General features: G+C 38.9%; 1 protein-coding gene and 1 pseudogene across 2 annotated transcripts; both read left to right on the forward strand.

Moving 5' to 3' along the window:
- Nucleotides 1-9,262: 9,262 nt before the first annotated feature.
- Nucleotides 9,263-97,714, forward strand: TIPARP (TCDD inducible poly(ADP-ribose) polymerase). 2 transcript variants are annotated; one of them, XM_058295191.2, is made up of 6 exons: nt 9,263-9,357; nt 64,894-65,854; nt 88,326-88,494; nt 89,817-89,977; nt 94,639-94,917; nt 95,583-97,714. In XM_058295191.2, the coding sequence occupies exons 2-6, from the start codon at nt 64,935-64,937 to the stop codon at nt 96,028-96,030; spliced, it is 1,977 nt and encodes a 658-aa protein (XP_058151174.1). In that variant the 5' UTR covers nt 9,263-9,357; nt 64,894-64,934; the 3' UTR covers nt 96,031-97,714. The 2 variants fall into 2 exon arrangements, with proteins under 2 accessions (XP_058151174.1, XP_004454490.2); XM_004454433.4 differs by lacking the exon at nt 9,263-9,357 and adding an exon at nt 61,659-61,928.
- Nucleotides 30,574-31,144, forward strand: LOC139438834 (large ribosomal subunit protein uL6 pseudogene; annotated as a pseudogene).
- Nucleotides 97,715-103,366: the final 5,652 nt, after the last annotated feature.

Consider the following 103,366-nt stretch of genomic DNA (forward strand, 5'->3'; position numbering starts at 1 on the left):
ACAAATGCCCCTTCCTATTCTATATTCATAGTATTCTTTTTTAGATGAGTCTGCAATTGGTAAGTTTTTTGTTTTGTTAATTTTTTTCTTTATATAGTGTAAGGAAGACAATTTTGAGCAGAGGCAACTAAGGAGTGCATTATTTTTGTCCCTCATACCCTTCTTGGTCTGCAAGGACAGGACATAATCTAAACAGATACCTCCGTTAAAACTCAGTCAGAACTCCTTTTGCAGGATTCCTCTGGGAATATATAGCACAGCTCCTGCTGAGGATGAGGTGTTTCAATGCCCCAGTGGTAGGGGAAACTCCTGCAAGTATTTCATCAGGTTTTTGCCACTAAGGAGAGTACAGGGTTGAAGCCAGACACGGTTGCTTTTAACTGTTTTGAGTCATGAACCCGCTTAAGAATCTGATGCAACAGCTGTTCTGTCAGGTCAATAGGACAGACATCATGGCCATCATATATTAGAAATAGAACTCTCATCTTTAATAAATGAGGAAGCTGAAGGTAGATGTCAAGATATGGGCTATAGGCCTTGCTGGTGCTACGTAGTGACTGCAGACCTAGAATCCAGGTCTTGACTCAGCCTATGTTCTTTCCATTACATGATCTTGCCTTGGTAATTTATATATTTCTGCGATTTTCCTACAAAGCTAGGTTTTTTGGTTTTTTTTTTAGGTACCTGTGCTGGGGATTGAACCCAGGACCTCATATGCAGGAAGCCAGCGCTCAGCCAGTGAGCTACGTCTGCTCCCCAATGTTTTGTTTTTAACAGTTTTATTGGTATATAATTCACATACCATAGAAGGCCTCCCATGTGGTAGACGGACGCCCTAACCACTGAGCCAAGTCCGTTTCCCAAAACAACTCTTATGATGCCTTGATTTGGACATTTTTGCAATCTTGGAAATGTAAGCTTTTCCCCTAATAATTTCCCATTATGAAAGGCAACCTATTTCTGGTATTTTGTGTTGGCAGCCTTAGCAAACTAAAACACATGGATATACCATATTTTATTTGTGCAGCCATCGTTAGACATTTGGGTTGTTTCCACTTTTTGGTTATTATAAATAATGCTGCTATGAACACCCATGTACAGGTTTTTGGGTACATACACATTTTCATTTCTCTTGGATATGAATCTAGGAGTGGAATTGCTGGGTCATGTATTATCTCTATATTTAACATTTTGAGGAACTGCCAAACTGCTTTCCAAAGTGGTTGTCTCATTTTACATTCCACCAGCAATATATCAGGGTTTCGATTTCTCCACACCCTTGCCAACACTTGTTATTGTCTGCCTTTTGGATTACAGCCATCCTAGTGGGGTGAAGTGGTATCTCATTGTGCTTCTGATTTGCATTTCCCTAATTACTAATGTCTATTCAGATCCTTCCCATTTTTAAATTGGGTTATTTGGTTTTTATTACAAAGTTATATGAGTCTTTAATATATTTTGGATACTACTCCCTTATCAGATATATGATTTTCAAATATTTTCTCCCATTCTGTGGATTGCCTTTTCACTTTTTTCTTGGTGTAATTTGAACACAAAAGTTTTTAATTTTGAAGGAATTCAAATTTATCTTTTCTTTTGTCATTTGTATTTTGAGTGTTGTATCTAAGAAACCCTTCCCTAACCCAAGGTTACAAAGATTTACTCCTGTATTTTCTTCTAGGAGTTTTATAGCTTTAGCTCTTACATTTAGTTCTATGACCCATTTTGAGTTAATTTTCTTGTAAGATGTAAGGTAAGGATCAAACTTCATTCTTTTGCATGTGGATTTCCAGTTTTCCCAGCACCATTTGTTGAAAAGGCTCTTCTTTCTCCATTGGATTGTCTTGGCACTCTTGTATAATAAAAAATCAGCTGATCATAAATGTAGGGGTTTATGTCTGACCTCTCATTTCCGCTCCATTACTCTATATTTCTATCTTTATGCCAGTACTATACTGTCTTGATTTCTATGGTTTCGTATTAAGTTTCTAAATTGGAAAATATGAGTCTTCCAATTTTGTTCTTTCATTTCTTTCAACATTTGTATTTTTCAGTGTGCAAGTCTCATATTTCTTTTGTTAAATTTTTTTTTTTCTAAGTATGTGATTCAAGTGAAAGGACACTCTCCCCCAAACACACACACTGACTCGCAGTTAATGCATTCATGTGGTCATTACTCTTAGTGATTCTAATAAGCATCCTTGTTGGTCATCATCATATATCCCCTGGGAAGAAGCCATAGCTTGATTTCCCCATGTGAACAGGATCTTATGAAGCAGTACTATCCAGTAGAACTTTCTGTGGTGATGGAGAGGTTCTGTTTTGCATTGTCCAATATAATAGCCACTGGCTGCATGTAGTTATTAAGCACTTATAATGTGGCTGGTGCAACCAAGGAACTGAAGTTTTAATTTGATTTAATTTTAGTTAATTTAAATCACCACATGTGGCTAGTGGCTACCAAATTAGTCAGCATAGTTCCAAAGAGGCAGGGACTAAAACAGAATTCAAAGCTAGGTCATATATACTACCCTAAATTTTTTTTGCAGGCCAACACTTACTGAGTCCTTACTGTGTGGTAGTTACTATACCAAGCATTTTCTTAGATTATCTCATTTAATACTCATGATACCATCATGAAATAGGTACTGTTACTGGCCCATTTTATAAATGAGTAAACTGGCTTGGAGAGATTTAGTTACTTAAGAGAGTTCACTAATGACTTGTAGGTGGCAAGGCCAGGATTTAGACTAGGTCTGTCTGACTCCTGTACCTGAGTCTTTAACGACAATGCTCTACTAACTAATATTTTATTTGGTAGATTAGCATCTCCACAATAGGTTTTAATGAACTAATGATTTTCTAAGTTGTGCTTTCTCTAGCTCCCAGGGATATCTAGTCTAGTACTTAGGTAGGTATCAGAGTCACCTGGGAACTTAAAAAGACCTAGCCCCTTTCCTACTTTAATATGCTTCGTTAGCTTTCTAATATATGCCAATATTTGAGAACTACGGAGTCTGTTAGAATTATGTTCAGCAGCACTTTACAGGAAGCATGCCATGAGCAAGATAGAAATTTACTTTTCTCACTCATTAAGAAGCCCAGGGATAGTCAGTCTAGGACTGATCTGAAGCCCTATGGTGTTGGGAACCAAGCACCATCCACCTTGTTTCTTTGCCTTGTGTGGTTTCCATTTTCCCAAAGTCATTTCATTATTCAACTGGTTGTTGGAGCTTCATCTATTTATGTCTGCATTCCAGCAAACAAGAAAATGGAAAGGGAAACGAACACATGCCTTCCCTTTAAGGATCACTCACTTCCACCTAATCCCATTGGCCAGAATTGAGGCACATGGCCATGCCCTGCTGCCAGGAAGGCTGATAAATATTAGCGGTTCAATTATGATGGAGAAATGAAGACGGGTGAATATTTGAGGACAACTAGCAATCTCTGTCACACCTAGCCAAGAGGAAAATTTACTAATTCCTACCTCTACTGTTGACCATGAGACCTAAGGGGAATTCTTTCTTTAAGAGATTGTAGATTCCATAATGAAAGTGACTAAGGCAGTGATTCTCAAACTTTGCTGCACAGTGCAGTCACCTGGGGATCTTTATAAACTGCTGATGCCAGCCTCTCATCCCTCCAAACATTCTGATTTAATTAGTATGGATTGCAACCTGGTCATCAGGGTATTCAAGAGCTCCCATCATGAGTCTAATGTGCAGCCAAGTTTAGGAATCCCAGAAGAAAAGAGGGAAAACTCCTAACTCTTTTCCTTACCTCTATCACGGGATCTTTAACCAAAAATCCACTGAGTGTGCGTTTGCTCCACAGATGGCCCCCTCTTTTCCCGTCTGCTTTGGAAACTCTGGCCGGCAGTTGGAGCAGTGTACGTTACTGGTAGTAAGGTTTGGTGTGATCAGATTAAATCCATTACCAGTTCTGCAAAAGAGAGCTCAGAGGGCATGTCCTACTTACATTAGCCAGTGACATTTTCATATACAAAAGGAGAACACATTTTAATTGTAGCTATATTTAAACACATGTATTATTTCTATGCAGCATGAAAATAGCTATTCAGGTGTGTGTGTATCGGGGCTCAGCCATGATTGTGAATCATCCTTAAGTACAACATTTACATTTCAAACACAGGAAACAATTCAAATCAAATGCCCAGTGACCCTCTCTATTTGGCAGTACGCTTGCCATCCAGAAGCTCAAAATAGCCTTTCAGAGATCCAAGCAGTTTGAGGTGGAGACATCTCAACCTATTACTAGCTGTCAGATATTTTATCCATTCAAGCAGAGTGCCAGGCAAAGGTTGTGTTTTCTTTGACTTGTTAATACAGAAGTCTGCCTTTTAAGTTTGGGATGTGAAATGTGAAGAAGAGGAAAAAAGAGGAGATTTTCAAAGAAGAAATCTAGACAGGTCATTTCACCCATCTCTTCACCTTCAGAATGACATTAAAACATTTTAAACAGATGAGAATCTATACTATTTTTATAGCTCTTAAATGACAGGATTGCACAACCCCCTTCTCACTGTGCTATATTTCATTGCAAAATTGCAGCTAGGAAATTTTTCTTTGCATCTAACCCAAGTGGCTTGACCAAGTTAATCTCATTTTACCCTGGCTATCCTTTGGTGCAGTTGGACAACAGCATTATTTGTGAAATTTCCTCAGACACTTGAAAACTACAATTAAAGAAATCTTCATTTTTCTCTTTTCTTTCTAACATCCCTTTATGCCTTCCTCCAATTGTTTTCAAATGTAACCCTCTTCAGAGCAATCATCTCTTAATCCATGACTCCCAAACTTGTCTGCACACCCAGGTCATCTGGGGAGTTTCAAAAAACACTGAGGCCTGCTGTGTCCCAACCCCAGAATTATGATTTAATTGATCTGGGATATGTCCTAGACTTCAGAATTTTTAGGAGACTCCCAAGTGATTAAAAAATGTAGACAAGTTTGGGAACCTACCTGAACCTGCAGCAGTCTATTACCTTTTGCTGCTTTCTCCTCGCAGATACAACCTTGCAAACAGCCCCAGATAAGGGATCTTGATTGGCCTAAAGCAGTGGTTCCCATCCCTGGCTAGCTTAGAATCCTGCCGAGCATTTTGGCCCCACCCAGCAAATTAAATCAGAGCATCTGGGGGCAGGTCCCAGGGAATAGGTATCTTTAAAAATGCTCTTCAATAAATGAATGAATGAATGAATAAATAAATAAATAAATTTTAAAAGTGCTCTCCAGATGTTTTCAATGCACTGCAGGGTCAAGAGCCATTGGCAGAAGTCATTGGTTCTCAAAGTGTTCTCCTAAGACCAGCAGCATCAGTATCAATTTGGAACTTTTAGTATAATACCAATTCGCAGGTCCTTACCTAGACCTACTAAATCAGAATCTGTTGGGGTGGAGCCCAGCAATCTGTGTTTAATAGACCCTCCAGGTAATCCTGCTGCTTTGCTTAAATTTGAGGAGCACTGGTCTAAGCTCTTCATGATGCATATGTTCCCTGATTCCCCAGCCTCCCTTCCAGCAGCAGGTAGCCATGTGACCCAGTTCTGGCCAGGATGACCTAGTAGAGGTCTGCTGGGACCAGGTGGTTTCTAGGAAGGCTTTAGCTTTCTTGATACAAGGGAATAGACATGGCTGTCAGTGCACCTCTGCTTCTTCCTTTCCTACTACCTTGAAGGTAGGTAATCCCTGGAACTGCCGCTGTCATTTGGGGCAATGAGGCAAACAAACTGGAGGAAAGTCTAAGAAAAATCACAGAGCTGCTGCCCTGATGTTATCAAGCTGCTGACCATACCAGCAGTCACCTAGCTCCAGACATCTATTTAAGGGAAAAATAACCCCTACTTGTTTAAGCCCCTGGCAGTAGGATTTTATGTTCCTTGCAGCTGAACACAATTCTCACTGACACAGGATCAGCTCTCCAAATAACTTTTACTTTGAGAAAACTTATAATTGAAGCCAATACTTTTACTTGCAACTAATCAGGCTAAATTCAAGGGAAGGTCACCATCTCATGTTGGTATTTTAAACTCTATATCAGTGGTTCCCAAACCTGGCTGCCCATCAGAATCACCAGAGGGAGTTTATTTGAACATGACTCCTGATACTTTTACCGGGCCTATGGTTGGCACTGGAGTTTAGTGTATACTCAGGGGACCTGAATCTCTGGACTGTCCATGTGATAGCCAGGCCCTGAGCCTCAACAGACTTGCAACTCCTACCCTCTGCTTGTTGGACTCACCCCAGCCAGCTAACAGGAAGGCGAAGAAGGTCAACCATCACACTAGGGAGCCAAGAATGCCTACAACTGCAAGCAGGAGAATTGCATCCATCATCCAAGTGGAATCTAAGCCCCCTCTCGATATAGAGGTGGAGTGGACATAACCATCCCAGGGTCCACAGAATGGAGGAATAGAGTATGGATTAGAGTGGATTTACTGATATTCTATTCTGGAACTATTGTGATTAGTAATGGAAGTAAATATAGCATTGATGTGAAGAAAGTGGCCATAGTAGCTGAGGGTAGGGAGTGGGAAGAAGAGATGTGATGTGGGGGCATTTTCAGGACTTGGAGTTGTCCTGGGTGGTACTGCAGGGACAGTTATACTGGACATTGTATGTCCTCCCATGGCCCACTGGGTGAACTGGGGAAGAGTGTAAACTATAATGTGGACCATTGACCATGTGGTGCAGCGGTGCTCAGAGACGTATTCACCAAGTGCAGTGAATGTCCCATGATGATGAAGGAGATTGTTTTTATGGGAGGAGTGGGGTGAGGGGGGTGGAGGGTATATGGGGACCTCATATTTTTTGGATGTAACATTAGAAATAAAGAAAGAAAGAAAAAAAAAGAATACATTTTAAAAATTAAAAATAAATAAATAAAATAAATAAAAATGACTCCTGAACCTCACCTCTGACGTACTGAATTGGAATCTCCAAGATATGGGCTAGGAGACTGTATCTTATCAAGGTAATTTGTATTCCTCCAGCTGTCTATGGTCTACTGGGGCTGATATCAAGGTGAGGGAGGTGAAGAGGCCAGGACGTAAGATGTATATAGGCATGTGCTTCCTACACTTGCCTGAGCCTGAGAATGCTTCCTTAAACTTTGCACTGTGGACACCTTGCTTGCCTCACCCTAGTCCTGACCCTGGTACACAGAGCAATTTATGGAAACCACAGAATGGAGCCAGCCCTGTTTCTTGACATGCTGCACCATCTGCTTTATGCTTTTAATGGAAGTCACCTTTCACCACTCAGTCTCAGGACTGTGTCAGCTGGAGCACAGACCCATCCTGATTACTGCCCCTGCCTCAGGGGCAATGAGAAGCAGTAGGGCTTGGTGTCACCCTATTTGAAGGTAGTCTTCCTTGGGAGAAAATAAAAGAGATCTAGGACATGTGTCTCTGAAATACATGACGCCCATATATGAGGGTAAGAGCATCTTAGCCATGTTCTTCCAAGATCATGAGACTAATGTGATTTATCACATGGAAAATGCAATTTACATGACATTATATCTGGCCTAAAGCAGGGCTCTGGTGCTTGGGTTCAGATGAGGACTAGAACTAGGGTGAAGTGAATTAGTCACTTAAGTGCAAAATATGAAGAGGTAACTCACTGTCAGGCTTGTACAACCACTATCCTGCCTTGCATACCCTGAGAGTGAGCGCCTCCTTAACTTCTGTGCCCTATGCACCACCCATGGTCTCACCCTGGCCTCCTGGTCTCCACCCTGATTCAGATAAGGTAAATCTAACAGGTGGTTGGTGCCTATCATTAGGGGGAAACACCAACCAATGCTTTCCAGAAAACAATCAGCTAATCAACTGAATGTTCTAATTTGTCAGTAGTAGTTCCAGCATCATAAAGAAACCACCTATACTCTTTATCCATAAATGATGCCAAAGAAATAATTTAATTCAATTTTGGGTATGCATCTAGAGGTCAAATGATAGCAATTCCCTTCTGAGTTAAAAAAATAAATAAATGCAGCACTGATCATCTCTGTCCCTATTCTCCCCCATGAAAACAGAACTGTGATCCCATGAGAAAGGACTTTAATTAGGTGAATCAACAGGTGGCAGAGATCAGCATGTTGGCGGTACGATCCAGGGCTGAGGTCCTCCTCTACTACTACTAAGTGGTCAAGTATCAGTTACTAGAAGGTGTTGGTAAGAATATGTGTCGAGCTCGGCTATTCCTATTTCCCCAAAGCACCTTAGGACACACATATGCTTCCCAGAAATAGAAGTGTGGGTAACTTAACCCAAAGTTGTGGTCCCTGTGTCCAGGATGTGTAGGATGGCGTATCAGCAGAATGAATGGTCAAGAATCCCAGTGGACTGAGGTTCTGGAACTTCCTAAGAATGCCTCCCCAGGGCCAACCAGGAGGCCAGGGAGGTAGGGGCAGTCTGAGCATGGGTCTAGTTAAGACTGTGCCAAAGTCCAAGACAAAAGCTTCAGACGGCCTTGTTTCAGTGCAGGTTTTATGACTCTGGCTTTTAATTTTATAGATGTAGTACTGATGGGAACAGCTGGTGGCATGTAGTAGGAGGGCAACAAACTGAGTTATAAAAGGGCCCTCTCTTCATGCTCTCCCTCCCCTTTGCAGAACCCCTTGCTTCTTAGCATGCCCGGTGAGTCCCTCAGCATCAGGCAAATATTTAACAAGTGGTGGACAAAAATAATGACCACTCTTTCCTGCCTGGTGTGTGCTAAAGTCTCCAATCGACTCCTCCATCTGTGATTATTTCTCAGATGTATGGCAGCAGGACTATGTCCTAAATCTTATGACAGGCGGGGGATTAGTGATAGTCCTGTAACCAGGAATTAAGGAACTATTGTCTTGAGGCTACATTCCTACTCTCTTTTTTTAACATTCTTGAATGCAGGCAAGATGGCACCCCGCAGCAACTGGCCAACTGAGACTGGCTTAAGCCAACACCCGAGGGTATCAGAGTGTTTGGAGGCAGCCCGAAATGTGTTTGCCAGCCAGGAGAATTGCAAACTCACGACTGGTGCCAGAGTGCAGCACAGACCTGCTAGCACATCCGGGGGACGGAATATGCTGTGCTTGCTGGAGTCTGTGCTTCCTGGTACAGGGTGGGTCCTGGGCAGCTCTGGTTGCTAAGTTACGCAGCTTTAAACACAAAGGTCAGGTGCTCTCCTGAGACGCACCCTGAAGTATAAAGAGAAGACATGACACCAGGTCCGGGATTTCATTTAAAATACTTCAATAAGAAAAATGGGAGAAAAATAAGCAAGGGACCAAATGAAGCAAACGCTGCAAAATCCTGATCATTGTTGAATCTGGATGTTGGGGAAACAGGTAAACATTTTCATAGTTGAAAATGTGTGTAAAATGTCAAGCGGATCTCTTATAGCTTGTAAACCTCACAGTCAGTTAATGTGTGCTTTTGCATACTACCCACTTCATTTAGGTGACAGCAAGCAATAGGGAGCCAGAGCTGTGTGGAATTTTGCTGATTTGAAATTTCCTTCCCACCCAGCCTCATGCACCACCCACCACAAGCACTTGCTTGGGCTCAGGACCCTTATTTCTCAGTGAAAGAGGGCATGACAGGGGCTCAGGAAACCTGGGTTCAAGTTCTGGTCTGATTATTAATAGTGAGACCTTAGATGAGTCACTTGTCTGCTCTACAGCTTCTTTCATTCTCTGTAAAGTGGGGACAAGCTGTACTAATAATACCAGCTGTGCAGGTTATTGGAGGATCACATGAAGTAACGTACCCTGTGAAATGTTCCAGAAGTGTTGGTTGCTATTTACACCAGCAGCATGACCTTGGACCAGGTGTCCAACCACTCTGGCTCAGAGTCCTCAACTATAAGATGAGAGGTGACCTCAGTAGATCCTAAGACAGGCCTACCGTCCACTAAGTGAGAATCACCCAGGAGGTGAATGAAATTCAGACTCCCAGACCTCACCACAACCTCCTGAATCAGGATTTCCAGGGGTGTGGCCTAGAAACACTACCCAGCTGATGCTGATATGCAGCCCATTTAGGGGCAACTGAATTAAGTACACTTAGGCCAGGGTCCTTTCATACTCTCATGGCAGAAATGGCTCTTTGGGGGACTGGGAGTCTACTTTGCAAAGTTATTTTGATAATTTAGTACAGGTCATAGCTTTAGGGCTACTTCATATTGATAAGCAGTTAATGAGAAACAGAATAAAAGGGGAAATGAGTATGGCACCAATCTGGTGGACTGAGGTCTTACTAGCCAGGATAGACTCTCAAAGTAAGAGAGTGGAGGGGGCAGTTGTACTGCTTACGACTAGTGGGAGGAGCTCCCCAAGCCACCTGGAAGAGCTTAGAGTAGGAGAGTGAAGTCTCTAAATGAGAACACTACCCACAACCGATAATAGTCTGGGGGCTCTTGGAGAGGCTCATCTAAGCAGTGGGGCCGCAAGTGGGAGGGTAAGCCTGTAGTCCTGGCTCCAGGTCTGTGCCTCCTTCCCTGCCAGGCCCACAAGATTGGGTGCCCACCACACCAACATCCACCCCTTAGGCTGCCCTTTTGTTTCCCCTTGCAGTGCATTGCAACATTTGTGAATATTTGCTTAACAGTCCCTCTTCCCACATGCTGATTTATTTCAGAATTCTTGTTTGTCTCATCTGAAAAGTGATCCAGTTCAGTATTTAACTGCCCACTATGTTCAAGGCCCCATGCTAAGCACCTTAGATAATCCAAACAAGAGGAAAAGGGGGCTTTTGCCCTTAAAGCTCAAGTCCAATGTGAGGAGGGAGAAGTGATGAACACATGCACACATATAACCCCAACTCAGAATAGAATCTGGAAACAGAAGAACAAAGAGAACAAAAGAAATTGGAAAAAAAAAAAAGGAATCTGGAAAGTGCCATGAAAGTACTGTAAATTCTGGAAGGATTTTAAGGTGGGAGATCACATTCAAAAAACTTCAAGAGAAGGTGGTATTAGAGTTGGGTTTTAGAGATTTTTCAACAGGCAGAGAAGGAGGGGGAGAGTGTCAAGGGACTGCGGATGTAGCAGGAGCAAACATGAAGTAGGAAAAGGTGGTTTGTATTTAGAGAAAAGCAAGCGTTTTGGTTGGATGCTGGAATGAGAGTGGGAGACCAATAGGGTAGGCTGGGCCATATAGAAGAGGTTTAGCTTTGACCTAAGCAAGAAGGCCCTGAAGGTTTTTGAGATAGTCATGACATGATCTGAGCAGGACCTTGGCAGCAGTGTGCAGCCTAGAAAGCCAGATAGACAAGTACTTTGAGCAGCAAGGACAAGAGAGCCATGGAGTCTAAGCTAAGAAGATGGATATCACGAGGTGCTATTCCTAAAACTCAGTAGTTAGACTGAGGTGAAATCCCACCTCCATTCTAGAGCTTTACCTATTTAGATCTTCTACCTGACATCTGGAGAGGTCAATATTTCCTATCATAAACTGAAAACCCTAAATCGAGTTTCTTCCCACGGTGACCCTCCTTTCAACGAATTGGCAGATTCATCTTCCTCTAATATCAACAGCCACTCCACAAGGGTCTCCAAGGGAAAAACGTAAGTCATTGAAACAAAGGCCAGAATACCCTGCCACCTGTGTGCCTCGGAACTTCTAAACAGCTCCTGAGTGTAGGTGATTTTGCTCTTAAGTACAGTCCCCTCCTCCTTCCCCTGAGCTCTCACTCCTAATCCTTTCCCCTCTTCACAGCTTCAGCAAGGTCTCCCGCTTTTACGGCTCCCTCCCTCCGGCATCCAGCCCCCTACTTCTCCCACCACCGCTCAGGCCACAAACCCCATCTCTCACTCCAGCTACTGCAAGAGCCTCCTCACTGCCTGTTTCTGCTCTTGCCCTTCCCTCACCTCACCCTCCAAGTCACAGACAGAAACACACACCCAGCCAGAATGATGCTTTAAAGCATGAACAGCACCATAACACTGCCTTGTTTCAACCCCACACAGGCACTAAGGGGCCTTAGTAGGGCTTATGTGGTCCTTCATGATAGAGTCCTGTTCCTTCTCCCCTTGCTTTCAAGCTCTGGCTTCCACCAGGTGTCACACTCAGGCCTTTCCCCTAAGCTCCCATCAGATATTCGCCTGGTCCACTCCCACACTTCCTTCAGGGTCCTGTTTAAATCCCACTTTCTCAGAGTGCCCTTCCTTGACCATCCCGTCATGCTCTACCAACTCACCCTACTTCAATTTTTTTCATAGCACCCATCCCAGTCAATATTTGTGTACTCTCTTTTCCACAGTAGAATTTAAGCTCTGTGAGGACAGGGTCTCCGTTTTGCCCACCACAGTTTGTTCAGGGTTTGGAAGAGGGCCAGGTACATAGTAGGATCTCAATAAATATTTGTTGAATGAATAAATGAATATGGATCTCTTGTCTCTAGAAACACTTTCTTCTGGCTCTACTTCTGTTTCTCAGCCCTCGTTTGCATCGATCTTGCTGGTTTTGACCTAAATGACCACTACTCCTTCCCCCTTGACCAGTTCGGAGCTGAGCATTCTCTTCCTCCATCTCAGATCATTCTCTGATACATTCACTGACTCTTTAAGTATAAATATGCTCCAAGATTTGCTTCTTACTCTTCAGCTCTTCTGTTTCTCTGCCCCCCTGCCCTTCTCCTTTCTTTCCTACACTTTCATCTCTTATATCTGTGCAGATGATAACGTAAGACTTACTTTTAGCCTTGACCTCTCTGTAAACTCCAGTCCTTCCAATGACTACTCATCATATTCACTTGGGCATCATGATGGCACCTCAAATTTCATATACTTAAAAACGTCTTCCACCTCCTCAATTTTCTGTCTGTTAATGGCACTACTATTTTCTTGGCTCCCAAGTTAGAAATCTTAGAGTCATTTTTTTTCACTCCTCCTTCACATCCCCTTTCCTGTTAGTCACCAAGTTCTTTTTGAATCTTCCTTCCAAATGGCTCTTACTTCTCTCCTGCTGTTTCATTCCTGCAGTTCCCACCCTGGTCCAGGCCTTTACCTGACTTACCAGAGCCAGCTTGACCTATTTGATGGTTCCCTTCCTGCACATGGGACCCAACCTTAGGCGTCTCCCTTTGTCCCCTGCTTCAAGGAGAACCTCCAGGCCCTGAGCCAGCTGGCCTAACCTCCCTGATGGCCATATGTTTCCAATCCAGGTTTGGCTCCGGGCCTGTTCCTGCACTGCCCAAGGGTCGCCCACCTTGCCCTTAGCTGTATGTCTAGGGGCCATGCAGGCCAGCTCACCCACTCACAGCCCAGGCCCAGGCCCAACTCTCCCGCCAGTCAGAGCCCCCAGCTCCCATTTCCCCTGGCAGTGAGGTTTGAAGTCACTTCTTCACCAGGCCCCCTTCCTCTAATTTTCTCCTCTCACTCCCAGCTTTAAATAAATATCACAATCATTTTTTAAAGAGTTGCGTTAGCTACACTGCTTAAAAATTATTAACGGCTTTTTATTTCCTATGGGATGAAAGACCGAAGTCCTTAGCTTGGAACTCAAATTTGACTAAAATCTACCATTTTTAGCCATAAGATTCCTAAAATACACCTAAAGACTCAAAGGCTTAGAGGGTCTAGGAAGGAAATGAAAATGAATAATATGAGTCCTGGGTAAGGCAATGTGGGGGGGGGCAGGTAACTGTGGCAGACTTGAGAGCACGTTTGTGTCTGTTGGGCACAGATGTTCTGATTATTCAAGAGAAGCTACAAATCTGGACTTTTAGGTAAAACTTTCTGAGTTTTAAAATGTTGGCTCAAAAAAAAAAAAAAAAAAAAGTGTGCAGTAGTAGTCCAAATAGATCATACCTGCAAACTGGAGTCAGCCCAGGACCACCAATTTGGAATTCTGCCCTCTGCAACAGCCAAACTGGGTTTACTCACATCCATCAAATGTTCCTTACACTCTTTGCTCACTGCTCTTATCCAATCTGCCATGCCTTCCCTTTTGCTCTTCACCTGAAAACCCTAGCTCCTTCTAGTCCCTTCCTCCCCACAATGAAGCTTTCTTGGACCACTCTGAACCTGAGTAATTTTTCATCTCTGCCCCATAGCCCCTGGGCAGCACAGGGAGTGAAATAGCCTAAACCAGGTGTCAGAGGAGCTGGGTCACACTGCTGCCCCACTCACCAGGTAGGTGACCTTGGCAAGTCAGAGAATCTCTCAGGGCATCATTTTCCTCATCAATAAGGTGGGGCCAATAAATCTTGCCCTGCCTTCCTCACAGATCCACCTTAGACGACACACAGTATTACGTAAACTGTTGAACACCATTCGAATTCATAATGATCAACTTCAAGTATACCCTCAATACTGCCTGAGAAGCCTGCTCCATTTTCCTGGTCCATTCTCCAAAATGACTATTACAATTTTGCCCCTTTCTCTCTCTCTTCCAACCTCCATCCTCAGGCTAGGCTGATAGCTTTGATTCCTATTTCACTGAGAAAATGAAGCACTCTATCACATAAATGAAAAACTTGACTGATCTTTGTCCCTAGTCCCTGGGGAAGGAACCTCTGCACCCTGGGAGCTTCCTGTGATAGGAGGGTCTTTTGCTTTTCCATGGTGGGCCCAGGACCACTCTTAAAGGTGAGGCTGGCCACACCTACAGCCTTGGGGTGGTGGCTGGCCACGCCAGAAAGGCCAACCCAGTGATGAGGGGGCTGAGACTTTGAGCCATGTGACATAGTATCAGCCAATTTCCCTGCCCTTTGGGAGGGAGGGGCTGCAGATTGCTCTCAACCACATAGACATTGATTCCCTCGGGCCTGCCTACATCAATGAGACCCCATATGAACACCAGGCACTCCAGCTGCCAGTAGCTTCCCTGGTTGAGAAGATACATCACTATGCAAGGAGGGTGCTGTGGTCTGAACTCATGTGAGGAGGACACAGAAGCTTGTGTTGGAGACCTCGCCCTATGTGTTCCTTCTTTTGTCTTCCTGTTATTTTTACTATGATAAAACTATAAGCGTAAGTATAGTGCTTTTAGTGAGTTCTATGAGTCGTTCTAGTGAGTTATCAAACCCAAGGGTGGTGACAGGAACCCTCAAATTTGTAGCCAGTTCATCAAAAGTGCAGGGGACCTGGGTCCCTGAACCTGTGACTGGTGCCTGAAAAGCAGCCTTGTGGAGTGCCCTGAGCCTGCAGAGTCTGTTCTGACTCGCGGTTGAGTCAGACCTGACTTGGACTGTGTTACTGAAGTCTTTGCAATTGCTGATTGCAAACGGAACTTTTGTACCCACATGGTTGGAGTCAGAAGCTGTGTTGGAAATTGCAGAGGTTTTTGAAAACAGTCAGAAGAGAATTTCTTTGGTGTCCCACCACCACATCTACCACCTACCAGCATTTGAATCTTAACTCTGCCTTTTTTTTTTCTTCTTTTGTTCCTGTGGCTCATCTAGCAAAGGTTAACCCCTCCAGTTATGCACTAGGTCCTATTTCCTCTCCAGCTGACTACTTCCTCTCAGGCTTCTTAGCTGCTGGTTCGCATCTCTACAATCTCTAAATGTTGGAGTGCCCAGGTCTCAGTCCTTGAACCTCTTCTCATTTCTATTTTCATGAACTCTCTTAGTGGCTCATGTAATCTCATGGCTTTAAATGCCATCAGATGCTGATGATTCCCTATTTTATAATTCCAGCCTGTACCTCTCCACTTGAACTCCTGACTTGTAAGCCCAACCTTTTCTCTGGATGCTAATAAATTATCTCAAAGTTAGTGTGTCCAAAATTGAACTCTAATTCCCCCTTTTATCCTAAAATCTCTCTTCCCACAGTGTTCCCTTAGGCCCAAAACCCTGGAATCACGCTGAACTCCTCTTCCTTTCATGCTCTCATCTGTACCTTCAAAATATATCCAGAATTCAGCCACTTTTCATCACCACCACCACCATCATACTGCTTGAAGCTGCCATCATCTCCTACCTGACTATTTCATTAGCTCCTAACTGGTATCCTGGGTTTTATTCTTGTTCCCCTGAAGTCCACTCTCAAACTAGGAGTCAGAGTGATCCTCTTAAAATGTAAGTCAGAGCATTGTCACTTTACTGCTCACAATTCCCCACTGGCTACTCATCTCACTCTCAATAGAGCCGAGTTAACTACAATGGCCTACAAAGTCTTTCTCACTCCTTCTGACCCTCTGTTGTTGCTAGAATCCTCCAGGCATGCTGGTGACTTGGGGCCTTTGAACTTGCTAGTCTCTCTGCCCAGAAGGGTCTTTTGTCCAGATATCTACATGTGGTGCACTCCCTTAACCTGTCCAAAGCTCTATGCCTATTTTCTTTGTTAAACAAAAAATTAATTTATAATAATACTAAAAGTGTTAAAGCAACAGTGTTAAAGGTCTATTAGCACCAAACTGAGACCTCTTCCTTGGTATAATCAGAAGAATTAGAAGAGAATTACAGAGGAAATCACTTTATCACTATGAGATTCAGTGGGATTTCCTGCCCTGCCAGTATACAGCCTAAAGCCATCCCATAGCAGTTTATGAAAGCACCAACAGTGTTTTCCAACTTTATATAAGAGGCACAAGGAAAGTATGTTATAGTAAATAAATGGCATTTCCAGAGGCTATAAGACTTTAACAAAACTGTTCCAAATGTTTGTTTATCAGGGTTTTGCTTTTTAAACATAGAACATACTTCCCCCAGAGACAATGATATAAATAGGACTGCAGAAGCAACAAGGCAGATGGATTACTTCACATTTGCAATTAAAAAGAGCAGCAAAGAAGGCCGTTCCAAATGTATGGTGTGGTGTTTCAACCCCACAAGCTCCTCTGCCCTACTGGCTCCTGGTCATAAAGCTGGGGCAGACAGGCCTTTCAGAGGAGTGGACTGGGGGTGGGGATAGGGGCGGTGGGGGAGAGCTTTGGGCAGAGCCTGGGGTTCCTAAAGTCCAAGGTAATCAGTCTTCTAACCATACTCCCTGGACTTGTCATTAGTGCCCACCCAGGAATGGCCCTTCTCTGAGGCTAGCACCTTGGGGTTTGGCTGGAATCAAGCAAGGGGGAGCACAAGTGTCCCTCCAGCTGCTGTAGAGCCAGAGGGGCCACAGGGCAATCCAGATTTCCTTTCTGATTGAAATGCCAGTACAATGAGGTTGAGAGAGTGGAAAGAGAACCACATCTGGAAACTTCTTCAACTTCTTCAGATCACTCCTTCTCCCAAGTCCTACCTCTCCCTGGGAGCTTGCTGAAGGCATTTTCTTTCCTTAGCATTTCACTCTTTCTCCAGGAGTTCAGCAAGCAGAACTGACAGCACCACAGGGAACTCCTACCATTTCCTCAGTCTCCAGGGAGATGCCTCCTGAATGAAAGGATCTAAAAAAAGACACACACACACACCCCTTCCTGTTCTCTCTCTGGCACCAGAATATTTTCTGCTCTGGGCTCCCACACTCAACAGCTTGATTATCCTTTCTGAGATTTTTCTCTCCTTCCCCATTTTCCTGCCTCTGCTACCACCCCTCGCCCTGCACACACACACCTGCAGTTTCCTCACTGTTACCTCTGAGAGAGAGGAGCGCCCCTGAAAAGAAAGGGAAGTCAAGATCTTAACTCCCAATTTTGCCTCAACCTTAGAGGTGCAAATACTAAGAAAGCTGTCCCCGGTGTCTTTGGTGGGCATGTCCCTCTTTCCCTCACCCCCTGTTCCTTCCTGCCAACCCCATCCTCATTGATCAATGAGCTGGCAAGCTTCTACTGAAATCTAACTTCTTCAGTCAGGAAAGCCACACAGCTTAGGGCTCCTCCCCTTCCCGTGCTCCACAGTTTGGGAGACTGTGACAGGCCTTTCTATTTTTGTCACTGATGAGCTAGATAGATATGCTAAGGGTAAGAAGTAACATGGTGCTCAAAGTCACAATACATAGGATAATTTGTGTGTAAACTATATTTCAGTTGCGTTTTCAAATAACATGTTGAATATTTTTCTTCAGTATCCAGAATGCTTACCAAACGAAGTATCTCTAAATGTAAGGCACTGGGTATTATTGTTAATCTAGAAGATGTTCAGTAAAACAATAAAAACACAAGAGTACCCAAAATGTCTTGAAACACGGATTAAATTGTGTATTTATTGTGCTTTTTTAAGATTGACGTTGACCCCAGTGCTTTAAATGTGCAAATTCTTTACCTGAAACTAATTGAAAACAAAAACATATTGAGCATTTTTAATGTGACTAATATACTTTTTAAAAAAATAAGTTTATCCTGTGTTTCCAAACTAGAACACCCAGTATAATACTCTGTAATTTAAAATCAAACAAATACACAACATAATTATAATACAACCCCCCCATACAGACTTTCAAGTTATTTGATTTAATATAAGAGCTATTACTCTACATGTAAACTTCCCACGAAGAAGACCAATTTAAATTCAGAGTAGGCTTCTAATAATATATTTATCAGAATACCCAAAAACAGGATAATTTTGCATTTTGCATTTTCATGAAATCATGGAGCCTCCAATGAGAAGCTGAGGAGAAAAGGGTCACAGTGTCCTATTTCTCCTTTTCTCTATACATAGACTCTGGGGTTTGGTTTGTGAGATATGAATATGATTAAGCTTTTTTTTCTCTTCTTCATTCTTTTCATTAATGAGACCTTAACTATATCAGTTAACTAATCTGTGTTCATCTGTGTGTATTTCTGAACACTAGAGGAACAATTGAGTTAGTAGTTGGAATTAGATGAGATAGATGGACAGAACTTTTTAGGAGGAATGCTCCAATAACTTCTTAAGCTACCATTTTCTGTTATTTTTTTAAATTTGAAATAAAGTTTGAATAAAATTTAAAAAAATAGAACTCATTGCATAAATATTCTCTTTATTACACAATGAATCTTAAAAATTTTCTGCAATCTTCTCACCTCAGCAGATTAAACTTTTCATTTGACCCTGTTCACTGTAAGCCCTTGTAGATAGTTGCAATGAGTGTAACCTGACTTTTCAGTTAATACCTTCTCAGAAGCATGTTTCATATTGCTGTGTAGTCTTTGTAATTATTTATAGTATTCGTAACTGTTTATAGTATTTGTAGTTATTCCCCTGGTGTTGGGCATTTATTTTTTGTTTGTTTTTTATATTTTTATTTATTAATTTATTGTTTAGTTTCTTATTTTATTTTGGGGAACATTTATTTTGTAATCTTTACTAGAACAGATAATGCCAGTGAGTTTTTATTTACCTTAGTCCTTTCTCATGAATTTTTTCTTCAGAATACTTTCTAAGAGATAGGATTGGAAGGTCAAAACTTGGATGTGAGGAGGTTATTGTTTTATCAGTGACCAAGGGGCTTTAAAAAAAAAAAAAGATTTATTTATTTATTTTTTCTCTCCCTCACCCTCACCCCCTTGTTTTGTGCTTGCTAGCTGCTTTCTGTGTCCATTCACTGTGTGTGTTCTTCTGTGTCTGCTTATCTTCTCTTTAGGCAGCATTGGGAACTGATCCTAGGATCTTCCAGAGTGGGAGAGAGGCTTTCAATCTCTTGCACCACCTTAGCTCCCTGGTCTGCTGCGTCTCTTATTGTCTCTCTGCTGTGTCTCTTTTTGTTGAGTCATCTTGCTGCACCAGCTATCTGCACAGGCCAGCTCACCAGGCAGGCCAGCTTGCCTTCACCAGGAGGCCCTGAGAATCGAACTCTGGACCTCCTATATGGTAGATGAGAGCCCAATTGCTTGAGTCACATCCCTTCCCCCAAGGGGCTTTTGTTTTGGCCAATCTGCTGAATTTCCCTTCTTCAGGCTCTGAGGGTCCAGCCAAGGGCTTCTCACCTTTTTCAACAAAGATAGACCATTCTTCATCAGTGGTTTTTCAAATAACTATAGCCTCCCCTAGAATGCTGGGCAACCTCAGGGTCTGTTTTCAGGAAAATATAGGCTTAAAGATTATGATCTTTAACCCATATGACCTAGATATATGTTGTTACCATCTGATATTCCACAAGGAGTACCACAATTGAAGATTATAACTGCCCTGAAAAAAAAAAGCCATAATTCAGTAGTGACATTTAAAGGGTTGTATGTAACTTTAATAAGTGTAAAATGGTTCCTCATTGTTGTTTTAATTTGCATTTCTTTTATCATTAGTGAAGTCAAACTTGTTTCCATGTCTTTACTGATTATTTCCTTTTGAATGAAATGTCTATTTCTTTCCCCAGCTCATTTACTTTATAAGGATCTAATATTTTTATATGAGCATTCTATATAATATAGATTATTAATATGTGCTAACAATATTTTCCAGTTTTTTTCTTTATAAATGTAATTCTAAGATTGTGTTAATGAGTTATAACCACCTCTAATTATAATAGAATTGCTTCAGAAAGCTTTGGATACTGATTTTGGGTCAAAGGGCAGATACAAATTATTAGCATACCTGTTTCCAGAGCCAAAAATGCAAAGTTGTCAAGTGCTGAATTTTTACGACATACTAGGCATAAATGATGAAAAAATCTTTGGTCAGTGGTAGATTTACACAGTGACTCATGCTCTGTCCAGTATAAGTGGAGTAATCAATTATAAGGTGCTGGGGCTTTGAGGAATCTTAAGGGAGGTAAGGGTTGGAGTCTTTGGAATGCCAGAGAGGCAAGAGCTGGTCTTTCTTAGGGTGACATGAAAAAGGGCACATGGTAAAAGAAGGCAGATGAGGGGTGGACTGTGAAAAATGAGGTAAAAAGGGGTCCCTCTTCTCTCACTGGCCTACCCCCATCTCTTCCCTTTTCCCTTTACTGGTTCTGATTTCCAAAGGAAATAGTTGGGAAATAATTATTTTAAATGGTTCCCTTCCTTTACTCTCCCTCCTCTACACTCTTCCTTCTGTCATAATGACCAGCAATGTTCCAGACAGCAAATGCTCCATCACTGAGTCCCAGGGTTAAGAAAATAGAGGACAGAGAGGGTCACAGCTAATACTCAATCGATAAGTAGCATAAGCATTCCTTTACCTATGCGCGAGGGGGGTGTATATGGGAATGCTATACATTCTGCATGATTTTTGTGTAAACCTACATCTCTAATTTAAGGGAAAAAAATAAATTTGTAAGAAAGAAAGAAAAAACTTTGTTATAAATTAAAAGCCACTGAACTTTTGAAGTTATGTGTTATCACTGCTGTACCTGACCTATCCTGACAAGCACAGTATCTGGCATATAGTAAGCACTTAATATTAGTGGCTATTATTTTTAATGATTGTATCCCCTTCTCCTCTTCCTGCTACTATAAATCCTAACTCTGTCTCATGGGATGAAGTAAAAATTGAGGAAAGAGAGAGATCAGAATCTTCGAGAAATTTTGTTCCAGGTGGTGGTAGGACCAGTCACTGGGAGAGAGTTACCCGCAGCAGAAATAGGAGAGAAAAGAGAATTCCTAAAGATTCCACTATCCATATGTAACTGATGTATGACTGTTTGGCTTTTTCTAAACATTCATACAACACAAAAATATGTAACATGGAATATACTTCCTGTTTACACCTGTTATCCATGGAAAGAAGATGAATGAATAAACTAAGTTATGAGGTAGATCATACCTGATGCAAGATATTTGTAAATGTGTCATTTGTGAATAGATGGACACTGCCTGCCAAAATCCTAAAAACTTATTGGAATCATTCACAGTCCATGAGGATATTAGCTCTGGCTTTATCCAAACATAATAATCAATCCTTAATGCCAACAGCATTATTTAAACTTCTTATCAGAGTTCTTAAAATTCTTAAAACCTCATTTTCCCCCAGTGCTTTTCAGTGGATTTGTTCTTTTGTTACTCTCCTTAGTTCAGGTAATATAAAATTTTGCATTGTAGCTGTCATTCAAAAGTTACTGACTTTTGTTTTCTGCTATGATGGAGTAAATGGAACTAGATATACCCTTCCATTCTAAGCAAAATATATGAGTAACTATTCTCAGTCTTTCAACAATAGGTAGTAAGGGGCTGTACACCCTGAGAGAAGGGAATCAAATGAGATGGGCCCTACAATATTCCTAGTTTTCTGCCTTGAGGTACTTTCTAGTGACTCAGGCACAGTGATCCCAAGCTGGGCATTGTAGTTTTGCTGAGTTGAAGAGACAGAGACTGGAGTTTGGGGAGGTGGAGACAGGTAGAATTGGGAGAGTAGATTTTCAGAAAGGAGAGTGCTACAGAGAACAAGGTTTCCAGAAAATTGCATAGGATGGCTCTTGAGACTGTAGCTAGAAAAATAGCCATGAAAGCACAGGGTGAAATTCTAAGAGCCAGATCACAGAAAGCTGGGGTGCTGAGGCCAAAAATTTCCCAGAGCTCACATAAGCCTGGAAGACATTTTAGTTCTGATCAGCTGCTATTAGTGTCCTTGATGACATCTAATAACAGCTTCAAAATACATGAAGTGAAAAGTAATAGAACTGCCTATGGCCATGTATATTACTAAAAGAAAAGCTAAAAATGTATCATGGGGCTATATAGCATAGCAAAACCTCGTGAATAATGAATTTTGGTAATATTGCTTATATAAGACTCTTTTTCTTTGAAATTAAACAATTGTACATTAATGTTATAAGATGTCACTATTAGACAAAAACACAACTAAAACAAACTATGGCCAACAGTGTATAGTAATATATTAATAATCTTCCATTAAGAGTAAACAAAAAAAAGAGAAATATACTAAGTGAAAGAAAATAGACAAAAGGTACTACATATGGTTTGACTCCATTTATACAAAATATAAATACAAATAAGAGAGACAAACAGAATAGCAGCTATGTATGGCAGGGGAAGGATAGAGAGATGGAGAGGTGATTATTAATGGATAGAGGGTTTTTTTTGTTTGTCTTGTTTTTGTTTATTATTATTATTAGTGGAGTAATAAAAATGCTCTAATAATGATTGAAGTGATGAATGTATTACTATGTTATTACCAAACACTATTGGTTGTACACATTGGATGGATTGTATGCTTTATAAATATGTATCAATAACATTGGTTTAAAAAAGAAAAAAACTAACAGAACTGCAAGGAAAAGTAGACAAATCTACAGTTACAGTCAGAGATTTAAATACTTCTCTCTCATGAATGTCCCATGATGATGGAGGAGGTTGTGGTTATGGGAGGAGTGGGGTGAGGGGGGTGGGGGTATATGGGGACCTCATATTTTTTTAATGTAACATTAAAAATAAATTAATTAACTAAAAAAAATACTTCTCTCTCAAAAATTGATAGAACAGTCAGAAAATCAGGAAGGATACAGAATATCTGAATAATACAATCAACCAATTTGATCTAATTGACATTGATAGAATTAAACAATAGCAGAGTACATAAATTTACATATTTTTTTCACACAGAATAATCACCAAGATAGACCCTAAACAGATTTCAGTAAATTGAAATAATTCAGTATATATTCTTTGGACACAAGGGAATTTAACTAGAAAGCAATAACAGATATCTGGAAAATCTATAAATATTTGGAAATTAAACAACATACCTCTAAATAACCTATGCGTCAAAGTAGAAACACAAGAGAAATTAGAAAATACCTGGAACAGAATGAGCATGAAAGCACAACATATTAAAATTTGTGTGATGCAGCTAAAGCAGTTCTAAGAGGGAAATTTATAGCTTTATATACTTATATTAGAAATAAAAAAAGTTCAAAATCAACACTCCAAGCTTTCACAGTAAGCAGCTAGAAAATGAAGAGAAAGTAATGAGAGAAAGAAAATAATAAATATATGTGCAGAAATCAGTGAAATAGGACACAGACAAAAAAGAAAATCAATGAAAGCAAAAGGTGGTCAAAAAAGAAGAAGATGGCAATGTTAGAAATTAAAGAAGGAATACCACTACAGAGTCTATTGAAATTCAAAGGATAATGGAATAATATAAACATGTTTGTCAATAAATTTGACAGCTTAAGTGAAATGAATAAATTCCTTGAAAGACATAAGTAACTAACATTGACTCAAGAAGAAAAAGAGACCTGATTAATCATACAGCTATTAAAGAAATTGAATTCTTAATCTGGGCCTAACTCTAGGCCTAACTTCACTGGTGAATTCAATCATACATTCAAGGGAAAAATAATATCAGTTTTACATAAATTCCATCTGAAAACAGAGAAGGAGGGCACATTTTCCAACTTGTTTTAAGAGGCCAACATTGTTCTAACACCAAAACCCAATAAAGACATTACAAGAAAAGAAACCAATTTATTGAGCTATTTTCTTCTGTTATTTTTTTTTTAATTTGAAGTAAAGTTATTATAATCAAGAAAAGAAAAGGAAGCCACAGACCACTATTCCTCATAAATGTAGATACAAAGATCCTTAAAAATGTATTCAGTAATCATGGGAAACGGACTTTGGCCCAGTGGTTAGGGCGTCCGTCTACCACATGGGAGGCCCGTGGTTCAAGCCCCCGGGGCCTCCTTGACCCGTGTGGAGCTGGCCCATGCGCAGTGCTGATGTGTGCAAGGAGTGCCATGCCACACAGGGGTGTCCCCCGTGGAGGGGAACCCCACGCGCAAGGAGTGCACCCATAAGGAGAGCCGCCCAGCGCGAAGGAGGGAGCAGCCTGCCGAGGAATGGCGCTGCCCACACTTCCCGTGCCGCTGACGACAACAGAAGCGGACAAAGAAACAAGACAACAGGGGGAGGGGAATTAAATAAAAATAAAAATAAATCTTTAAAAAAGAATATATATATATTCAGTAATCAAATCCAGCAATGTTTAAAAGGATTCTGTAAAATGATCCAGTGAAGTTTAGCTCAGGAAAATAAGGTTGGTTTGAAATTCAAAAATCAATGCAATTCACCATGTTAATATAATAAAGGAAAAATGCCACATGATCATCTCAATAGGTGTATTAAAGAGTATAGTAGTTTGATATTATTGATGAATTCCACAAAGAAATATTGGATTATGTTTGTAAACTGATCTTTTCCTCTGGGCATATTAGATTATATTGGATTCATAGGTTTACTTGATTAAATAATTATGTAAACCTTGTGCCAGTAGGGCATTGAGTGGGGACTCACAGATAAAAGGCATGGCAAAGGACAGAGTTGAGGGTTTTTGATGTTGGAGATTTGATGTTGAAGTTTGATGCTGAAGCTGGAGCCCCAGAAGAAAGACAGAGCCATTTACCAGAGAGTCTACAACTGACCTTGTGGAGAGAGGCAAAGCCTAGAGAGCCTCATAGTCTACAGGTGACCTTGTGGAATAAACAGAGGAGCTGAGCCCAGAGGAACTCAGGAAGCCTGAACCCTGCAGACATCGGCAGCCATCTTGCTCTACCATCTAAAAATAGGCTTTGGTGAGGGAAGGAACTTATGTTTTATGGCCTAGTATCTGAAAGTTCCTATCCCAAATAAATACCCTTTATAAAAACCAACCAATTTCTGGTATTTTGCATCAGCACCCCTTTGGCTAACTAATACAAAAAGCATTTGAAAAATGTTTCACTCCTTTTTTAATTAATAACTTCATTTCAAATTCACAAAAATAAAAGAACAGAAAAAGGCAGCTCAACAACTTAAGAAAACATTACTCCTAAAAAGTTCTTTTTCAAGAAGTTTTATCTCATCTAATTCTAACAGCTAAGCCAGTTGTTCCTCTAGTATTCAGAAAATATGCAGATGAACACAGATTAGTTAAATGACATAGTCAAGTTCTATTAATGAAAATAAAAATGAAGAGAAAAAAATGCTAATCGTATTCATATCTTCCAAAACCAAACCCCATATTCTTTTTTTTTAACCTTTAGAATTAATATAGTATCAGCTTTGCTTTTGCTATAAGAACATTGCATGTCTACCTATGGCATGGGCGGTCCAAGGTTCAAACCCAGGGCCTCCTGACCCATGTGATGAGCTGGCCCACGCATAGTGCTGATGCATGCAAGGAGTGCTGTGCCATGCAGGGGTGTCCCCCACATAGGGGAGCCCCATGTGCAAGGAGTGCGCCCTGTAAGGAGAGCTGCCCAGCGTGAAAAAAGTGCAGCCTGCCCAGGAATGGCACCACACACAAGGAGAGCTGACACAACAAAACGAGACATAGATTTCAGGTACCACTGACACAAGCAAGCAGACTCAGAAGAACACACAGTGAATGGACAGAGAGAGCAGACAATGGGGCGGGGGTGGACGGGGAAGGGGAGAGAAATAAATAAAAATTTAAAAATTACACAATGATATGGAAAGATATATGTGATATATCATATGTAACATGAAAAAAAAATCTTGTTATTGAACACAATGTTCTGTATATATAATCTGATCCAAATTTTAAATCTATACGAGTATGCATATGCTTAGAAAATAAACAACTAGAAAAATACAGAAAAAATTGCAATGTTATTGTTTAACTATAGTCCATAAATTACATTAGTTATATTTTTTCCATGTATTACCATATTCTTATCACCCTGTAGTAGAAGAACATTCTATATTTATATTATTAACCACATCCTCATCTAGTACCAAAATCATTGTTATACATTCACAATATTATCCTCTAGCTGTTCTCCAACTAACATTAATCTTCCTAGACCACTTGTTTCAGCCACAAACACATCCATAAATCATTACACAAATTAAATCCATAAATACTTCACTTTTGATATAATCTCTCTCAACAAACCAGGAACGCACCTTCTTCAACCTGACATCTACATAAAAAACTAAATAAAACAAAACTAAACCCTATAATTAACATCATAATTATGAAAGACTGAATGAGAAAACATGGGAGAAAATCTTTGTGAACTTATGATAGGCAAAGATTTCTTAGAATTAAAAAAAAAAGAGGGACCAAACATGGAAGAAAAAATTGATAAATTTGTTCTTCATCAAAATGAAAAACCTCTGTCCTTAGACAAAATTAAGGAAATGAATAGACATGCCACAGACTGGGAAAAATTATTTGCAAAATACATGTTTGATAAAAGTCTGACATCCAGAATATATAAAGAACTACTACAACTCTATAGTAAGTTACAAATAGTGGTGAAGAGCAGAATCTGAGCCTGTCAGCTTGGGTTTGAATCCCAACTCCAACTTTTATTAACTTTGTGACCTTAGGCAAGTTATTTACCCTCCCTTTGTATTAACAGTACCCAACTTGTAAGGTGGTTCTAAGGGTTAAATGAATTAATATAAATAAAGCTCTTAGCTCATATAGCAAGTATTATTATTAGTGATATTTTAATTGGTCAATTGGCCTTTCACAGAAAGGCACAAATATTTGAAAACAGGTCACTCTGTACATTGTTCACTCTTGTTCGTCTCACATGGTTCAAATCTTCACATCTCACATTGTTCATTTCCAGTATCTAGCACAGGCTTATGTACATGGTGGGTATTTGATAAATAGTTGCCTACCGAATGAATTATTTACTCCACATATTCCATAAAATATACCTAATTTAAAAGAATCTACAAGTTTGGATTCCAGCTTTGAAGAGGCTTTATAACCTCAGAAAAGTCACTGCAGTTGTTTCAATCTGGTCTGTTGCTAAAAAAGCAAAGGAAAATAACGTTCATTTGTAAAGTTCTTTAAGGTCTTAAGAGACAGGTGATGTGAATATCTTGACACGAAAAAACCAAAAGTTTGGATCTATCTTGGGGTGCATTACATACAAAAAATGCTTAATCTCTCAAGCATTTGTCTAGTAAAATAAAATTGCCACCAACTAAACTACTGCTTTCTTCCCACACAGAAGCTATAAAAATATAGAAGATTCAGCACCTGCTAGAAAAATTATGAATTGAAATATCTCGAGTTCCGGTGTTAAGTTGCTCAATAACTATATGATTAACATTCCTTTTCTTCATAACTTACATAACAAGATTGGCTTGCATATCACTATAGAAACACTGATTTTGTTGACGATGGTCAGTTTTTAGGAAATGTTCTCAAAGTGACAGCTTGAAAAATATCATTAATTTATTTCAGACATATTTAAAGTCATCCCATGTGGGATGACTGTTCATTTGACGTATGGAAAATATTTACCTGTTCTTCCTTCCCTTGATGGAAATGACTTCTTAAGAACTCCTGGTATCTCAAATGACTAAAATTACATAATGAACACAGAGAAAAAGCAGAGTTTAAGCAGTTAAATTAGTTTTGACTAGTATATAGTGTTACTTCCCACCATAAAAACAAAATAAAATAATACCCAGTGGTTCCATAACAAAGAGAAGTTTTGTTCTTTTCTTTTCTCTTCTTTTCTCACCTTTCTGATGCATGGCAACCACTGGAGAAAAGAGGGGGTATGTTACATTCAACAGCAGAGTCTGTCATACCATAAAAAGCTCTGTTGTCTATTGTATATTTTGGCTCTGCTAGACTATCTAAACCACTGTTACCTTATCAAAATAACACAATGATAAAATGGTTTCTCTCTTCCCCCAAAAATCCAATTCACTTTAGAATTACTAATCGTAAAGCCTATAGAGCCTGGGGGAATTTCATGAAGAGAAAATAAATAAGCCATGTGTATTACTTTTTCTATAAAATATATAGGCTAAAGCTTTGGATAGAATATCAGATGGGAGTTTGCAAGATATTTTCAATATTTCAAAAAGCCCAATGAAAATTCTGTTGCTACTAAAACAAAGCTACCTGGCCCTCTTTCTGGCTATCATTTTTCATAATATGTGGATTAAACTACTGTTGGATTACATATGATTAAAAATAAATTATTGCATGGTAAATGTAGTTCATTTAGTAGACAAACATCTTGAAAATATGAGGTCCATGTGGAAAAATCATAATGAAACAAATCCTTGGAGATGAAACTGTTGGGAACCATAGTATACTAATCACTTGGTAATCCTCTCCTATACTGCTGCTATATAAATATTTATCCATGGTTTATACCCTGTCTTCATCCAAAAGCATTTGTCTTGTTTCTTACTATTTAAATATTATCCTTTTAAGATGTTGATTATTTTTTATGCCCAATGACATTGGAGAAGCCTGAAGGAAAAGGAGCACCTGTCTTAGCCATATGAACTTCATTCTGATTTTCTAACAGGCATTTTCTGGCACAGAGTGAGGAGTTTCCCCTGGACTCTCTTGCTGACCAATGGGTTGTTAGAATTCTCTGGTGAGCTCCATTTGTTCAATTCACCCAACAAATATTAATTGAGAGCCTATGTACCAATTACTGTATCAAATGCCAAAAGCAATTACGGAAAGGAAACGCTCATAAAAGGTGTAGGCAGAGTGTTCAAGGAAAAGGGAACTGTTTATGCAAAACCCTTGAAGCGGGAAAGAGCTTGGCTTGTCCCAGGAACTGAGGGACAGCAGGTTTAAGCTCTGTGGGTGAGGAGAGATGCTCTGTGGCTTAAGTTCAGTGGATAGAGAATGAGATGAGCTTGGAGAGATTAGCAAAGGCTATATCATGCATGGCCTTGTAGGCCATGGAAGAAGTTCTTAAAAGTTTACTCTAGCTATTCTGGATTAGGAAATTGGGACAAAAGTGGGGGTGAAGGTGGCAAGAGGTATACTGGAAAAATCACTTTGAAGGCCATTGCTAGCATTCAGGTGAGAGATGGTATTGGTTTAGATCAGGGGTTCTTAACCAGGGGTCCATGGTCCCCTAAGGGGTCCTTGGAAAGATTTCTGGGGGTCTATGAGCTTAAATTGAATTTGAAAAAAAAAAACAGTATTCTTGAGGGAGCATGTTATGATATAAATTTATTAAATAATACACAGTATAGTGTGTATTATTAAATAATACACAGTATAGTGTGGACTTAGTAAGGGGTCTGTGTTTTTCACCTGACTGGCAAAGGGGTCCATGGAACAAAAAAAGGTTAAGAACCCCTGGTTTAGATCAAAGTAATGAAAGGGAATGAAGTAAAGAAATTTATTTTGAAGGTATAAACCATAGGACTTACAAATGGATTGTGGGTGGGAGGTAGAGAAAGTTTGAGGTTTCAGGCTTGAGCAATTGAATCAAATGGACTACCAGTTTTACTGAGTTGGGAATACTGAGAGCAGGACAGGTTGGATTTGGATTCTTTAAAGAAGATTAGGAGTTTGGTTGGGGCATGTTAAGTTTGAGGTGCTTGACAGACATTGCAGGAAGAATGTTAAATTAGTAGTTACATTTACAAGCCCTTACCTACTAGAGATAGGATTTATCAGCATATATTGGTGGCATTTAATGACATGTCAGAGGAACTCCATATTTTAGAGGTTGGTTGAAGAGGCAACCATAAAGGGATAGAGAAACAACCGCAAAGTAGTAGAAGGGAAAACAGAGTGTGTCATTTACCAGTGGTTAAAGAGAATAGAATCGTCAGCTGTGTTGAATGTTGCTGAGCGGTAGAGTGAGATGAAGATGAGAAAAGTCTCTATTTGTTTGGATACCTCCAAAATCACTGGAGGCCTTAACAGATAATATCAAGGAGTGTGAAAGATACTGAAGACAGATTGGAGGTTGCTGGAGAACAAGATGTGAATAATTTCAGAGAGCACAAGCAGACAACCTTCTTTTAAGGAGTTTAGGAGAACACCTAAGAAGGAAATTGAACTCTGCCGTATCTACTGCAAGAATGAAGATGAATCTCAGCAACCAGACTTTGACATTCCAGAAAATGTTGACATCTTCGTGCTAAAGGGATACAGTTCTTGTGAAGGCCACAGAGCAACCCCGCAGAGGGACTTTGATCACATCAATGTAGAACTCAGCCTCCTTGGAAAGGAAAAGCAGCTTCAGGTTGACAAATGGTGGGGAAATAGAAAGGAACTGGCCACGGTTCGCACTATCCGTAGTCATGTGCAATACAGGATCAAGGGTGCTATGCTGGGCTTCCCTTACTAGACGAGGTCTGTGTCTGCTCACTTTTCCATCAATGTCATTATTCAAGAGAGTGGGTTTCTTGTTGGAATCCGAAATTTCTTGGGTGAAAAGTATATCCACAGGGTCCAGATGAAGCCAAGCATTGCTTGTTCAGTATCTCAAGCCCTGAAATTTTAATTCTTGAAGGACATGACATTGAACTTGTATCAAATTCAGTTGCTTTGATTTAGCAAGCCACAACAATTAAAACCAAGGATATCAGAAAAATTTTGGATGATATCTATGTCTCTGAAAAAGGTACAGTTCAGCAGACTGATGCCTAAGATCTAAGAGCCCTAAGATCTATTGAAACAAGATGCCAGATGATTTTTGAGACCTACTTGTGATATGTTAAAGATGGAATAAAACTTACCTGTTGATTTGAGATTTTTTATTCTTAAAAAAGAAGTAGGGTAGGGGGAACAGATGTGGCTCCAGTGGTTGAGCTCCTACTTCCCACATGGGAGGTCCCAGGTTCTTTTTTTGGTGCCTCCTAGAAAAAACAGAAAACAAACAACAAGCAAAGCAAATAAAAAACTAACTCAGGGGAGCTGTTGTGGCTCAGTGATTGAGTGCTGGCTTCCCACATACGAAGTCCCAGGGGTTCAATCCCCAGCCTCAGTACCTAAAAAAAAAAAAAAATAGAAAAGGACTTGAAGAAGAAGAGACAGATTTGGGGAAGCAGAGAGTAGGGCTGAAATGATGAACTCAGTTTTAGGCATAGTGAGTTTTAGGTGGCTGAAGACCATCCAAGTGGAAATATCTTATAGAAGGCTGAATTTTTACTTAAGAACTTTGGAACCATGTATGTGCAGCCAAAGCAGAGACAAGAATCTCTAGCGCTGATGTCCTTTGAACATACCCTGTCTTTTCCTACAGTCCATGTTCAAGGTCCCAGTGTAAAAGCGGAGACTTGGCTCATATCCCCTCTTTTGGAAATAAGTCCTGGACTACTTAGCTCAGTTAGGAAGCACTGACTCAGTCATTTCTCCAGAATCTACAAGCTACCTTAGTCCTTCACCTGGTCCTTTGATTTTTTTTTCTTCTGCAAGCTAAATTTCTAGAAATAGAATTTCTAGGTCAAGGAGTATGCCTTAATCAGACATATCAGAGGCGCTGTACACTCTCTTAGGGACCATGAGTGACCAAGGAAAGGTAAGTGAGACACATTTCATTTCTATTCCTACTCTGGCTGTTATCTCACTTCTGTTGGCTTCTGTACCCTTTACTGAATAAATCAGAAACTTAATCTTTCCTTGATTAAGTTAGCGTAGTCTCTTCCCATGATTCCATGGCCCCAGACTTTCCTTCATTATTGGGAAGAAGAGAATAGCTACCAAATTCAGAGAGGATAGGAGGGTTTTTCAAAGCATAACCCATTAGGTATGACTACTGGGATGTTTTCTCAGCACTTTTATGAAGACCATTTTAAGATTCCTCATGGCAAGGGTCATCTTGTAAGAGTAGCATGCCAGGTATAGTTTACAGGCTTCTTTTCCTTTTTCAAAATAACTTTAACATACACCTACTCAAAGACGCTACCAGTCTCATATGAACTGACTCATTTGTCAATAAGAAGTGCAGAAGCCAGTGTGTGGGCTGAGTACTCCATCAAGAACACAGAAAGTATATTGTGTTTTCAGCTTAAACCCAAGGAAGCAGTGAACTTTTCATTTTCTTATTTTTTCTAAAGGTATCCATTGACTTCCTCATGGTTTCTCTATGTCCTGAGACTGTAAGTTCAATGGATAGGGGATAAGGACAAAATTTTATAGCATACCAAGAAGAGAATATCAAAAAGAAAAGAAAAGAAAAGAAAAAAGGGAAGGAAAGGGAAGGGAAAGGAAAAGTAAAGAAAAAAGAAAAGAAAAGAAAAGCTATACTAATGTAAATGGGTTTTAATGCTAGATTGTGTACCACTATACTTTTACTCTCTTACAACAAAAAATTGCTACCTTGGGGTCCCTGCTATTAATATGGCTAAACTACCCTCTCTTCCTTTCTTTTGGTAGATATTGTTATCTACTGACTTGTAGATACTTCTCTCCATTCACCAAATAGAAGAACTATTCATAGTGGTTCTCAAACTTTGAAGCATGTACTGGATCACCTGGGAACTTGGTAAAAATACAGAAGCCCAGGCCCTATCCTACTTCAACAAACCTGTATCTTCAATTGGCTCTTTAGGTGATTCCAATCAATATACTCCAAAGTTTGAGATCCACTAGTCTTGAGTTCAGGGCTTGTCTTTCTACCCAACCTTTGCCAGCATTCTGGAAAACTTTGACAGCCACAAAGATGACATCCACCACTGGGCCTCCAACACCTTGCTTCCTCACTCTCAATGGCTTTCTTCTTCACTCCATCAGAGCCAGCCACACTCTGGACCTTGTCATCATCAGTTCACTAATCCAGTGTCACCAGTCCTCTAGTGAATGAGCTGCACTCTCTAGAGAATTTTAAAGCTAGTTTTTTCCCCAATTGCCCTTTTCAACCCCTTCTCTGGGCTAGCTGCTTCCCCCATCCCCATCACTCTTGCTCCTAGAGCAGACAACGTATCTTTCTTGGCTACTTTTAAGATGTATAAATTCTCCTGGTAACTCTCAGTCACAAGAATAGTCACAATTCAGTAATTAAAATGGTCAATAAAATTTAAACCCCATTTAAAGCTCAAGCTCCTCTCTGCCCCCATCTTACTACCGCTTCAGAATGAAAGGGGTGGGATATAGATGCTTCTCTTCCCTTTGCTCTATGTCTTCTTCATCCTTTCCCTTCCCGTCCCCGCTTCCCTCCCCTCTCCTCTCTTCTCACCTCCCTTTCCCCTCCCCTTCCTCCCCTCCCTACCCAGGTTATCCCTGTATCCTCCAGGACTGGCTCAGGGAGAGAGAGGAGAGGTCAAGGCCTCACTTTACTGGCACAGACACAATCCACAATGGCACCCTCTCACATGGCAGAATCCTGTTATTCTTTTTTTTTTTGACTCGCAGGGCATTTTGTGGATTTTGAGGAGATTCTTCCCTTGGAACACTCAACTAAGCTTCTATATGGAGGTAATGCCTCTCTTCCTGGCCTCCTCTGAGTCCTTCCTCAGCCTCTGGGCATCTGGTGGCCACTCCTTCCACTAAGTTAGCTCCATACTCTCTCCTCCCACAGGTATGCATCTGACTGAGGAGAAATATTCTACCCATCCTGGCCCCACTTGCTGGTGGAGGTGAAGATTGCTCCTAATACAGCTGCCCTCCCTTTCCTCCTCTTTGTCACCCCAGGCTAAGCCAGAGATACTCTTACTAGTTCTAATACGCTTCAAATTTGAGGAGGCACATTGGAAGTTCTTCAGGTAGTACCCTTAAATGCCCTTCTCATTTGACTTACAGAGAGAGAAACATCACTCCTTATCCCCAAAAGAGAGGCAAGGAAAAGCCAAGGCACTCCAATACTTCTCCGAAGAAAACTTCTCTCTCAATTTGTTGGCTCCAAGACACACTAGGTGGGTGGTAGATCAACGGTCACAAAACTGGTTTAGCTCTTCCTTTGCAAGTCCTGCCTTCAGAGCCTCAGTCAAAACTGAAGTAGAAAAAGTTCCAGTTGAATATGCAGTTTATACAGCTGCTCCCTATTTTAGGAAATGGCCAGCTCGCTTGTTAAATAGCTCTCGCTAGAACCCATTTCTGGACCTCAAGGATATCCTTCCCCTATTCATGGTCCTCTTCACTGTCTCTGATTGCTAGTCCTCTACTGCCTTTTAATCTCCTCCCGGCTTAGATTTCATTCTCCATGCTTTCTGTAATCCTTGCCAATACCATATATTCCTGTGTTTCATTATCCTTATCTTTCATCAATCTGGAAAATCTCCAACCCTAGACAAACTCAACAGCCCACAGTCTCCAGGCCTCTACCCAGGCAGCTAAGCACCACAACCAAGAAATACAAGAGGGTGGACTGATATGACTATAATTTTAAGGGCACTAATTCTGGGCACTCAACATTGCTAACAATCCTGTCATAAATCTTTGGCTACCTAACTGTCTAATTCTTTGCACGGGTTACTTCAAATCTTCACTCTCCTCAATCTCCAACCCCACACTGTGCTACTCCCTCTCAGAAAATAACTTACCTTTTATTTCACAGGAAATACAGAAGTCATTGAACTGTAACTCCTTCTTCCTAACAAATTTACCACACAACCTTAATATGCACCCTTGTATTGTCTTTTCCTCCGATTAAAACAGAGACTTTGTTCCTTTAATCCAAGACCAACTTCTTTATTTCTTCTTTGGATCCAATCCCCTCCTACCTTTTTAGGAATCATACACCATTAATTATCCCTTCCCTCTTTAACCTCTCCATTTCACCTAGATTTTTAACATCAGCATCTAAACATAATTTCTGTGTAAATATTATGTAACAGCATTGTTCTAAATATTTAATTTATATAATGTATTTAATCATCATATCAACCCTAAGAAGTAGATAGTATTTTTACCCACTTTTCTTAAGAGGAAACAGGTTCAGAGAGATTTCATAACTTGTCCAAAATCACACAACTAGTGAATAGAGTGGGATTCAAACCCAGGCAGTCTGGTGCCATGGCCTCTTCTATTCTCTGGATTTCTTATTCGTCTGTTTTTGTTGTCTATTGTTTCTCTAGGTTTTCTCCTGAATTGTCTTTTCTCTTATGGCCTGCTCCCCTCTCTCCCATCTTTAATTATGATAAATTAAAAGTTTATAGAAAAGCTGCAAGAATAGTGTAATGGGCACCCATATACTCTAGCTTTACCATTGTTTTCTACATATACAAGCATATACACACATACAGGCAGCACCCCAAAAACACAGTTCAAATTTCAATTACCATGGTAAACTAACTGTAGTTGCACAAAGTGATTCAGGCTATAAATTATTACATAAATAACAGATGCACGTCATGATCAGTGATCAGTCATGGCACTGCTTTCAAAACCTGTCAGTGATTGTTCACTACTCGTCTATATTCAGTTCCTGCACAGACAGCAAGGAGTGCAGTTGTGTTGCTTCCTTGATTCCCAGTGAAAACCCACATGATGTATTTTTTTGATAGCACATTTTTGTAATTGTACTACCAATTAAAATGTGGTTTAACTTAGGGTTCATTGTGTAGTATAGTTCCATGGATTTAAAAAAAATTTTTTTTCTATTACCCATATATATAATTTAACATTTCCCTTTTAATCATATTCAGATTTATATCTCAGGGCTGTAACTGCATTCACAATATTGTGCTACCATCACCATTATTCATTACCAAAACATTTCCATCATTCCAAATAGGAACACTGTACATTTTAAGCCTTAACTTCCCATTCCTTGTCTCCACCCCATTCCCTGGTAACCAATATTCTATATTCTGACTCTGTGAGTTTGCTCCTTCTAATTGGTTCAAATCAGTGAGATCATACAATATTTGTCCTTTTTTGTTTCTGACTTGTTTTATACAACACGATGTCTTCAAGGGTCCTTCATGCTGTCAAATGTATCAGGATTTCATTACCTTTTACAGCTGAATTATATTCTATTATATATGTATACCACATTTTATTGATCCATTCATCTCTTGGCAATTGTGAATAATACTGCTATGAACATCAGTGTGCAAATATCTGTTCACATCCCTGCTTTCAGTTCTTCTGCATATATACCTAGTAGTGGGATTGCTAGTAATATGGTAGTTCAGTAGTTAACTTTCTGAGGAAACATCAAACTGTCTTCCACAGTGGCTGCACTATTTTATATTGCCACCAGCAATGAATGAGTGTTCCTATTTCTTCACATCCTTTCCAACGCATTACTTTCTGGGGTTTTTTGTTTGTTTGTTTGTTTGTTTGTTAGCAGCCATTCTAATGTGTGTGAAATGGTACCTCACTGTAGTTTTGCTTTACTTTTCCCTAATGACTAACGATGTCGAGTATCTTTTCATGTGCTTTCCGGCCATTTGTATATCTTCCTTGGAGAGCTGTCTGTTCAAGTCTTTTGCTTACTTTTTTAATTGTTTTTTTTTTTTTCTTTTTATCATTAAGTTGAAGGATTTTTCTATATATACTGGGTATTAATCCTTTATTGGATATGTGGCTTCCAAATATCTTCTCCCATTGTGTAGGTTGTCTTTTTACTTTCATAATAAAATCCTTTGAGACACAAAAGTATTTTATGTTAATGGGGTCCCATTTATCTATTTTTTCTATTTTCTATTTTATAAAAGTTTTTGCATTTTTATATATTTATATATTTTATAAAAATTGATGACCAATAGAGCATATAGGCCAACAGAGATGAAAACGCAGGAAAGAAAAGTGATAACACTGGAAATGGATTTGAGTTCAACATAAATGGAGCTATAGAAGAGATACTTGGCCATGGGAATGTTGACACTGCTACCATTCTAGAGACTCTAGCTATGCAGCCAGAGGAGCTTAGTGAAGGTGAATTTATCAACATAAATGAGGAAACTGTTGGAATGAAAGGATGAAATTGCCTCAGAGGAAGTGAAGGAGGCAAAATATTTCACATTAAGGGAACTCTTGGAGATACGTCAGGGCATTAAAATCACAAAGAATAAAATGATGAAAGCTCATCCAAACTTAAAGAGTATGATAATTTGCCTAGGCATAGAAAAGATGCTTGATCTGTATAGTAAGTTACACAATCAAAAGAAGGCAAGCAATGTTCAAACTATTCTTGATAAGTTTTTTTGCAAAGAAAACATTTTAATTATCAATGTTTCTAATATTTAAATTGCAGTGTACTATATATTATTTTTGATGCTTTTTCATTTCTCTATCCATTTATAACTGAATATGAGAGTTTCTAATGGTTTGACAAAAAGTTTTAAAGTTTCATGAAACTATTGTAATTTTTCCTGTTGATTTTTTTTTTTTTTTTTTTGGTAGGCAAGTGTGTAAAGAGTTTATTAAGAAACAAAAAAATGAGAAAATTACATGGTCCAAGGCATGGATCCCAGGTCAGGGCTTTTTAAAGTCTGTGTGCTGTTCTGATTGGTTGCCCCACCTGTTATTTCTCAGGGGGCCAATGACGAGGTCTTTTGAGGATATCTCGGGCTTTCCCTTTTGTTTCAAATGAGGTTCTCATGGTTAGGATCTTGCAGAGTCTTTCCAGCAATCTTCTTCTCAGGATGTTTTCAGGCAGGGTCTCACAGCCATGTAGTCTGTTGGTCATGTTGTCTGCTGGCCATGTTATCTGCTGGACCAGCTGCCTGCCCACTTTCACTATACTAACCGGCCTCAACTCCCCCATCAGAGGGTTTACACCCTATTCTTAATGGTCTTCTTCTGAAGCAACTTCCTGTTGTTAGGGGGAGGAGGCCCTACCTGATAAGGTGTAAAACCCTCTAGGTATTCTGTTGCAGTTGAGGGAAGATGGGTCTGGCACCCTGGTTGGAAATGGTTGAAATCCCTGCATGATGAATAAGGCATTGATTCAGTTCTCATTGGGTGTCGGGAAGTACCACTTGCCTGTCTCCTGGCTGGCTCATCAAATAATGTTACTGGATAGCTCTAGTTTCTGAGCTTCTAGATTCTTGGCGTACGTTGCATAAAAGAATTTAATCTAGGGACACACCATAGGGTAGGCAAGGGAGTAAAGAGTTTATTAAGACATAAAAAAAAACAAGAAAAGTTACATGGCCTAAGGCTACTGCAAGCTGAGTTGTCCCCATTGATTATTTTTTCTTTTTTAAAGATTTATTTCTCTTCCCTTCCTCCCCCCCACCCCCACCCCCCTCACCCCTGTTGTCTGCTCTGTGTCCATTTGCTGTGTGTTCTGTTTCTGCTTGCATTGTTAGGTGGCACTGGAAAACTACGTCTCTTTTTGTTGTGTCATCTTGCTGTGTCAGCTCTCCATATATGCAGCACCACTACTGGGCAGGCTGAGCTTTATTCACTTGGGACAGCTCTCCTTGGTGGGAGCACTCCTTGCACGAGGGGCACCCCCGCGTAGGGGGCACGGCACTCCTTGTGTGTGGCAGCACTACACATGGGCCAGCTCACCACACAGGTCAGGAGGCCTTGGGTGTCGAACCCTGGACCCTCCATATGGTAGGTGGAGGCTCTATCAGTTGAGTGTCTGCTTACCCCCATTGATTATTAAGATCACTTTGCATTGTTTTATTACCCCTAAATGCTTCTACATGTATCTCTTATCTCTTGAAGAACAAGGGCATTCTCCTATGTAATCACAATAACTTTCTTATCATTCTCAAAAAATTTAACACTGATATAATTATATAGCTAATATTCAGTACATGCTCAAATTTCTCCAATTGTCTGAATAATTTACTTTGTAACATTATTTTAAATCTAGTATCTAAATAAAGATCAGACATAGCCTTTAGTTACTTTGAATTTAAAATGGTTCCACTGCCTTTTTTTCTTTTGTAACATTGAATTTTTTAAAAATCAGTTTTGTAGTATGTCCTACTATTTGTATTTGTCTAATTGTTCCTTATGCTTAGGTTTCAGTTAAAATGTTTTTAGCAATAATACCACATAAATGATGATTTGTCCTCCTTTGTTCATTGGATCAGAAGGCACATGTCAGCTAGTCCCATTATTGCTGATTTTAAGTTTGATGGTGTAGTTAAGATGATGTCTGCAGATTTCTCTATCATCAGATTACCTCTTTCCTTTCCTGTCATTATTGAGTAATTTATAAGGAGATACTTTGAGACTATGTGAATATCTTATTTTCCAACAACCTTCCACCCAGTGGTGCTAGCACCCATGGATAATCCTTTCCTAATCAATTATTATTTTGGTGGTTGCAAAAATGGGAATTTTTCTAATTCTATCATTCTTTCTACATTTGTTAGCTGACATTATTTTGTAAAGAAGAACTTTCCCTCCTCTTTTGTACCTACTTCCCCCTTTTTTCTGTGTGCCACTATGAACTCTGAGTTCTTTTTTATTCCATATGTTGTTATGAATTACCATTGTTATTCTTTTTTATCATTCAAATGTCCTATTTTGGCTAATGGGAGGTTCTTCAACCTGGTTTCTGTGTCCATTAACATGCCCCATCCATTTGTGAATGCACACCTGGTTATTTTTGAGTGCCAGATATTGCATTTGGATAATTATAAAAATAATTTTAGCTCTGTCACAATGTTATCTTTCTCCAGGGAGCATTTATATTTGCTTCTGGCAAAAGATTAAGGCCACTAGCAGTTTTAGCTCACCTTAATCCTATTGGAGGGTCTGAGAGGATTTGAAGTTGGGTCTGTTTGTAGTTGATCCTTACTCCCAATGTATTGCCTTAGGTCTTAACGCAAAGCCTGGCAGGTAGCAGGGCACCACCATCTTAACCTTCCCCAAAGTTCAGTTTTACTACTCCTAGCCCTGTTAGTCTGTCAAAAGTTCTGTTCAGCTTACAATCTGAACTATAATCCATGCAGTGCAGCAGTGCTCCAAGATGTATTCACCAAATGCACTGGATGTGCCGCAATGATGAAGGAGGTTGTCAATGTGGGAGAAGTGGGGGCTGTGGGGTGTGGGGTATGTTGGAACCTCTTACAGTTTTTATTGTAACATTTTTTGTGATCTACGTATCTTCAAAAAATTTCAATAAAAAAAAATGCTCATTTAAAAAGAAGTTCTGTTCAGCTTCTCAGCCTCGTAGCCTCCTTTTTGAGAAAATCAGCCCTAAATGCTCTGCTCACTTCTCTAGGGTTTCCTTTTTCTCCAGTCCTTGTTCCCGTAATTCCTCCTTGTCTTGTTAGCTCTCTAATACCTTCCGAGAGTGATTTAAAAAATATTTTGTCTGGCTCTTTGGTTTTTCTCAGTAAGAGAGTTAGCCTGAATTATCGAATCCATTACTAGAAATGAAAGCTTTCCTTACCCCAGAGTTGGCTTTTAAAAATAAAGAAAATGTGGTCATGTCATTTTCCTAATTAAAACATTACAATAACTTCTCATTTTTCTTACATATCCTTCATTAGATCTCCAGGTTCTGCCTTCCCAAATCATCTCAAGCCATTCTCCCTCTCACTTTCTACTTTCCAGACACACTGGCCTCTTTTGCATGCCACACAATTCTGACTTTGTATTTTCTGTTCCCTTCCCCTGACCATTCCATGCATTTCCCTTTGTCTAGTTAATGCTTGTTTTATTGATGTGGGCTATGGGTGGAAGGCTCTTTGTCTCTTCAGAGATAACTAAGTTGTTTGACTTGTGGGTGTGAAACGGTAAGAGGCTGCAGTCCTGCTCTTAGGGACCAGCAGGCTCCAGTCCCAGGAAATGTTTAACAAAGCAAGGGCTATAAACTTTAAGTATTTAGGGGAAATGCAAAAACCAAGGCTTATCTAAAATGTCTGGAGTCCTTGCTAAAAGCTTACCTAAGATGTGAAAGAGATATATGCTAATTGAAGCCTATTGAGAACTGAAACAAAGGGACCATTTGGCCTTTCCTCTCTGTATAAAAGACGTTTGAAAATCTTGTTCGGGGCTCGGGATTCAAACAGAAAGCTCCCGAGTCCGGCCGGCCGTCAATAAACCATTTTTCCTTCTCAAAATCATTCCTGAGTCCTGGCCTCTCTATTCTCAAATAATTGAACTTCTCTTAAATTCCACAACATTAATGGCGACCGCGAAGGGACAATAAATGAAGGCCAGAGACGGTAGCATTTTGCTGCCCCTTCCAAATCCCCGAGGAAGCCGGGAGGACTCGGGTGAACCCCAAATCTGGGCGCCCCTGGATTAAATTTAATCCAGAAAAGATGTGAGCTCCACCAGAATCTTCCCGACAAAATCAAGGGGCAATGGAAGGTCTGAAGAGAAAGATTCTGGGAACGAAAAAGAGCTCCGAACAGGGAAGAAGGTAAGACTCCCCGGGTGAGCAGAGTCTGGAAGGCCCTAGCTTTAATTGCTAGGAAGGGGAGGCTGATCACCTCCCGAGAGAACCCTAGTAGCCCCAGAAGGCTGGGGGGAAGCCGTTCTCTCTAGGCTTGGGAAAAGGAGGAAAACCGGGGAAAAGCCCTGGTGTTTTGGGTTTGTCTAACTGCATGTTAGAATCTGGTACTGGTCTTATATCCACTAAAGGAGTGGAGTCTCGATTTTAATAGGAAGGGTATTTATAGGTTCGAGTCCTAATATCCTGGAAATTGGTCTAGATTAAGGAAAACAAAACTTGGTTACAGGAAAATGGATCGGCTTTTCTGGTGGAGCTTGGTCTGGGTGTAAAGTTTAAACAGTGGAAAAGTCTAGCTGAAATCTTTTGTTATGGTGCTAATTGTGAATGAATTTGCTTTATACCAAATGTTAAGTGTTCTGAGGTTTGTGATGGCTGTGGGGGCAGCCGTGGTGAAAATAAATATATAAACTTGTGAGTCAGATTAGTGACCTTTGTGCTTCTGTCTGTGTCAGCTCAATGTTAGTGTTGGAGTTGTGTCCTTACATGAAGTAGAATTACAGCTGAGCTGGAGCCCTCCCTTGCCATTGGCAAGGGGGTGAAATGATTCTGGGGCAAAAGCTGAGGAGTCTAGATGTTTGTGCATGTTCTGGTGTCTTGTCTCTGGTCTGGCCCTTTGCCGGGGCTTGGAGGCCATCTGTGTCCGCGCCAAGCACCCAAGTCTGTTGGGAATGTCCCAGTCAGGGCGGCTGGGTTCCTGGGAGAGTTGCCAAATTTGAGTAGGTTCTGTCTGCCCATTTTGGCTGAAAGCTGGAAAGGGGGGAGCGGCTTGCCCCTTTCCAGTGAGTCCACCCTTCTATTCATAAGCCGCATTCCTGTTTGTTGTGCACCCGACTGCCTGGAAGGGGGGGAAGTGAAGGAGGTGAAAAGCAGAATCAGAATAAATGCAGTAAAGTTCCCTCCTTAGGGTGTCAAAGCCAAAATACGTTTGCATTCTGCTCAGGTTCTTAGAAGGTATTGTAGTAACCTTAAGTAAGAGAATGTTCTGTGAAGGTAAAATTTGTGTTAAGGGTATAAATATAAGTTTTACAAAGCATTGTTTAAGGTATTTAAGTGGCTAATTGCAGAAAGTCATTATTTAACAAAACTGAATTGATAATAATAATAATAAAAGGCAATTTTATAACAAACTTATTCGGCAGCCAATCTCCCCTGCCAACTTGCTTCCAAAAAAACTGTTTCTGGTATTACATGCTACTAAGTATTTAAAGTGAAGAAAAGTTCATTATTTTAACAAACTTGTTTAGTATTAATGGCAATTATATGTTGCAAGAAGTTTGCCTGGTAACTTAGTATGTGGGATATATGGAGTGTGTTTTTATTGTTAAGGCAACAGAAGATGATTTTGTCCTAAGATAAAATGATTGATTATTGGAAAGAGTAGAGTGTGGGACAGAACCTGAATGAATACTGAAAGTGTAGAAGGTTTGTGGAAGGGAAATTTTTATGATTAAATTGAGTAAGATCAATATACAAAGAAAATATTTTATCAATAGCTTCTTGTGCTTTAACCTCATCATATCCTCAATGTTTGAAGAAGAGTCTTACCTCTTTTAAAAGAACATTTTATGTTCTAAAAATCAAATCCTGAAAAGTAGCCTTTTATTTCAAACTAACTGCAAGAGATTTATTCTTTTACTTTAAAGGAAAAATTAAAGTAATGGTTAAGTTCATTTAATATAAGTTGAATGAAAGGTATTTAAAGGTGTTATAAAATTAATAGGTTTTTAAAAAATTAATAAAAACTGTAACTAAGAGTTAAAATCATTTATAAATGCATTTATATTGTAAAACAGTGGAAAGACAATAACTGAGATTATAGCTGGGTGAATTTAGCCTGAAACTATTATTTAAGTGTAAATTCTACACTAACCTTTCCTTTGTTTATGGTTACTTCAAGCCTAACCTCACCCTTTGCCTTTGCCTATGGTTATTTCATAATTGAGAAGAGCTGGGACAGCACTGTCTCCTCTCCTGGTATTAGTAACCCTTTCTCTCATGAATTCAAGTGTAAACTAAATAAATGGCTGCCTGATAGAATAAGGTTAAATGACCACTGGAGTTTTATTATCTCCAAAACCAAAAGGGGGGTGGAGGGGGAGAAGTCTCCTGCCTTGACGGTCAGTGTTCCTAAGAGTGGCAATTCATGAGAGAAAGCAGTCTGTCTCCCTGAGGCTTCAAATAGCCTCAGTAAATATATATAAAACTAATCTTGTTGCTTATCCAAAATTCTGCTAATTTCAAGGTAAAATATAAAGTTCTAAAACAAAATGGTGCTAAGGCATTGAGAACATTTTGGTTATTACAGTCCATTAAGTAAGAAAGAAAATTCTTGTGGTAAACTGCATGGTCATAGTGCAAATTAAGAAGAGTTTCAAAAGTCTTTGAAAAGTTTAAAGTAACTAAAGTCATGTTGTTGTGTCAAACTATTCATGTCTGCCTATTTGCTCAAATTGTTAAAAATTAAATATGCAGTTATATTTACAAATATTCTTAAAGCCCAAATTGAACTAAGCAGGATGAAAAAGTCATAGAAATCTGATTATGGAAACAATTGGGAAAGGGCCTCCTCTTTGCAAGAGCTTTTAAGGCAAGACTAGGTGTGGCAGATTAAACCTATCTACTAGGCTAGGGAATTAAGAATCAGTTTGCCTGGTAATTTCCCAGTTTAAACCTTTGTCAGCCATAAATTGGAAAAAAAAAAAAAAAAAAAAAAACAAAGATTAGGTTAATTTTCACAGAAGAAAAATGTTGATGTAACCCGGCGGCCTGCTGCCTCAGTCTCCCACTCCCGGGTTGGACAGCAGTGGAGGAGACCAGTTTAGGCCAGTCCTATGGGCAGTGGAAGGATGCCCAAGAAGGAGCTAACTAAGCCGGTGCCATTTCAGCACTAAATTCTATTCCTTATTTGAAAAAGGGGGGAGCAGGTAAAAACTAAAATGGTTGGAATGTGATAGAAGAAGCAGTTAAATCAAACTTTTGCGTGGGAAAGTTAAATCTCAGATAAGCTGTAACTTCTGAAGTATCCAATCTATGGAAAACAGAGGAAGAGCTTGCATGCTAGGCTTAGGGGTATAAATTGTGTCATTTTTCTTTGTTCGGGGCACCAGCCATATCTGGCTCTGCGCCCCTTCTTGCAAGACTGAGAATAAATTATTTTCTTCTCCACAATCTGGTGAGCCTTATTTTCTTCCAGAAGATTTCTTTCCAACAAAATAAGGTAATTAGTGGCTCTATTAACAAATTTCAGTAAGTAAAGGAAAGTCCATAAAAACTATGGAGAGATCTTTCCTGGGTTATGATTTTAAAAAATTAAGTAATTGTGTAATGTGTTTTGAAACCTGGAAGTCAGTATGCATGTGTTTTAAAACCTGGTAGTCAGTTATGCTTTTAAATTAATAATTTTCATAACTTAAAGAAAAGAAGTTTTTAGCTTCCTGTAAGGGAAAAAGAGAACATTCCTTGCATAAACTATAATGGTTTCAATTTTATTTAACTTGAGTGTAATCTCCCATAGTTAATTTATAAACTAAATTAACATATGTACAAAATCTTTACAGTAATGAAAATTGTAAGTGAAAATTGTAAGTTCACTGGTGAAATTAGGCTAAAGGGAAAAGATTGTAGATATGCTCTCTTAAATAGAGAGTAAATTTCTTTCATTGGTAATTGTAATTTAGTAAGTTTATTTAAACATGAGGTGTCTAGTCAATGCGGTTATAGTCAATTATAAAGAGTTTGTAAAACATCTTCCAAACTGAAAATGTTTAAATAGTTCTAGTTGTAGAAGTCATTGTTAACTAAAGAAACTTAGATTGGTATTGGTAGCAGAAATAACTTCATGATAATAAACCTGTCTGAAGGCCACTGCAAAATACACATTTAAGTAAATGGTAATAAAAAGTTGTCTTGATTCTATTGGAAAAATTGTTTTCATTCTAACAATGAAAAATAATATTTTTCCTCTATTAATAAAGTAAAGCACCTACTGTTATCTTCATAGTAAAATTGTGTAAGTAAATAGTCATTTGATATATGTATTGCGTTAAGTTGTTTAAAATATATATAAAACAAGGAATAAACTTTAACATTGTCAAACTCTTGTGCATTCGAACCAGGCCTTGTATACATTACAGGTGGCCTCTCCATGTGAGTTATTGGCTAGGCTGGTCACTGACCCCTCAATTAAAAATATGTGCTATATCAGTCTCTGGTTCTGCTCCTGAAGTCGATGGAAACTATATTGCAGTTTCAAGCTCCTGCAGCCAATAATGACTCGGTACAGCCAAGTGTACAATGGATATCGCCTCCAGACTGGCACTGTTCCATGGTGCCAGAGAGCACTATGCACCAGGCTAGTAGAATACTGGAAAATCTCTGGAATACTGGAAGGATGCTGCAACTTGCTCACTGCGTTGAAGAACATGCTAAGTGGAGCCATGATACCAGGAGACTGTAAGTAAAACTTAAACACAATTGGCATTATGGCCTGCTCTCATGGAGAGATAACATGTAAAGTATTACAAACCTGAAACTCAAAACTAATAATGGCAACTCTGAATCCTTATGCATTAAGTAATACATTAGTTAATATTAAGTGCTGTACTTTTATCCTGTACTAAATATATGCCTAATAATTGTAATGTTATCTTTTCTATTTTGGATCAAGTGCAGAAGTATATTAGACATGTTAAATTCCTGGTAAAATCATTTTCTAAACAGTTAATAACATGTCTATAGAATAAGGTGGCAGTCTCAGCCAGTCTCAAGTTAGCAAAAGTGAGGCTTGCTTGCTGATGGTGAGTCACCTATTGAACAAGTCAAAATTGCTAGAAATTGTACAATGAAAACCAAGGTGTAAAAATCTTTATTCTGTAGTTCTGATCACTCCCACAGGTGAAAACTAAGAGTATTTCCAAATTAGTGTTCTAATCCTGAGTGAAGCCAGTTGCCCAAGGAGTGCCAGTTCACCAGGAGCATCTGACAGAGTGAATGAGTGTCAATCATTGAACAGCTTGGAATGTGTCTTCAGACAAAGCTAAGTGTCTGTTGCAATTTCTCTCTAAAGATGGATAACTTAAAAAAGAATATATGCTGTTCCCACCAGCTTTTAAGGAGTGCCATCTTTATAGGCACCTAACCTTGTCTACCTCTGTAATCCAATGTGTCCTCTTTTAAAAAAACGGGTATTCCAAATTTTAATTAAGTTTGTTTCTTTCAGAGTGAACATCTTATTAACCATATGAAAACTTCATCCAACTTCATACAGAATGCCAGATCCATCTTCCTCCAGTTAGAATAAATTAAGAGTTTTACACCTTATTAGGCAATGACTACAGCCCATGGCCAGCAGGAAGCAGTTACAGAAAAGAGATCGTCTCCCTTCAGCACCCTTTTTAAATTAAAGGTGTAAACTCTTTAAGAGTAAAATAAAAGTAATAGATGGATCTGGAACCTGACTGGAAATCCACGTGAGTGCCAGTGGCAGCAGAATAACTGCGGGAGGCCCCTGCCCAAGATTCTGCTGTCCAGAATGAAAAGTTCTAAACTTCTAAAAACAGTCCTTGATGCTGTACTAAAGACTGATAAATAATCAGTCAAGACAACAAACAGTCATCCACCTCATAGCTACAACAATAATTATGCCAAAGCTTAGCAAGTTAATCTTTGGCAGAAAGGGGGGAATGATGTGGGCTATGGGTGGAAGGCTCTTTGTCTCTTCAGAGATAACTAAGTTGTTTGACTTGTGGGTGTGAAACGGTAAGAGGCTGCAGTCCTGCTCTTAGGGACCAGCAGGCTCCAGTCCCAGGAAATGTTTAACAAAGCAAGGGCTATAAACTTTAAGTATTTAGGGGAAATGCAAAAACCAAGGCTTATCTAAAATGTCTGGAGTCCTTGCTAAAAGCTTACCTAAGATGTGAAAGAGATATATGCTAATTGAAGCCTATTGAGAACTGAAACAAAGGGACCATTTGGCCTTTCCTCTCTGTATAAATGACGTTTGAAAATCTTGTTCGGGGCTCGGGATTCAAACAGAAAGCTCCCGAGTCCGGCCGGCCGTCAATAAACCATTTTTCCTTCTCAAAATCATTCCTGAGTCCTGGCCTCTCTATTCTCAAATAATTGAACTTCTCTTAAATTCCACAACATTATCTTCAGAGCTCAGATAGTGCTGCTTCAACAGGGAAGCCTTCCTTGCTCCCCCAGTCTAGGTCAGGTACCAGTTCAGCACAATGCACTTCAAAACATTTATCAAGATTTGTAATTATATATTGAGTGATTATTTTGGTAATATCTGTCATTTCATATGCTATGTACAAGAAAGCAGTGATCCTATTTTGTATACCATCGCATGCCCATAATCTACTTGTAGAAGGCATTCAATAAAATAGTTGAACAAATAGAAATGCTTATCAATCAACAAGTTCCTTTCCGTGTCGCTTATCTATGCATTTAGTCCATTTATTTCCACTCCTAGGTCTGCCCCAGGATGATTCAGCACCTAAACCTACCGCTGCTAAAATGTCCTGGCTTTTAACTTTGAAGTCTGATCAAAACAGTTTCAGTTTCCATTTCCTTTATGTTCACATTGATTTCATTTCAGTAGAGTGTTATTTTTAACCCAAGAAATATTGTATTTTGGAGACTAAGCAAAACTTTCAAGCCAAAAGGTTACCTTGGTTTCACTGTAAACACACTCATCTTCACCACCCCCCTAAAAAAAAAAGTCATTCAGAGCTCTGACTTTGTGACTTTTATTTAGCTTGCATTTCAGAAAGTGAAAAAATAAAAGTCCAACAGTCCCAGGCAGGTGATGAAGTCAAAATAATTCATATAGCAAATAGAGTTGCAAATATTTTCTTTTTGCTTAATATCAATTTCCCTGGTAGAGTATATTTGCATCTGTTTTACATTTGAAAATAAAAGGCAGCTGTTACTTTAAAGTCTGTAGGCAAAAAAGCCAATAAATAATGGGAACTCTAATAGAGAATACAGGTTTTGTTTTAGGACTAGATTAAGGTTTTTATTTCTAGAAACTTGTATTAATCTGATTTTGTATTTTCATTTTTTAATATGCTTGACTTAGACTAGTTGGCTGTTTTTCTCTCTCTAAATCTACAGAACATACAAATGTCAATTATCTCATTTCTTTGGCCTCAAAGTCTTTTCTTATTCAGTCAGCTTCCTCTGAAAAAGAATGGGGTTTGAGGGTCTGACCCTAAACAGGGATTTCAGAGTTAAAATTGGGTATTGGGGACGTTATTTATTTATTTATTCCCCCCCCCCACCCCCGTCTGTTCTCTGTGTCCACTCGCTGTGTATTTTTCTGCATCCACTTGCATTGTCAGGCAGTACTGGGAACCTGTGTCTCTTTTTTGTTGCATCATCTTGCTGTGTCAGCTCTCCATGTGTGCGGCCGGGCAGGTTGCGCTTTTTTTGCACGGGGCAGCTCTCCTTGCGGGGCACACTGCTTGCACCCCCTACATGGGGGTGCCCCTGCATGGCATGGCACTCCTTGTGCACGGCAGCACTGCGCATGGGCCAGCTCACCACACAGATCAGAAGGCCCTGGGAATCAAACCCTGGACCCTCCATGTGGTAGGTGGATGCTGGATCAGTTGAGCCACATCTGCTTCCCTGGGAACTTTAATTAGCTCATGTTTGAGGGATTATAGTTTGCCTCTGCTAGAGAAATATGGAATGAGTGGGCACACACTATTGGGCACACCTCATTCTCAGGCTTTGTGAAAAAATCTCCCTTCCTTTTCTAATGCAGAATATAGCCCACTCCCCTTTTACATGATGCACATTGAAGCCCTCCTAGTTAACCTTCATGTGAAATTAAGGAACCAATGTGTATGTGATGTAGGTTTAAAAATGGGGACATTCTTCAACATGGTAGCAAATAGCCCCATCTTCTCCCCTAAACACAAGGCTTCAATATCAAACTGCCTACACAAAATCTCTACTTGCATATCTAATAGATCTCAATCTTAACATGTTCAAAATGACATTCTTATTTCCCCTAGATCTCAAAAGTCTCCTGCTACCATAGTCATCACTATCTCAATAAATGACAACTCCGTTCTTCCAATTGCTCAAGCTAAAATCTGAGGAGTCATCCCCAGCTCTTCATTTTCCCTCATACCCCATGTCCAATTCAATAGCAAAGTCTTGGAGCTCTATCTGCAATGTGGGTTCAGAATCTAACCACATCTCAGCATTACCACAGTTACCATACTAGTCAAGCCACCATAATCTCTTGCCTGGATTATTAACTGATCTCTCTGCTTCCATGCCTTTGACCTATTCTGCAGTGCTCTCTTTTGTTCATTCCACTACACTGGCTTCTGTAAATTTCCTCTAACATGCCAAGCTTGCCCCTTTGTAGATGCTTTTACAGAGCCTTTGCACCAGCTGTTCCATCTTCTCTTCTGATATCCTCATGGCTCATGCTATTTTCCTCAGGCTTCTGTTCAAATGTTCCATTTAAAGGAACAGCACGTCATTTAAAAGCCGCACATCATTCCCCTCCCTACAGCACTTTCTAACCCCTTACTTGGGGTGACCACAGATCTCTGTTTATCTATGACAGTCCTGGTTTCATCTCTATTGTCCTCATGTAATTGTGAATAATTACTCTCAAAGTGCCTTTTTAAAATAAATTACTTGGTTTTGTCCTATCTTTACCATGTTTTACTTATTTTTATACATTTCAGCATCACTTGAAACCTTCTGTCTTTCTCCTTCCATTAGAATATAAACTCCACAAGAGTTAACCATTTGTTTTATTTTCTGCTATATCCTCAGAACTTAGAAGTGCCTGGAACATAAACAAGTAAAACCACTAGTGACTTTGGACATCAACATGCAAACTCATGTGATGTGCATAAGCCTGCCCAGTGTGACTGGTCAAGGCTACCAATGAATTCAATGCCTAAAGTCTATTTCAGTGGGTGGAAAATGATCTCCTATAAAGATAGAGTATTGGCTTTGCAGAGCCTGAGCAACAAAAATGGTAACTATTTAAAGCTCAGAATATTTCACGGTAGTGTAAGGAGTGGGAACAGGGAAGTTGTCCCACAGAGAACTGAGTCTGTATATGGGTCTGGGACTGGGTCTGATTAAAATGAGCACTCAAATACAATTTTTTTTTGTTGCAGGGAACAGTTTTGTAACCAAATCTGTGCAGACAACCCTAACTATATCCTGAAGATAAGTTCACACAAGTGGAAGTGCACAGTTGTCAAGATCTTTAATTTTACTTGGGAATTTATTTCCTTAAGAAGTAAAAAAAAAAAAAATTCTTATTAGATTTTAGATGTACTCCAAGCTTCTTAACTTCTTGGAAATTATAATCTTAGGTACTTCCAGGAATTCTCTGCTGGCACCCTTTCTTCTTAAAATACAGTTCAGCTTAAACATCTGGCATATATACTTCTATTTTAGCACTTCTCACACTATAGTGTGTTGTTTTCCTATTTGGCCACAGCCCCAAGCCCTACCTCCACCCAGTGTGAACCCTTAGAGCAGCAATATCTAAGAAACATCTTCCAAGTGCAGAGTCCCTGTCCTGCTCCATGAGATTCTGATTCAGGATATTTAGGGTGGGACTGGGGAATCTGCAGCAGGCTTTGCTTGGTGATTCTGGCTGGTTGCTTCAGACTCCACTCTAAGAAACAGATAGGGAGGGCCTTGTCTTACCCATCATTGCACAGCAATGCCAGCATATACACTCCCAGTCAATGTGTATTGAGTCAATTGAGTGAATGGTCCAGAAAAGTCCAAGCTATAATGCTTTCCATAACTGGGGACTTCTCTGAGGGAATAGTCTCCTATAGCCTCCAAACCAGTTAGATGAGATAGCACTTTCAGTTTCTCCTGTGGGAATTACTTAACAGGTCCAAAATGGAAGGGAACGCATAGAGAATGCTTAGCTGTCATGGCTCCTGGGAAGACAAGAACAGTCAAGAAGATGATTAGGCCCTTTATAACTGTGAATTTTAGACAACCAGAATTGTTTGTGATTTGCTTAAGCATTTTATTATGCATCCTACTCATATTTTATCTGTTTCATTTCCCACTAGGCCTTATATTGTCACCTTTCCCAAATAGAGGTACCCTGCTGCCTCATCAGAGGCAGAGAAAAGAAGTGAGTTACAAGAGAAAGGAAATTATAACTGACAAATGTTCTGCAAAGTGAATATTTTATCACCTTATGATGATATGAGTTTTAAATTTTTGTTTATCAAAGAGTGTTCATGTCAGTTTCTAAAACCCAAGCTATCTCTGCACATTGAATTATTTCACCTTTAATTCATGCTGATTAAATTCTGTACATTTCTTTGCTTTGACTTATTCCCCAGAAACATTTCCAATCTTCTCCCACCAATGCCATATTTAAAACACACCTGTGGCAAATTAATTCAACCAAACTCTTCTCTTGCTCCAGAATCCCAAGAGTGCAGAACTCCCTTTCAGGGAAATCTTCCTTCAGATAAGTTCTAATAATTCGCCATTTAGTAACATCAAGATAGAATTTTCAGTAATAGATCTTACATATTTAAAAATAATAATTCACTTACCTAGATAACAAAAATTTTCCTTTTCTTTCACGTTGGATATATTAGATACATGTAACATGTATTCTTTCAAAGTAAGGAATAAATCCTCCTTATATATGCAGTTATGGAAAGCATTATAGCTTGGACTTAACATCCATAAATGAGGAGGTATTAATCCACCATTGACAATCTGGTAAGCTCAAGAGATCTGTCGTTGTGCTACCTGAATCATCACCTTAGTCATGTTGTGATAATCAGAAATGATGATCATTTCCACGAGAAGGATATTGGGGAATTAACTGTCACTAATATGAAAACAGAAAGCAACAGAATGTTGGTATTTGTACTTTATAGCATTCATTCTGCTAATGAAAATGAAAACTAGAAGTCTTGGGTCACTTGAAGTGTCAAATAAGAAGTGTTTTCTTTTACATTGATAATTGTTCATTAGAAATACTCTTAACTGATCAGTTGTGCTAAGGCAAATCCAGCATACAAGAATAATAGAAATAGCAATAAAAGAAATAGTTGAAAAGGAAATTAGAATATTTCCATTCTATAAGCATATTTTAAAAGAATGAAATGGCTTTGGGCCACATATAATAAGTACATACATGCATATGCCTTGGATATAATAATGTATTTTGAATTGTGTAGAATATTCAGAGAGGGGTTTTGTGATATATAATAAAAGGCGAAACAAAATCTTCCTACCCAGAAAACCTCTTCACAAAGGTAGAAGAAAAACTTTTGTTGAATAAGCATTAAACCAGAATGTGATGCATCAAAGACAGTCCACTAAAGAGAGTACAAAAACAGAAAGAAAGCTTACCCCTTTTATGTAGCTAAACTCATACAACTGATACATGTTCACAAGATATTTCTCCTATATTTATGACCAGAGGTAGGTATGCAATTTGGAACCAAGCACCTCCTGAAGGTATGCTTATCTCCTTCCAGGTACTATCTTCTTTGATTACATTTCAGAGAAATGGCTACAGTCATCTAACCTTTAAAAAGATTTACATACATTTCAAAGAGACACAGGAAGTAATTAAAATTACAAGATTTCTAAAATAAATGCTGAAAAAAAACAGAGGGGGGGAGTAGGGAAGAAGTCTTTCCTATTTTGCACCAGGGAAAATTAATTCCTGTTTTAAATTTGTATTTACTGTTACAAGAATCATATCTTCTTCATATATATATTTTTATATTTAATCCAGTGTCTTGTATGTGGTAAACACACAGTGAATGGTTAATGAATAAGTGATACAAAAATTTATCAACATGTTCAATGACACAGGGCCAGCTAAGTAAAAGGTGTTCTAATTATTACCAGGAATATTAAGTAACTACTTGTTTAAAAGACCGTTAAGGGAAGCGGACTTGGCCCAATGGATAGGGCATCCGCCTACCACATGAGAAGTCCGTGGTTCAAACCCCAGGCCTCTTTGACCCATGTGGAGCTGGCCCATGCGCAGAGCTGATACGCGCAAGGAATGCCATGCCACGCAGGGATGTCCCCTGCGTAGTGGAGCCCACGCGCAAGGAGTGCGCCCTGTAAGGAGAGCCGCCCAGCGTGAAAGAAAGTGCAGCCTGCCCAAGAATGGCGCTGCACACATGGAGAGCTGACACAACAAGATGACGTAACAAAAAGAGACACAGATTCCTGGTGCCACTGATAAGGCTAGAAGCAGTCAGAGAAGAACACACAGCGAATGGACAGAGAGAGCAGACAACTGGGGGATGAAGGAAGGGGAGAGAAATAAATAAAAAATAAATCTTTAAAAAAAAAGACCGTTACCATAAAAAATTATGATATAATGTCAGATAAACTACTATGAATATATAATAATGTTATTCCTATGAGTAAAAAATCCTCTGACTAAACTAAGACAGAACATAACTTTATCAAAATGTTCAAGTGGAACTTTGGAAGATTGGAGTATGGGTATTGCTATTTCTTCCCTTTACTTTCTATTTTTTTCTTCTTTAATAAACATGTTTCTTAATCATATAATATTTGATAAATCTGTGGAACTGGTAGGATGTGCTGTAGGAATTGATATATTACTCTGTGAAAGTTCTGGTGTTTTGACATATTCAGTCATATTATGATCTAACTGGGGCAGAGCCTGGAAGCAGGAAGCCTGGTTGGTAGTTAACTTAAAATAGTCTATGTAGGAAGCAGATGTGGCTCAAGCAATTGCGCTCCTGTCTACCATATAGAAGGTTCAGAGGTCGATACTCAGGGCTCCTGGTGAAGGCAAGCTGGCCTGTGTGGTGAGCTGGTCCACAGGGAGTGTTGCCCACACAGAGGGCTGCCCCACGCAGGAGTGCTGGCCCATGCGGAGAACTGGCGCAGCAAGACAACACAACAAAAAGAGACACAGAGGAGAGATAATAAGAGATACAGCAGACCTCCCACTCCAGAAGGTCCCAGGATTGGTTCCCAGAGCTGCCTAATGAGAATACAAGCAGACACAGAAGAACACACAGCAAATGGACACAGAGAGCAGACAATGGAGGGAGGGGGGAGAAATAAATAAATAAATCTTTTTTAAAAAAAAGTCTATGTATTAGCCAAGAACATATTCAGCTACATGCATCGGAAAACAGATTAGATAAACTGGGGTTTATTTTTCAATAAATTCAGAGGTAGACAGAGTAGGATTGGTGCAGCAGTTTCATGATGTCATGAATGGTCCAAATTCCTTCTATTTTTCTGTTCTGGCATTCTTAGTTTGTGACTTCCATCTTTTGATTTTCAACATCACATTGATCTTTATGAGCTCATCTCTAGCCTCATGTTGATGTTGTAAGAAGAAAAAGAAGAGAGAAACGAAGGGAGGGCTCTATTGATAAAGAAAGGAAAGGAAAGGCTCTTCTAGAGATCTTCACCTTATGTCTAGAACTAAATCCTATGAGCATCCCTAACTGAAGGAATCTAGGGAAATGTCTTGTTTTTAGCTAGGCACATTGCCACCATCCCTCCAAAAAACAAAAAAATCAGATTTTTTTTTTTTTTTTTTAAAGGAAGAAAGGGGCAACAGCAATGTATGCTCTAGTCCACCCCTTTGGCTACACAAACACCCTTCTTCTCATTTAAGTAATGCACTCACCTCCTCCCTAAGGGAAAGAGTCTCAAAGTTTCATCCAGATACTGCAATGAACTGATAATACTGGATCCAGGAGTCCAGATGATGTGGGGTGTTCTCTATTGGGAGGTGGATTTCCATGCTCTGGCAACCAATATTTAAAGAAAAGCTATCTGCCTTAAGGCTCCTAATAAGTAAAGGTGAACAAGGAAGAAGATATTGGCAAAACTCCTATTCAAAAAAGGGAGAAAGTGGGAAACACAGAGTGGTTGCTGGTCCTCAGCATATATCAAATCTTTTTGGCGCTTGATCAGTTAATCTGTCAGTTCGTAGTTCTGCTCTGCTTTGTGGCTGGTTAATTATTTTCCATGGGCAGTATCTGAGATGAGCATTTCAGGTGTTTTTCTATACCTGTAAAACATGAGCAGCCTGAGAAGGTTTAGTCCAAGAAAGGTAAGTTGGAATTTGGTGCCATTTTTCCCTTTAAGGCAATTGACAATTCTGAAAGCAGTGGCCTAGAGGTTGAGCAACTAGCTAGAGTTTTCAATAGCCTTAAGGGGGTTGAGTAGAGGAAAAGGTGTCAAAATTTTGAGTTCAGGGCCTAAGGAGGAAAGATTTTAGGTTGGAACCCCAAAGAGCTACTAGTCTAGGCACACTGAACCATACTTCCAAATTTTATTCCTTTGCATAGTTCCCTCCCACATTAACTTGTAGTTTGGCCATGGGACTTGCTTTGGACGAGACATTAGTAAGCATGGATATGAGCAAAGTCTTGCATATAAAGACTTGTCTTCTTGAAATGCTTGCACTTGGAACCCTGAGATTACCATGCTGTGAGGAAGCCCAAGTTAGCCACATGGAGAGGCCATGTAAATAAAATAAAACAAAACAAAACTAAGGAACTCAACTAACAGCCAGAACATATAGCACTAGTGGAATCACCCCAGGCAGTGCCCAGCTGTCTGAGCCCAACTGAGGTCCCAGACATCATGGAGCAGAGATGAGCCATCTGCCCTATGCCCTGGTTGAATTCCTGACCCAGAGAACTGGGAACTGTGAGCAAATAAAATAGTTGCTTTAAGTCATTAAGTTTTCAGGGGTTTGTACACAGCAATAAATAACTAAAAACACTACAAAAAATAAAGAATATATAACAAATAACCTAATTATTGGGAGAGAATGGAGGTAAAAAATACTTGATCCAATGATGGCAGAAAAAGGAATATAGAACAGGTAAAATAAGTAGAAAGCAAAAAGTAAAGATGGTAGATTTAAACTCCATACTTGTGTCTACTCAGTTCTATGTATAAGTAGGCATTAAAACCTTGTCTTAATATAGTTTCTAAGCCTGAAGATTCTTGTCTTTTATCTACTGGGTTTTATCGGTTATTCTACCCCAATCATTCCCATTTTAGCTTAATGGCCCTACCTTGACGCAATTAGAAATGACAAGACTCCTGGAGAGATACTACCTTAATCTATTTTTTGCTGGTATGCTTACCCAAATAAACTGTAAACAGTATAAGAAAGGGTTGGAGCCATAATCACATCTATTATTACTCCCTCTTAGCTCCTATTTTTTTTACAGGTTTCCATGTGGGATAATGTGATATGTGACTTTTTCAAACCAAAATGGCTCTAAATTATGGATCTAACAGTCAATTTAGATTTTAGGTCACAAAAAGAGAGTATCTCTTAGCAAAGCTGTATTCACATACATCTTTGCTAGCAGACTGGCAAGTTGTTTCTTTCTCTCCTCTCCTGTAGAGCTTTGCTGAAAGCAACAAGAAGTAGCAGTAACATTCTGAATTTTTCCTATATTTCCACCCTATCATTATAACTTTAACAGGTGTATGGCTCTGTGTCCCAAGGTACAGCAGGTGACAATTTGATCAAATGTTTCAAGTTAGCCATAGCAAGGATCACCAGCATTCTAGCTTGGAATGACTAGTCCTCAATACCTGTCTCTACACCTCCTCTACTAAGTCAACTTCTCATTCAGTCCAGTTGCTTTTAGCATTCCTAGTTATGGTACCAAATGTTGTATCAATTACTGTATTTCACTGCATCTTAGATGTCAGATTTTAAGACACATTATTATATGTACCCCTAGGAAAGAAATAATACTACCAAATAAATTATGATCCAATGCTTTTTGATGACTTATAATTTCTACTTTATACTGATTGAAAGAGTTCTTACAAACTTAGATATTTATCTTTACCTTATATCACCATTATATGTAAAAAAGGAAAATAGAAGCAAAACAAATGTAAGGTATTTATTTTCATTTCCTAGGCTAAAGCAGATACCACAGGAATTTATTAGCTTATAGTTTGAGACTGAGAAAATTTCCAAATCAAGTCATCATCAAGGTGATGCTTTCTTCCCAAAGACTGGCTGCCAGCAATCCTTGGGACCTCTGCCATATGGCAACGTATCTGGTGGTGTCTGATTGTCTCTTCCCTTCTCTACCAGATTTCATTGCTTTTAGCTTCTCACTTCCATGGCTTTCTCTCTCTGTATTCATCCCATTTATAAAAGATTCAAGTAAAATTAATACCCACCCTGAGCCATGCCTTAACTGAAGGAAACTCATGAAATCCTACTTAAAGGGGAGCAGATGTGACTCAAGCACTTGAGTGCTGATCTCCCATAGTGGAGGTCCTGGGGCCGGTTTCTGGTACCTACTGAAAAAACAAAAACCAGCTCAGAGAAGCCAATGTGGCCCAGTGGATTAGCACCAGCTTCCTACATATGAGGTCTTGGGTTCAATCCCTGGCCCCTGGTACCTTGAAAACAAACAAAACACCTACTTAAAATATGTTTATACTCATGAGAACCGATTAACTTTAAGAACATGATTTTCTGGGTATACAAACAGTTCCAAATCACCACAGTATTCTTTTTTTTTTTAAGATTTATTTTTATTTATTTCTCTCCCCTTCTGCCCCCTCCCCCACCTCCCAGTTGTCTGTTCTCTGTGTCCATTTGCTGTGTGTTCTTCGTCTGCTTCTGTTGTTGTCAGCGGCTTGGGAATCTGTGTTTCTTTTTGTTGCGTCATCTTGTTGTGTCAGCTCTCCGTGTGTGCGGCGCCATTCCTGGACAGGCTGAACTTTCTTTCACACCGGGCAGTTCTCCTTACGGGGCGCACTCCTTGTGCGTGGGGCTCCCCTACACGGAGGGCACCCCTGCGTGGCAGGGCACTCCTTGTGCGCACCAGCACTGCGCATGGGCCAGCTCCACACGGGTCAAGGAGGCCCAGGTTCTGAACTGCGGACCTCCCATGTGGTAGGCGGATGCCCTATCCATTGGTCCAAGCTTGCTTCCCACCACAGTATTCTTGAAACATCTTCACATTCAGAGTCTAATTTTAACCAATCGCCAGAGTCATTAATACCTTCCTCTAAACAATATCATTCTTTGTGCCATAAGTATATTGGTGATACAGCATTTATTACAAGAGAGCTCTAATACTGCCTCCACAATTTTTTTCCAAGCTGCTGATATCCATTCTGCAAGTTTTAATGGTGGCACTTTCTTAATATGACCAAGTGTCTGCAGAGAGTTTCCAGACATTAAAGACTCTTCTCTCCTCTAATGTGACACATGCATTCATCAAACAAGCCTCTTACTGCTTTGAAACTTCTTTAACATATTCTGAGAAATTTGGCAATTTCCCTTGCCTTCGGTTGTATTGCTTGGCATGTGTCATGCCTTGCACTCATCATGCCTTGCACCTATGTCTTTTTCTACATCTCTTTGAGCTATTATTTTGGTTTCTTGAAAGAATGTTACTGATGAGAAGTCTGATATTAACCTGATTCTCATTACTTTGTAGGTAATTTTATTCTTAGGGAGTTTTAGTTTTCTCTTTCATTCAGAATGTTCTCAAATGTCACCAGAGTGAAAGATTTTTTTGTCCTTGTTTGTTTCAGTTTATCCTGTTAAGTACTTGATGGACCTTTTCAATCTGAGGATTTGTTTTCTTCAGTTCTGGGAAATTTCCAACTATACATTCCTCAAGTTTGGCTCCTCTCAATTAATTCTGTTCTCTCCTTCTGGCAACTCCTAATAGATGAATAGCAGAACTTCTAAATCTATTTTACATGCTTCCTTACTTGTTCTAAAAACTTTTACTTTTCATACTTTAGTGCTTTCTAATGAGAATTCCTCAGCCTAGTCACTAGTTCACTCTCCAATTGTGTCTTTTCTGTAATTCAGCTTATTTTTAAAATTTTTCATTTCAAAGACCTCTAACAGGTTCTTTCTCATAATTACTGTTTCATGGATGTGAGTTGATAACGTCTCTTACTCTTTAAACATGTTTAACTACACTTATAAAGTCTTATTATGATTACACAGTCAGTTATCATTTCATCAATTTCTTCTGTTACTTGGTGATCCTCAAATAACTGGTGATTCTTGATTGTTTTTCCTCCAAATGATGCAACATCAGCTTCCACTGTTTGTCCTGGCTTGTGGTAGGAACAGGTGATATGCAGGACTTGATTACTGACAGCGTGCCCCCAAGGCTCCTCTGGGTTTGGTGACTCCCTGTCACTCCCTGATCATAATAGCTATCTGGGAATACTGTCTTCTCTACCCCAAGCTGGGCTCCTGCCTGGAGATAGAAACTCCTTTCCTATTGCCTATTACTGGAGTTTTGAAATTTGTTAGAGACTTAAGAGTTTTGAGACCTAGATACTCCTGGTACCATATCCGACAACCCCTCTGTTGATGCCCCTGGATTCCTTCCTCTGGCCACCGATCACCGTGGTTCAGCTTCCACTGTTCCTGGTGGTAGTCTTTTAGGAGGCTCTCATGCTCATCCTGTACTGCCATTTTTCTCTTCAATTTGACCCATCTGCTCTCAGTCTCTCAAGATTACCTGATAGTTTCCCATCCACTGAGCCATCCCCTGGTTTCTAAGCATACCTTCCTTTTAAAAGGTTTTTTAAAGCTTACTTCTAAGTTTGAGAGGGAAGAAAAATTGATTTATGATCAGACCACTCATCACCTTGAAGCTAGACTTTTATTTCTTTAAAGTTATCGGTGCTACAGATTTCTCCCATCAATTTGGTTGAGGGTAGCTCTTAGAAACGTTATATGATATTCACAATAATCCCAATGCAGAGATTTATTTTTATGTCCCTTTTACAGATAAGGAATATCTATAGAGAAATAACTTACCCAGTCTTCCACATAGGTAATTGGCTGAGCTGGGATTTAAATGCAGGCAGTGTGACTCACACCCCGGGAACCTGACCACCACACTTTATTCGAACATTCATAAACATGTCCTAAGTGTCTACTGGGTTAGCACTGTGCTAGCTGTTGGGGTACAGCCATAATTAATGTTCCTTGAACTTTTTTTTATATATAGGAATTATACGAATTTCATGTAGTGTTTCTTCCCCCACCACTGAATATGTGGCATATTACAATCCAGAAAACTGGGTTATTTCACATGTGAGGTACGTCGTGGAGGTGAGTACGAAGTGTTCCGCAACCCCGTGCGGCCTGGCACACAGTAGGTGCTCAACAAACATTGTCAATTCAGTCACTGAAGAATCTACGCGCTTCTATACTCAAAACCCAAAACTAGGTCTCCTTTCCACCAGACTGCTTACAATTCCCGAGAGTCCGGAACGCCCCGCACTCCGCAGGGCGGGAGGCCGGCGGGGCTGCGCAGCGTGGCCAGCCCGTCCGGCGCGGGGCGGGCGACCCCGTCCGGCGGCGGCGGTGACAGCTGCAGCCGTTTGCCGCCTCAGAGTCTGGTCTCGCCGGTGGCTGGAGGCGTCTTGTGAGGAGGCAAGTAAACAAGCCAACCGCACTGAAACGGGTCGTTCCGTTTCGCATCCTCCCTCGGGTGCCTGGATCTCCTCGGAACAAAGTGACCCTCCATCTGTGCGCAGGCAGGTGGAGCCCGCCCCACGCGAAGCGCGCCTCCCTTCCAGCCGCACGCTTCCCGACGCGCGTAGACGCGGCTCCTCCGGGAGTCAGTCGGCCGCGGAAGGACACGCCCCCTCGCGGGAGCACACCGCGGCCGCACGCACGCCCTGCGCGCCTCCGAGCAGGCGATCGCCAGCGCGCGCATGGGGCGGGCCTTCTTCCCGGCACCCACTGAGCGCCCGGCCTTCTCACCCCACCCCACCCTCCCGCCGCCCAGACTCCGCCTCCGCGACGGGACCGCCGGGAGGAGGCGACCGGAAGCCACTTTAAAGCAGAGCTCGAGGTGACAGGCGAGCGAGGAAGAGCTGGAGTGCGGTCGCGGCTTTCTGCGCTCGCGGTGGCAGAATGGCCCGTGCACTGCTCGCAGAGCCGCTCGCCCGCGACCCCTAGACGCCGGCGCCCGCCCTCCGCGCCGATTTCGGGCGCGGACGCTGCCCGCGAGCCGGCCGTGTCGCCCCTCGACTCCTGTCGTCCGTTCTCTAAGGCTGCCCGTTCAGGTAAAGGGCTTGGTGTGGACACTGAGGGGTCGACGAAGGAGCTCAGCCAGGATGGCGGGTGCCGACGCTAACCCCCCTGGCGGCCCCCGCTCCGGGCGTGCGCCGGGCTGCGGGATCCAGGGCTCTTGGTTTTGAGAGCGTGCCTTTTTGTACGGAATTCACTCGGCTCCCGTCAGTGTTAGGATGGAATTGATTTACACTTCTTGGTCACTTAGAGCCTCTGGCAGGTGTATAAATCGGATTAAAACACTGAAGGATTTAGTCGGCGTCGCTGGCGTCTCCCGTTTCCCACCCTCTCCGGGAGGGGGCCGCGTCTATGCCGCTCCCCGCTCCGGGCAGGACCCGGGGCGCTCTGAGGCGCGGAGGAGCTCCTCGCAGACGGAGGGGAGGGAACGGCGGCTGCGAGGAGCCTTGCCGGCCCAAGCCGCGTACCGGGCTGCAGCACAGAAGTTTGTAGCCTGTTTTCAGATTAACTTTGAAGGGCGCAGAAGTCTTTGCCTTCTTCCCTGCCTCCGGGAAAAGTGTCCTGCGCTTCTTGGGTCGTTTCTGGGAGCCTCCGAGACTCGCAGGACGATCCTCTCCGGAAGGTCGGTTGAAAAGGCTCAAAAAAATTAAAAAAAATAAATGTGGAAGGCGCAGTAACTGACTTTCCGGCCGGCGGAATGGAGGCAAGCCGGGAACGAGAGGTCGTTGGTTGGGAGGAAGCTGGGTGGAGAGTTTGGGGTGCGCTTTGCCGAGGGGAAGGCAGGGGTGGGGATGCTCGAGAATACCCGGAATTGGCCTCTCCGGGCGGCGTCGCAGCCGCGCTCCGCGGACTTGGCGCGACCTGGGCTCTGGGCCGTGGTGCAAACCGCCGCCGCCTGCAGGAGGCGTCGCTCGGACCCGGGCTCGGTGCCGGGGCGTAGCGCGGTGGCGGCGGGCGGGGGGGCGAGCGAGGAGTCCCGAGAGGGGAGCGGACCGAGCGGGAGCCTTCTTCCTGGAGCTGAACTGACGGTTCCCAGGGAAAGTGCGAGTGCGGGAGAACTGGGGCGTCGGGAGGTGAGCTGGTAGCGCGGTGGGTCCCCTGCTGCGGGGGGCGGGAGGAAGTGTCCTTCTAATCTTTATTTTTCTGTTATGCAAACTAATAGAGGAACTAGGTTCCAGTAGCTTCCCCCCTCCAGTTCTCCACCTCTTCCTCCTGGTTTTGTTTCAGAGTTCGACGAAAGGCAAAGATCGAAAAAGTTGGTTGTAGGTATCCACCTCTATGTATGTGTGCATTTATACACACGTATAATTAAAATTGGCTTAGTGATGGGTGTGATAGGGGTGGCTAATGCGTATGCGTGGGGGAAGGCACAGGCCGGTTTGATGTGACGGAGAGGGAATACCACAATCTGTGCCAATTGTTCCTTGAGGCTAGAGCACCGAGTGATGAATAATAACGCCTAGCTTGGCTGCTTTCCAGTTGATTTATGTCTCTTGTCAAGTCCCTCCTCCGTGAAGCTTTCCCTAACAATGCCAGCTCACACTTGAACTCTGCTTTCTCTACCTTTTCCTTTTGCACTAACCTTCTACATTAATACCTTGTTATAGTAATTTTTTTGTTTTGTGTTTCTGAGTTTTATTATACTTGCTCTATACCCGTAGATTAATGATCTCTCCAATTAGATCTTAATGTTCATTTTTGGTGGGACTCAATTTTATCCTTTTTTTTTTTTTTTTTTTGGTAACTCATAAAGGCCTAAGGAACTAGATATTTAATAGGTGCTTAATGCTTTTTCTCAGTAATTCAGCCAACAAATAAATAAGTTAGCACCCACTGTGTGCATTGTGTTGTGGTAGGCACTGTAATGGGCACCTGGGATGCATACTTGAGTAAGTCACAGGCCATTGCATCAAGGATGATGATCTCTTTCATTCTGTGGAACAAGAGAGAGGAAGATTAACTGCTCATCACCATCCCCTTTCCCACCTGGCACAATGCTTAATAATTAATGCTAGGTGGTGTGTGGGGGGAGGGGCCATACCATCTTTTATTTTACAAAGTTTTCTTTGCTTTTTTACTTGAAGTTCCAGTTTTTTTTCAAGAAAGCTGATTTGTTCCAGAAAGCACTTTTTTAGTATCTTTTAACAGTTCTGTAGGAATCCAAAATAAATGTATGTTACATATTCTTGCATTCTTTTTCTATAATATGCTTTTATTCTTTTTTTTTTTTTAATGCATGCACTGTGAAGACAAGGAATTGGAGGTCTTTATGAAATTGTGTTTGGTTTCTTTCTGAAAATGTGCAGAGGTCATTTTTGATGTGGCTTCTGTTGCTAACAAGCCCTGGTATTCCTCCAATAGTGGTCATATTTTGGGAATTGCAAAAGTGGACCCTTAACTTTCTTGGGGAATACATTTAACTTTCTGAATATGGAAATGCTTTTTACAGGCTCCTAGCTTTCTCCCATATCACATTTCAATTGAGAGCTCCTGTTTTCCTGTATATATCTGCACACTCCAAATTCACTATTTAACTTTGAAGTTTATCCTTCATTTGATGAACTTTTTTTTTTCCACAAAGAAACTAAGTTTGTGTCACCTTTGTGAGACAGGTAATGTTATATAAACAGCTGTAATGAGAACTGCAAAGCTGAGTGGAAATGTGGTTTCCTGATTGTCATCAGCTAGATGTATTTTTTTCTTCTACCCATCCAGCCCCCACCCCATCCCAGCTTTCCAATAAGAATTCATAGCCCAGCACAATTACAGATCGCTATGTAAGTCCACAAATAAATGCCAAGAGCCTCTTGGAAGACACAGTCTCTCTTCCGCTTTTACCTCCTGTGGACTTGAATGGCCTTGGCTGCTTCAGGGCCTTGATTTCTCAATAAAATTTAAAATTGACCAGGTACTCAGTACAGACCAAAACAAACATTTTGATGAATGAATGGGATCCCATTGTCAGTTTGTATATGATCATCTTCCTTCCTTTCCTGGTAGGATTTTTAGACTCTGAGGAGCACTTGGAACTAATCCACATCATGGAAATGGAAACCACGGAACATGAGCCAGAATGTGTAGTGCAACATCCTTCTCCAACTGATGACTTTTCATGCCAAATGAGACTCTCCGAGAAGATCACTCCATTGAAGTCGTGTTTTAAGAAAAAACAAGATCAGAAGAGACTGGGAACTGGAACACTGAGGTCTTTGAGGCCAATATTAAACACTTTGCTAGAATCTGGCTCGCTTGATGGGGTTTTTAGACCTAGAAACCAGAGTGCAGATGACAGCAGCTTACATGAACCTATTGTGAAAAAAACCCTAGAAATGAATCCATCGTGCCCACCAGCAGAAAACAGTATGTCTGTTCTGATTCCTGATGAAACAGATGTTGGGGGCCAAATGCCAGAAGCCCATCCTTCCAATGATGCCCCCGAACAAGTGGTTCCAATCCAGGATCACAGCTTTCCACCAGAAACCATCAGTGGGACAGTGGCCGATTCTACAGCAAGGCACTTTCAGACTGACCTCTTGCACCCTGTTTCAAGTGATATTCCTGCTAGTCCTATTTGCATAGACAAAGTCATGGAATACGTTCCAGGGGTTTTCCAAGACAACAGTTTTACAATCCAGTACATTTTGGACACCAGTGATAAGTTGAGTACTGAGCTCTTCCAGGACAAAAGTGAGGAGGCTTCCCTTGACCTCGTGTTTGAGTTGGTGAACCAGCTACAGTACCACACTCATCAAGAGAATGGCATTGAAATTTGCATGGACTTTTTGCAAGGCACTTGTATTTATGGCAGGGATTGTTTGAAGCACCACACGGTCTTGCCATATCACTGGCAGATCAAGAGGACAACTATTCAAAAGTGGCAGAGTGTATCCAATGATTCACAGGAACACTTGGAAAGATTTTACTGTAACCCAGAAAATGATAGAATGAGAATGAAGTATGGGTATGTATTCAAAACAACTTGTAAGGCTGTTGTTAACTACTGTAGAGAAGATAAAGAAGCTAAAAGCTTAGTAGGATGATTTCTTTCAGTAGTAATAGATTTTATTCTTTTTTCCACTGTGATTTTTGGGTTTTACGCTATACTGATTTTTTAGGGTGACTGAAATGCAGCCTACTTACCTAGCCAGACAATGACCATTTTATGTTTTGAACAATTCAGCTGTCAGTCTATGCAATATGTGTATGACTGAGAAGTTGCATATACTTTGAATGTTATAGAATCAAATACTTTTTTAATTACACAGAAGTGCTTGCTTTAGAAAGAAAATTCGTAATGAATCTTAAAACATAATGACTGTATAATTTATGTAGTATTTAAAGATTTTCATACTCAATAGCTGCTATTTTTAAAAGGGAAGTAATGCCAGTTGGAGAATTTTGTGGCCCTCTTTTTGTTTTGAATGGTATAAACAGGTTTTCTGTGAAAGATTCACAAGGTCTTCCCAAACTTCTGAATCATGGCCAAATACATTAAATGTCTTTTATTAGTTTCCTTAAAGCTTTTAAAATTAAGGTTTGTTTGTGTGTGTGTTTGCTTTAGAGAAGTTGTGGGTTTACAGGTAAATTATGCATAAGATAGAGAGTTCTGGTATACCACCCTATTATTAACCACTTGCATTGGTGTGATATATTTGTTACATTTGATGAAAGCACATTTTTATAATTGCGTCATTAACTATAGTCCCTGATTTAAGTTAGGGTTCATTTTTTTGTGCAATTCCATGGATTTTTTTAAAAAAGTTTTATTCTAGTAACATACATCAAACCTAAAATTGCCCCTTTTAACCACATTCAAACATATTTCAGTGCTGTTAAATACGTTCATACTTGTGCTACCATGACCACTATTACCAAAAACTTTTCCATGGTCCCAAATAGAAATTCTGTATCTTTTCAATCCCTAGTTCCCTATTCCCTGTCCCTATCCCATCCCCTGATACTCCGTGTTCTAGATTCTGATTCTGTTAGTTGGCTTATTCTGTTATTTCATGAGAATCATATAATACTTGTCCTTTATCGTCTGGCTTATTTTACTCAATATGATGTTTTCAAGGTTAGTCCATGTTGTTGCATATATCAGAATTTCATTCCTTTTTACTGTTGATAATATTCCATTATGTGTATATATAGAATTTTGTTTGTTTATTAATCGGTGCTGGACACTTGGGTTGCTTCCATCTATTGGTAATTATGAATAATGCCTCTATGAATATTGGTTTGCAGATAATCTGTTTGAGTACCTGTTTTAAATTCTGTGGGTTATATACCTATAAGTGATATTGGCAGTTCACATGGTAATTCTGTACTCAGCTTTCTGAGGAACTGCCAGACTTCTGCAGTGGCTGCACTGTTTTACATTACTATCAGCAGTGAATGAATGTTTCTGTTGTTCCACATTCTCTCCAACATGTTATTGTTATTAGCAGCCATTCTAATGGGTATGAAATGGTACCTTATTGTGGTTTTCATTTGCATTTCCCTAATAGCTAATCGTGTTGAGCATCTTTTCATTTGCTTCTGGCCATTTGTGTATCTTCTTTGGAGAGCTGTCTGTTCAAGTCTTTTGCCCATTTTTTTAATTGGGTTGTTTGTCTTGCTGAGTTGAAGGATTTCTTTGTATATTCTAGGTATTAAACCCTCATTGGATCTTTGGTTTCCAGATATTTTCTCCCATTTTATAGGTTGTTGTTTTATTTTCATAATAAAGTCCTTTGAGACACAAAAGTTTCTAATTTTGATAAGGTCTCATTAATCTGTTTTTTCTTTAGTTGCTTGTGCTTTGTGTTTAAAACCTGAGAAACTGTTGCCTAACACAAGGTTCTAAAGATGCTCCCCTACGTTTTCTGCTAGGAGTGTTTCAGTTCTGGCTCTTATGTTTAGATCTTTGCTCCATTTTGAGTTGAGTTTTATATGTGGTGTGAGCTACAGTTCCACCTTCATTCTTTTGCAAACGAAGATCCAGTTTTCCTAGCACTATTTGCTGAAGAGGCTATTTCCCAATTGAGTGGTCTTTGCCCCCTCGTCATAAATCAGTTGGCCATAAATATGAGGGTTGATTTCTCAACTCTCAGTTGAATTCAGCTGGTCTACATGGCTGTCATTATCATATTTGTGCTAGTATCATGCTGTTTTGATTATTGTGGCTTTGTAATAAGTTTTAAGATCAGAAGGAGCAGTCTTCCAACTTTCCAAGATGGCTTTGGCTTTTGGGGGGGCCTCTTACCCTTCCATATAAATTTGATGATTAGCTTTTCCAGTTCAGCAGAGAAGGTTGTTGGAAGTTTGACTGGGATGGCATTGAATCTTTAAACCATTTGGGTAAAATTGAAATCTTGATATTCAGTCTTCCAATCCATGAATACAGAATGTCTTTCATTTATTTAGGTACTCTTGGATTTCTTTTTAGCAATATTTTGTAGTTGTCTGTGTAAAAGTCCGTAATATCCTTAGTTATATTTATTCCCAGATATTTGATTCTTTTAGTTGCTATCACACATGGAATTTTTTTCTTGATTTCTTCCTCAGATTGTTTATAAGTAGTGTGCAGAAGAAACACTACTGATTTTGGGATATTGATCTTGTACCCTCCTATTTTGCTGAATACACTTATTAGTTCTAGGAGCTTTGTTGTGGATTTTTCAGGATTTTCTGTATATAAAATCATGCCATCTGTGAATAGGGAACATTTTACTTCCTTTTTCATCTGGATGTCCTTTATTTCTTTTCTTTTCCTTTTTATTTTTTCCTAATTGCTGCATCAAGAACTTCCACTTCAGTATTGAGTAACAGTGATGACAGTGGGCATCCTTGTCTTGTTCTTGATCTTAGAGAGCAGGATTTCAGTCTTTTACCATAAAATAAGATGTTAGCTGTGGGCTTTTTCATATATGCCCTTTTTTATGTTTAGTAAGTTTCCTTCTCTTCCTAGTTTTCTAAGTGTTTTATCAAGAAGGGGTGCTGGGTTTTGTGACATGCCTTTTCTACATCAAGATGAACTTACGTTTTTCTTCATTCTGTTATTATGGTGTATTATATTTATTGATTTTCTTGTGTTTAACCAGCCTTGCATACCTGAGATAAATCCTACTTGATCAAGGTGTATAATTCTTTTAATGTGCTGTTGGATTGAGTTTGCTAGTATTTTGTTGAGGATTTTCGTGCCTGTAAGGGATTGGTCTTATATCTTTATCTGACTTTGGTATAAGGGTGATATTGGTTTTATGGCTTCATAAAATGTGTTGGATAATTTTCCCTCCTCTTAAATTTTTTGGAAAAGTTTGAGCAGGATTGCTGTTAATTCTTCTTGGAATGTTTGGTAAATTTCCCCTTTGCAGCCATCTGATACTTTGTTGGGAGGATTTTGATTACTGATTCAATTTCTACTAGTAATTGGTTTGTTGAGAACTTCTGTTTCTTCCTCAGTATAGATAGTTTGCATGTTTCTAGGAATTTGTTCATTTCATCTAGATACCTAATTTGTTGGTGTACAAGTTGGTCATAGTATCCTCTTATAGTCCTTTTTATTTCAATGGGGTCAGTAGTAATGTGCCCCTTTTCCATTTCAGATTTTAGTTATTTCTATCCTCGCCACCCCCCCCCCCCCCAGCTTTGTCAGTTGAACTCTAAAGGTGTGGCATTTTTTTTTGAGTTAATTCAAAGAACCAACTTTTGGTTTTGTTAGTTTTGTATTTTTTTAAATTTCTTTTTAATTTATCTCCACTCTAAATTATTTCCTTTTTTCTGTTTGCTTTGGGTTTAGTTTGCTTTCCTTTTTCCAGTTCACCCAGTTTTGAGGTTAGTTCTCTAATTTGAAATCTTTTTTCTTTTTAAATGTAAGCATGTGGAGCTATAAATCTCCCTCTCAGCACTGCCTTTGCTTCATCCCATGAGTCCTGGCATGTTGCACTTTCTTTTTTTTTTTTTTTTAAGATTTATTTTTTATTTATTTCTCTCCCCTTCCCCCCTCCCCCAGTTGTCTGCTCTCTGTGTCCATTCGCTGTGTGTTCTTCTGTGACTGCTTCTATCCTTATCAGTGGCACCGGGAATCTGTGTTTCTTTTTGTTGAAAACATCTTGTTGTGTCAGCTCTCCATGTGGGCGGCGCCATTCTTGGGCAGGCTGCGCTTTCCTGCTGGGCAGCTCTCCTAACGGGGCACACTCCTTGTATGTGGGGCTCCCCTACGCAGGGAACACCCCTGCGTGTCAGGGCACTCCTTGCGTGCATCAGCACTGCGCATGGGCCAGCTCCACACGGGTCAAGGAGGCCCAGGGTTTGAACCGCAGACCTCCCATGTGGTAGGCAGATGCCCTATCCATTGGGCCAAGTCGCTTCCCTGTATTTTCATTTTAATTTGCCTCAAGATATTCCCAACTTTGCTTGTGATTTCTTCTGTAACCCCATTGGATGTTTTAGAGTATATTGTTTAACTTCCACGTATTTGTGAAATTTCCAGTTCTCCCTCTGTTACTGATTTCTAGTTTCATTCCATTGTGGTTGGATAAGATACTCTGTATGATTTCTATATATTTTAATTTATTGAGATTTGTTTTGTGACCTAATATAGTGTATCCTGGAGAATTATCTATGTACATGGGAAGAAAGTGTATTCTCTTGTTGGGTGAAGTGTTCTATGTATATGTGTTAGGTCTAGATGGGTGAAGTGTTCTATATATGTCTCTTAGGTCAAGTCTTCTGTTTCCTTGTTGATTTTCTGTCTAGCTATTCTAATTATTACTGAAAGTGGTGTATTAATGTCTCCCACATTTAACATAGAACTACCAATTTCCCCCTTTAATTCTGGGGCTTTGCTGTTAAACTGCATTTGTATTCATAATTGTTATGTCTTCTTGTTGAATTGACTCTATTATTAGTATACAGTAACTGTCTTTGTCACTCATAACTGTTTTTTACTTCAAGTCTATTTTATCCAATATTAGTGTAGCTATCCCAGGGATCTTTTATTGACTACTTGCGTAGTATATTTTTTCCTCACTTTCAACTTCCATCTTTGAATTTAATGTGAATCTCTTGTAAACAGCACACAGTTGGATCATGATTTTTTGTCCATTCTGCCAATCTCTGCCTTTTGACTGGAGAGTTTAAACTGTTTACATGAAAAGTCACTACTGATAATGCAGGACTTTCTACCACCATTTTTCTGTTTACTCATGGTAAGTCTTATACCTTTTTTGTCCCTCAATTTTTTCATTCATGCCTATGGTCATATTTATTTGATTTTTTGTATTGTACAGTATTGAGTCTCTTCTCATTTGTATCTGGATATTTTTAAATATATTTTTCTTGTGGTTACCATCAGGTTAAAATTTAACATCCTAAATAGATAACAGTCATATTTGATTTAATGCCAACTTGACTTCAGTAGCATACACACAAACTGTTCCTATACAACTTGGTACTCCCACCTTTTTGTTGTACTTCGTACAAATTGTATCTTTGTATGTCGTATATACAAAGCAATAGATTTATGATTATTTTTTTATGCCTTTACATTTTAGCACTTGCAGGAAGTAAGAAGTGGAGTTAAATACTAAAAATACAGTACAATAGTACTGGCATTTATTCTTACCTAAATGGTTAACTTAACTGTGATTCTTTATATCTTTATGCCACTTTGAAACACTGTCTAGTGTCTATTCCTTTCTATCTGAAGAACTCCCTTTAGTATTGCTTATAGGGCAGGTCTTGTGGTAATGAATTCTCTTAGCTTTTGTGTATCTGGGAGTTTCTTAATCTGTCCTTCATTTTTTAAAGAAAGTCTTACCACATAGAAACTTCTTAGTTGGCAGCTGTTTTCTTTCAGCACTTTTTAAGTATTTCTTTTTTTTTTTATTTTTAAAGATTTATTTATCTCTCTCATTTCCCCTCACCCCAGTTGTCTGTTCTCTGTGTCTATTTGCTGCATCATCGTCTCTGTCCGCCTCTGTTGTTGTCAGTGGCACGGGAATTTGTGTTTCTTTTTGTTGAGTCTTCTTGTCTTGTCAGCTCTCCATGTGTGTGGCGCCATTCCTGGGCAGGCTGCACTTTCTTTCGCGCTGGGCGGCTCTCCTTCCAGGGCGTGCTCCTTGCGTGTGGGGTTCCCCTACGTGGGGGACACCCCTACATGGCAGGGCACTCCTTGCGCGCATCAGCACTGCACATGGGCCAGCTACACACTGGTCAAGGAGGCCCGGGGTTTGAACCGTGGACATCCCATGTGGTAGACAGATGCCCTAACCACTGGACCAAGTCCACCGCCACTTTTTAAGTATTTCAGCCTACTGCCTTCTTGCCTTTGTGGTTTCTGATAAGAAATTGTGCTTAATCTAATTTGGACTCTTTTGTAGATAACACTCTGCTTTTGTCTTAGGGCTTCAGAACTCTTCCTTGTCCTTTGCATTTGATAGTTTAATCAGTATATGATGGGGCATATTTTCCTTCCTCTCTTGAGCATATTGAAGATCACTTCTTTAAAGTCATCTTCCAGTGTATCTCCATAGTCTGGTCTTCTTTGGAGGTTTTTGGGTTTGACTCATCATCCTAGATGGGCCATCACCTCCTGTTTGGTTGTCTTATAATCTTTTATTGCACACTGTACATTTTAATATGTACAGATATGACAGATTTTCTTGAGTGTCAGGAGCTAACAAAACCAAGCAAACCTAAGCAAAAGACACCTTTCACTGTATTTGCAAATTGGCTTTGTACTTAGGGTACTCTCCTTCTTAGTTCAGCCCTCCTATCAAGATCCTCAGCCCAAAGCGAAATATGCAGAGTATAGCATCCTCCCTATCTTTTCTGAACCTGTGTCTTGTCCTGGACTTGTGCTTGCTAGCTGTCACATTTCTCCTGTTTACAGGAGTGTGACTGTATCCTCTACTTCCCAGGAAACAGACCTTTTCCCTCTCCCAGGTGTTCCACTGCAGACCTTTGATCTTAAAATCAGGTGAGCCTATGTTCTAGGTCATCTACTTTAATTGTTTCTTTCACTGCTTTCTATAAGCTGCTTTGCCCCAAGGGCACATTCTGGGGGAGAAGGGACCCAGGAGAGGAGTTTCCCAAGTCATTCTTTTCCAGCTGGAACAAAGCCAGGAACCTATAAAGGGAGGCCAGCAGGCTCCAGATTGCCCTGGGGAAGGGTCCAGGAAATGTCACCGCGAGTTTTTCTACAGCTTTCCAGATCTACCCAGAAAATGCAGCCCTTCAACTGTCTTCCACAGTTCTGAGGACGCCTACCTTTGTCCAGGTCTGATTGGAACAACGGCTGTTCTGAGAGCTGATCCCCCAGCATTCCAAAGTAGCCAATCAAAAGCAGTGATCAAGGATCTGCCCATGCTCCTCGGTGAGCTTGGGGACATGGATTTTTATGTCCCTTTTTGGTACCAGAAAGCTATGCCAGATCCCAGATCTCACTGCTGCCTGCCACAAAAGTTGGGCATAGACAGCATAACCACCACGCAGAAAGAACAGTTTGCTGATATTTACCATAATTTACCAGCCGCTTTATCCCACTCTTCTTGGATGATATACAGTGTTTTTATGGACCCTGCAATTTTGAAACAGTTATTTCAGACAGTTTCTGCCTGTTTAATAGTTGTTCTGGTGGAGGGACTCATTCCTGGAGCTTCCTACTCTACCGTCTTCCCACAGTTCATCTTTAAGTTTATTACTCTATGTATCTTGTATACTAATTTTTTTCCCCACAACTCAGGGTATTTTTTAAAACTTGGAAGAACCTTTTGTCAATGAATGAAAGGGAGAGTTATGTTTATGGGTATGCTCATGTTTTGTTATAGAAGACGCATATGCAAATAACTAGATTCTCTTAGTGTGGCTGTGCAAGCAGTATTCACTTACAGGGAACTGAAATTTTCACTCCAAATTCTTCTTTAATTGAACTTTAAAATGAAAATGATACTGCCATGTGTAAAGTTGGCTAGTGCGTAAATGGCTGTAAAATAAGCATTAATCTTTGTATTTCTAAGTTGTTCCTCCTATACTGTAGGAAGTGTTAAAATATGTGATGTTAATAGCTATTTGCATATGACCAAGAGTTAGGAAGAGAAGAGCATTTCTGTCCATTTTACCTGATTTGGGGAGACCATGGAGCACAAATAATGAATGACCTGTATGCTTCTGGGAGGCTTGACCCATATGGGGGAAAAGATAAACTAAACATCTCCACCCAGAAATTCAAGGGAAAACTTCCTTGACAGTCATCCTTGTACACAGATCATTTTGCCTTGAGAGTCAGCAAAATGATGGTATTAAATCATTTCCAACTTGTCTAATTCTCTAATTCTGTTAGTCTTGATGTCAGTCTTCCGTGTTCTGTTGTGGATTCTGGCCTCTAGAGCATTGTTGGCATTACAGAAACCTGGTCTTTTTTTTTTTTTTTTAACAATTTCTTCTCTTGCTCGAAAAGTATTGGTTTTCTTTTAGCATTTCAGTTTTTCAGTTGTATAGTAAACAGATCTTTTTAGCAACTTAATTATCATGTACATTGTGTTTCAAAAGGGAAGTGAAGAACAAGATGAAAATCAGTATAAGACCCAAGTTCAAAGAAATGATACAGGTCTCTTGAGATAAAACTAGGTTATATCAAGAAGGTAGTTTTCTTGACTGTAACTATTACCTTGGTAATACAATGCATTCAAGATTCTACCTTGCTTGAGTAGCAATGATATTCTTAGATCCTGTATATAATAAACCTAAGTGTATTTTAACTTTTTTTTAGCCATATTGAAAGAGAAGAATGTTTTCTATTTTGTCTTAAAAGCCTTTTTAGTATGTTATTGTGCAAAATCTCCTGTTGCCCATGAGCTAGCAATTCTAATTGGTATGCCAAGGGTAATTAATTTTATAAACTCTCAAAGCCATTCTAATCCTTCCATCTCCAAATTACAAAACTGCAGAATAGTGGCCTCTCACTTCTCTCTTATGAAGCAAATTTCCAGTCTGCTGAGTATTTCAGCATCTTGGTACATTAAGTTTCTATCTGTTTGAGTTGGTCAAGAAGAAATTAAGAGGATCATTTTCCAACACATTACATTCTGTTAACTGTGAACAAGGCAAGAGAAGCATTTTGATCCCAGAAAATCAAGGAACTCTTAGGTCAGCATCATATTGGCTATTTTATCCTTTGGTAAGATTAGTGTGCTAAAGAATAGACGGAGATATGGGCCAATAAACATGCTTTGTTAGATCAGTTTTAAAGCTGTTGCAATGGGTGCTTGATTTCCAAATCAATTTAATGAAGTAAACTTAACGTTTATCTGACACTTGGGAGAGGAAAAGTATGATGAATTACTACCACTACTACTACTTCTACACCTACTCCTATTATTACTATTACTATTACTACATTTTTAACGGTAATAAATGCTAGCCTCTGGTCCTGCCCTGATAAAAATAGCAAAAAGTGTAACTTAATTACTTGTAAAGTTAAGTTCTCCATGGACTACAGGAAGAAATGTGCTAAGATTAAACTAGCTCAGTGTCAAAAATGAGGCTTTTGGGAAGTTGACCTGTGGTCATTGCAACCTGGTTTTCCTTGTGTTCCAAAGCGATGTTGTGTTTCCTGGCAACAAGATGCAGATAACAGCATGTTGAGCCTTGCTGAGAGATTCACAAACAAGCTGGAGCAGCCCAGGTTCACATGGTTACCACATTATTTGGCTAAAGCTATTAATCTCTTGTGGTCAGGCCTGTAAAGCTGGTCTATCTATGCAGATTGTATGCAACCAGGAAGTATGTGTTCAGCTGTATATACCCAAGATGGACTCAGCAGTCTTTGGATTCAGGAATGAGGAATCGTGGTTCTTTATTCCATTTGTTTTCAGCACTTTATATGACTTGGTAAATTATCATTTCATTTGTTGTATGGAATTTGGGGAAATGTTATAGTTCTGGGTCTCGAGCAGAAACAAAAGTTCATCATTTCAAATCATGTGGGTAAAATAATTTAATTTTGCATTGTACATGTACTGAATTTAACGTCTAAATCCAAGTTAGGTGTGCAGTGTTCATTTTATTCCCAAGAGTGAAATTAGAAAGGAAGTTGAGCTAGGTAAGTTCTCCCTTCCAACTCTTTGATCAAGATGCTGAGATAGTAAAAACACATTTTAAAAAGAGGATTTCAATAATAAAAATGCTTATTTAATTCATTGCAATGAAATTATTTTAACTATTTCCAATTTTGCCTTCAGTCCAAATGATTATAATCTCATCTTGCTTTGTCTCTGCTTTTGTACATCTGCAGGCATTTATTGCTAACATCACCTGAAAACTAGTCTGTTTAACTACCCAGATTTAGATGCTTGGGGCTTCTTTTTGTACACAGGATGGGCCTTGGAGAATTTCCAAATTCCAACTATGCATTTGAGAAACAATCTCGAATGTTATGTTTCCAATTAAGAGAACAGTTTCTAACAGGTCAGCCACTCATCCTTAGTAGAAGATGATATTGATGGCAGAACTAAGCAATTTTAAAAGAGCCTCACTAACTGGCATACTGTTGTGGATAATTGGAATTGTGGAGGCTGTGCAAATCTCTCTTTAGAAACTGAGCTCACCATTGGTTTTCACATTACATTCGCTTTAAAGTGTGCCATAATACATTTCTTTTTATTGCTATCAGTAATGAAGGAACACATGGCAAACTTCATTTTGGAGATTACCTGCAGGTGAAAATATGACCAGTGATTATTTCTAATTCTTAATTTCTCAAAGGAGGGTGGGAGTGAAGAAGAAATAATAAAGAGCATATACTGTTAAATTCTATATGGCTTGAAGAATGAATTATCCCAACTAAGGTAAAACAATCCTGTATTTCTCCCCTGACTGAACTCTACTGAAATAGTTAAACTAACCAAGTTAGCTCTGGGCTGCACAGCTGTGATAATGTATGAACTAACTCATTATGTGTTATTGATAACTCTGGAGAGAAGAGAACAGCTGAAACTTACTATGCCTTGTGACTTTTTGGTATTTCTTGAATATACACAGCTGGATGAGTTTTAATTTATTTTAAAAATTCCTGCGTGAGAGAAAGAGAGCTCCATAAGCAAGAAGTGTGTTTGAAGTGACTTTCAAAATGTTTGCCTTGTGCTTTAGGATAAAGCAATTCAATGAATTATTTTTTGTACTTCTTTATGCTGCTATTTACATATGAAATAAAACTAATTGGCTTCTATCTATACTAATCCAGAGAAGTTACTAGGCCTCTGTAGAGCTATCATGGAAATCAATAGCAGTCATTCATTTATTCCTTTCTGGTTTTTCATCAATAAGCAGATTAGAGTTTTTGAAGCAGCTGTCACCTGGCTTCAGGTTGGGGTCACTATGTTCCTGATATATTTATGGTAATGAAATGAATCTCGCAAAAAGCAAAGATTTATAATTCTTAAGTCAGATGTTTGGAGGATATAGCTTATAAGGTATCTGGCAGTCCCTAAAAATAATTGCATGATGCAGTATGCATTTTCTCAATGAGTTGAATACAAGGCTTTTACTTTTATTATGAATGAATAGAAAAAAAGTTGGAATAGTAGTAACTCATTCAACATTGAAAACATTCTGCATATAGTGAGAATGCAGAAAATATGCTACTTTAGACGATCACCAGATTCTGCAGCCTTTGTCTGATGGTGATGATTCTAGGTCACATTTAAATTAGTACCTCAGATCCTCCTAACCTAGGTCACAAATTTTAATTAATTATTACCAGTCTCCTATTTGTGAGTTGTGGTTGCCTTTCTATGGAAGGAAAACTAAGTACATGTGCGTATCACTTTTGCAAAGGAAAAGCAAGTATTTTGTGGTGCAGGATGATTTCGTGAGTATTCTGGCAATTTTCTGAAAGGCTGGTTCAAATTGGACACTTGTAGATTTTGAAAGAAACTTACTTTGTCAAAGTGGTACTTTGTTTTTTATAATATATCTGAGCATCTTAAAGTCGCTTGTGTGAGTGATTTTGTACCTTCGGAAGATACCAAAGTGCTAAGGATTGAGCCATTTTCTGTTTCATTCTAGGTTTGGCAGTATTAGATAATAACCTAAGATCGCGGGTTGAGCTGTACTTTGCAACACCATAAACACATACTGCACAAAGTAATGACATACTTCTAAAGTTCACCATTCCTAGGAGCAAACAAGTCACATTTTAGATACGAAGAAACTTTAACAAAATATTGCTTATTTTTATATTTATATGTTATGGCAGTGCTTCCTAACAACCAGGAATTATACTGTGCACAGACTCACCCCTACCCTATTTAAAATTTCTCCCTACAAGTCTTAAATCTAAATCAGCCTGATTTCCTGACACATTAACTGAAAGCTTCAAATTTTTCATATAGATAATACCTTGTTAATTAGGTAATTTGAAATTACAAGTGATAGGTTCTCAATTACTTTTTTAAATCTTTGAAAAGATTTTTTGTAAAATAAATTCTACTTATTCAACTTGGTGTTGTAAAGATTTTAATTTGAAATAAATTACATTTGAGTGGACAGTATCACATACTTGAGCTAAATATAACCAATTCTGTAATCAGGAACTCAAATTTTAGAAATTGATGATTTTAAGAAACTTGTAATTGTATGTGAAACTTTCAGTTTTCGTTGCTCATCTAGCCAGTTAATGTTGCTAAGACAAGCATAGAAGGTAGTTAACTAAGCATTCCTATTTGCCATTTCCACACAACCAAAAAAAATGCACCTCTTTCCATCTTCTATCTCTCTTTTCTATGCTGTTTACTTACCAGTAACACCCACTTGACCAGTAAAGAACCTTTGCATGGTCATCACAATGAAAAGATAAGCTCATATGAGAGTGAGAATGCTACAGTGAATATTCCTTTCATGTTCTACAGAAACCAGTGATTTGAGAGTATGTGTGCCCCAGAATGTTATGTAAGAAATATATATAGAATCCCTCATGACTAAGTTGTCTGAGGAATACAATAAATTTGTATTCTTTATCCAGATGAAGGCCTGTTTATTTTTTTATTAGGGGATTCATAAATTAATTGTCCCTTCTCACTTGACATATATACAAAGAGTTGGGGTGACCTTCTTTGCTCTAAATTTTTACCAGCACTGAATAGTCAGTGAATGATGGCAGAGGCGGAGGTGGGGGCACAAGGGTGAACTTTGCTTGTGGTGGTTGTATGTGTTTTTAGAATCTTACATGCACCCTGTGAACTTCAGCAACTCCCACAGCTGATCAGAGTATAGAGAGAGCAAATGACACAAAATACTCTAAATAATTTCCTGCTGCGGTTGGTCTTTGGTTTCTGCCTGTCACCTGCCTTTGCTTTTTCATTTCCAGGCATTGAGAATAAAAATAAGCACAGGAGAAATACTAGGTTTGCCTTCCAGGGTTTAATTACTCATCCTAATAAAACATGACATCCTTAAGTGGGGGTTGGGGATGTGAAACAGAAGGAACTTTGCTTCCTTGCCTTGTGACGTTTGGCTTGTCTAAATGCTGCCACATATCAAAAGCATTGTATAAAGTGTTCTACTACAGTTAATTTGTTACTAAAAAATAATTTAGACTGCCTTAACTAATCAACATAATTGAGTCTCTCAGAGAAATCATGCTTTGTAGTATACTTCTACCCTAGAAAATGGTACTGATTTAAGACTGTTATGTTGAAAGGCTTTATGGGCATAGTTTACAAAACTTTAGACAGTAAAGAAATTGCTGTATCTTAATATTTTCTCTGTGGGAAATACTTTTTGTTCTTTAAGCAAGTAATTAAAAACAAACAGTGATTTTCTCTTTGAATGTATACATTCAAATCCATAGTCTGCAGAGACTTTCTTACTCATCTTTGTGTTCTCAGTACCAATTATATAATAAACCATCAGAGTATAATTAATTCATATTTAGTTTTCCTAGACTAATTGGTGGGAAAGGCAAGGCTAAATTGGGAAATTCAGAATAAAAACCTTTCCAGGAAGTAAGTTTGTAATTTTGAAAGTCAATCCAGAAATAAATTGAGGTAAAAAGATGGTACCTTACTGGGTGTTATTAGAGAATATACTTTATAATATTTATAATATTTCATTTATGTTTAAATGAGTTCTGGATTGTTTGAGGATGTTTGAAAACTTTTGAAAGCAATTTTTACATTTACATATATTGATTTTATAATATTTATGTAGAGACATTTTATAAACCATATTTCAGCCCTGTTAAATGCTGTCAAAATCTGTATTCACAAAATTGAATTTACCAATATTTGGCATTGAATAGATGGTAGGCTTTTATATTTTCTACTTCGAGGCAAAGTAGAAACTTCCCATTTAAAAAAGATATTTTACTTAACAAAGGTGAATTTTTCATGAATTTCAGTAACTGCATAGCTTAAGCAAGTATAAGGTATGAATCAAACATTTTTAAAACTCGTCTGTGCTTTCTCTCCCACCTGTTCTTAGAAATGTCCTCTTCAGCCCATGGTTGAGAAATACATCTCACTTATAGGACATGGATAAAACTTAAGGTTATATGACATTTCTGGTATCTTCAGGGTGCAAAATTTAATCCCATACCTTTATGAATACTCATGGGATCTTCTGATCTCATACGTACAGTTTTTATTTGTGAATGATATTAGGCTTATCCATGTCTTTTTAGAAAGTTCTTTGCTTTGATCTGGTGGTTTTCTAATTAAAAAAAAAAGAAGTCTGGCCTAACAGCCTTTTAGGAGGTTCTGTGCCTCAAGTGGATGTATTAATTCACTTTTAGTGATTGCATTGGGAACTTCAATGTATGGGAACATTTAGATGTATTTAATTGGCCATGTCTTAATATAAAAACTTTTTGAGAATAAGTAGTTTGTGTTACTTATTTTTTTAGATCCCCTCATTCTTTTGTAGAATATAGAATTTTAAAAGCTTAAAAACAGGGTATCCTTTCATTTAGGAGACCTATCTGCCTTAATTTTATTCTTATCTCTTATCCTCTCTTTTACTTAGCTCTACTGTGTTCACTTCTAAAATTACTTTAAGATCACAAATTAGAACTCCAACAATTTGTAAATCAGATATGAGGTTTGGCACACAGATAAATGTGATTTCAGTACTCACTGAGTTACAGCTTTCTCATTCACCTGTTTCCAAGATAACCCAGAAGGGGCGAAAGGAGTAGCACACACAGTCAGAATTTTGCCTTATGATGATCACTTTTTAAGGGTTGAGCTCCAGGAACTCATATCTAAAAGTGGGGAACACTTTTGCCTACCCAAAAATCTTTGAGATATTTAGAATCCTAAGATTAAATCCATTATTGGAATGTTCTGTTCTACAGAATAATCTAAGTCTCAGCAATCCTGCTTTGAGGTAGACAAATTTTATTCAGAGTCAACATGTGGTTCTTAGCCTGCCCATAATGACACAAGACCATCAGCATAGTAATGTAAATTCCCAATTTTGATTGAGGGTATGTTTGTGTGTACAGCTACTTCGGAACACAAAGGGAAAAATTGAGTGATTACCAAGATCCAGTGTCAATGTGGCAGTGGAGTATAGAATTTTAACCTCTGGTAAACATTGAAAGACCTTGCTTTAGATGTAAGCATTTATAGATGATTTTGTTGGCTCCCCACCACACCTCAACAGATTTGTGCTATTTATTTGAGGTAATGTTAGCAAAAATTTTGATGAGTAACAGAAAAATGACAGTTACTGTGCTTCTGAAGCAGAAAGTTAGAGTACATAATCTTCTGGAGTTTAATAAGCATACTGGTTTCACAAAATAGCAGTTATTATTTGCCATGGCTTTGATTCTTATTACCTTGTAACATATTTGAAGGGATATGTAAGCTGCCAGATATTCCAGCGTTGCTAAATGAATTCCTGGAAACATCAAAGCCAGGTAACAAAAGCCAGTTATATTTTGTGTGTCTGTGAAATTTCTTAAGCAGCAGCAAACATACCCCTTCTGTCATGCCTGTCTTAAGCCTATAGCAGAAGACCCTGGATACTCTCTACACTGCATTTAATCTCTACTGTCATCATGATCCTCACATTTTGGGAGACATTTTTACTTCCATCATAATAATAAAATAAGAGGACCTATTAATTGTGTCTGGTTAGTCCCTTTGATTAGAACTGGGTGGTAATTAGTTTGAGGTCAAAGGTTTATCCCTGTAGAATTCAGTTTAACTCTTATAGGCAGGAAGCCAAGTTTTGGGAACCTTACTCATCTGGTTACACTGTACAGAGTCAAGTCCAGAAAGTTTATTGACCTTTGCTAAAGTCTGAGTTTATCTTATTTACATTATCTTCCGACTTATGTTTTACCTCCTGTAATTCCTATCTCATTTAATGGTATAGTTATCAATCCATTCATCCAGATCAGAAAACCTAGGACACATCCTGGATTCTTTCCACTCCCTTCTACCTAACATGTAATCATTCCCCATCCAGTTAAATTCTAACTCTTAAATTTTTCCCAAATCATCTTACTTCTGCCTTCTTAAATCTTTCTCATCATTTGTCTCATGTGTAGTTCTAATAGCTATAAATGGCTAAGCATAGAGTGCTTAAATTCTAATAAATATTTTGCAAATGAGTGTCTTTCTGCATCTTTTCCCAACCTTTCCCCACCTTCCTCTGTTGAAAATGAACAAAATCTTCCATGTTACTGTTGTAGGAGTGACCGTTTAAAAAGGCAAGTCTGGCTTTGTTGAATAACCATCAGTGATTCCTCCTGCCCCACAGAATCAAGTCCTAACCTCTTAACCAAGCATACGAACTCTTCATTATCTTGCCCTAGCCAACTTACTCAGTCCAGTCTTATCTCTTCTCATTCTACTCATATTCACAAACACCCTGACCCCCACACAAACTGCATGTGGTTTCACAGGCTCTTAGGCTTCTTGTACTTTGCTTGGTTAGTTTATACACGTGACAGTCACTCTCCATGTGGTGTCCTCCCCCAGTTGTCTGGTGGCTGACCAGACTTGGCTCCCATTTCATCCACTCCATATACCTTCCTTGACCCCTTTCTTGACCCCTTTCACTACAGAGTTAGGCTTTGCCTCTGGGTTGTTCACACTGTGTCACCGTTTGCTCTCTCTTTCCCCACTAGACTGGTCCTGTTTGGCATTTTGACTTTTTTATCTGTTTAGGCCCAGTGCCTAAACAGGAAATTAGGTAAAATTAATAAAATATTTTTAAAATTTCTTAAGCATTGATAGAATACCTAATCAATGTCTTCAGATTTTGTTTTGTTTATTATCACATTTTCTTCTTGTTTTTAATCAATTTGTAAATAGAGAAATTGCCAAAAATGGTTACCCTCTTCTCTGAGCTCCTAAATACATAAATCCATCTGCTATCTACCTGAGAGAGAGATTGGTGTTCTTAATTTTTTTTTATTCAACAACTGTTTCTTAATTAGTTTTGGTTTTCATTACAGCTCTGTTTATTATTTATGTTGTAGGACCTTTTTGCTTTCTTTGTTTAGTTCTGAAATATGCATGGAAGAAATGATGGCGGTGGGAGCATACTTTTTGACTGTGTGGATATTGGTGCTCTGTACATTTGGTAATATGCCAGAAAATGTTGACTTAATTAGTATGTCAAGCTGTTGGTCGGGTAGGAAGAGAAGAGTGATAAAACATCTAAATCATAAGAATAAGTATCCCTTTCAGAATTCTAAATTATTTTGTTAGCTGGATTCTTACAGTGGTATGTGTAGTGATTTGTTTGTGTTTGTAGGTGAAGCAGCAGAAACAATGTTCAGTGATTCACATTCTTTTTAGCAAAATTTAGCAATCTGTGTATGAGATATTTTTCTAACTCATCGTGATAAGTTTATATCAGGTAAATAAATGATTGATTTTAGCAACATGATAATATTTAGCAAAATCTAAATCTTACTGTGTCTGTTTCCCATATTCACTCCTTTCTGACCATTTCTTAGTAGGGATGCCCTTCGGCCAAAGGGTTCTCCTCTCACCAGTATTATTGTACCTGCTTTCATAAAGATACATCCCATCTCACCCCCATCTCTAAAACTCTCTCTTGCTCAATATTCATGCCTGTCATAACTACCCTATATTTATTGCTTTGTCCATTTGTCCCTATTGCGCAGTACCCTAAATTCCCACCTTATAGGCTCTATGACCCAGTACTTACCTCCTCAGTCCATTGACTGACATCTCTCACATTGCCTGTCACACTCTGGTTCACATTTCCTCATCTTTCTGTACCACTAGTTAGAAGTTCTCCTTTTCCAACTCTGTCCCTCCTGGTCCCCATCCTTCTTCCAAGAAACAGTGCTCGAAGAGCTCGTCCACACCACCCTTTACTCGTGATATTTTCTATTAAACTTCCTAAAATTCTTCCTCTTACAGAAAGCTATTTTGGATCGATATAGTAAAACTTACTCTTAGTTTCCTGGCCTTTATCTTTCCTTGGACACCAGCAGCCACCTCTTCTCCAATAATGCTGTTTGTCTACTCTTTGTCCTCTTATTCCCAAAATGTACTTGCCACTGATGAGGTTTTAGATAAGCAGATGTACGTTCCTTTTGTTTTTCATTTTGTTAGTTATTTCTCCTAGAAGCCCCTGCAAGCCAGGGACTACATCTGTTTAATTCTTTGTGTACTGCCTGTTACAGCCCACCATCACCATTGCCACACACAGATGACTCATAAGTGCTCTCTGATAATAGGAAACAATGGTTTGATAAAAAAGAATGGTGAATGTTGAACATTTGCCATCCCTATTGCAAGCATTTATACTGATGCAGATTGAGGAGGAAAACTCTTGGCTTTGGATTTTTAAAGCAGTCCCTGTTTAAGGGAGCGCAGGTGGTAAAATTAATCTCATAAAAAGATAATTTAATGTTTTTCAAATTTGTTGTTTTGTCTCTGTCAAGTCTAGAAAAGCATATTGAAAATCAAATAGAGCTAAAACAGTACTTTAATACATCAATCCAAAGAACAGTTGATTGTAGTAAATTAGGATTTGTCATAGAAGCTCCATAATGCCTGAAGGACCAAAATGCACAGAGAACATAGCAAAGCTGCAGTTGTAGATGTCTTTCTCATGCAAATTGTTGTCTATGAAGTCTTAATAATACAGGCTTAAAATCAAATTGTTAGAGTGATGTCCAGAATAAAATCTGACACTTTAATAGCAGAAAGCATTGGCTGTTTATATTATAATGCATGTTAATGTAATGACTGCTGTTGTAAGAACTCCTTAAAGGAAATACTGGATCATAATTGGAAACAGTTGCTGGGAGATAGGTTTAAAGGAAGAAAATCTGTTTAGAAATTAGAAATGGTCTTAAGAAGGGAAAGAGGTTAATATCTCTCTTTTGAATGATAACATCAGATTCTCCTAAAGTTAAATGAAAACTAAGGGCAAGTTCACACGAGTTTAATTTAGACATGGAGTTCCAGTATTCATTCAGTGGTTGGTTTTTTTTTGGTTTTGTGTTTTTCTTCTTTTAGGATTTCCTAGAAACATTTTTTTTCCTTTTGAATTAAATATTTTTATTTAAATTAAATTTTATTTGAATTAAATATTTAAATATTTTAATTTAATATTTTGAATTAAATATTTTACCCATAAGTCACTTTAAGCAAAGCAATGAACAGATGTGGCTTTTTGAAAAAATTTTTTATTGGACATTAGTTCTCAATTAGCATATAAAAGGATTTCCCAAGGATTGTGTTTTTCAAGAAGGGACCAGGGCAGAGGTGGCCACTGTCAGGAATGTCGAGTGTGTTTCACATTGGTTTCCTTAGTGGTACTTGCGTAACCGTTCATGTTTGAATTACTTGTACGAAAGGCAGTAGCTGAAAAACACCTATGCTGTCAGTGCCATAGAAAGTCCAGTGATGCTGCCTTCACATTGACATACTTGTAATACCGGTAGTAACCTCTTCAAAAGGCTCCCTCCCGCACTGCCTCTAGGGGTGAAATTCTGCATCAGTGTCCAGCTTGGCAACTCCCATAATTTGACATCCATCAGTTTCTTCTCCTTCACTGGTCCAGCAGACACCGTTTTGGACTCCTGGGTGTCTGCTGAGTCCCAGATGTAGTTTTGAACTGACTTGAATTGTCTTATTCCCATTTCATACTTAATTCAAGTTTTATGTTCCTTTTAAGACTACATCCTACTAGGTGATACTCTTTCTAAACAAGCAAGTTGGGTTTTAGGGAAAATATTTAGGAATTTTTAAAGGAACATACTTTTTACAAGTTATGTGCTTTTTGGCACCATCAGTTGAGTATATGGCTGAAATTTTTTCCAAAGAATAGAACCTTATTCACAAATTACCAACATTGAAATGGAAGTGGGAAATAGATTTTATTATCCTTACAATTCAGGGGTGTTTATTGAGAGATGTTAATAGATATTCATGGGGAAAGGAAGACATTGTCATATAGGTTTGAAGAGATACTTTATAGCACTTGTCATGATACTTTTTTTTTATCCCCCCCTCCCCCGCCCTTATGGCTTGCTTGCCCTCTGATCTCTCTGTCCATTCGTTGTGTTCTTCTCTGTATCTGTATTTTTTTTAATATCCCCCCCCACCTGCAGCTTGCTTGTTGTCTGCTCTCTGTGTCCATTCACTGTGCGCTCTTCTGTGTTTTTACTTGTCCCCCTTTTTTTTGTTGCATCACCTTGCTGAGTTGGCTCTCTGCAGTGCTTGCGGGCTGGGTGGCACTCCATGGCACTTACAGGCCGGCTCTCTGGGGCCTTCACAAGGAGGCCCAGGGCCTCCCATATGGTAGATGGGACCCCAACTGATTGAACCACAGCTGCTTCCCTTGTCATGATACTTTAATATTCATGTTAGCATATTAAAAGGACGGAGGCAGACAAAGTAAATTGTTTAACTTTGTGTCACCAAGTATTTTTCAAGCATTTGACCACAGAAACCTTTTTCACAAAATACCTATTAATAATCCTTGAAGGGAGTAGAGGCAGCTCAAGCAGTTGAGTGCCCACCTACTACGTGGGAGGTCCCGGGTTCGGTTCCTGATGCCTCCTGAAAAACAAAAACAAACAAACAAAAAGAGCCAACTCAGAAGCTGATGAGCAGCGTTTAGAAAACACTACACTAACTAACAAAACCTATAGTACAAAATAATCTACAGCAAGGAAATGAATTATTTATTGGGAAAATCTGCCCAAACACCTGAATTTCACATGTACTAATCATCCTGAATGCTCATAGGACCTGGAGTAGTCTGTGTATTATAGACATTCATTTCGAAATATACAGTGACAAAAAGTGTTACCTTTTCAGTATTGAATATATTCAGTAACTTAGTCATAAAACTAATATCTATGATATTATTTTGATATATTTCATTTTTTATATCTTCTTAGAACAGGGGTTTTACCAGGGGTCCCTGAGCTTGAATTGAAATTCAAAAAACATTAAAAAAAAAACACACTCCAGTATAGTGTGGACTTAGTAAGGGGTTTGTGGTTTTACCTGACTGGCAAAGGGGACTGTGGAACAAAAAAGGTTAAGAACCCCTGTCATAGAGAAACTTTTAAGCATACACAGAAAGAGAAGAGTGCAATGAACATTTTGCCCATCTTATATTATATGCTTACTTAAACTGTTTCAAATGGTTCAGACACCTAGGTGAAGAAACACAAATGTTTTAATTGGACTACCCTTTATAAATGAATTCCAATTCATATACTGAGATTTTCCCTTCCAGTAATATTGAAATATTTGTAAGTTGCTGATTGAGCAGCAGCAGAACAGATAAACTAACAAAAACATTCTCATATAGTTCAACTTCATAATAATCCAACTATTTTCCTCCTTCATGTTTTGCCAACTTTGTTTCTTACCCACAGGATAAAAGATAATATTGATGTTGAGTGGGTTAGAAGTACTGGGCCTCATTTGGGGTCATTTTAGTTTTTCCTCCTTTTCTTTTTTCCCTCCTTTCATCAAGTAATATATAATATTACCTGGCAAAATTATTGGCAAAAGTAAACTGATGCATCTGAAAAAAATGGCAAACTTCAAGATAAATTTCCTGTGTTTCTCTGTGTGCTTTCTGTGTCCGCTTCATTCTAAGGCTAACTCCCTAATTGTCTGAGACCTGAGTTTGGCTCATTGTGCTATGGAGGGTAGGATGGGATTATATTGATTGTTTAGGCCAGTGATGGTATAAGACGAAGTCAACCCTGCTGTGACTCCATGATCTGGAAATTTGGGGTCTTGTGAAGAAAAGTCACACAGAAAATGGACACTGAGGAAACAACCAGTAATGTCCTTTTTTACTCCTAGTAAGGCAAGTTTTGAAAGTTCTACAATAGATTATCATAGATATTTTTAATATCTCATGAGATGTTTAAATATTTTTGCTTTGAAAAATATTAACAGTGTTTTCTTGGCTCTTTTTAGAGGACAAGAATTTTGGGCAGATTTGAATACCATGAATGTATATGAAACAACTGAATTTAACCAATTACGAAGACTATCCACACCACCCTCTAGCAATGTCAACTCCATTTACCACACAGTCTGGAAATACTTCTGTAGGGACCACTTTGGATGGAGAGAATATCCTGAGGTATTTACAGGTTCTTTTTCATAAAAGCAGTAATTGTTTTTTATTTCATTGTTCTTTTGTTCTTCCTTTCTAACAGTGACTAGGCAGAACTACAAATCATAATCAGAGTTAATGGATATAAAATTGGGTCTTGTTGCTAATGTAAAACTTCTCAATTTTTCTGAAAACATCTCTATCCGTTAATCTCCTGGTATCCATAGATAGAATATCATTATTTTCAGAGAGATAAAGTGCTTTAGAGACCAAATATCTACAGTGGTAAATACACAGTCCCGGTTCTGCCTTTGGAGTAAATTTAATGAGGTGAGCACTGGTTTAACTTCTGGTTATATCTGGCTTCTGGGCTCATAGAAGTTGGATCATTTCAGAAGATTAGCATTTCAGAAGTCTAGTGGGAAATAGTCTCCTGGAAGAAGTACTTGGAAGTGTTTATTGTGCTGCAGTCAGGCAAATCAGTCATTTAAAACTCTGTCCTACATGCACATGCATCTTTAGTCTGAGATGTTAATAATAGCACGTCAATCACAAAACACAGTTTTAAAATAATGATTGTTTACCTTGCCTCTGAGTGAGAATCCTTTGTCAAGTTTAAACACCCTGATGTGGACTTTGGAAATAATTGTACATCCTAAGGATCCTGACTTCTTCATATGATTAAATTCATTTCCAGCATTACAAAGACAATTGACTTAACTACCTTAGATTTTTCTTAAGGTACTAGTAGAGAATGTTAGGTGTTACAAAACCCTGTATTGAATGAAAAATTTCTGACTCTTTCTTTTAAGTAGTCAGTAGTCTCTACCTTCCAAAGAGAATGAAAAGGCAATTTAAAATATATTCTCAGAATATTTAGACTGTCCCTGTGTTTTTCCTCTGAGAGGTTTCTTGGATTTAGAACTTCATTGGTTTATTTGAACTTTGTATACCTCATCATAAATTCCTCTTTTGGAATTTCCAGAAGTTTACATTTCTTAAAAAAAAAAACGCATCTCTAGAACATTGTTTAAGGCCTCAGAATAAAAGAGAATAGCCCCTTGGGCCTCACATATTTCTTAAGGGGGAAATCCATGCTGTTCTGAACAGAGTATCTTTCACTCTGCATTTTTGCACACACACACACACACTGTTAGAATCAGTCTTTACATATTAAAGGGAATCAGTTTGACTCTCTGTACTTTATTGAAACTTCTCTGATGTTAATAGCAAGGTTAAATATTTTTGTCCTTGATTATATTAACATTTTTCATATTTCATAGTGATTACTTATTAATTTGCTTTTTTTAACTTGCTTTTTTTCCTTTACCTTGTTTTTTACTTTATAGTCTGTTATTCGATTAATTGAAGAAGCCAATTCTCGGGGTCTGAAAGAAGTTCGATTTATGATGTGGAACAACCACTACATCCTTCACAACTCATTCTTCAGAAGAGAAATAAAAAGGAGGCCCCTCTTCCGCTCCTGTTTTATACTACTTCCATATTTACAGTAAATATCCAATAGAAGGGCCCTCATTTTATGTAGCTGTACTACTGAATGCCAGAGAGAAAAGTGTTTTAAGCTAAAAACTTATTTGATTATTACCTCTACCTCTAGAATGTAGAATTCTGAATTTTGGGGGTTTAATTCTTGTAAGAGAGTATCCATGGGATTTTTTAACTGAAAAATCAACATTTTTCCACAACTAATATAATTATATCTGGAATAAGGCATAGAGTTATAATTTACGTCTTTCAAATATTTTTTCTGAAGAGACCTTTCCATGTTATGGGACTTTCCAGGCTAGGTAAACTACCATCGTGAGTGGGGAGAGCCCTACAAGATGATGTTTCTCCATTCTTCTTTTTTGAATGGGAAGAATTCACTTTTCAAGTATTTTGCATTCTTATTTACTTAATAAGGCAGATCTTCTTGTGATACTCATTAAAAACATATGCCATACTTTCTAAAGCCATTCAAGGTATTTCTTCCATCTCTATATAGACCACTGGCACCTCTATTGATGCCAGAAAAATACAGGCACATTACCATTAGCAAGGCCATCTTTGAAAGTTAGTATCACTAGAGGAATCATTATGTTCTCCAACCAGGCACAACATTTTTAGAACCTATTTTAAAAGTGATACTAGGTTTTCTTGGTTTTATAAACTCAGGAGGTATCAAGGAATATTGGTTAGTTTCTGCTAATCTTTGGAAAAGGTGCTGTTTTTATATTCTTCATGGTAGTTTTTTAAATTTCAAGCCTAAATCGTGTTTCCTCCAAGACAATTTTGACAGAATCATAATGATTTCTAATTCTGGGATTGCAAAGGGACATTAAAAATAAATTAAAAATCCTTGAAGTACTTTGTGTCCAAAGCAATTCATTATAAAACATTTCTAGAGCTATGTGTTGGCTTGGGGGTAAATGTGTGATTTCCTCAAAAGCTAAGTATAAAAAATTTCACATTGTAAGATTTTTTTTCCTATTAGAACTAATAAAAATGTCATTTCTGTGATTTCACTAGCACAGTTAGAGATAGTGTCAGCATCCAGTATTAGGAGCGTATTATCTTCCCAGTGAGATGGTAGAACTCATTAGTGAGACAGGCAGCTTGGCATGCTGAGCCAATCAAGTGAGATATAGCTTCTGTGTGAGGGTAAGAATGCTCATTTGCTTGCTGTATTGTTAGGGGAGTTTTAATGGTGAAGATTGATTTGTTAGCACCTAAGACAAGTAATTATGGGATACCTCCCTCCATCCCTCCCCCCCACCCTTTTTTTTTTTTTAATTTAAGCGTGCTTTGTACAAGTATGAACTATAAAGAAAAAAGTAATAGAATTAAAAAGAAATAGAATGTCACAAATACTGCCTTATTATTTGTAATATATGCTTTATATGAGAACAAAAAAATCACTCCCGCTTCCTTTTTCTGTTTAAAATTTCCTATTTTAGGCTTACTGCCTGAAACAGTGATAATCATGTATAAAGTAAGAACTCAGCAAAGAGGTTATACAGATACTTCAGCTAGAAAAGAGCAGAGGAGCAGCAGGTTCACCACGGTGGTATGATAAATACAGTATTTCAGATCCTTTTTTTTTTAAAGGAGATACTGGGGATTGAACCCAGGACCTCAAACATGGGAAGCAGGCCCTCAACCATTGAACTATACCCACTCCCCCATTTCAGATCCTATCTGCCCCAAAGTCTAGGGTTAAGAGACTGGCTAGTGGGAAGAAAGAGAAGGGGGACTTTGTTACAGAAAGCTAATTTCTGGAGTAGATTCTAGATTGGATGATGGTCTTAGCCAGGAAGAAAGGGTTTTAGTGTTAATGAATACAGAGGGTCAAAGAAAAATGCGGGATTTGGAGAGGCCACAATTGTCAGGGAATCAGAGATGCCTAAGAATTCAGAATACCAAAGAGGTTGGGGGAAGAGGACGTGGGTTGGAGGCTGACTTAATTCATGACTATGCCTACGAATCTGGCACTTTTTAAAATGAGATTTTTCCCTGCTGCTTTTTAATGGAACTGATAAAAAGGAGTTTTTCTTTTATATATTCTTGGAATACTTGAGCTGAGGCTGCAGTAGCAAACATCTTGGATTTAGACATTTGGGTTCATTTCTTTCAGCTGAAAGGACATCATCCTGTATGATCGCCTCATGGTCTTGAGAAACTGTGATATAAACTGTGATACAGTTTCTTTGACTTTGCCCAAATAGGATAAAATGAATGAACTTTTACTTAATCACTGAAGTTAGGTTAGGAAACGTCTTTCAAAATCACAAGAGGAGGGAAGGAGAGTGATAGAAGATGACCTTGGATTCTAAACATCTTTTCTTCAGAGGAACTTGTGTACAAGCTCAGTACCCTTCAACTTTTACTCTCTAAAGAAGGCTGGTAACAGCACTCTGAAATATGTTATTGGAATACCCATGAGCTGAATACAAATTTGGCATTCTCTGGAAACAATGGCACATTTTTAAGTATCCTGAGAATATATATATATATATATATATATATATATATATATATTTAACATAAGGCAACTAGGATGTAGATGTCCACCAGACAGGTGACTGTATATTTTTATGTTGTAGCCTAATTTAGAGATTTGCTTGTCAGCAACTTACAAGCAAACATCTAATGGGTGGTAATGGATATTAACATACACATAATCTAATATCGGTAGGATTTATTTACATAGTCTCATCTTTAAGCATGTGTGAGTAAATAAGACTCTCCCACCCCCACATAAACACGCATGCACACACACAAAAAGAAGAATATACATTTGAAGCTTCTATTTTATGAAACTGGTTTTTAGCTAGAAATGTATCAGGAAGAAAAGGAGCAGGCTAGTCTGTTGTCAGTACCAGGTTTCAGTACAGACCAAGACAGCCTAAAACCTGTTTTGGGCAAAGAGTACTAGGGAAAATCCTACAATCTCCCTTGCAACTCAGAAATGCCTGTTGTTAACTTTAGGCCCTAATATTGGAAAATCTGGTAAGCTGGGACGTATTCTCTTCTTGTCAGGGTTAGAAAGGAGGGAAGGACTAAAATACAGGAGTCTATGCTTTTCCGCTTTTCCTCCAGAGTAGTGATAGCTTGTTAAGGAGTTACAGACCTTTGAAAATCTGATGAAAGCTATAGGGCCTCTACACGAAAAATGTATTTATGAATCAGGCCTCTGGAGAAATCTGCCATGGTTCTGAGGAAATGCTCTGGAGATTTATTTTATTTTTATTTTGTCTTCCTCCATAGCTTTTAGCTTCCTATCAAGCTATCTCTAAAAGAAAAAAGGCACTGTGATTTCATAGTAGTAATAGTAGAAAGAATCCCCCAAACTTGGATTAGAATCCTGATAACCATACAGTACTTTGGAGCCTGTAAAACCATGTTTAAATTGTGAAGTGTATGATGAAAGCATGTGAGCTTAGAAACTATCTAAATAGGCTGAGATTCAAATCCTGTCTCTGCTGTTTGTTAGCTTTGCTAGCACAAATTATTTAACCTTTTGAACCTTGTTATTTGAAAAGTGGGGAATAACCCAGGGTTTTACTTTCAGGGTCGTTGTGATAGTGTGTGAGGTATGTGTTTAGCATAAGGTGGCTATGAGTATTATGAAGGTGATGGTGAGATACGCTCTTTGGAGATTAGATGCATGTTCTAACCTCTCACAACCTCTCAAAAAAGTGTTGAAAACTCCAGTTCCTAATCCAGTTTGGCAGACATCAGTGCTTCCTTGTGACCACTATGTGCTGATGAGTATTACAGTGCCCTGGTTTCAAACCTGGGTCTCAGGATCAGGATTTCCTTTCTCTATGCTTCCCTTTTTCTCTGTTTTGAAAATGGCCAAGAAGTATGATTTTAATTGAAACATTTCATCAGGCAAAAATAGGTAATTCATCATAGTGACTCCTTATTTAAATTCATCATTCTCAAAGTAACACATCTGAATTTAAAGGTTCAAGGATATGAATTCTTTTATCTAAAATTTGTAATAAATAGCTCTATCTTTAGTATAGCCAAATCTATATGGTTTGATTTTGATATTTTATGTGATCTTGGAAAGTGAAGCAAATGTTAAATACTTGGCCAGCTTACCATGGATACTCCATGAATGGCATGTTTAATTGTTTGCTTTTATTTTTCATTTTTAACATTCAGGTCCTCTCCTGTAAAATCCCTCTTCACCAACTCCCCATTGTGCTTTGTCTTTCCTATCTCCCCCTTTCCCTCCCCACACATAGTCTTTAGTGATGATAGGTTTTCTGCTTATATCAGCTTAGTTTCAAGAAGGCATATAAATAAATTATCATTGCTCCCTGAAACAAAGTTTCTTCAGATATATAGGCAGAGGAGAAGTCGCGGATCCAGAAAGTAAACATATTTAAAATTGGCTCTTGCTTGCTTTGCTTGCCTTACAGCAAATAATACATTACAGAGTTTGCTCCAGTGAAGAAACTAGTAGGTTATCCATGTATAAAGGCAGTGTTTGCTCTAAGATTTTTTTCCCCTTTTAAATAGGTAGAACTTATTATTTTGTTATTTAAACACAAGTATGTAAACTATGCATAGTATGTTAGACCCTGGTATAGAACACTACAATATTAGATGTACTTATTTCTAGATGTTTTACGTAGACATTCTTCCTTTCCCTTCTAGGACACTTGGTGGTGTTCCCACACAGGCTCCTCCACCTCTTGAAACGACCTCCTCATCACAAGTCATCTGCCCAGATGGGGTCACCTCAGCAAACTTTTACCCTGAAACTTGGATTTATATGCATCCATCTCAGGACTTCATCCAAGTGCCTGTTTCTGCAGAGGACAAAAGTTATCGAATCATTTATAATCTCTTTCATAAAACTGTGCCTGAATTTAAATATAGAATTTTGCAAATATTGAGAGTCCAAAACCAGTTTCTTTGGGAGAAATATAAAAGGTGAGTCAGAAGTCTGAAAAGTTTGAGAGCGCTTTTCTTTAATGTAGCAATGATAAAAGCAGAACAGGAATGGTAAATACTTGTATAATACTTAATATGTTCATATTTTTCTGTCTATTAATTCTAATCCTCACAACAGACCTATGAGTAGGATTATTACCATCAGATCTTTCAGAGAGGAAACTGAATCACAGACAAGTTTGATAACTTGCCACATCTCATAGTAGTAAAATATGATGCTGGAATCTTAACCTAGGCAATCTTAACACCAGAGCCTTGTTCTTCGTCACTTTATTATATTGCCTCTCAAACAAACTAATGTGTATGTGTAGTACAGAGGGAATACATGTAGGTCTGAGGAATCTCAGAATTAAGGGACACACTCGGGTCAGTGGAGTTAGACAAGGATGGTGGCATCCTGAGGAATATAAGTTGTGAGAACTAAATTTGAAGTGGAACAGAAAGAAAGTCACCAGCTGGTAGACAATAGCTTTTCCACAGTGGGAAAGAATAAACTTTTAAAACGATATTTGATGGCATTTTCCCCTTATAGCCACTAGCATTTCCCCCTATTGAAACACTGAAGAGAAGTTTTTGACTATGTTATGCCTCTTAAATTGATCTATAATTCCTTTTCTAAATTCCCTATCTGTTTTTTGCATTAGGAAAAAGGAATATATGAACAGGAAAATGTTTGGCCGTGACAGAATCATAAACGAGAGACATTTATTTCATGGAACCTCCCAGGATGTAGTAGATGGAATCTGCAAGCACAACTTTGATCCTCGAGTCTGTGGAAAACATGCTACCATGTTTGGACAAGGCAGTTATTTTGCAAAGAAGGCAAGCTACTCTCATAACTTTTCTAAGAAGTCCTCCAAAGGAGTCCATTTCATGTTTCTGGCCAAAGTGCTAACTGGCAGATACACAATGGGTAGTCACGGCATGAGAAGGCCGCCACCTGTCAATCCTGGCAGTGTCACCAGTGACCTTTATGACTCTTGTGTGGATAATTTCTTTGAGCCTCAGATTTTTGTCATTTTTAATGATGACCAGAGTTACCCTTATTTTGTTATCCAATATGAAGAAGTCAGTAACACTGTTTCCATTTGAAAAATCTCAGTACTGCTAAATTATTTGATATGGACTCAATCCAGCATTTGTAGCAGGTTTTGAATGGGTGGGACTGGGTGGGGAAAGGAATTGGACATTAATAGGGCACTTTCCAGACCCATTTTTTTTTAAGTGACAGCAAGTGAGGGCTTTGCTTTTGTTTTTGTTTTGTCTTTTTAAGAAAAACACAAGTTTTAAAATGACCACTTATTCCTTAATTATTTACTAATTGTTAGTGTACTTGGTGTGAAAAAGACTTATAGAGATCACGTACTCTTCATTCACACTCGTACATATAGGCAGCAGTGTTATTAGAAACATTTTAAAAAGAGAGAGACAATGAACATCATCCAAACTGATTAAATGTGGCTTGGGCCTGGTAGAAATTAGGCCACATGAAATGGAGGCCATAAGCAAAGTGAGGTTTGTATTTATTTACAGTGATAAAACTGACTGAACCTGGTACTACCATGCTTATTCTCTGTCTAGAGCATCACTGCTATGGTATAGGATAAGTGCATAAAATTCTGGTGGGTGGAAAGAAATTTTTATTTCTATCAGCAGGCCTGAAATATGTCACCCAACTAGAGAACATCAATGACTTCTAACTGTTCCACAGAGTTTGCCTAAGAATCTGTTCTGTTGAGGGGAAGTTAAAAAAAAAAAAAAGCCATTTGAAAAATATTTGTCACCAGCAAAATTTTTCACTTACCAGTTATATGAAATGTAATTCTTGTGCTGTTTAAATATCCAGCCATGGAAAAGTTCATCTCTTCCATTGTCATCCACCCCAGTTTGAAAGACTTAGGTAGCTAATTTGAATAAAGCCAGTTTTGAGAATTAAAAGTATTACTTTCTTTTGGATTCCAGGCCTAGCCCCTGACTGAAGATTTTAGGAAAAAGAAGTAGATCTGCAACTGAATTGATAAAGTTTACTACTGTGCTTTGCGCAAAGCAGACACAAAGTATTCGTTGACCTGGAATTATTGTTAGGGGGTAATCCCATCCATAGGCCTGCTTTGCCAGATGTAGCTGGATACCCTGGCTGACTCTGTATCTTAACACTACTTATAATACTTAACAGAAACACAAACTTGGAAAATGTGCCACTGGCCCAGCTGGAGCTCTGTTAGGTGAATATGCTGATGCCTCAGTTCAGAAGGGTAGCAGCTAGATAGATATACTTCACCTTAAGCAAAGCAAATACTTAAGATTTACAAAAGTGAAAGTGGTTATTCACAGAAGAATTGACCACCTAATTCCTACAGATACCAAGCCTCTCCTAGTATGTTTGCAATTATTTCATTTATATGTAACTTTTCAGGAACTTCTGTGTTGTTTAAAGCAAAATATATCTATACCGATGTCTCTGAATCAGTCTGTTTAAGCACTTATCAGGGCTTCCATACAGTTATTTATTTTGCCCTAGTTTTGATCCTGTTTTTTGCAGCCATTGGCATAAAACAGCCAACTGTGGCTGTTACTTTGAGTCAGTTGTTTTTGTTTGATTATAACTTGTAAACCAGTGATTCCCAATCTTTTTCAACTTGACACCTTACTATTGCTTATTTGATTTTATTAAACGTGTTCCTTTTTTTCTCCCTAAGGAAAAAAAAAGCTTTATGACATATTTATTTTTTTAATAAAAATAAGCAAAAATAAAAGTTCTGGTAATTCTTTAAAATTTCTTGTTGTGCTGATTCCATTTAAGATAACTGAATTCAACTTGTAGTCGATGACCTGTAATTGCTGGTTGGTTGGTTGGATGGTTGGATGGTTGGTTGATTAGAACGAATGTGCTATTGAGTGAACAAATCTAACCAGAAATGTTACTTAATATTTTCTCTTCTGGGAATCAGCAGAAAATAGAATTTCTAGCAGTTGACTATAAATTACAAAAGAAGAATGAATATTTAATTTTGCAAGTAAGTATTTGGGGAAAGGGACACGTTTTATACTAGCAAATGGCTATAGAGAGAAAAATTTGAGCAGGTTGACCCCTTCAACAGGTGCCAGAAGAACTATAAAAGAAACTGGAAGTTGTCAACTCTCAAGCACCTGTGCCATCTAAGTCATCTGATTGGTAAATGTGAACATTGTTGACTGTATTTTACCCCTGGTATTATAATTTTTAAATCCCTGGATGGTGTTTTATGTTGTTTTAACTAAGCAAGAATGGTGGAGTCAAACTAAATTTTGTAATGGTTCCATGGATTTAAAATATACTGAAAGGCATTCAATAATTCTTTTTCCCTGCAGGCACAGCTGTAATTTTTATACCATTTCAGAGAGCCGCAACTTAATTTAAACTGTGGTTAAGATTTCCAAGGAAAGAAAGTCTACAAACTCCCTGAGATATTCCAATGCCATACAATCCTATGTAGGCAGGAAGGATTTTTTCTTATGTGTGCAAAGTTTATAAATATAAACTTGTAATTATAAAGTCTAAAACCCAATTCTGTGCTTTTTGCTACAAACCTGTTTGTTTTAGTAAATGATTATTTAGTTATAAAAATAACCATTTGGGCCTAGAATACTGATCTATAAAGAGGGATTTTTATTACACTATGTATGAAAATGACTAAATAAATTTATTCAACACCTAATCAGTACCTTATTATTAATTTTTTGTAAGAGGTTTTTGTTTTTTTCCCCTTCATTTAAGGAAGGTAAGAAGACCACAAAATATTTCTAGTTTTCCTTAATTTGGGAGCCAACAGATTGCATTTATTTAGAAAATTCGTTGTGGCACTTTTCTAGACCTCAATTCGTATGACTCATCTTGTTGCTATTATTGTGGCATTGATTTTTAAAAATTAAATAATGAGCTCTTCTATAACTATACTGTAACCTTGGCCAAATCACTTAGCCTTTCATGTGGTTAGTTTTCTTATCTTTGAAATGGACTTTTTTTTTGAGGCTACAAATGATAAGAATGTTCCATGTTAGAGACCCTACAGTGTGAAAACTTTTTGTAAAGTGCTATACAAGCAACTGTTAGTATTTAGTTATATTTTAAAAACCAGATCTTTCTTGTGAAAAGGTAGTGTGGGCCTTTAAAAACAGGCTCCAGCTAGTTTATTGATTTAAATATTCTTTTTGCAGACCAGTTAAATCAAACGAAGCAGTGCTTTTTTCCTTAAAGAGTTTGCTAACCTTATTCATAAACTTAACCATCAATGAAAGAAAAGGTTTCATTACATTATTAGTTGGTCTTATTTAATTTACGCCTCTGCGTATCTTTTGGGAGAATTTAAAGATCCTGTGTAGAATTATCAGTCAACAGCTCTTTTGAATGTTTACTTTCATATGAATGGATGTGTTTGTGTGCATTAGAAGTGTGTCATGAACACTTAATCTAGTCTTCAAGCTAGAGCAGAGGTGCCCAACTGTTTTAAGGATGTCACGATTTCATGGATCCTTATGATAGTAGTTAATTGTACATAAAAAGAACCTAATAATTAGCAGATTGACCAAAAGCTATTTGAATTCAGTAATCTTTTTAAGTAAATTTGTATTATTTATCACAACCATATCTACATTTGATAGGTTGGATATACTTCTTCTATAGACATTTGGTACTCAAATGGATTGATGGACTCCTTGTGATAATTCGCAAATGCTACTGGAGTTCACAGCTGACAGATTGGGAACCACTGGGCTAGACTATTTTTACATTCAAGTAACTAGGTTATCTTCTAAATTACATCCATTATTAAAATTGCCCTACTCAAATCGGATAGCTATGACACTCTGCCTAGTGCTCAAGAGCCTCTAAACCTAATACTTAGCATGTCTTATATGCCAAATTGTCATTTGGTGGGCCTTGTGTTTAGAACTTTACTTTGAAGTATTTCACAGTACTTTAAGGATGGCATTTAACAGACCTAAGTGGCAAGTCAACTATGTGATAATGCAGTACTCTTCAATAATAATGATATTTTTTGTGCAGCCAGTTAAAATTTTTTGAACAGTGATGATGGGTTTTGGGCAGTAAGGCACACTTTTTGCCTAAGGCCTCACTTAAAAGTTAGACATTTCATGGTATCTTATTCAAGGGTTTATTAATAATTTAGGGGTGAGGAAATGTCTACCTATATGGCTACATTTATGAATACATATTGCTAAGTATGCAAGTTTGTAGTCCTGTTTATAATTAACTTTAAGGCATATACAAGGCAGTGCTAGACAGTAGTGGGAATGTAGATTTTATGCATCATTACTCAATTTTGTGATGAATTATCATTTATCAGAAATCAATGACTTAGTCACAAGCCTTTCTGAGAAAGTTCTTACACAATTTTAGTGTGTGGCTTGCAGACTAATTGAGATAATCAATGTAAAACAGCACAGTGCCTAGCCCATAGTGGAAATAATAGTTGTAATAGTAGCCATGGCAGCTGTGGTAGTAGTGAGGTAGCTTGAATAATAGTCTGCCCTCCCCCACCCAAAGATGCCCACATGCTAATCCTCAGAATCTTACATGGCAAAAGGGACTTTGCAGATGTGATTAAGTTAAAGATCTTGTAATGGGGAGATTGTCATGGACCCATTATGGTCATAAGGTCTTTATAAGAGAAAGACAGGAGGGTCAGAGAAATCGGAAGATGCTGTGCTGCTGGCTTTGAAAATGGAGGATGGGGCCACTAGCCAAGGAATACAGTCTCTAGAATGTTAGGAAAGGCAAGATTCTTTCTCCTCTAGAACCTCGAGTAGGAACACAGCCCTGCTGACACCGTGAGTTTAGGATTTCTGACCTCCAGAACTGTAAGATAATAAAATGTTGGTGTTTTAAGCCATCAAGTATGTGGCAATTTGTTACAGCAGCAATGGGAAACAGATCCAAATAATATAGTAATTAAAGTTGGAAAATCATCAGGAAGTTATTCTAATAAAGTAGAGCACAACAAATATGGAAAATTCCCAGTGCTTATTGAAAAACTTTTAAAGTGTGAAGTTCCAAAAAAGTAGACTACCAGTGGCTTTCTAAGAGTGGTGTAAATGCACACTAGCTAAACACAAACCTTCCTTAAGATTTCTTCTCAGGGGCATTTAATAAAGACTAGCACTATAGTTAGAATGACCATATAGCCTACTCCAGTAATCTCACATGAAGGTAAATTGCTTTAGAGAATTGGTTGGTTTAAAAAGATGAAGGGATGGAGGTTTTTAGCATTGAAACTGTTAAACAGTGAATTTACTTTGCAGATTTAGTCTCATTTAGGTTATCTTTTGTCCTTACATAAGGAAAATTATAAAGCTATTTGGAAAGCATTTGTTGACTAGCTCCTAGAACCCAGGGGATTCCTTCTTGAATGGACACAGCTTCAGGACACAGCTTTCTTAATAAGGGTTTCGGGAAGAAAACCAACAGTTACTTGTCACACATACTGTTTTCCAAGATAAATTGAAGGGATTACAATAAAAGGCCCTCTTTGGGAAAGTTTTCATAGCTACTTCACAAGACTGTAGGTTGGCATTTCTTTATATAAAGACCATGACCATATGATTATGGAAGCAAAAGCATTGTTCCAGGAAGCCTTTAAATTGACTTAAAGCTGGATCTACTACTATCTGGTCTGTGAAGCTTCCAGATTCTGAGGAACTATTTTTAATGTGAAACTAGCGATATTAAGGCCTGTAAAGCTTGGGGGGCAGCAACACAAGCTCTGGTTAGATTACTTAGGTTGGAATCCTACCATCACCATCTCCAAGCAGAATAACTTGAGCAGGTTAGTATCTCTAAGACTCAGTTTCCTAATAATAGTCTCATAGGCAGTGTTGAGATGAAGGGAAAATTATTGTAAAGCATTTAGTACTTTAATAATGCTGACTTATTGTTACTCATGAGACCAATTTTAAAGACACATGTTTGGGAATAAGGACAAACCTCTGAAAAGCTAAAGCATCCAGTTTCCTTAGTTTTAGACTCAAACTCTACTTCTTAGTCACAATCTTAAAAATACAAAAAATATATAAAATATAAAAATATGCAGAAAGAAAAAAGCTAAAATATAGCTAAGACTATAATCAAAATAAAAATTTAACTCTGACCACCCCATCCTTGGCATCAAAGCTAAACCCCTGGCTTTGTGCAGCTGTGATAGCCAGGGTTTTCAGAATTCAGGAGGGAAAGTGGAATTGGCAATGGACAGCATCAGAGATAGATGCTCACCCCTCAGAGTTTGTTGAGATACCACATGCCTTGAGCATGATATACGTGAAAATAATAAAATGGAATCATCTTATCCACCAGCAAGCAAATACAGATGGCTTTCTCCATTAATGCAAATAAGCATCTGATGAAATTAAGTTGCTACTAGGCAGTATAATGACTGAGAAACACAGGAATACTCATTCCTAGATATACCCAGTTCTGCCTTGGCTCATTCATTCCACTTCTCTGCAAAGTCTCTGAAGGAGGTATATGCCCAAAGGAAGCCAAGCAAAGGAACCTTAGTTATTAGCTGAGGTCTTGGTTCCAATCTCTAATACAGCAAACTGCACTGAAGCCTGTGAAAGTCTTGTTTGTCTATTGTTAAATAGGCCTAATTAGCCCCAGATGCAGCAGATTATGTAGGAGCCTTATTCCAAATAACTCCCACCTCCAATGCCTTAACTGGGATATCAACCTTTACCTGTATGATACAAAGAAAGACCAATCCAACTCATTTCCCTACCAGCTCCAAGAAGAGAGAAGTTTCTTTTACTTAGAGCAAGGGTCAGCAAAGTTTTTCTATTAAAGGCCAGATAGTAAATATTTTAGACTTGGTGGGCCATAAGGAATCTGTAAACTATTCAACTCTGCCACTGTAGCACAAAGGCAGCCATAGACAATGTGTACCTGAATAAGAATGGCTGTATTCCAATGAAATATTATTTTGGGTCACTAATAAAAATTTTCACCTGTCATGAAATAGTCTTTTGATCTCCTTTCGACCATTTAAAAATATAAAAAAACAACAAACATTTTTAGCACATTCCCCATTATAAACAGGCAGCAGAATGGATTTAGCCAGGGAACCATAGTTTGCCAACCCCTGCGATGTATTTCACAACTTCCTGAACCTTCTTATGATCTCTTGGGAATGTGTAAAAAACAGATTCTGGACCCTACTTCAAACTTCCTGAGTCAGAATTTCTAAGGAAGGGCCTGGGAATCTGTACATTGACTGAGCATCTCAGGTGATTCTTACAGCAGGCAGGTAAGGGACACTGCCCTCTGTGGCCCTCTCCTGGGCAGGTGCCCCAGAATATGGTGAAGAAAAGACTAACGGACCCAGTGTGTCTACGACTGCAGTAGATGTTTGGCTCTTTTGTACCCAGATACGGGCTT

Source organism: Dasypus novemcinctus, chromosome 4 (genome assembly GCF_030445035.2).
Source record: "Dasypus novemcinctus isolate mDasNov1 chromosome 4, mDasNov1.1.hap2, whole genome shotgun sequence".
Lineage (NCBI taxonomy): Eukaryota > Metazoa > Chordata > Mammalia > Cingulata > Dasypodidae > Dasypus > Dasypus novemcinctus.

Bases quoted from the DNA above. Each gene is read 5' to 3' on its own strand.
- TIPARP (XM_058295191.2), top strand. From the start codon at position 64,935: ATGGAAATGGAAACCACGGAACATGAGCCAGAATGTGTAGTGCAACAT. The intron at 65,855-88,325 runs GTATGTATTCAA...GGCTCTTTTTAG, and splicing joins AGAATGAGAATGAAGTATGG to AGGACAAGAATTTTGGGCAG. The intron at 94,918-95,582 runs GTGAGTCAGAAG...TTTTTGCATTAG, and splicing joins CTTTGGGAGAAATATAAAAG to GAAAAAGGAATATATGAACA.